Source organism: Vipera berus (genome assembly GCF_964194415.1).
Source record: "Vipera berus genome assembly, chromosome: 2".
Lineage (NCBI taxonomy): Eukaryota > Metazoa > Chordata > Lepidosauria > Squamata > Viperidae > Vipera > Vipera berus.
In genome coordinates this window covers 193,702,939-193,832,527 of record NC_138203.1, presented here as the reverse complement: position 1 = coordinate 193,832,527, position 129,589 = coordinate 193,702,939, and the positions used below count along the sequence as shown (strand labels likewise).

At 37.6% G+C, this 129,589-nt stretch overlaps 1 protein-coding gene across 1 annotated transcript; it reads right to left on the bottom strand.

The window, feature by feature from the left end:
• Positions 1 to 45,769: 45,769 nt before the first annotated feature.
• CPEB4 (cytoplasmic polyadenylation element binding protein 4) lies at positions 45,770 to 109,740 on the bottom strand. The gene is made up of 9 exons (XM_081319665.1): positions 109,258 to 109,740; positions 106,833 to 108,899; positions 92,743 to 92,824; positions 57,245 to 57,418; positions 55,509 to 55,598; positions 54,527 to 54,645; positions 53,235 to 53,349; positions 52,839 to 53,020; positions 45,770 to 50,315 (listed from the first exon to the last, which is right to left on the bottom strand). The coding sequence occupies exons 2-9, from the start codon at positions 107,952 to 107,954 to the stop codon at positions 50,088 to 50,090; spliced, it is 2,112 nt and encodes a 703-aa protein (XP_081175791.1). The 5' UTR covers positions 107,955 to 108,899; positions 109,258 to 109,740; the 3' UTR covers positions 45,770 to 50,087.
• Positions 109,741 to 129,589: the final 19,849 nt, after the last annotated feature.

Here is a 129,589-nt window from a genome sequence, read left to right as displayed (position 1 = left end):
TAATGTAATGCATATACTAATACCCTTCTAAATAGCCACCTATTGAATTCAAGTCAATCTCAAGCAATATACATGCTTAAGACCAGACCATAACACATTAAGATTAGCTTGTCTTTAAAACAAGAAAAAGCCTCCTGTAAAGCCTATGTGTAAAGTGGAATAGACACAAGAATGTCATGGATTATATTTCCTCTGGTGTAATATTCATTCTAGCTATCCACGTATCTTGCTGAGTTGCATTTCTCCTTAATTCCAGCTTAATCATTGATCGGTGGTCACTGTTAAATTGAGGGAAACATTTGGCAAAGGCAGCAAGTTTTATTTCCAACTTTTAGTGGGAAAGAGCCTCCTGCTCTTCCATTTAGCAGCACAGAATTCCAGAGAGCTGACACAATTATGCTCTTTATTTGTACGGTTGAGAATTCTCTCAAAGGAAGATAGAATATGGGAAATAGGTACTTTGCATATTGTTGCCAATATTTACAGTGATTTGGAATGCTCCCCCCTCCCAGATGTTATTGTACAGTATAGAAAACATAGCCTTTGTTGTCAGACTGAAGACTCACTGCCATGTGGGTTTAAATGATCCAAGTCCAGTTGAAATTTGACAGAGTCACATGGTGTACATTGTTATTATGCTAAACTAATGAACAGAATAAAAATATGGATGTGTGTAATTATATAAACTTGAAATTAATAGTAGTTGTTGCTCTGGAGTTGGGTGGCATCAAAATTTAATATTGATAATGATAATTATAGTTATAACGATAATGTTAATGATGATAATGATGGTAATAATATTAATAGGGGAGAGAGGGAGAATTAAGGTTATAAACAGTACCACACAGTCACAAATGATAATACTACATTGCTCAACTCTTAATTGGAAGACAGGAGAGGTGAGGTGAGGTGAGGTGAGAAGAGGAGAAGGAGTCAGTTAAGTGCAGATAGTGAATAATCCATGCACAGACACATAATAACTCTCAAATTGATCCCAAAGAAGAACTGACATTCTGAAGATCTTTATTCCAACCAATAGCCAAAGCTAGGATGAATAATCCATGTATAGAGAATGTACAATATGCACACCGTGTGCAGGAGCACAACTGAAAAAACAGTGATTTCCATTTTTCATGTCTCAAGTTACGGTCTTTTGTATACATTTGGTAATAAATTAGAAATATAGCAGGAAATAAAAGATTGAGTCAATGAGGAAGGAAAGAAGTGACAGATAAATACTGCTCTTTCACTATAATGTTATCTGAATATTAGTAATATGTAGTGATAAGAAGACTAAGTTGAATCTAATTACTTGTGACTAATTCTCATGAGGATAAATTGCCATTAAATCAAATATGATAGTTAAGTTCATCATAGCAATTGAAAAGAAACTATCTGAACTGTCTTTTTATTTTGTTGGTCAGAACCACATTTGGAGAATATATAAAGTTCTGTTTCTTTGTTATTTCTAGAAATAAAAAACTATGAGAAGAAAAACTTGTACTATCTCCTGAAAGCTGTGGAAGCCCTCGTGGCTGTTTTAGAAAGTTCAAAAGGCTGGTTTTAAGTTTGAAATGCCTTTGCATTACAACTTGCCAAATCAATTATTCATACATTTATATCAAGTAACAGTAATGAATTTATATAAACTTGGCATTTTATGTTTGAAGCTATCAGCTTTGCCTAGAGAAAGAACAAGTTAAATCTCAGTATGAACACCATTAAGAAAGCAAACAAATAATTAACCTGGAAGCAGTAAATCAAAGAGAAATTTAGATATTATATTGCATATTATATATGAACTAACAGCTATCCAAACAGAACCAATATACTATATGCAATAAAAGATAATGAAAGCACTAAATGCTGCATAGTATCTTGTATCCTTGTTTTATGTTGTGATTAAGAATCCCATAGAATGGGACAATATTTTTTTTCCTCCAAATGTCAGTCAAAGGTTGATAGAAATGGACCAACTAGCTTATCACTCAAGCCTGACATTGTGGGCTGAGAAAGAATGAATCACCCAGCAGCTTTCATGCCTAAGACAGGATTAGAACTCACAGTCTTCTGGTTTCTAGTCTGGTGCCTTGATCACTAGACCAAACTGGGTCTCAAGGATGGGGGAGATATATCTATTCTGATCTAAGCAAATCAAGTTGTTATTTTTTACAATTATCTTTGATGATCTGTTAAGTTTAAGAGTCCAAACTATCCGTTTCAAAGGCACTTTGGAAAACATGATTACAATGCCCATGAACAAAGTGCCAGAGTAGTCCAACATAAGCACTGTTCATCTTTATATTACTGAGTTATTAAAACTGGCTCTACAGTTTTACTAGCATGTCTGAAATATGAATAACCGATCACAAAGGTGTTGTTTTTTTTAAGGCAACTAGACTTTCTTATTCCTTGAACCTGTGCAACACAGTCTACAACACAGTCCTTTCAGCAGTTCCAAGAAGGCTCCACACCCATCTACACTGACCCTGAGGGCACAGATAAACCTCCAAGTGGCCTCAGTGACTTTCTAAAATAGTGCTAACAACCAGATGGCTGCAAGGAATATAAATCCTTCCATTCTCCACCATTTAGTTAAACTGAAGAAACTTCTTGGATGAGAAATGAAACATCTTCAAGGAAAAACAAAGTCCAGGTGCCTTTTGAAAAAAAGCACCTTTGGGACAACCATGACCTGGATGACTGAAAATCTCCATAGATAACCAATCATATTTTCTCTCTTCTTGTAAATGTATTTAAGACTTTAAATAAGGTTTTTTTCCTACTTATTCTGCATATTACTTAAAATAAAACTTTTATTAAATATAGCAAATATGCAGTTAAAAATTGAAATATCTATACAAGATCTATAGGTAATTTTTGACTTACAACAGTTCATTTAGTGACTGTTCAAAGTTACAATGGCACTGAAAAAAGTGAATTATGACCATTTTTCACATTTACGACTGTTCATTGTGAAGATTCTGGATTTCCCTCTTAGCCTTCCTATCCTAGGAAGATCCAGCAGAGATTGACCATGTGCAGAAACGTGGATAACTACAACCAGAAGTTGCAAGTCCTCTTCCTTTTCACTGCATAGGAATTCAGACCCGAGATGAACTTTTTGGTCAATCTCTGCTGGATCTTCCTAGGATAGGAAGGCTGAGAGGGAAATCCAGAATCTTCACAATGCCAGTATACAGGTAAGCACACTTTTTGCAATCTTTCCTCCTTTTGTGCCCCCAGGAAGCGATTTCACCAACTTTCTCTCAGTAAGTAGCAGAGTTGCAAACAGGGCACAGCGCAACCAAAGAGTATAAGCCAATTAAGAAATAAATAAATATATAAATAAAATTATATAAATAAAAGGTTAACAAGATGAGAGTTCTGGCACCTCTTTTTTAGAAAAAAAGCACTGGTTGTAGGAAATATAAAAATAAACCTGCTGACATTATGCAGCTCAACACAGCAAGTATTTCCAATAGCCTCCTTCCACATGGTTTCAATCAAGAATAGTGGCAGATTTTAGGTTTATAGGATCTTCTTTGTTGTTGGATTTTATTACTAGAACCCCAAGTTTTCCAATAAAAGCCAAGGGCAAACTAATCCAAGGGGCATACTCACCCAAAGATAAGTTTACCTGAAGAAGTGGAAGTCCTCAGGTCCTGTTGGAGAAAGACTGGCAGAGCCAGGGGGAAGAGTAAAGTGGGGGAAAAGTTTAGAGTCTCTAGGTAGTCATAAGACAGTGAAGTCCATCATACACACACACACAAATGCCATTGAATCTTATCTAGTTTTACTGATGTTATTATTATATTTTGGGATGGGGCTGTTCTGTTTGATTTGTGTTGCCTTTCAGATTGTTTTAGTCCAGGTTATCTGTTTGGTTTTATGTCTTATCTGTTTTTATGGATTTTTTGATTTTATATGCCACCCAGTATCCACTGGAGTTGAATCTATAATAAATGTAAAATAATACTAATAGCAATTAACACCTAGGCAAATCCAATCATTAGATACTCAGCCGGAACAGTGGACTGGACTCAAGCTGAACTAAAAGCGCTGGATAGGAGGATCAGAAAAATAATGACAACAAATCATGTCCTTTATCCATTCAGCAACACTGACTACTCACTAAGGAGCATAGATGGGTTCGGAATATTGCAAATAGAAAATGGAAGAAGAAAGAGGACACTGGAAGAATATCTAAAGGACAATGAAGAAGATGCACTGAAGTTAGTACACCATGGAGGCCTACTAAATACAAAAGAGACCAAACTGTTTTACAAGAAAAAACAAAGGAAAAATAGAAAAGAGACATGACAAGGAAGAGTATTAAATGGCCAGTGTGTGCACATGCACACACACACACAACTAGATAATAACAAGTTCTGGCAATGGCTAAGAGTGGGAAAATTGAAAAAAGAGACCAAGGGGCTAATTCTGGTTGCACAAGACCAAGCCTTAAGAACAAATGCATATAAAGTCTGAATTAAGAAGACAGCAGCAGACAACAAATTCCACCTGTACAAAGAAGGAGAAGAAATTGTGGACCCCTAGTTAGCTGCTGCAAGAAAATCATTCAGACTGAACATAAACAATGGCATGGCAAATTAGAAAATTTGGTTCATTGTAATATCTGCAACAAATACCATTTGCCTACAAACACTAATTGATGGGACCACAAAATAGACAAAATAATACAAATGAAGAAATTAAAGTGCTCAGAGACTGCAGAATTCAAGCAGACAAGCATTTGACTACCCCAGACTTAACAATTGTCTAGAAAAAAATATGAATAGTGGATATTGCAGTACCTGGAGACAGCAGAATACTATAGAAGAGAAATAAATGGAGAAAAATCACAAATTACAAAGACCTGCAAGTAGAAGAAGAATGGCTGTGGCAAAAGAAAGCAAAGACAGTACTTATAATGCCCTGGGTGCAATCCAAAACATCTATGACCTTGATGCTTCCTTTTGGAGGCTTCTCAAAACAAGGTATCAAAATCCATGTGCTTCCTTGAAGTGGGTAAATGTAAAGGTAAAGGTTCCCCCGCACATGTGTGCTAGTCATTTCTGACTCTAGGGGCCGGTGCTCATCTCCGTTTCAAAGCTGAAGAGCCAGTGCTTGTCTTTGGATGTCTCCATGGTCATGTGGCCGGCATGACTAGACGCCAGAGGTGCATAGAACGCTGTTACCTTCCCACGTAGTGGTCCCTATTTTTCTACTTGCATTTTACGTGCCTTCAAACTGCTAGGTTGTCAGAAGCTGGGACGAGTAACAGGCGCTCACTCTGTTACGCGGCACTCGGGATTCGATCCGCCAAACTGTCGACCTTCTGATCGACAAGCTCAGCATCTTAACCCACTGAGCCACTGCATCCCTCTGAAGTGGGTAGACGTATGGAAATTTCGTTCAGTGAATGACATTAGAGGAAGATAAAGTTGTTAACAATCAGAGTAGCAGTGGACTAGGCTCTATTTTATTTGCCTGTGTCTGCAACTCAAAGCCTCTACTCCATTGCAGCTCATTCTGGTAGAAAAAAATCTTCCCATAGCCATAGATACCACAGGAAGATATATTGCCTGAGGCTGTATGGATTGAATAAAATTAAGCACCTCAAGTGTTGATTGGGTGCAATTTTTACTTGGACCTATCATTTTAGATGAATGTTTTCTCATCTTGTTGTTCAAATACACCTTTGTAAAATAAAAACAATTAATTCTCTCCCAAATCACTCTTACCTTATTAATCAGATCTATTCATCATGAACTCAAAAAAACTTCAGTTCAGAAAATAAAAACGTTGGGGTTTTTTCCACATTCAGTTTTAAAATATAGAATCTAAGCACATACAACCTAATTTGCATACAATACAGTATATACTAGACATAATTAATACAAGGTTTAAATCCTGAGGGATGCTAATATCAAGGACAGATTAAAGCATCAACATCTTTTAAAAAGACTTTTATCTTGTAATAAATAATAATATCTTGTAGGGTTCCCTAATGAAAATTTAAGTCTATATACTGTCTGTTGCAGTGGTGGGATTCAAAAATGTGAACAACCTGTTCTTTGTGTGGATGCCTCTTCCAGACATCCATCCTGGGCCTGGGCAACAAAAAATTAGCTCCCGATTCTGCCGAAGTGGTGCGAACTGGCTGAATCCCACCACTGGTCTGTTGCTACATTCAATTCTCCTAACACCAAGCTGTACATGAGTTATAATTCAATCACAGAAGTCTTGCACAAATATATTTTCTTATGAGAAGGTCTTATTGAATGGTAGCTTCCAACATTTTTACCCTTGCAGAGTGCAGGAAACAGCAATTTAACAGCTATAGATTTTCCACTTTTAGGTTGGACCAAGGCCCAAGTTTTTAACAGTAACTAGGTGACTATAATGTAGATGTTTTCTTCAAATCCAAGTATAACATTTTAAAAATCTGCACTGAATGGGATAAGTTGTCTTTCAGGAAAGTTCAGTGACCTTATGGAAAATCCTGGATTTTGTGTCTCTATTTTGTTTATTTTTGGTTGATTATTTTGGAGTTCTCAGAGAAGGTGAAGTTTAATATCTGATAATCTGAAAGCAGGAATTAGAAATTAAGTACAGTACATCTTGCATTTAGTCAATTAACTATGGAGTCACCCGCTACTTTTAAATAATATTACAGTAAATTCCAAATGAAAAGGGCAAGAGTAAAGAAATCAAACTTGCTTTAAAAAAAGGGTTATTTTTGCTTTTCCTATTTGTTCAGTTTATATATTGCAGGCAGCTATTTTAGGCCTTATTGTGTGCTAAGCTTCTGCACTATAAACTACCAAACTACCACATCTCTATTTTAGAGAAATTTCATGCAGAAGAAGGTTTATATATTACTACTGGAGAACAGGGAATTCCATGGAAATGCATTACCTCTATCTAAACTGTATTTTTTTCATGGATGCTGAATATCAAGTCTTTGACAACATTCTCTACGTTCAAGGCATGAACTTGAAGATGAAGACATGAAGATATAGATGGGGATGGAAATGTGACAATGTTCTCTTGTTCAGGAAAGGATCATTTTTATTTGGTTTTTCAAGAAACATATTACTCTTAGGTAATATATTTTGCACTATGACTCATGAGGTTTCCAGGCAATAATCCATAGAAGCAAAGAAGCAATGAAAAGTTATATCATGACAGTGAATATTGGAAGGAGAATGACCCTTCCTTTTAACACTAAGTAGGTTACATGGTTGAATAACATTGGGATGCCTAACTGCAATAATAAAATACTGCCACTGCATCCCAACTTCATCACCTTTATGAATTCACACTTTGCTGCTTCACTTACCTTGAACTTTACTTATGGCAAGCTGAGGCTGATGACTGACTGCAACTTAAATTTTTCAACGTACAAAGATTCAAGTATGTAATCTTAATTGCATGGGAATAAAATTAATTCAAAACTTCAGATGTTTCAATTTATATATTTATTTCACACAGACTTATTTTTTCTGAAATTCTAAATGTTCTTTCAGTAGTGTTAGAACCATATTATATTGTATCCTTATATAAGAATTTATACAAAATACTAACAAAGAGAATTTAAACAAAAATTTATAACAGTCTAATGTAATCAAAAGTGCAATAATCACAAATGCATACTTTGTACTTTATATTGTACATGTTTTGTATAAACTATATGGCACTTATGTTCCAGTACTTTCTCTTGTTTTTCTCTTGAATGGTTAGATGCTAATTGTATATAACAATGAAAATAAGAACAATAAATAAATCTTCTTTTCCTTATTTCTTTTTTCTTCTACACCCATCCAAAAATTGCTTCGTCCTAAAAGAAAAAGGTTAAATATCTTGGTTAGGAACATCTTGTTACAACAAATAAATGCACCAAGTATTTTCTTTTCAACATATATCAAGTTGAAAGACTTTAACTTATCTGTCTGCAAATCTTAATTTATTAAAAGTCGTTGATGTGTGCAGATATATATGGCAGAACATATATCTGCAGAATATTCTGCACATATTGTAGAAAAGCTCATCCTACTTCTCATCCCAGAGTGGTGAGAGTGAAATGAAAAGGAGCTTTTTGAATGAAATGAAAAATAATAATGTTTTAAGCCTTAGAAATGAAGGACCATTAAAAAGAAACTCAAGCAGACTTCCCCTTAAATCCCTGGATTATAAAGAGAAGGAAAGGAAAACACACTCTGGCTTTCACGTTTCTGCTATATAGTCTACATATAAAGTAGATTTCTAACGTTTTTATGGAATCTGTTTCCTGACTTAATCTGCCTCAAAGGGCCAATAGGTGTGGAATAAAATTGATCTTGCCTATGTATCTTGGATTCCCTAAATGGTAATATTTGATACTAGCAGAGACTCCTCCCTTAAAGTATAGTAGGAAAAATTACCATAAGCTAACAAATTTATTCCTTGGGATTTGCACTCAGCAAATATTAATACTATATTCTACAAATTCAAATAATGAGAAACTATTTAACTAGATAGTCTCCTTCTGTTAGCCATTAAAAAATGAAATATGACAAACAATATTATTTCAAATTATACATGTTTGGAATCTATAGTTTCATAATAGACATATCCATGTCTTGGGTTGATTATAAAAGATAATAATGTCTTTCTAATTAATAAATAATATGTCTTGAGGAAACCATTATGAAAAATTGCATCAACCAAAGTCTCTTTAGTTTATTTGAAATAAAAGTGTATATATCACCTTGGATGAAAAGACAAACTCATAGCATTTTGTAACAGCTTAAAAAAAATCACCTAGCTGTTCAATAATGTAATCTTTTCTACCATAATATCAACTTTCCTACTGGCACAGCATCCCAATGTCATTATTGACTCTATTACAGACACTTATTTGTCTCTGAAATTAGCTCTGACCAATATAAATAAATGTGGTTGGCCAAAAAGAAGTGTTTCCCACCAAACCATTTTTTTTATTATTGTTATAAAATAAGGGGGTGGTACAGTTATTAAAAAGGAGCACAAAGGATCTAACATGATGTACCAAAAGTGGAGTGAAAATTACAGTGGAGAATAATAGAATGCTAGAAGATATAAAATATAAGTTAAAAATTAAAACTATATATAAAAAGCAATAATGTAACTGTATTTCTTCAAGTAAATGTAATGAATGGGCCAAAGTGTATAAATGCAACATTTGCATATATTTTAAACAAGGTAGAGAAAGCACAAAGAGCGTAAGTTCTGGAATCCCAACCTTTTAACAGCAATAAGCCCTGGAACACTTGATCTGAATGAAGGGGGAAAGTAGGCTTAAGAATGCCACAGTCAGCAACACTCAATGCCATTGTCCAATCTGCTCTCCTGTAGGGATGCCTAAGGGTGGCGTTTGTTTCCCCACCCCAACTCCAGGCCAATTTAAAGAGCTAGATTGGGACTAAAATGAGAAGACTAGCATCTCTCATGTACGTAAGTGATCTAGCAAAAGCAACTCTTTTCTATACTATTATATTACTATTGTGGGTTAGGACGCTGAGCTTATCAATCAGAAGGTCAGCAGTTTGGCGGGTCGAATCCCGAGTGCCGCATAACAGAGTGAGCGCCTATTACTCGTCCCAGCTTCTGCCAACCTAGCAGTTCAAAAGCATGTAAAAATGCAAGTAGAAAAATAGGGACCACTACAGTGGGAAGGTAACAGTGTTCTGTGCGCCTTTGGCGTCTAGTCATGCCGGCCACATGACCACGGAGACGTCCTCGGACAAGCGCTGGCTCTTCGGCTTTGAAACAGAGATGAGCACCGGCCCCTAGAGTCGGAAACGACTAGCACCCATGTGCGAGGGAACCTTTACCTTTTTAGTATCCCTAGATTCTAAGGCAGTCGTATGAGAAAAATTTTCAGACAGACCTTTTTTCTCCTTCTCCTCCTCCTCCTCCTCCTCTTTTGGTGTAGTGGTTCAACTGCTGGCATAGAAACTGGGGAACTGTGAATTCTAGTCCTGCCCTAGGCATGAAAGCCATCTGGGTGACTTTGGGCTACTCACTCACTCTCACCTCATCCCACCTCACAGATTTTTTGTTATAGGGAAAATAGTAGGAGGATGGAGTATTATATATTTTGCCATTTTGAGTTATTTTTTTAAAAAAAATAAAGGTGGGATAAAAATCTAATAAATAAATAGATGAGTTGTTCAAAGAGACCCTGTCCAGGATACTATGAATTCATTAGTCTACAACAAATGGAGTCCATATTGTCTAACAAAATTGGAAAAGATTTATTATGTGTCATTCCTTTTCTAATAATTTCTTAATCCTATTTTGTCATTGAAACAAAAAAAAATTTACTTACTGTCTCAGTAAAAGGAATTTCACTTTGCAAATTCTGATTTATATCCGTACCTATAGAAGAATTTCAGATGAGAAAATATAAAAGAATAGATTAGATTTCTTTTCCTGCCTTGCATTTTTGCTCAATTCAAGCCAGTGTACATACCTAATCCCTTGTGTCTATCAGGTGGATTGGGCTAAAAGAGAAAGACTGGCCCCCAAAGCCGCCCAAACTGCTTCCATGCCTGAGATTAGAACTCACATATTTCTGGTTTCTAGCCCAGCACTTTAGTCACTACAGTGAACAGTACTTTGTTTTATGTGGAAAATGACTCTCATAACCCCCATTAAACAATGTATGCTATTAAAATTATGTTAGATAAAAATAAGAAAACACTTTACACTTTGCACATAAAACTGCACAGATCTTCAGATTTGTTATTCTGTATCTTGCAGTCCTACTTGGACTACTCCATCTATTTTCACAATGTAGCTGATAAAAAATTCAGATCAATAGGAAACTTATCTCTTTGGTGCAATATTGTGCAAAATCTAGTAATTAGAAAAAGGCATTAGAATCAAGAGCTTTCAGTTAAATAGAGTTTAATAAATGAGCCACAATTAAAGCTCTGGGGGAAAAAGGAGCTACAATTAGCAATGAGAGTAACATAATAGTGCCTTTTTAAAAAAATGCAAATTATAGCCAAAGATAATTGCCAATATGTAATTTCTAAAGAATGATGAGAAATGAGGAGAGGAAGGGGGAATTACTCATATCTGTTCTTTCCTACAGAGGTATAAACAGATTTTTGACAAAACAGTTCTTATTACTTTCACGACCAATGTATGAAAACATGTTTTAAGTGGAAGTATTGTATGTCTATAAAATCAATTTTGAGTTTAAAAATATAGAAATGCATTCAAAGAGTATAATTCTTATTGTAAGAAAGCAATGCAGGAGAAACTACAAGGGACCCTATTTCATGAGCTTTGACTCTTGCACAGAATTCATATAGCACCTATATTGTAGGTAAACAGGATTACAATAAAGATCAAACACTAGTAAATATATTCATCATGCACAAATTGAATTAACATTAATTAGTTAAATGTTAGTTCACTGGATGACAATTTTTTTTCAAAAGGTTTTGCTTCCTGAAAATTTTTTGGTGATTATGATGAACCCCCTTAAATTGAACGCAGCTATAATTTATAATTTTACGCAGCACGTAAAAATGCAAGTAGAAAAATAGGGACCACTACGGTGGGAAGGTAACAGCGTTCCGTGCGCCTTTGGCGTCTAGTCATGCCGGCCACATGACCACGGAGATGTCCTTGGACAAGCGCTGGCTCTTCGGCTTTGAAACGGAGATGAGCACCGGCCCCTAGAGTCGGAAACGACTAGCACACATGTGCGGGGGAACCTTTACCTTTACCTTTACCTTTACCTATAATTTCAGAATGTCTGTATCATGTAGGAATCTTGAGAAATATGAAATTAACTTTTAATGACTGTAATGTATTTAATCACATAACATTTCTGACATGCTGCATGAGGCTAAAAGTATTTTGCTGCTAATTTTCATTTGTACTTAGTGTCTGATGCATGTTGCTGCAGTATCCAACAATAGTCAATCAGCATTGATGGATTCCAGTTGCCCTGATACTATTTTTTCATTGTGGCAATGTCCTGGTGAAATCTTTCACCATGTTTGTCACTGACTGCACCTAAATATTTGGGAAAGAAGTCCAAGTGTGAATGCAGAAAATGAATCTTCAGTGACATGTTGCACTTCATGGTTTTATATGCTGTACGAAGTTTGTCAACCAGCTGAATGTAGTTTGCTGCTCTATACAGTAGTTGACAAGAAAATTCTCAACAAGATCTTTGAATGTTTTCCAGGAGATTTTCTCTGCCCCCCCCCCAGCAGATTTTCAAATCACTTGACATTGATGATGATATCTAGACCAACAAAAATGTTTTCCTTAATCTTGGCATCAGTTATTCTTGGAAACATCTGCTCAAATAATGAAAACTTTCCTATCCATGTTCATTACTTTCACAAAAATTTTCATCAGTCTGAGTTTTATGTGAAGAAGAGGCAAAAATATCTTTGTTGGATCAAGAAGCATGTCACGTGCCACGTGTTTCTGCCTTGGAACCAAAGTGGCCATTTTTAAAAAAATGTAATGTGCCTCTCTTGCACGACTGTTCCATTCACGTATGTAACAACAGTACTTGGTATATCTGATATGTCTCCCAAGCAGCAAAGCCACTATTTTTTTTATTTCCACAGATATTCCAGTTGTACTTAGTGTACTGGATATGCTTCAACAGGTTCCATGTTCTCATATGCTTCTTTCATCTGTGCAGCATAGCCAATAGGTACTGAAATTTTGAAATTACGGAAACGGAAGATTTCTATAAAATGGAACATGATGGGTTAAATTACAGATCATGACTAGTAGCCAAAAATCTATGAGATATCAGAAAGCAAAATCTTTGTTCTGCAGTGAATGATGCACTGTCTTCATAAGATAAAATCAAATGAAACCAATTTTAAGTGTTATTCAGCAAAAAAGCTGCAATCCTACAAGGATTGTAGGTGGTAGAACTAAAATCAATAGAAAAGTAAGAGTCCTAATCATAATTAATCGTAAATAAATCTCACTGAAATCAACGACACACTTTCAAACATGCAAATAATTTGGTGGGTTACAAAATCCCATGAATTTTAGTAGAATTTATTTAAAATTAATTTTGATGCAGTTTAATCACTATTTGCTTACTTAATTGCGCATAGCTGAGGAATTTAGATATACATGGGTTAATCTAAAGTATATAGCTATATATAACACTGGTCTGTTTCACAGTATCTTTGGTGACCAGACTATTCACCAGTAAATAATAATAATTAAAACTATTAAAATTATTATTAATAATAATAGCCAACATCTCATGATATTTCTAAATGAGATAACAAAAACCTTCAAAACTGGGCATTTTTCTACAAAAACCACATAATGTAGGGTATCTAGAACAATTCCCTTGGAGAGATCTGGAGCCCAAAATGATCCTCACTCTTACCTTGACGTAAACCTGTTGAACAAACAGAAAACTACTTGTAACTCAAAATGAATAGGATATTCTGATAAATATTTGCATAATAATTGGCATAATGTAGTATTAATATATTTCTACAATGTATAATAAAAATTGTCAATTAATTTAAATTTATTTTTTTAAAAAACTGGGTACTAGTATGAGTAAAAGTCATTCTAAAGCACTTCATATACAATAAAGTAAATAAAGAATTGTAATGTGGCTAACTGGTATTGTTTAGCATGTTAATAATTCGAGGAAATATGAAGCATTCCAACCTATCAGCATTCATTTGCAATATTCTGATAAATATTCTGCTCTCACATAGCTTACAAACTTAAATGTTACTTTGAGCAAAGACAAATTGAGGGAGGGAATATGTTAGTATAAATTTAATCAGCTAACACTTAATGGATTGGTAAATCAGTTTCCTAAAACTAATTAAACTATGAAGCTAGAAATTCCAATTAAGTTGGTAAACTTAATATTGTGTTACTTTGAATTGTGCAGCAGCAACAAAGTTTTAATGGAAACTACATCAATAGAATGTCAGTTTTAATCTTTGCTTCGTTTTCATATAATGAAATTCTGCATCCAGGCCACTTTTAGATGAAACATTTTCTAAAATTACATTTTTCTAAGTCAGAATCAGCATACATAATCAAACAGCTTATCAATAAATCACACATATGTTATATGGAATCATCTTTGTTCTAATTTTACAGCTGGAGATACTTTATTATTATATTCTGTATCAAACACTCATTATGATGCAGATTTCCTGTGCATCTCTCATTTAATTTTAAAGAAATTACTTTTTATTTATTTAATGTATTTGTACATTATTTGCTATTTAAAAATCTGAGTAGTTTAAAATTCAGGTTAATAAAAGCTAACAAAACTGCAAAAATTTACAAATTAAATCATGCAGTAAAGTGTACAATAACAGAGAGTAAAAGCAGCAATTAAAAGTTAAAAATGTCACCATGATATAAACACATTAAGAAGCTTGGGATTTTTTTTAAAAAAAATCTGCCTTTGTCAAATAGGCAAGGCAATGGCGGTTGACAACAGAAATCTTTTCTGTCCGCTTTGTGATCTAGGCTTTTCTATTTTAAATCACAGGCTTTCTAGCTGGAAAAGAGCATTTGGAATGGCCAAATCCCTAGGCAGCTGATTTTGAATCTAACATCAAGGACCAGGCCAGAAGCTGCTCTGCAAGCCAACTGTTCCACACTGATTTTCTTTGTTCCTCTCTCTCTAAACCCTTGCCAGTTGAAAGCATGGAAGGTACAGCCAAAATATTGCCTTTCTGGCAATATTTTCCAGACTAGTTCCTGCTAGTTGCCTACTCCGCCCACATGACAGTGAGGGAGGGCTAAAGTAGGCCATTTGAAATGGCCTTAGTTAGGAATATCCAATGATATCTAATATAATGATATCCAATGATATTCAATAACCAATATAAATCCAATGAGGGAGCAAAGGATTTTAGAAACAAACCACTGGCTTAAAAACTGGTGTTATCAAGAGAACTTTGGTTTCCTACACCATGGAATTACCTGCATTACCTACATGAAGGGCTACTGGCAAGGGATGGAGTGAACCTCACAAGAACTGGAAATAATATATTTGGAAAATTACTGGCTCATCTTATCAGAAGGTTTTTAAATGAAAATTGAGGGGGGAGGGGGACAATCTTCAAGACCTTTACAACTTGATTCCAAGCAAAAGCCACTACATAACTAAGGAGGTAGGGAGTAAAGAGAAAGAAAAAGAACAAAAAGGAATGACACAGTGAAGAAGAGAGTGAAGGAAAGGATGGAAAACCCAGATACAAAGTAGGAGTTATAAGAAACATACCCAAGACCCATAAAGGACTCAAATGTCTATACACGCACGCTCAAAGTTTAGGGAACAAACAGGGTGAACTTGAAATACTAATACATGAAGGTAAATATGATCCAGTTGCCATTACTGAAACATGGTGGGATAAAACACATGACTGGAATGTCCTGATGGAAGGATACAAATTATTCAAAAGAAACAGACCTAACAAAAGAGGATGTGTAGTTGCATTATATATAAAAGGTCACTATGTCTCTATAGAAATCCACAAAACCAAGGTTGAAAACCTCCTAGAACCCATATGGGTCAATATAAAAGGGAAAAAGAGTGCCATTGCTATAGGCATATACTATAGGCCACCCAACCAAACTGAAGAAATAGATAACCTTTTTGCTAAACAACTAACAAATGTATGTAGGAAATATACCACAGTAGTAATGGGAGACTTTAACTACCTTGATATCACCTGGGAGAAAAACTCTGCAGCAAGTGGGAGATCAAGTAGATTCCCAATCAATCTAGCTGACAACTTTGTCATCCAAAAGATAGAGGAGGGAACTAGAGGAAAAACTATGCTAGACCTAATTCTTACTAATAGAGAACAAGTGATGGAGGGAGTTGAAATTGCTGGAACTTTGCCTGAGAGTGACCACATCATATTGGAATTCAATATAATGCAAACACAAGCAACTGAATATAATCCAGGACTTCCAGTTTTGTCCTCCGCTCCCCACGGCTAGGTTCTTCCTGCTTGGGGGACCCTAGATGGGTCCAAAGTTGCCCCGGAAAGGTGACCATGAAGGAGGGGCACCCTGTTGATCACGAAGTGATGGCAATCACTTCATTTGATCTGGGGAAAGTGCTCCAAACCCGACAGGAGAAAGGCTAGTGTGAGATCAGCATCTAGCCCAAGCTGCTTGCAGCCAATGTCACAGAGCACAAACCTAAACATCGGTGAACAGCGTGCTTGGAATTGGTGAGACTACTGATCTTCTTTCTCCTATCTACTATCTAAATCCTTGAAAAATTTCCAAAGCAAGAAAACCTCTGGAAGAGAAGGGACTGTATCCCATTCCCTTACAGACGGAAGCAGCAAATTAATATTAAAGGAGGGAAGGAATATATTAAAATTTGATTTAAAATACTTCAGTCTGGACAAATTTAGGAACTAAAAAACTGTCAAGATTATACCCTAAAATGTTTTAAATAGAATTATAAAAATATATAACAAAAATAACTTTTTGATTGAAAGAAAAACTGAAAAAAGAAATAACTGCTGACATCTAGTGGAGACTCAGAGAATAGGTCACTAACAATAAGGACTCAGAAATTGGGAGAGTGCCTAGAAACAAAGAAAAAGTTGTTCCTTTGAATTGCAAATAACCTTGAAGACAGCTGGGAACAAAGGAAGAGCCAGCTATAAGATTAAAAAGTGTTTGAAAGGAAAAAAAAACACCTGGACTGTAACTTAAATCTAACTGTTTATGGAAAAGAAAAACCTTGGCTTTTTGGCTAATCTTTTAGAGGAGAATCTGTAGGAAGGATTTAAAGTGGCTTAACATACTGAACTGTAATTTTGACTGACTGATAAATTGACTTTTGAATTAAAACATTGATGAAAGATTATTTGAAGTGGGGAGACAACATTGGTACCACATACTTATCAAAAAATGACAGGATGCTACATTCAATATTTTCTCCTGAAGGATGTAGCCTGGAAAATCAAGGGCCTCCAGAAGCAATACTTCAAGGCAAGATAAATACTTTCCAGGAGGAAATATATGTAATGTTAGGACAAATACAAATGACAATAGACTCAAACCACAAGGAAATCCGAAACAACTTTAATGATTTAAATAAGCATATTTCCAATCTAAATTTATAATTAAAAAATACCCAGGAAATAACAACAAAGGCATAAATAAATCAGATAGCAGACTACAAATTAGAAGAGTATGATCAAATTGATGAAACAACAAAGGAAAAGAATTACAATTTGACACAAACAGGAAAAAATCTTCAAGGTTCTGATACAAGAAAAATGGAATTATCAGGAGAACCATCAAAGTTTGGGAGACAGAAAGTATCTATCTTACTTACTTCATCTTTTGTATTCTCAACAACATTTGTAAAAAATACAGGAACTGCTGGGTAAGTGGATTACATCAACTTGGAAAATTACTCAGCAAAAGAAGAAGACCAGAGACAGATACAAGAGATTTGACTCGCCCTACCAGATGGACTATTACGTGAATAAACATTTGTTTGAATATGGCTGAAAGAACAGAGAATTTTGAACACAAAGGGGCCTTATAACAAGAAGGATAAGAAATTTAAGTAATATAGCATGTTTTATAATATATGAAATGTTAAAATAGTAGGTTGATGTAACTTTTATTAATATATAAGTAAAATATAAACTGATTAAAAGGGATGTTATATCTAGATATTATAAGATAGATTAAAAGTATAGTGTTTTTATAATTATGATAAAAAAATATTGGGAGCATGTACCCAAATGGGGAAATTTGGGCAGTTAGATGACTAATATGAAGAAATTATGACTGATAAGAATTGGATTGAATATAAGGGAATTTAAGCAAACAAAAATTATAAAAATAGGATGTATGCTGAACTAATGAGATGATGGTTATGAGAATAATATAAGCTGAAAAAAATGTTATATAGAGAGATTATTATTTGTATAAGTATAAAAAATGCCTATATCTAATCATTTATATATTGAAAATATTAAGAATTATATTTTGGCTAAGGTTGAAGAAGAAGAATACAAACAGGAGAAGGGAAGATCAAAGAAATGTATCATTAATTAATATATTAATTATGGAATTATCAAATTTTATTTTTATTGATTGTTAATTAATTATCATTGTCCTTTTTTTTCTTGTTAAAATATAAACCAAGACAACATGCGGTACACCAGGCACTGGAGATTGTTATAGTTAAAAACTAATAAAATATCTATATCTATATCTATATCTATATCTATATCTATCTATATCTATATCTATATCTATATCTATATCTATATCTATATCTATATCTATATCTATATCTATATATCTATATCTATCTATCTATCTATCTATCTATCTATCATCTATCTATCTATCTATCTATCTATCTATCTATCTATCTATCTATCTATCTATCTATATATATATATATATATATATATATATATATATATATATATATATATATATAAACCTACAGCAAAAACCCCACACCGCATCTTCAGACTTCAGAGAACACTTGGCATTCCATTTGCCTGTCATTTTCACAGTCTTGGCAGCTTCAAAGGTTTCTCTGCAAACCAGAAAATCTGTTGTTCCATCCATAAAGCTGAAGACCACGAAAGATTGGGCAAGAGCAAGGAGTAGAAATAACTCAAGAAACAGCTGTGAGGAGAAGAAACTACTTTGCTGGGTCAAATTTTCTGCTAATAAATTTCTGTGTTGCATTGCTTAAAAAAAAAAGAATATAATCCAGCCAGTGTCTTAAGCTTTAAAAGAGCTGATTTTAACAAACTGAGAGAAAGCTTAAAAAAATTCCATGGATGAAAATCCTAAAGGGGAAAATAACTCAAGAAGCATGGGAAACTCTAAAAAATATGATCACAAAAGCCTCATCCAGCACAATACCACTGAAAAAGAAAAACAAGAAATCCAAGAAGAAACCAGCCTGGTTGCACAACTATCTTTCTGATAAACTGAAAGACAAAAAGGACAAGTACAAAAAAATGGAAAGAGGAACACATAACTAAGGCAGAGTATCCGCAAATAGCCTGAATCTACAAAGATGAACTCAGGGAAGCAAAGGCTCAGAATGAACAAAGACTTGCAATAAAAGTTAAAGATAATAAAAAAAGTTTATTTAAACATATAAAGAAAAATAAGAACAACAAATTAAAGAAACAGTAGGATCATTTAAGAGAGAAGGTGGCAAGGAAGTAATAGACAGTAGAGAGAAAGCAGAGCTGCTTAACTAATTCTTTGCATCGGTCTTCATGCAAAAAGAAACTATAGCCCAACCTACCCAAAACCTAACTGTAAAAGACAGACTAGAAATAAAAATTAAAATAAGCAAGAAAATGGTTAGAGAACACCTATCTGATCTTGATAAATATAAATCACCGGGACCTGATGGATTATATCCCAGAGTTCTGAAGGAGCTGGCAGATATTGGATTGGACTCCGACTGGGCAGAGTCTGACGACGGGGAATCGAGCGGTCTTGGGAATATTATTCGGGAAGAATTCGATCCTGTGACTCCGGAAGAAGTGGACAGGATCATGGGGAGGCTGAGTTCCACCACTTGTTTACTGGACCCGTGCCCCTCCTGGCTGGTTTATGCAGTGCGGGAGAGGACACGAGGCTGGCTCCAGGCAGTAATAACTGCTTCTTTGATATAGGGCAGCTTCCCCGCCGCCTTGAAGGAGGCGGTGGTGAGGCCCCTCCTCAAGAAGCCTGCCCTGCACCCAGCTATTTTAAATAACTATCGTCCGGTCTCCAACCTTTGCTTTTTAGCGAAGGTTGTTGAGAGTGTGGTGGCTCATCAGCTTCCTCTGTTCCTGGAGGAAGCGGATTATCTGGACCCCTACCAATTGGGCTTTAGGCCCGGGTACAGCACGGAGACGGCATTGGTCGCACTGATGAATGATCTCTGGCGGGCTCGGGACAGGGGTTGCTCCTCTGTCCTAGTCCTATTAGACCTCTCAGTGGCTTTTGATACCATCGACCATGGTATCTTACTGCGGCGCCTCAGGGGGTTGGGAGTGGGTGGCACTTTTTTACAGTGGTTCTCCTCCTACCTTCTGGGTCGTTTGCAGTTGGTGTTGACAGGGGGACAGAGGTCGGCCTTGAGGCCTCTCATTTGTGGAGTCCCTCAGGGGTCGGTCCTCTCGCCTCTCCTGTTCAACGTCTATATGAAGCCGCTGGGCGAGATCATCCATGGTTTTGGGGTGGGGTATCATCAGTACGCTGATGATACCCAGCTTTTTATTTCCACCCCAGATCAACTCAGTGATGCCCTCTCTGTGATGTCCCATTGCCTGGAAGCGGTGAGGGTCTGGATGGGGAGGAACAGGCTTCGTCTAAATCCCGACAAGACCGAGTGGCTGTGCGTACCGGCGTCTCGGGTTGTCCATTCTATTCCATCTTTATCTACAGGGGGTGAGGTGTTACCCCCCGTAGATAGGGCTCGCAACTTGGGCATCCTCCTTGATTCACAGCTCAATTTTGAAGATCATATAGGAGCTGTGACCAGGGGGGCTTTTGCCCAGGTTCGCCTGGTGCGCCAGTTGCGGCCCCATTTGGACCGGGACGCCTTACGCACAGTCACTCATGCGCTCGTGACCTCTCGGATAGACTACTGCAATGCTCTCTACATGGGGCTGCCCTTGAATACCACTCGGAGGCTCCAGCTGGTGCAGAATGCAGCCGCGCGAGTTGTGATGGGGGTTTCCCGATACTCCCATGTAACACCTCTGCTCCGCGAGCTGCATTGGCTTCCAGTTGTCTTCCGAGTGAGATTCAAGGTGCTGGTGATGACCTATAAAGCCCTAAATGGCATGGGTCCGGGTTATTTACGGGAGCACCTTTTGCCGGTGTTAACCTCCCATCGTCCTGTGCGCTTCCACAGAGAGGGCCTCCTCAGGGTGCCATCGGTCAAGGAATGTCGACTGGCGGCCCCCAGGGGGAGAGCATTCTCTGTGGGCACGCCTGCCCTCTGGAATCAGCTTCCGGTTGAGCTCCGGATGGCTCCCAACCTTCGCTCGTTTCGCCGCGACCTGAAGACTTGGTTGTTTGAAGCAGCACTCTTTCAGATATTACAGTTCCAAGCTATGAAGGACTTTACTGCTCAAATATATTAAATTAGGACTGGAAATTAACAGCATATGAGGGAAGATTATTAAAATGTATTTATATCACTCACTTCTTGTCAGCACTCTTGCCCCCATACTTAGTACCAACAGGAATTCTAAACCATCATCAATCCATTACAGTATAGTAATCTAAATAAGAAGCTAGTTTAACATCCCTATCCTACCTTGTTTGGTCAAATGTTGCTGAACATTTTTTGCAGTATCTATTTAGATAAGAGATAATAAATGTTAATGCTATTAATGTGTGCATAATTCAAGATCTATCCATCTCACTGCAGTAAAATTATTAAAGTATTGGGCTTGAACCTGAGAAATCCAGATACATAACTATTCTTAGCAACTAAAGTTCCTAGTGAAGATTTGGGGCCAGTGATTATTTCTTATTCCCACTATTCCCCACAAGTTGGGGGAAGGAATGAAGGAGGGAGTTCTAAGTAGATCACTTTCAGATTCAGAGAAAAGGCAGACTTTCAGTTAAGCAAATAAAGCAGGCATTTATTCTTGCAGCTGTCCATTTTCTGGAGGGATAATTTCTAGTGAAAGATTGTTTTGATAATTCCCTGAGCAACTTAGAACCAGTGTTCTGGACGACATGGGAAACCTACTTTGAACAATAAATCCATAGGATTCTGTATCAAGTGCACTGTAGCCTTGTGATATTTTTATTGGGAAGCCATTATGGAATAATTCAGGTTAATACACAATCCATCTAAATTTCTCTATATGTTGGCTTCCACTCAGATCAATGAAAGTTAATTTGACCTGTTCACTTTTATGCACACTAAAAGGTTATCACATAGAAAACCAAGGTTGTTTCTACTGTTTCAGAGTACAGGATACAGAATTGTGTTAGATAATAAAGCTTAACTTTAGTTGAACTGGACCACAGCTTTTTGGTCTAAAGGAGGAAAAAGGGGGTGTTGTTTTCAGTTTGTAAGATAAAAATTAATTTGGAAAGTCCTTCTTAACAAATGTTTTTTGTAAAAATTATGCTCAATTATCCGGCAAGTTCTCCTTGTGAAGAGTTTACTTGCTACTTACCTTCACCTGAAAAATGAAAATTAGACACCAATCTGTTTCTAAAGTATCCATTTTCTTCTACCATTTTAGAAATTACTTCAAATACTTCAAGCCACACTGCAGACTAGGGGAAAAAAGATATGTGAAAAAACATGGACAGAACCATACTGCTTCATGTATCAAGAATTTTCCCCCTCTCATTTTCCAGTTCTACATCATTTCCTATGAACCATACCTGAATCCCTTTTAGCCATCTTTCGCCCATTTCAAAAAAATATGTATACTTGGCAAAGAAACCTAAGTATGTCTATGCTCATCTCAAAAAGTTTGTTTCCCTCATAAGCAAATTTTAAATATGCAGTTTGGGTCTGTGTTAACAATGTAACTCAAAAATTATCCCTCAGCATTTTAATAGTAATATACTAACTTTAATGTGTTAACTTGCAATGACATCAAATATTTAATTCACATGCATTTTAAGCGAGGATAAGGACATGTTCAAAGCCACCACTGTTTGTATGGGTTATCAATTACATCACCACCAAGGAAAATAAATGAACTCTTTGAGAATTGAGCTGTAGTTTTAATAGTGAAGGGACATGGTGGCTCAGTGGGTTAGGATGCTGAGCTTGTCGATCAGAAGGTCGGCAGTTTGGTGGGTCGAATCCCGAGTGCCGCATAACAGAGTGAGCGCCTGTTACTCGTCCCAGCTTCTGCCAACCTAGCAGTTCGAAAGCACGTAAAAATGCAAGTGGAAAAATAGGGACCACTACGGTGGGAAGGTAACAGCGTTCCGTGCGCCTTTGGCGTCTAGTCATGCCGGCCACATGACCACGGAGACGTCCTCGGACAAGCGCTGGCTCTTCGGCTTTGAAACGGAGATGAGCACCGGCCCCTAGAGTTGGAAACAACTAGCACGCATGTGAGGGGGGACCTTTACCTTTTACCTTTAATAGTGAAGTATGAGGCATTATCCTGCTTCTTTTTTTTATCCCACATAAGAAGCTTTTAAAACATTCTTCTAAGGCTAATTGTTCTTATTTCAAAATAAGTATTTCTAACATTTGACTATATGAAATTTGAGTTGATTTATTTGTAATAAAACAAATAAAAAGTTTTTGCACTTTTATTAAACTTTTCTAAGAACCTAGAAAAACAGTTATGATGAAAAATAAAATATGCCTTCCTATTATTAAAGTTTAGGTAGAGAAAAGTTATTGTTTAACTATGTTAAAATTAGTCAGGACTTACTCCACAATTTATGTGTATAACCTGCCTCCAAATATTTGGAAATTGTGCCTCAAATTATAAAAATGAGGCTGGAGAACACATATAGATCTGTAGCCTTATTGGAGGAAGGAACTTAACTTTGAAATCAGCATTTCCATCTTCAGTAGGCAGCATTTTAAATTTATCACAACTAAATTGTCACTATTCCTTTAACATGTTATTTACATACTGAAGCAGCATACAATGAACAAATTCAGTTCTGCACAGAAAACCATTTTCAGCCATTACTAAGACCCAGTGTACTAGTCAAAGCATTTTTCAACATATTACTATTGCTATTATTCTGATGTTCTACCTTTTTCTTTTGTTCCCTGATCATTTCATTAGTGTTTTCGTTGGATGTAGGGAATTCATACACATCTGCTCCATTCTCTTCACCTATTAAAATAATTTAATGGTATTTATTTTGTCATTCAATTTAAGCTACTGTGATTGTGTGGGTATAAAATATATATTTTCTTCTTTCATTATGATTGAGGTGCATGTTTAGGTGTTGATCTTAAAAAATTATTTTGAAAAATCAATACTTCATATCATTTGAAAACACAACTATATGCCTTCCAGAGGAGACAGTATAGTTTCCTTATATTGCTCATCTTTTTGTTCCTATAGCAGCTGAAACTAAAAGGAAGATGAAAATCAAAATGAGGTAAAATGGAGGGAGGGATTCACTATGTTGCCTAAGGCAATAACCTTTTGACTTTCTAGAGCAAATTAGTTTTTAACAGCTCATTTCTATTTTTAGATATGCTAAAAATTAAGGGGGAGGGTTGTTGTTTATGCCTGCATCCTAGATTATAACTAGTGATTGATATGACAGCTTATATAATGTTAGGTTGTATGTCTCTGTTATTTAGTATATTAGAAGTTAATTTGGAAAAGAAGAAACTTATTCAGCTTTTAAATTATGAATATTTTCTACTTTCATGAAGCATCTGACCATTGTATTATATTCTGAATAAGTAATTTGTGTATTGTTTCCTCCTTCAATTGTCCCAAACTCATCAATAACAGTAACTGACATCATTTTTAAAATAAATTTTAAATTTTCAAGGTTTGGTGTGTGTTTGGCTGGATTTCAGAACTTCTAAGGTATTAATAATATCAATAAATATTGTTTCTGTTGCTAGCTATACTATTATCCATCATCTATACCTTGATCCTACTAGATGTTTAAGCTTTACCTAACAACATTGAAGTTCAACAGATCTGGAAAGTGTCAGCTGAGAATTTCTTTATTATACATAAAACAGAATAAAAATAGAATAAAATAGAATAGAATAAGTTCAGCTAGTATCATCCAACTTCATAGTTTGTCTTTTTTTAAGCTGACACATAGCCTTACAAATCTTCCTAGAAAAAGAATATTTGAAAAAATGAGATAATTTCATGAATAATGTGGTTTAAATTATTATTTTTCTTTTCCAAAGTAGCTACTTTTCTGTAGGCTTAAAAAATCAAAATTTCATAATTTTTTCCAATGCTCTATAGTTAATTTTTTTTTTAAAAAGTGAGGGGAAAATAGCTATTGCATGCAGAACGACAGAAATCATACTTGTTAAAAGAAAAAAAAATCTGCTGGGTATTAGCAACTAGCAACTTTCTATTTAAAATGTGTTTTAACCATAATGTTACAATGGCATTCCTAATAAAGGTATTTTAGAAAACATTAGAGATAACCAGGGCTATAAAAAAGAATTTTCATTTTAGAGCTGGTTGTTGTGCCACATGGGAGTGCATTTTGTTGTTTTATATTTATATATATAAATTCAATTTAACCTCGTGGCTATATAGAAATAAAATACAGATGAGATATACTGTATATCTATAAAATATATATTTTTCCTAAAACTCACTCACAGGAAGGAAAGCTACTGGCAACTGCTTTATTGGAACATCAAACTGTGAGGGAAAAGCAAGAAGGGAATTGTGCAGTGTCGGATACAGTAACCTGCAGTCTGGACTGAATTACTATGCAAGCTGTTGCCAAAGTATCTCAATCTGGACAGGATTTTCTTAAACCAGTTCAGAGTCAAGTTAGCATGAGCACAGGACAGATGTTTGAGAATGTAAAGAGGATATGCTCTTTGTAACAAAGTAGGCAATATTTTCTGTGTCAGAGTTTCTCAGCCTTAACTACTTTAAGATGTGTGGACCTCAACTCCCACAATTCCCCAATCAGCACACTGACTGGGGAATTCTGGGAGTTGAAGTATAGACATCTTAAAGTGGCCAAGGTTGAGAAACACTTATTGAGGCTTCAGTAGTAACCAAGAAGGAAAAGGAAAATTCACTTGCTAATGCAAAATTTCTTTGCAAACCCATCCTTGCTCACCATATATGTAAAATCACCAGATTGAACACCCAGACATACTGTAGGTATGCGAACAAAGTTATCACTAAAAGCCAACATGGGTTTGTCAAAAACAAATCGTGCCAGACAAACCTTATTGCATTCTTTGACCAAGTGACAAAACTAGTGGACCAGAGGAATGCTGTAGATATAATTTACTTGGACTTCAGTAAGGCATTTGATAAAGTAGATCACAACCTACTACTTGATAAGATAGAAAAATGTGGGTTAGATAGCATCACCACCAGATGGATTCATAGCTGGCTGACAGGCCGTACTCAGCCTGTGGTCCTCAATGGAACTGCATCTACATGGAAGGAAGTGTGTAGTGGGGTGCCCCAGGGCTCTGTTCTGGGCCCAGTGCTCTTCAACATCTTTATCAATGATTTGGATGAGGGGATAGATGGGGAACTCATCAAATTTGCAGATGACACCAAGCTGGCAGGAATAGCCAATACTCCAGAAGATAGGCTTAAGATACAGGAGGATCTGGACAGACTTGAACACTGGGCACTATCTAACAAAATGAAATTCAATTGTGAAAAAAGTAAGGTTCTACATTTAGGCAGGAAAAATCAAATGCACAGGTATAGTATAGGTGGTACCTTGCTCGATAGTAGTAACTGTGAGAGAGACCTTGGAGTCCTAGTGGACAATCACTTAAATATGAGCCAGCAGTGTGCTGCAGCTGCCAAAAAAAACAACACATTGCTAGGCTGCATTAACAGAGGGATAGAATCAAGATCAAGTGAAGTACTAATACCACTTTACAATGCCTTGGTAGGGCCACACTTGGAATACTGCATCCAGTTTTGGTCACCACGATGTAAAAAAGATGTTGACACTCTAGAAAGAGTACAGAGAAGAGCAACAAAGATGATTGGGGGACTGGAAGCTAAAACATATAGGGAACGGTTGCTGGAATTGGGCATGTCTAGTTTAATGAAGAGAAGAATGAGTGGGGACATGATAGCAGTGTTCCAATATCTCAGGGGCTGCCACAAAGAAGAGGGAGTCAAGCTATTCTCCAAAGCACCTGAAAGCAGGACAAGAAACAATGGATGGAAACTAGTCAAGGAGAGAAGCAACCTAGAACTAAGGAGAAACTTCCTGACAGTTAGAACAACTAACCAGTGGAACAACCTGCCTCCAGAAGTGGTGAATGCTCCAACACTGGAAGTTTTTAAGAAGAGACTGGACAGCCATTTGTCTGAAATGGTATAGGGTTTTCTGCCTGAGCAGGGGGTTGGACTAGATGACCTCCAAGGTCCCTTCCAACTTATTATTATTATTATTATTATTATTATTATTATTATTATTATTATTATTATTATTATTATTATTATTATTATTATTACCCCACAAAAAAAGATGCCAGGCTTTGAACTACCACATCAGCAATGGACAATCCTGAATAGGATTTACACCTCACACGGTGTCTGCTGGGACTCTTTGTATAAATGGGGCATACTACCCTCCCTTCAGTGTGACTGTAGATCACATCATGACTGACTGCAAGCAGAGGGCATAAACCAGTCTAGTGTCTGATTTTTTTTTAATATAAACAATGCTGTGCTTCAATGATTAGATGGCGTCGACTTTGGTATTTGAATATAGATCTTTTTAACACTTATATTTTATTGTGTTTTACTAATCTAGGTGAAATGTTAATATATTCTGCTGGTCCATGTATGACATGCCATACACTAAGTAAATAAATAACTGGACTGACTGGCCACTACAAGGGTGAACCATTTGGAGTGGAGAATATGTGTATTTTAAAATAATGGTTCTTATTCACAGAAAGAACAGAGTATATAAGCTTAATCTGTCAGTCCCCCACTGTACTGGCTTCTGCTGCCTAAGAACTATTTACATCTGGAAAGCAGCAATTTGGGAAAGGGTGTTATATCAGATAAATGTTAGGTTGTACTAATACCCATGCATTTCTGAGTACCAGAGATTGTAGAATTTGCTGTCCTCCTTTTGCTTCCCAGGCCTTTTTTCCTTGAGTGGGGTAGCTTAGAAGCTTCTTGGCCTGGGAGCTCGGCCATACTGATGTTCTGGCCTTCACTCTGTGGTTGCTGACATCTGGTTTGGTTTCCTTGGACTTGTATTGTTCCAGCTCTCAAGCTTGGGTGCCTCCTTTGTCTCTGAGGGGTGGCATCCACTGGACCTATTTTGTCCAAAGTGGCAGAAGAAGCTTTGTCAGAAAGGCAGGAATGGAAATCCTCCTGGGCCACTTTTTGAGGGCTTTTGCCACCAGAACGAATCTTTGTGCCACAGTGGTGTTTACCAAAATGGGTGACATAAACTACTGGAAAATGCTGCCGGCCAAAGCGAGGCCTAGAACTGGGCTTCATACTGATACGAGACTAGCAAGTTCTGAGGCACATTCTCCCGCCTGCTCACTCACAAGGTCAACCAGGAGAGTCTGGTCTGAACCAATAAACCAGGAATGGGGGAGTCTCAGGGTGAGGCCATGAAGGGAGCAGGGGGAGCAAAAGTTGCAAAGCCTGCAGCATGAGAGAGAGGAGAAATAATACACTCCTTCAATAACAGGAAGCCTGAATGACTCATACTGCAGTAGCAATGAGTAAGCAACTTACAGTATCTGAAAAAATGAGAGGGAGAGCATTTAACATCCACATTTTTTTTTAGCTGACATTTAGAATATCCTCCAGGAGTCAGAGTTTCAAACAGAAGATATGTGAATAAGATAAAAAGACTGTATGCTAATCCATAATAGAACAAGATAGGTTTTTTCTGATCCCCCATTCGCTCATCTAATAAATTATATTGGAAATTAAAACATTTAGGACTCAATAATAATAGCCTTAATAGCATGTCTAACTCAGGGAATAAAGCGCATTACAGGGACCAATAACTGATATGGAATGGGAAACACAGGAATATTAGGCTACTTATGATATTCATGGAGAACCTGGCTGCCAAAAACCAATCACAGAAAAACAGATGCTTTAACACTTTTATTCTGCTGCCAACATAGAAGGGACAATAAACTCTTAATTGTTTTAAATGTTTCTTAAAGCTTCACAATTTTGTACATACAATGTCCAGGTTTATAAAAGGATGTTAATGAAAGAGCAAAATAAAAGGGCTGAATATGATTACTCCCTATGCAAGTAGGGCTTAAGAGAAGCATAGTGAAACTGCCAGCTCCCATTTAGGTTAGTCTTTCTCAACCTTGGCAGCTTTTAAGGTGCATGGACTTCAATTCCCAAATTCCCTAGCCAGCATGGAGTTGAAGTCCACACAATTAAAGTTGTAAAATTGAGAAACACTGCTGAAGTACAAAGTCCACACACTTCACCAAATGTCTGATGCCATGCAGTGGTGGGATTCAAATAAGTAAACAACCGGTTCTCTGTGTGGGTGCCGCTTCCAGAAGTCCATTCTGGGCCTGAGCAACAAAAAATTAGCTACCTGTTCTGCCGAAGTGGTGCGAACCAGCTGAATCCCACCACTGATGCCATGTCTGATGCGATGTCAACTGTTGAGAGAGATGAGATCACAGTTGTCAATATTCCCAACCAAAAAGACTTTTAGGAGGAGACCGGTGAATAATCCAGTAGACAGCTTTTTCACTCAAATAGAGCTTTGCTAGCCTCACAAACTATGCCCTGTGAAAACTGAAGTGAATCAGATTTGGGCTAAAACCAAAGAGAAATTCCCTGATAATATCTGTCCATATTTGGAACTGTCTGCCTTTTGAGGTTTTTGGGTTCTTCTCTGCTGCACTGATTTAAGCAGAGGATAGATAGTTATCTGTCAAACACACAGAACAGCATAGTAGACGTAAGCAAATCTATTTTTTTTCTCAGCCATCTACCTATCACATGTTTGCTTTTTTTCACATGAATGTAAATTATTCAGCTGCAGAGCCATCATTTATTTTTGTAATAAAAGTCAAAAGTGGATATTTATTGCATATTTGATTGTGCATTCCATGTTAACCAATGCCTTGATTTGTCTACTGAGATATTTAAAACATAACAGTTACATGCACAAGTTTTGTTTTGTTTAAGTTCCCTAAAATAGAATGTACTCTTTTTTAAAAAAAATTACAAAAATAAATAAAAAGCATAACTAAAAGGATACAAACTGTTGTTTAAGAACAGACCATGAGATGGCACTCTTAACTGTGAAACCAGAGAGAATTGTAGCAAGAGATCTCACTGCAGTCTTGCAATTGAAGAGAGATCATTGTAACAAATCCATCCCAAAGGGATTCCTGGATGGCAAATGTATTGCAGGTAAAATGGTTTGCTGGCATGAACTCAGCTTGTTAAAAACATAGCAGGATGGTTCGCTATGAGTGATAGGGATTTGTTTTTCGCAGCACAGAAGAAATTCATTCCATTAAAATGAGATCATGTAGCACAGAAGTGTGCAACCTTTTTTAGACTGAAGACCATGCTTGGATTCTGAAGGGCATTCCAGAGGTCACATTCCAACAAGTGGGAGAGTCCATGAGAAATAAAAAACCCTAAATTTGGTTTAATTTATATTGTAAATGTCAATTAAGAAGATTAAATATAAAGTAATTACTGTATCCTTCATTATTTAATAATGTTGTCCTTCTGTCATACTAATGCTACCCAATGTCAGGAGACATTTGCAGCCAGAGATGCAGAGATGACCAAAAGAACAGAAAAAAAATATCATTTTAATAATGTGTAAACTAACAGAGGACAACCTTTTCCCTCCAGGAAAAGGGAGTGGGGCGAAACAAGTAGGTAGGGCTGGCTTGCTATCTGTCTTTTAGTATGTTGACAAACAGGTAATTCTGCCCAAGGAACCAGGTGTTCATATTTTTCCCTTATGAAATGCAAACTTGTCATCCTGGTAAGAAAACACCAGCAATTACATTCTTTAACTGATTGCTGTTTGGAAAAAAAGGAACAATGCATGAAAATCCAATCTGGGAATTTAAATATTTAAATATTTGAAATCGCTTTATATTTGTCACTGGAAATTCTGCATCTGTCTCTCTCCATAGCAACACACACACACACACAGAGAGAGAGAGAGAGAGAGAGAGAGAGAGAGAGAGAGAGAGAGAGAGAGAGAGAGAGAGAGAGAGAGAGAGAGAGAGAGAGAGAGAGAGAGAGAGAGAGAGAGAGAGACTCAAAGCCGGTCCAGGCCAAACTATATGTTTGAGTATATACAGTTTATCACATTTCTCCCTTTAAACCCTAAAATAGAATCAAGATGTTTGTATTAGCTCTGATTGACTTTTATATTCTAGATAGTCAGACAAAAAATATTTCATGCCTTCCCCTAGTGATCCTTCAATTTACTTTCATAAGTATCCCATGAAATATGTTATTCTCTTCAGAAAACAAATCTCTTTAATGCCTGTTTTTTACCTGACTGTTTCTCTCTGTCTCTTCCTCTTTCTTCTCTCCTCTCTCTCTTTCTCCATTTTCATTTTAACTAAAAAAAAGTCTAGTATGTTAGTTGTAGATTAACTGTCTCCAACATTATAAGGATGTGACCAATACAAGCATTGCTTAAAAAAATAAAATACGATATTCGATCTTTTGGAGTGAGATGTATAGAGTTCATCTGAGGGAACTGCAAAGGATGACAGTCAGATTTCTGATGAATTAGTGCCTGTGACTACCTTCTTCTAATCATAGTCATGTTGTGGATTTTGTTGTTGTTGTTGTTTCTTGAATGAACAAAGCACTTGGTGGAGCAGTGGGCTAATGCCTCCTTAAGTAACACCAGCTGCCTGCAATTAGTTGCAGGTTCGCATCCCACCAGGCTCAAGGTTGACTCAGCCTTCCATCCTTCCGAGGTAGGTAAAATGAGGACCCAGATTGTTGGGGGCAATAAGCTGACTTTGTAAAAATGCCGCTTGGGGGCCCCCTGAAAGCCCTAATAAGCAGGTATATACATTGAATGAAGGCTATTGCTAAGCACATTGTGCTTTAGATTGTAAGCCGTCCTGAGTCTTCGGCGAAGGGCGGGATATAAATGGAATTTTTTTAAAAAAATGCCATGGCTGCCACTTTTTGCCAATGCACACAACATTGTGCATTGTGTATGTTTAATATCATGGGCACAAAGCTGAAAGCAGCTTGTTTACTGGTTTCATATAAGTAAAATATCTGGGACAAGCAAATTAGCTACAAACAGTGAGTTGTGTAGGAGACAAAATTCATCTGCAGTAGACATATGAGAAAGAGGAGGCTTGAATAGCTCAGTGAAGACTTTGCTAGTATTGCAAAAATATAGCAGAAGGAAGACTGAAGTTAGTTTCTACAATTTTGTAACTGAAAAGGATACAGAAATGGAAATTATGAACAGGTGTGGTAGTATATGACTTGTGTAAAATGGATAGGATGAAATTGGAGGCAAAGGGATTGCTACAAATTTAGCATGAATAGAAAGGCTGAGCAAATGAATCTGAAGATGTTAGCCATTACAGATGTGGTCCGGTTTGCATAGTTTGTGATTAAATCACAGCCCCTTCCATGTTACAGGGAAATTAAGAATTATTTTAATTAATTGTAATTAATTAATGCAGCAGCCTTGGAATGAGCACACATGCTCATCTAGTTTACAGTAATAAAATGCTGGCAATATAGAGAATTTAAGGAGCCTATAGAAGCCAAACTGTGACTGCACCTATTAAATTTCCTTTATAGGGGATTTTAAAGCTTGGTGCTACTGGGGTAGAGTAATCATTGAACAACATAATCCCCTTTGTGGCTTTCTCTGCTTTAGTCACCTTTGCAAAAGGAAGTCTACACTGGGCTCTAATGTTCTCAGAAGTTAAATTCCACCAGGGTTTACCCACAGATTCTGATTTTGTGCAGATTTCTTTGCATTGAATTGGTTCATTGCAAAAAACAGCATCCACGAAGGAATAGGCTCAGCTGTGTGTCTCCCTTGCTTTGTAATGCTTAATAAGTATTTCATGTTGAAGAAGCTGCTTGTTCAGCGGGCGGATAAAATTCTACCAGGTGAGGACATCTTCATGGATCAGGAACAAGGGCAGGACAAGCTGAGCTTGATATTGATCAAATATTTCCACTCCATACGTCAGCAGAGATTGTTTTATGACATTTATCCACAAGAGGACAATGGTAAGCAGTGTTTGGTGGGAAGATCTTTGCCCTGATGCTATCCCACATAATGAGGTGCAATTGATAAATGATAAAGCTGATAGGCTGTCCTTTTCATGGTGGCCCCTTTGCTGCAATTTAAAGTCATAATTAACATATATAGCTCTTAGAGCCAGATCTCAACCATGTGCCTCAATATATTGACATCACCTAATGTGTAAATCACACCAACGCTCGTTAATAGTTGAAAGATTCCAGTCTAATTTTTCTTCCATTCTTTTGGATGGAATGTAGAGAATATAAACAAGCATCTCTTATCCAAAATAAGAATAAGTCCAGCTTTCCTTTTCTGAGAGGCAAGATTGCAAGGGAACATGAAGGGTTTGAAAGCTGGCCAGATATATAAACTCTGAATTATCTTTCTGGCTCACTTAGAAATGGACAACTGTCTTATATGGCTATCATTTCCCATAATATAATAAAGATATTCTAGCCACATTTATTCTTGTCTCAGTGGGAATCTGACAACTTGGCAATTTGTCCCTTATTTCCTTACCAGTGAGAATTATTCAATCACCCATGTAATGATTAGGAAAATCTGAATCCATGATTTAATATCCTAGATGCTACAACTGTCAACTCGAAGGTTGTTGAGAGCGTGGTGGCGCATCAACTTCCTCAGGTCCTGGATGAAGCGGTTTATCTAGACCCGTGCCAATCGGGCTTCAGGCCGGGCTACAGCACGGAGACGGCATTGGTCGCTCTGATGAATGATCTCTGGAGAGCCCGGGACAGGGGCCATTCCTCTGTCCTAGTCTTATTAGACCTTTCGGCGGCTTTCGATACCATCGACCATGGTATCTTGCTGCGGCGCCTCAGGGGACTGGGAGTGGGAGGCACGGTTCTGCGGTGGTTCTCCTCCTTTCTCCAGGGTCGCTCGCAGTCGGTGCTGGCAGGGGGACAGAGGTCGACCCCGAGGCCTCTCGTTTGCGGAGTCCCTCAGGGGACGGTCCTCTCGCCTCTCCTGTTCAACATCTACATGAAACCGCTGGGTGAGATCATTCGTGGTTTTGGAGTAGGGTACCATCAGTATGCTGATGACACCCAGCTTTTCATCTCAACTCCAAACAGTATCAGTGATGCCCTCGACGTGATGTCCCGCTGCCTGAAAGCGGTCCGGGAATGGATGGGGAGGAACAGGCTTCAACTCAACCCAGACAAGACTGAATGGCTGTACGTACCGGCAAGCCAGGATACTCAGATCATTCCATCCCTTAACATCGGGGATGAGTTATTACCCCCTGTTGATAGGGCCCGCAACCTGGGTGTCCTCCTAGACTCGCAGCTATCCCTGGAAGATCACATAGGAGCTGTGACCAAGGGGGCCTTCTCCCGGGTTCGACTAGTGCACCAACTACGACCTTATCTGGACCTGGATGCCTTACGTACAGTCACCCATGCACTTGTGACCTCTCGCCTAGACTACTGTAACGCTCTCTACATGGGGCTGCCCTTGAGAGCCACTCGGAAGCTTCAACTGGTGCAGAGTGCAGCTGCATGGACACTTTTGGGGGCCTCCCGATACTCCCATATCACACGTCTCCTCCATGAGCTGCACTGGCTTCCGGTTGCCTTCCGAGTGAAATTCAAGGTGCTAACAATGACATACAAAGCCCTACATGGCATGGGTCTGGACTACCTACGGGAGCACCTTCTGCCAACGTCAACACCCCTCCGTCCTGTGCGCTCCCATAGAGAGGGCCTCCTCAGGGTGCCACCGCTCAAGGAATGTCAGCTGGTGGCCCCCAGGGGGAGGGCATTCTCAGTGGGTGCGCCAGCCCTCTGGAACTGCTTGCCTACCGAAATCCGGATGGCCCCCGACCTCCGCACCTTCTGGCGCGATTTAAAAACTTACCTGTTCCAGCAGTCCGGCCTGGCCTGATAGCTCTTGGGGTCTCAGTTGTTTTTACTATTGTTTTTCACTATTGTTCAATCTGTATACCTACCTTACTCTGTACACCGCCCCGAGTCCCTCGGGAGAAGGGCGGTATATAAGAACAAATAAATAAATAAATAAATAAATAAATAAATAAATAAATAAATAAATAAATAAATAAATAAATAAATAAATAAATCAAGCATGCTACATCAATAAGAAATGATAACATAGATAGAACTCCTGACTGTGCATCTAATTTGGGACAAAGTCCTCCACCTATGCTGTTTGACCCCACATCACTGTGGAGGATCTCACCTGGTTTTCCACCAAGTTTCTTGCTTCAAGTAGTCACCTAAGAAGCCAGCTGCCATATTTATTGGTCCTTTTAACTACCATCAATCTGATACCTTCCACTTCAATTTCATACCACCTTAAATATCCATTCATTTTTTACCCAGCTTCTTGTACATCTCTGGTCTATCACCTACTTCCATCTCAGTAAATAGTGAGTAGGAATTTGAAGCAAAATACATTTTGGACTCTCAGCATAGGGTGGTTGGATTTAATTCACAGATGGGCAATTCAAAATGACTACCTCCTGAAAGTCTCAATGAATATGCCTGTCTTCACCCACATTGTAGTTTCCATTTTCAGAACGCTATAAGCCTAGGCTGCCATATATGTTAAGCACTTTCTCATCGTTAAAGAGAAGAGAAAGGTTTTCCTTCTACCTGTATTTCAATTCACTCCTCAATGAAGCCAAGCCCCTGCTGTCAAATTAAATAAAAACTAATGTGAAAGAACTGATATGAATAATTCTGCTTGGCCTATCTCAACTGTTCTGCTCCAGTTTTGGGCTTCAAAGAATTGGTAGTCTTGAAATATTTCCCTGGGGTTATTTATTTATTTACTTATTTTCATTCCACCTTTATTGGGTTTTTTTTGTAAATAAGCTTCTCCTAATTGTTTTCCCCACAACAGTAACCCTGTTTGGTGAATTGGGTTGAAAAAGAATGGCTGGCCCCAAATGACCCATCTGGCTTTCAAGCCTAAAGAGGCACTAGATCTCCCAGTCTTCCAGTTTCTAACCTGGGGCCTTGAGCACCGCAGTTCTCTCTGCTTTAGTCACCTAAAAATTAAACCTTAGTGAGTCCTTTGCGAAATCTTTACAAGAAAAAAACCAGGGAAATCAACAATACCCCATAAAGTAAAGCAAGAAACAAAAGTCTGCAACTGTCCTTCTCAACTTTGTACTTTTTTTGCATTATTTTACATTCCTTTAGAAATCAGTATTTAATCAATATTCACAGAGGAGAATATTTTCAGTTATAAAAAAATTAATCCTACCTTTAACATATGTCTGGAGAAAAAAATATATATAATAGTGGAATTGTATAGTAAGCCCAGCAGAGGGAGTATAATGCCATTAATTTCATATATTCAGATAGGTTGGCTCCTTTTGAATATAAAAAACCAATAGATTAAAAAAAATGACACACACACACACACACACTTAAAAGCAATAACACCTTTGATTATGCAGAGATCCATTATATCACATTGTGGAAATGCATGATGAATGGTATTTCCCTAATCCATTGATATGGTGGGATTACTTAATGTCATTTTATGTCTTTAAAGGCAGCTGAATACGTAGCCTCATTGCAGGCCCTCTTTTTCATAAAGACAAACTGAATTGGCTTATTTTACTCTGAAGAAAAGAAGGCAATGTTTTCTGGTTGGCTCTCTTTTTCTGCGGCCATTATTTGTCTCAGATTTCCTGTAGGCAGGCAATGGGCCTTTGGGACTGTTGTCAGAGTTAGCTTTCAGGATGCTGAATAAAGAGAAGTTAAGGCATAGCTTCATAAGCATTTATTGGCTAGCAATTCCTTCTGAGCAATCTGTTCTAAAGCAATGAGAAGAGATACTATTTTGTGGAGATCTACTCCCATTTCATTTCCAAAAGGAGATCTCTGTGTACATTTGTGTATGTGTGCATGTGTGTGTATGTACATGTGCATGTGTGTGTTTGTACTGACATGGATACCCTTAAAAAAATCAAAGAAAATGGATGGTTTTCATGCACCATAACCACTAGTACAAAATGGCATTTTAAAGGGGAAGGCTCCCTTTGTGGAAAAAAAATACAAATAGTCTAACCCAGGGGTAGGCAACCTCGGCTCTTTTATGACTCATGGACTTAAACTCATGGACTTCAACTAGCTGGCTCAGGAATTCTGGGAGTTGAAGTCCATGAGTCATAAAAGAGACGAGGTTGCCTACCCCTGGTCTAACCTAATAGAAAATGTTATAAAGATTATACACATAAATTTAAAATGTTTAAGTAGTGCAATATCCTTTGCAACTAATATTCATCGTATTTTCAGATAGTTCCTCATCAAAGCAGTAACTGAGGAATGTAGCTCAGGTAGCTCACTAGATATTTCTGAACTACACTTCCCAGCATTCCTTGCTAATGACCATGCTAATCTCTTATATCCTCACCAATCAGAACAGGCCTATTTCAATTCAATATAATGACTACATCAACTACCTTTGGTTTATACCACAAAAGTTGTACTCATGTTTTAGACAATTTCCAAATAACATATCTAATTCACATTTGCATTATTTGCATATTACAGCATTTGTATCATGCCTTATCCCTGATAATATACCGTAAGTTGAATTATAGTTATGGTGACCCTGTTTTTCTGGAAAAAATAAAGAACAAACCTAAAAAAGGGATAAATCTGAAAGAGGTCCATAAGGGTAAAATAAAACAGTTTATGTTTTAACTTTGTTTTACAAAGAAAAATCTAAGAGCAAAACCAAAATAAATTTCACAAAAATATTCTAATAATAATATTTAATTGATTTTAAATATTATTATTAGAATATTTTTGTGAAATTTATTTTGGTTTTGCTCTTAGATTTTTCTTAGATTGTGTAAATTTATTTTAAAAAGACTATTAAATTTCTATATATTTCTGCTGTGATTCAGCGTCAGCTTGTGGTTCCGGCAGCTGAGTCAGATAATTTTGAAGAGGAGGAGGAGGAGGGGTTTGGAGAGCCTTTGGTGTCAGAGGAAGGGTCTGATGCACTGCAGAACTTTCAGCCTGGCCCGTCTTGTTCCTCCTCAGACTCAGCTGTGTGAGCATGAGGGATTGGAAGAAGACGATCCACATCTGGCTCTGTTCAGGGACACTAGGAGCAGGAGGCAATCTAGCAGAACAGAACAGAGGAAAGCAATGAGGCAACTCGGGAGAAGGCAATGAGAAGCCATGCCTTGAGACTGCTGATAAAAGGGGAATGTGTGGGAGGTGCTGGTTGCTGAAGGCAACGGTTTGAAGATCTCTGCTAGAGTCCTGGTCTGTTATTCTTGTTTAACTCTTGTTTAACCTTTTTGGTTTAAGTCTTGTTTGAACTTTTCATTTAACTTTTGTTTGAACTATTTGTAAATAAATTTGGTTGGGTTTTTTCCAGCCTGTTGACTATAAAAAGGGGTTGTCCCTGACATTCAAACAGGGCCGGTCATAGGCTGGAACAGAACAATTTCACATGGATATGAATGGATGTGAATTAATGGTACAATCTGTACAATAAACGTTAAATGATCAAAATAAAGGACAAAGGTGAATTTTGAAAGATAAATCTAAAGGACAGCTTTCTGAAATCAAGGACAGTCCCTTATAATAAAGGATGTATGGTCACTGTAGTTACAAAGGGCTCAGTGGTGGGATTCAAATATGTGAACAACCAGTTCTCCATATGGATGCCGCTTCCGGAAGTCCATTCTGAGCCTGGGCAACAAAAAATTAGCTACCGGTTGTGCCAAACTGGTGCAAACTGGCTGAATCCCACCACTGACAGGGTCCTTTTCTACATTGAGACAGAGTTTAAGAGATGGATGAACCCAGAGGGATTTGTGGAATTCATGAGGAATGTAGTTCTAATAAAAAGGATGAAGCCCTAGCCAGAGAGACTTTATTCTTAAGATGGAAAGACAATTGAAACAGCACTGAATAGAGGGCTGTGCTTACATAGCTCAGGTGCGATGGAACTGCATACCAACTGCAGAACAGCTGCTATAGATAATGTGACTAACCTTATAAGAAAATAGTACTACAAAAATGGCAGTATTACGACATGCATGTGCAAAGGTAACCTTTGGAAGGATGTTCCACTTGCTCAGAAATATATAAATGATCAAAGATCTCACCATCTGAAATTCCTTCTGTGAAATTGACTGTATAAACTTGTCTGTAGTACATTCGGGAGGATCTTTTCGCCTGAGAACATTACTTAATGGGTCCTTGCGCATTTCACAAACTCTTAATAAATTTTGGAGAATTTTAAGTTTAAAATTAAATCTGGATCAGGACTGAGTAGAAGTACAGTTTTGAGCTTTCCCACCTTCCCAGAGGGGAGACAAGGGTACTGACTCCACCACCACCATCCCAGGTATGTTTGAACAAGAACAAATATTCCAAGTCTTAACGTGAGCTCCTGTTCTGCACTTGAACCACTGTGTCGCAGCTCTCTCACCAGAGAGCATCCACTCTCTAACTATATCATTAAGCGTAGATTAACCAGGTCTGTATTTTGGAATATAATTTTTAACTGTACTTCCTGTAAGCACCAAGGAGAGCTGATGTCTTGTTGGCTTTTGTTGACTAGCAAGATGGCTTTTGCAAGGGGAATTGCCAATGGATGCTGGATTTGAGCTGGAGTAACTCTTTGGCCTAAGGGAGAGGTCCTTGAGATAATCCATGTAGCTTCATACAGCTGCTCATCATGAGTAAACTGCAGAATGCTGTTTTAACATCATGTGGAGTGACAGAGTGAAATTATAGTTTTGAATTATTATTATTTTTCATGGAAAAATATTTTTCAGCAGAGACTTTGAAAATTCAATACTTGAACCAGAGGATGAGGACAATGGAGTAGAAAACCTTAGTGCAAATATTTGAATACCTCTCAGTCGTTTTTGGGGAGAGAATGGATTAAATGCTTGATCAAATTGACAGAATATGTTTTAATAAAGTTGTAAAACAAGAACGAGCTGCAATGGATGTCTATGAAGTTAATTTGAAGAAGGATTTAAATGTAATACAAATCGATTTGATGGATGACATTCCCTAAAGGAAATGAACAGATATTAAAACAGGAAACTGATGTGGTTATTTTTTTTTATTTCTTTTGGATATACAAAAGAGCTCTGCCCTTTTTGATTTGTATTTTTTGTAGTTTGTATTGACTTTTATTCTTTTCATTCATAATTACAATAAAAATTATGTGAAAAATGGTTATGTTTTAATTATTCTGAGCTGATTAATTTTTTTAAAAATAAATCCTATATGTAGATATACTTATTTGTGCATGTCAGTTCATAGTAACCAAAGAGGAGGGGGTTTGTTAAAGCAAACAACAGTATTTTGTTCAAACTTATTACAGGTAGTCCTTGACTTACAACCACAATTGAACCCCAAAATTATGTTAACTGAGCCAGTTGTTAAGTGAATGTGGCGTCCCCATTGACTTTCCTTGTCAGAAAGTCCCAAAAGGTGAACACATGACCTTGGGACACAGCAACGGTCATAAATATGAACCAGTTGACAAGCATCTGAGTTTTGATCACATGATCATGGGACTGTGAAACTGTGACACATGTAACTGCGAAAAACAGTCATAAGTCACATTTTTCAGTGCCATTGTAAATTTGAATGGTCACTAAATGGAATATTTTTAAGTCTGTATTCAGCTAGACTGGAGTATTTCTCACACAGAGCCAAGGACCAGTGAGATCAGATGAAAACACCTCTGTGTTGTCACATCAGCTTCCAGCCACCTTAAGCCCGATCTTCGCTCCTTTCGTCGCGTTCTGAAGACGTTTTTGTTTGTACAAGCCGGCCTAGCCTGATGGGGGATTGGTGGGGTTTTTTATTCTTGTATTCTTAATATTGTATCTTTGGGGTTTTATAATTGTAACATATCAATTGTTTTAAAATCGGGCAATTATTTAATTTCCTTTTAATATTTGTAACTTTGTATTTTATTCTTGCCCTGTGAACCGCCCTGAGTCCTCAGGGAGAAGGGCGGTATAGAAATATTATTATTAAATTATTATTAAATTAAATCTTTTAGAAAATTAAACAACAACTTTGAAATCCCTGTTTTAAGACTTAACAGGGATTTCAAAGTTGTTGTTTAATTTTCTAAAAGATGAATGCTAAAACCCAATGCAAACAGCCCCACAAATCAATGATACTTTTAAACTACTGGTATTTTCAAAATCAGAGTGAACTTTGGCCATGATAGTTTTTTCCCTTATATTTTATTATTGGAATACACCAATTGTGCTTTCAAAACTAGCCAAGCTTGTTTTATAAAGACATTTAACAGGAAAAATATCAAGGCTTTCATATCAAATAAATGGTGCATACAAATTATGTGTTGCATACTTTAGATAGCATCTCTAGATCGGCTTTCTAAAAATCACTCTTGTTATAAATTTGTCAAGAAATTTAAAGGGTTACCAGGACACCTGTAATCTTTCTACCTTGTGCTTTCATGCTTTATTTAAAATCACCTTAGAAAAGAAATGCAGGGGTGTACAGAAAAAGCTGCAGCTACCTTCAGTTCAGGCCTGTTATTGTTCAATTGCATAATAATAAGTTGTAATATTTATATTTTATTAAGAAAATTCATACAACTGCTCAACTAACTCACATTGACTCTGGGCGGCTTACAGAGGATATTATTTGAAAATACCTGTGTGCTTCATCAAAATATACCTAAAATACAATGTGATAACGAATAAAATATCAGCTAAAAACCCAAGAATGATTAAAGTAACAAAAAAAAAAAACTAAAGGCCTCATGGAAAAGGTAAACATTAGAATATAACCTGACTTCCTACACAGAAATTTTTCGGTCTTTTTGTTCCCCAAAGATTTCCTGTTATATATCACCAGTTGTATCTTTAAAGGCCTTAGGATGTACAGAAAGATCTCATCTGATACTTTAAGCCAGGGGTCTCCAACTCCTGGGCCGTGGAATGATAACGGTCCACAGCGCACCAGAAACTCGGCCATGCAAATGAGAGAAGCCCCATCCACGCATGTGGGGGAGGCAGGTAGCATGTGAAACCACACTGGTCCATGGAAAAACCTTTCTCCACAGAACCAGTCCCAGGCACTCAAGAGGTTGGGGCCCACTGCTTTAAGCCCATAGTTTTATATTTCCCAGCTCAAACTGGAAAAGCAGCTCTTGCCGAAGAGTCTCTTTCCTTATGCTATATACTGTTTAGTGTAGCAAGAATTACAAGACTGAGAAGAAAACAGGGAGAAATGTCAGTGTCTCATTCTTTTTCCTCACATTAAACAGGTCTGGTATCCAGGTGTGAAGAATTACTTTCTGACTAAAATGTGAGATCTGGATAATTGACTAGACTGAATACCATCAGATGGCAATCCACCTGAAAAAAAAACCTGTCAGTAAGTTTCTGTGAGTTTTTCTGCAGGATGCTGAAAATGGTTGGTATTACAAGTTTTTGAGAGGTAAGCAAAATGTCAAGTGTGTCCCAGGACCACCCTTCATCTTAATTATATTTGCAGACTGGAAAGAATGGGATATATCTTAAAGAATTAATAGACTGATATAATATTAAAAAATTACCCCTTCATTTATAGAATAAAGGACATGTTACTTTTATAGTTTTATTCAGAACTCATAGAAATGTGAAGTGCATATGTGAAGCAAATGTTTTTGTCATACTTACAAGTAATTTGGGAAAAGAGAGACATGAAAAAAACAAAGAGAGGAAATTTCTGTGCCAATCTGTTTGTATTATTTCCACTGTGTTATCTGCAGGTAAAATCCAAAACATTCTTTCGGTGTAATATCCTAAATACTGACAGAACAGTGCTGAAATATATACCACTGAGTAGCTAAAGGCCCCAGCTGTGAGCATTCCATGAAGGCTTTTCACTCCCCCCCCACCCCGAGTAGTTTCCCAGAGTGCGACAGAGATGGAGATATCTGTAAGAATCCTGGTGTGGGCCTGGCAGGCCTGGCACAGCCTTTACTCCACTCTGCCAAACAGCTCAGTTTCCCAATGCTTTGCATTCTTCTCCCAGATGCTCTTGCCACCTCAATAGTCTTATTCTTTCCCCAACATACCATCATTTGAGCATCTCATACTGGGCTTCTTTTGACCCCCAACAATTAAGCAGCAGCAGAACATTAAGTGGAAGCAGGTGACTGAACACTTGGCTCCTTGTTGTTGACCTAGTTGACATACTTGGGGCTGTAGGTTTAAAAATAAATACTAGGATGCTGCGCTTGCTGAATATTCATGCCAAAGTCACGAGATTCCAGCCAGAGACATCAATGTATATCTGAGTAGCACATTTACAAAATATAAATAGCATTTGGCTCTCCCTCGTCAGTTGACATGTGAACAGACAGCTGAAGGCTTATCCTCAGTGCACACTGATGTCTACTTTAGGAGTTTCTCCTATTGTTGGGCCTCCCGAAGGTAATTTTTCACTAGGCAACTGGGCTTTCTTGTTTTTCTTTGAAGAACTTTTACTTCTTGTTCAAGAAGCTTCTTCAAAGAAAAACAAGAACATCCAGTTGCCTCGGGAAAAAGCATCTTTGGGATAACTATGACCTGGATGATTGAGAATCTCCATAGACACATTGCTGGGCCTGTGATATCAACTTTTGACTGATGTTATAAACGTTCCAACATGACTGAAGTTGCTATGATTCAGTGTAAATTGATGTCTATTCCATGCAGGTTATAAGCCAAAGAGCCAGAGACAAAATGGCTAAATATTACAGAATTCAACGATGAAATGAACACGACACTGAAAAACCGGTGTTTTTGTCTTTAACTGGAACTCCTAAAAAAGTCATGACCTTTAAACTCATTGACCAAACCAAACAACTTTCAGGTTTGGTTTCATTATTCATTCTTCCCATTCTATTTTTTCATAACTAAAACTCTGATCTTTTGTATGTCAGTATTCCAGTTTAAATACATTCATATACACAGATCAGTTTACATCCACCCCAAAAGTCCATAAAACTCCTTCCCTCGTGATTTTTACAGGATCTTTAAAGATAGCTGAAATACACTGATCCTTCAATCCTAGCTAAATTTTATTGGCATCCATCTTAGGAGTGTATTGATTTATCATTAGTGGCATTTTTAATAATGTTGATTTCTATTGTTATTTTATAATCAGGCAACCTGTGAATTGTTGGATCACCCTTTCAGATATTTGCAAGCGCAGAGGGACTGGGGGTGATGGTGTAGGGACTGGAGACTTAACCAAGGAACTGTCAATCTTCTCTGCAAACTTCCCAGGAAGTTGCAAGTCCAAATCTGCTACTGTGATCCCACCATCACCCAATGAACTGCATCAAACTGCTGCTGGGTGGAGGATCTTGTGGGTGATTCTAGGACTGTCCCTAACCCAGGAGAATCATCTAAACTAATGGAACACAGCTCCCTTGCTAATAAACTGGAAAAAACTTCTTCCTTGGAAACCCTTTCACTGGAAGCCCTCTCTTGTAATCCAGCCAGAGTTTTGGAATTGGGCAAGCTATAAAAACTCTTATAAAAAATAGTTGTTATTTAGTGCTAATCAGAAGCTTGGGTGACATAAATAGCATTCCATCCTCCTATTTTTCCCTATGTTAACAATCCTGTGTGGTAGGTGAAACTGTTCAGCCCAAAGTTGCCCATGCATCTTCTGTAGCTGAGGTCAACTAGAATGTATTTCCACCTGCCCCACTCCACCAGCTTAACTACCACCTCACAGATATTAAGTTATTTCCATAACATGTTGTACATACTGTTGTACAGGTTTTATCAGTAACAGCAGTATTAAACATGTGAATCATGCTGAGCTATGATTATAACCAAGTGTTGCACTTAAGGGATGAACAGGGATTAAAATCTGAGACTGCAATGCTTACACTTTTATTTCTACTCCAACCTACAATCATTCATAAATAATCAACCTGGGATCATGGACAGTGATGTAATATCACCAGAGCTGTGTGGTAGCAGGGAGAGGTAAAAGAGATGCTTTTTTGTCTTCAGATGGAGGAGATATCTTCCTCCAAGGTATTTTCACTTTTTAATGGCCTCTTTAAGCTTTGCAAGATTTTAGCACCCGTTTTATCCCTTAATCTAATGAGCCTTAAAAACATGCCTCTGCTCCCCAGTAACTTTCAGTTTGTACAATCTAGAAGCTGGGGGGGGCATAAAAGAGGAACCTAAAGAGGGCAGATTATTCCTGTTGTGATTCAAGGTCAGCCTGTGGGTTCGACAGTTGGGTTGGACGACTCAGAGGAGGAGGGGGGTGTTGAAGACCTTGCTGAGGGGGTTGAAGATCTTGCTGATGAGAGCCCTCAGCCAGGCCCCTCCCACTTGGTCACCATGGAGACCCAGCTGTGTGAGCCTGACAGTGTGGATGAAGATGACCCACAGCTGGCCCTGTTCAAGGATGCCCAACGCAGCAGGCAGTCAATTAGGAGTAAACAGGAAGGCAATGGGGCTTGAGAGGCAGAGAGAAGCCACACCCTGAACTCTATATAAGGGGAATGTGTGGGGAGGGCTGGTTTGCTGAAGGCAACTGCTCGGATAGTGTTTCAAAGCTCCTGTTTCTTGGTTCGTGTCTTGTTTGTTTTTGTAGTAATAAATTTGGCAGGCGTAATTCCAGCCTCTTGCCGTTTGTAAAGGGGTTGCCTTTTCTGCAGGGCCGGTAGCAGGCTGGTACAGAACAATTCCATCCAGAGAGGCACCAGTTATATCTTGGCTCTGAAGAGTTCAAAGTAACAGACCAGACAGACATTGAGTTAAAAGTTTTATTCATTCAACATCTCACATTACAAATATTTAAAAATTATATGCATACTGCTATAAATAGTCATTTGCAAACTATTTAATAACATTAATTTTCCACTAGCACTTCAACAAATGAACTCTCTTAAAAAAAGAAACTTGTGTTATAACTTAGAGTAGAACATACAAAAATATGAACTTAAATTGTGAAAATGACTTTAATAAAAAATGAATTACCCTTATTTAAAATGCTATAATAAATACTACAACCTCCCCATACACAGTAAAAACTATATGGAAATTCAGCCAAGTAGTACAAGTAACTGACATACTTAAATAACTTTTCCTTCTGATAATATGAGCATTACATTGGGGAAAAACATATTAGGGATTAGTAAAAACTAGACACCCACTTGCTAAAAGTTTCACTTCCAAAAAATATAACAAAAGAATCTGATGAAAATTATAAAAACTAATTATACTTTAAATTTTAAAAATATAAAAAATAAAACAGTTGAATACAATATTGTCCCAATTCTTACAATGCTATCAATCACAGTAGCTTTAAAATAAGATAATAAAATAAAGCAAATGACCAAAACCTCTTTTATTCCTTTTTTTAAAAAATAATCTCAAATTTACATTAGTAGAAAGATTGATTTCTGATTCTTTTCTTTAGAAACACCAGCAAGAAAGAGGATTTACTAGAACAGTAGAAAATGACATTTTTAAATGTCTGCAATTAAAAACAAAGAATTACACTGCAAAGATCTTCCAGAAGTCTGAAATAAGTATTGCACATAACTTGAAGTTAACTTGCCACAATTCATCACATTCAAGTTTTAAATCACCTTTTAAAACAGAAGGCTTTAACTCTTCAAGAAACAAAAAGGGGTGAATTATCAAGTCTTTCCAACAGCATCCTTATAAAACACTAAAGTCATTCACTGCAAGTTTTAGATTTGCGTTCTGCAGAGGTCTGTGTATGGAGAAGTAGATACTATATACCAAAAAAGCACGGGGCAGTGGGGTTCTTTTACATATAAAATAAATCAGAAACACTTTATTTTACATTGCAAAAATAACCATGTAATTACTCTGTAACTACATTGTAAATACATGGCCAGTGCCATGCTTCTGAAAGAAAATGACATGCTTGTTTACACCCCTTTAAAATAAAGTGATACCCTAGGATTTTTAAACTAATTACACGTTAGTTATGCTTGGAGTGACATGGCAGCTCCACCTTCCATGTAATCTGAAGGACATATTATATTAGCACTATTTTGAGTACAGAGTAATAGAGATAATCATTTATGCCCTGTAAATTGAAGTGTAACCAAATAATCTGTAAACACGCTTTTCACACAATCACCACAAGTGAATATTAGTAGAATAACATTTTTTTTAATATTAGTCATGCATACTAACATTACATGCCCACCTTTGGGCAGGCTTGAGTTTATTTCCTTAAATATGATTTAAAAGCGCAGACACATCTCTGCAAACACCTAACATCAATTTGTTAAGATTAAAAATGGCTAAACATTCACCAAAAAACATCTGCATTTGTGTATTATTTTTAAAAATCTATTAAGAAGCAGTAGACAATTTGGGATGTTACTGTTAAACTTCTACTCTATGTTTATGCATTAAATTTCAAGAGTCTAAAGACAAACTCTCTCATTTGTCACTTTCATGCTTTTTAAAAATTTCTTTTTTTTAAGTCTCAACTTTACATATAAGTATTTCTTAAATTATATGTACACCAAATACCTGGTGCTGGGCTAAAGATGTTTAAGCAACATGCTTTCTTTTTCTCTGCAAATTCTAAAATAGCATTGCCAGTGCACAACATCCATAATTCAAAATGTATGCAGAGCACTGAAATGTATAAAAAGCAGAATATAAGAAAATAAAATTTATTAAAATTATTTATATTAAAAAATGAAGTATATGAAGATCTCTCAGTAATAAAAGTACAAAAAGCTACTCTTTGCAATATGAAAAATTGAGGTATTGCATAAAGAGATATCCCGTCAGTGAAAAGTGTGCCTAAAAATGCTCACTGTTGGAAAAACAAGATATACAAAAGTAGTGCATAACAAATATACATTATGTGCATGACAAAATAAGTTAGCTACAAAAACACTGTACCGAAATTCAGCAGGTCATGTACAAAGGGAAAAAATTATTATTCAAAGCTACTTCTCAAACAGTGTTATTTCTTGTAATGGTAACCCATCTCACCTGTTCACTGGATAGGATCGGCACAATAAGACACCCCAAGCCACCTACAAGCATTTTTTTAAAAAAATTAAAAGGAATATTCCAACTATCATTATGTACTTCAGAGAAAAAGGTCCCTGACAGTCTACAAAAGAGCACTCTCCATTTGCATTTCCTGTTGTCAATATTTGCAGGGATTCATTAAAAGGAGCTCCCTTTCTCTACTTGACAAGTAGACAGCAAATGTCTCCATTTTGACCTTTGGAAAATAACATGGTATGTATCATGTACTGAAAACCAAACTGCCTCTGATAGGTAACCGGCAATGGAGGGAAGGGATGGGGAGGAAGAGAGCTTACAAAAGGGATGCTTTTTCTCTGTAGCTATGTTTAAGCAAGTCTTTGGTTTAAGAGTCTATGGTGGTATCGTGCCAGTTCAGAGTCCGACTGGCTTTTTCTACACACTGCTACAACCCCTTTACTGTAGTTAAGAGATGAATACATTCCCTCCTCTCGATTTTCTCAAGATTTACAGAGCAGCAAGTGTATTTCAGTCTAATCACCACAACCCTGTGCCTTAGCTTTAACATATGCTGTGTTCCCCACCTACATGTTTATAACACTTCATGCATTACTCAGCAAGTTGGAGTCCTGCAATGGTTCATGTTCTGTGCTAAGTTCCAAACAATTTTTTTTTTAAAATCAGGATTCCTTTTACTCACTTGCTCTCTGTTGAAAGGCAAACATATCCTTTGCAGACATGCATGCCTATTCATTCAGCCAACAGTACAAAACATCCCTGGAAACAAACTTTACTTTGCCCTCTAATAAATTGCTAGGTTACAGCTTTGTTAGGAGGTTAGAACTGGTTTCACATCCCAGAGTAAGCCCAAGAAGCAGACAGAATGTGTTATGTATTGGAACAGAGGATTAATAGTATGGTGGTGGGGGTGGGGGGGGGTGGGAATAGGGAGGGAATTAAAATGTACTCTTGAGGTATATCTTTAGGTTCTTGTATTTCATGTCAAAATGGAGAGCAAAGGCTGGCCTCTGATTTACATTAGTAAATTAGGATATAGAGTTCTATATAGCCATCAAAAATAAAATCTATACATTTGTTCTTCAGGAGAGGACATGCCAGTTCACTAGTTGTCATTACTTTAGCTTTGGTAGGATTTGTAGGGCTGTATTCTGATAATGAAATTTCTTTCAAAACAACAACAACAATCACAATAATAAAGAATAAGTGCACTCCCCACCCACCCCCCAGTTATAAACTGACCCAGGATTTACATTCGGGAACTTTAAAAATGTGATTGCTTGGATGAAGAACACAGATCTAAGCTCTGCCTACTCAATTAGTACAAATTTGAATGTGGTGGGAAGTTGGAGGCACGGTGAGACACAATACTGTGCTAAAGATTTAGCTTCAGAACCCTTACATCAAACAAAAAAAGAAACTTAATGCTGCTTTAAACCTTGCTCATGCATTTTTGTTGCTTTAAACATGCTCTTTTCTGTTACTAAGTTAACAGCTAACTGTTTCCATTGCTATAAAATCATCGGTGGCAAGAAAAGAGGCTTCCCAGAGGCTTGGCTAGGGAAGGGGGCAAGGAGAAGGAAAGGGCGGGGGTTGGTTGGACAAAGTGTCAGATAAGATTCATAGTGTTCCTATCTCATGGTTACTTAATAAAAGTAGTCTATTGATTTTGTTATTAGCAATAATTTAATTTAAAAACAAAACAAAACAAAATACTCTATTGTTTCATTTCTCTTAATGTTGTTCTTCCTTCCTTCAAGAAAAGATAGCAGGAAAGCAGTGTCCTCTGGGGAACCAGGCAGGTAAGAGAACCTGGCTTCCATGCACTGTGTTATCCATAGGAAAAGGAGTTCCCAATAAAGTTTAATGACAAGATTCTACAAAATACCTATGTGGTTATAGGCCATTCTTTTGTTACACTATCTTAAGTTACAGACTACAACAGCAGGACATGCTATCTTGAGTAAGAGGGAATAAGGGAGGGAGGGCAAAAGGAATCGGGAGAACAGAAGAGTGCACTTATTTTGAGGCCTGCATACGAACACGCTGCAGTAATCACTTAGTTCCAGCGGAATGAAATATGTCTTGGGCGATCTCCTCCCTCTTTCACCAGGGGCTTGTGGAATTCCCTGCCAGCGCGTGAATGGATAGCAGCCCAGCAATATTCACAGTAATACTGCAGACAGGTAACATTAGCACAGAAGAATGGAGCAAACTTTCCACCACAGCGGGCCCCCTGACATTCATCACATAGCTGATCATCCAAGACATATGGCTTAACTTCCACCTGTGATGAAAGAAGGAGAGAAAATGTACACATCTCTTTAAGTTTGGCCTCGTTAAGACATAACCGTAGTCCAGGTGTTTTATTCTCATCATATATTTGTGCAATCCAACTGAGATATCATTTTTCCTAGGACTGGCTGAAGAAGCAAAAACAGAAAAGCAATAGCTTTCCCCGGTTGTATGGTCTCTGTCAAAAGATGTACCGTAGTAAGTACTGGACTAAGATCCTGACAGGCTGGCTTCAACTCATTGGGCAATCGTATACCAGTCATTATCACTCAAATGTGAAAAGAGTAAAATTGGAATCTGGACTATGCCTCATGTTCTGAGTTCATATGGAGAACACAAGGGGGGGAAAAAACACCAGGTAGTTACATTTCTTTTGCTGAGTTATATTTCACAGAGCTACCCTCTCTATGAATTTACCTAACGCTCTTTTAAAACCATACCACCTTGTGGCCATTACCACATCCTGTACAAGATGGCATCATATCTATCTACAGAAGACACTTCCCTGTTATTTAAGATGTCTATCAAATTAGCTTTCGGTTTCACAATACTGAGGCAGGGGTTTGTCCCATAAAACAGTTAAAGACCTTTCTCAAATTAGATGAGTTTTGTTCTGCTCATGCCCAGTATTCAAACTCTGCACTAGGTGAATCTGATTAAACTAGTAATTGTCTTAAATTGACATTATCTCAACCCAATTTTGATTGTGCTGAATCATTCTAAGTACAATGAGACTTTTCCTGAGAATTAGAGATTTAGAATGTTTTGTGAAATTAAATCTTTACCCCTTTCCTTGACTTAAAATTCATTAGTAGGAATTTTCTATATAAACAACTTCATAATCTGGAGGTTCTACAAATAGATCCCCTTGAATTAAAAAGAAGAAGAAGATAAAAGCCGAATAGTTAGATAAGGACCTTAGCATTGTTTTGTAACTTTGGGAATGACCAGATGTGGAGATTTAATTCCCAGAATTCTCCAACCATCATAGCTATTGCTGAGAATTCCAGGTATAGAAGTCCAAACACCTCAACATTATACAAAATGTACATTTATCATATGTGAAGATATCAGAGTTCCAGAGGGACATGTGGATCACAGAATCACAAAAATAGGAAAGTGCAACTTACTCCTACCATTTCCACCATTAGAAGGTAGGAGAATTGAATCAAATGCATTTGCTATTTAAAATAAGTTTCAAAAAATATTCTGTATAAAATAGTTAAAATTTAACTGCAAAAATAAACCAGTTAATTAACTCCTGATTCCATTTATACACACTGTGAATAAATGTATTCCACCAGCTGAAATGCTTTGGCTATAAATGTAATTTAACAAGTGTGTGTATGCATGTCTATATATGAAAAATATCTGTAACTGTTAAAGTATGGATGTCCACAGATAAATTCTGAACTTCAAGAAGATACATTTGAATCTAAATCTAAAACACAAGAACAGGAGAACTGCTATTTATAAAATTCTCTACATGTATATGTACCAAACAAAACTGCCACAATAAAGATTTACCTGTGAATCAATTCACCTTTCTAAAAGCTATGGCAGAAATGTTTGCTTAGTTTTTTAGATTCTGTTAGCATCAGTAATATATTACTATCCAGAAGTAGAACATTACGTTCCTTCCAGAACTGGAGGGCAAGCCACACAAATCAATATTCGTTTTACTTTTTCTATCTAAGGAATGGCATCATTCTAAATTGCTGAGTCAAAACGATTTACTGTAGCTGCCAAGTTGCCAGAAAAGAGAAAAACAGTGCAGCAAAAATTGAAATGGTTCATAATTTCTTACACCAGCTTTCCCTAACCTGACTGCAACTCCCAGACAGCTTTTAGCTTGAAATTCTGGAAGTTAAAATTTTCAGCACATCTGAAGGGCACAAGTTGGGGAATGCTGTCTTACAGTGTCAAAACAACACATGTTTCTTTCCAATCTTCTTTCCAGCGAATATGTCAATGTGATAAAAGGAGAAGTGAACTTCTGTTGCAAAGATATTCTTAGTGCTGCTGACTTGGGCTGTGAAAATATGCTGAACGTTAACAGAGATGGATGTTTAAGTAATCGAGTATTGTTGCTCTACAGATTATACTGAATTAAAACAGAATGTGTGCAGGAAAATTAGAAATCCAGCAGAAACAGACTGGAGCTGCATGCCTTTAGCTTTGATAAGGCAGCTGCCCGTTCTACTACAAAGCATTCAGGCAGGGTGAAAGAAAGGCTAATAAGTAGGCAAGTCATGCAGATGTAAAAGGATAACACTAAAAGCACAGGCTTATTTTCTGTGCCGCTGGAAATGGCTCTAAAGGGGACAACAGGTTTAGGAGTCAAAAGGCAGTAAAAAAAATCAATTCTTTGATATTTGGAAAGACTGGGAGGGGAGCAGTATTGCATTTAAACAGGTTTTTGTTGTTGTTGTTCCTGTCATGAAATGGCACTTATATGGACGTAAGACAACAAAAGAATGCTGTGTAATAAATAGAATATGCTTGTAGTACTTACCCGTTTATCTATCTCTCCATGTTGCAGCTGAACAAAGCGGGCACTGATAGCAGCTATATAACTCTGTTGATTGGAAAATGCAACACGCCCAGCTCCTTTTGGGTACTTCAGTTCAGGGTCAGTATCAATTCCAGCATAGCAAACTCCTCCATACAGTCGATCCATTATCATTGCAAGCTCCACTAAAATACAGTAACAACAAATATGCATATAAATCCCTGCTTTTTCCCCCCTAGGCTCTGGGCAGTGACATTTCTACTCTTCAATCTAAAATTTCTGCTTTTCTGTCTGAAAAGAATGTAAACCAATGTTAACAAGCCCTGGATGTTTCCATATCAGAAATTCTCAACAGCAAGGTAGCTTGGACAAAGACAACAAGCCACTTATCCACCATACCTGCTCGTAAGGGTCGTGGAACTCCGCCTACAAAAATGGTTTTCCGTGGATCCAGAGGTTGTGAGCCATCCATCACAAAATCACTATCACTAAGATTCCAAGGTCGGATCTGAACCTGCAAGTAGAAAGCAAGACTTTATATAAAGTTCTAAAAGTCAGAATGGGGTTTTTTTCATCGTACTAACTCGTTATTATTTTGTGTCTGAGCATGTAAATCAATTCAAGGCAATGAACATACCTAATACTTCACCTATTTTCCCTGCAAAATCAACCCTGTGATGTGGGTTGTGTGAGAGTGATTGGCCTAAAGTCACCCAGCTGGTTTTCGTGCCTAAGCGAGGCAGTGATAGCAATACAGCCATACAGTCACACCCCGGTAATATAGAGAACAGAGTGATTCCACATTCCTCTGCCATTGTTTATCCTTCAGCTTCAGCTAACCCATTAATGGAAGTGTCATCTGTACATGCACATGCTTGGTCAAATGATAGGAAATCCTCAAAGAGGCTTTGTCAGCTTCCAAGAAGAGAAAACACCTCAACATTAGAATCAACACATTCAGAGGGGACTTCAGTTGCTTCACAAAGCTTCCCTCTGAAGGAATCCCAGAGCCTTGTTAAATATCCATGAAGGTACTGAAAGGAATTGCTGATCATGTTTCTATTGCATCATTTTTCCTTCAGATTCAAAGAGCTGCAGAGCCCTAGTATTTAGTCTGCAGGCTGGAGACTTCCTACACCTGTTTGACCATCAAAATAAGCATGTAAGTGTTCTACAAAGCCTCAAAAGCAACTAAAATAGAAGCTATATCTTTAGTTTATCATGACCCCACTAGAGACAAAATCAACTCTCCCTCCCAACTAATTAACTTCTATAAATAGAATTCCCACTCCCTCCCAAAAAGAATTCTCCCAAACTTCTTCCCTTTATGCTTCTCCCTTTCATTTGTCCAGATTTTGGCTTGTACACAGAAGTGAGGACCAAATGTACATGGAAGAGCTTCAAAAATAATCCACATTGAGAGATAGGGCAGGCCCTTATCTTGATACCCAATAGTAAATTATAGTGCAGGGAGGAATTAGGACCCTGAACTTGTAGTTTGATAAGTAACAATTAGCCATTAGTTGTGTAGTGCCTCAAACTCAATAGTTCGAGGGATAAAGGAAAAACAAATCCTGTGCCTCCTGAATGAAAAAACTATGGACATACATACTTCTCTAGTATATGAACAATACTTAAACACATAATTCTTAGCTCATTTTGTAAACTTCATATATATCAAAGTCACATACTGGTTTATCTTTAATCGTGGGGCTGGAAACACACAGGTAGAGTTTTCCATCCTCTTCAATACATGCATCAATCAAGGCCTGTACAGAGCTTTCATCTTGGAACAACAAAAAGGCATATCCTAGATAGAGAAGAAACAAACATGATTTGTTCGCTATGTACTATATATGATGTATTGAAATTGTCTATTTTGTATGTACTTAGATATGATAACCATGGGGGGAAAAAGGAAAATCATGGGGGGAGGGGGGTATTTTTCCAAAACAGCAAGAGTAGCTATAGTCTAACCAAAATGCTATTATTAAAGAGATAAAAAATAAATTACAAAACTTCATCTTCCTTATATTGAAATTTAATCTGAATGTCACCGCTTTACTCTATAGAGAAGAAATAGAAGGGGGAATTAAAGAAACTAAAGAAATTACTGAAAGAAAGAAAAAAACAGGAAGGGAAGCATGTTGAATAGTAGATAAAAAAGTTTGAACTAAAAAAAAGTAAAAAGTGGATAAAAAGTGCCAACTGGAAGATCGGAAGTAAAATGGAATCAAAACAGTAATGACAAAACATTTCAAATAAGAAGAAGGTGGACTAATGAACACTTCATATTACTTTATGATTAGCAGTAATATTGAAATATGCTTTTGTGGTAGTGAAAGCTCAGGTATGTAATAGCAAACGTGTTAAAGAGACATCCATGTTAAAATCTCAAATGATAAAATTCACTCCATGAATCATAAAATTGCAAGGTTCATACTATCACATTCAATTCTATGTTCCATGCAGGAATCCAGAATTAAAGCATTTAGTGGCAGGTCCAATAAAGAGCACACTGCTTTTACTATTAAGAAAATTTCCTAGCACTAAAAAAATCTTTTCACGAGGAGGGATAATACCATCTTTCAACTAACATAGCTTTTATAGAAACTGTTACTTGTTTGGAATAATTTTAGGGAAGGACAGGATACATGAAGTAACAAAAGTTACCTTTAGGAGGAAAATATGATTTGCTTTCAGCTTTATGAGGCCAATCTACAATCAATGGGCCAAAACGACGAAAGCTGGCTGTGATCTCATCTGCAAGTTAGTGGACCAAACAAAGAGAAAACAAATCTTCACTTTTTTTTTCAAGGGGATGGGTCCCAAATAAAGCAATTTAAGCAATTTGATAGTAATACTCGGGTAATACTAAGCAACCCAAATATGCAGAGAAAGCAGATATTTTCAAAAGGAAAACATTTGTGAGTCCAAGTATATATTTAATAAAAAAGCGAACAGTTTAAATATCAAAGCTTTGGCTTTAAGGTTACGGATAAAGATTTGCAGCAGCCCAAGTACTGTAATTAAATGACTGGATTTGAGCAGTTTTTACTGCCTAGCTCCAGGCATTCTCCCACAGCTAGCATGCAGAGCTTGCATCAAGAGCAAGTTGCTCAGCACGGACTTGCGAAAGGTGGGGAGAAAGGGGAAAGAATGCAGCACAGCCTAGTCACGCCTACTGCTTACGTCATAGGCTTAAGCAGTATCTGTGCACATCATCTGAGCTTGACCTCAGACTATCTTCAGCAGCACTTGCAGAAAGTGGTTATGTAACTGCTGCAGAGACGAGAATGCAGATCTCATAAGCAGAAAGCAAATGCTCCAAAGCCTTTCTTCAATTTCTAAATTCAGCTCAGGTGATCTGCACAGTGGTTAATATTGCCCACACGCACAATTCTTTTTAAAGTGCACCGTGGAATTGTTTCACTCAGTTTAATTTTAAAAGAAGCTGGGGAATCTAAAGCTATTTCGGGAACAGACTGAAGTGTTGTTTACACACAACACAGAACCTGAACAATTATTTGATCTGCCCCTCCCCGTATGCATTTTCTATTTTATTTAAATTCTTCCCAATATATTTTTGTGGGGTTTTCATCATAGGCTTGTGTCAGAGTTTATTTCTTCATAATCTGATGTTTTTATCATCATTAAAGTAACAGAAATATTTATCTTGGGGAAAAGGAAATGTCACATATATTTTTATGCACACAGCTTAAATTTATACAGTTATTGCCCAGAATTACAGAATTTAAAAAAATAGAGCTAGACATCCCTAAAGAATTTCTTTACATTTCTTTTTTCTTTCGAAAAAAGCAACAGTCTGTTATTCTAATTAGCCTAAAAATTAAAATAAGGAGATTCCCTTTGTTTAGTAGACTTTTAAATCAAGGCAAATATTGCCATCAGTTGCAGTTAATGTTCATATGCCCAGCATGTTCCTTATGCTTAAATGGAATTTTTTTCAGCAGTAATTCATCCCTCTGGTGAAATATATGAGGATAGCAAAGAAATAATGCATTATATATTGTTTCCTTAAATAGATGAAGCACTAAACTGTATTTTAAATCAGATACCAACTAAAATGTGTGCCTATTACAATCATCTTCAAAATAAAATACCTTCATAAAGAGTTTTATGATGTCATAATATCTAACTAAATGAAGCAAATGTATAAAACATACCTCATAAACTGTGCAACCCACATCGCCTTATCATTGCGATTCATAACCTAAAAGCTTGGATATTGGGCAGCTCATAGGTTTACACAATTTACACTGCTTGGAAAAAAACTGCTTGAAGTGAGGTCATGAGAATGCTACAATCTGGCATAATTATCCTCTTTTCTATAAGGCTGCACTTGGTCATGGTAATGTATTTTTGGCAATACTAATATCCAAATATACCTTCATCAATATCAGGTGGCAGACCACCCACAAACACCTTGCGAGAGTACCGTTCAACTCGCTCGCCATTCTGATGAGAGAAGCAGTGTGGTGATCCTAAGCCACTATGGAGAGTCTGATCCCCACGTCCATCATCCAGAAACCCATCTTCCATTGGGAACAGGGAGGACTGACCTATAGTTGAAAAAACAATATATATATATATATATATATAGGGGTGTGTGTGTGTGTGTGTGTGTGTATAATATACATAGATGTATGACTCAAAACATACCAGCAGAATAATAGCTGCCTATTTTATTATTCTTTCTCCTGTCACAAAGACTTGTTATTAATTAAACAAATGTGCAATATTATCTGAATGACTTTGTACAGAAAAGCTGAATCTTAGTATCATTGAATGATGCATGTCATAGACAAATGTCACTAGTTTTCTTCCATACACAGAGACTATTTTCCCCCCCAAGTATATGCTTCAGAAATATTCTACACCACGCTATTATTGATCACTCCCAGTGACAAATTACAGTGTTATAAAAATGATCTTGGGACATTGCAAGTACAAGATTTTAGTCACATCCATACGATCATACAGTTCAAGTAAAATATTCTACATCTATCTTACATTTAGATCTCACAGCTCTTTGTCTTTATTGACAAAAACAGTAATAAAAAGCCAGAGAAAAATGGAGGAGAAAGGCGGCATCCTCCAATCATTTTACCTACAGTCTCACTGAGGTGGCATACTAATAGTGTCACCATACTTATATTCTCAGGAAGAATAACTATGGTGTGTCTAATAAAACTGGGCAATCAGTCCAGTAGAGCAATTAAAAGATTATTAGTGCTGAGCAGAACCAAGTTCCATCCCTCTTGGCCATGAAACCTGGTCAATGTCCTCAGATTGGTCACTATTTATTTCTTTCATGTATACTCTAAATTCTGTAGAAAATAGCTAGGAAAGAAATGTAATATATGTTTCAATGGTAAAGAAAGCAGTATTGTAAGACAGTTAATAGCCCCTGGTCCACAAGTACATGCAGGTAAATTATTTACCCAAGTCTATTAAAATTGTCCTTTTTTAGGAGCTTATTAAATGTGATCAGAATACTGTGTGGGTTTTTAAAAAACAGAAGAACAGGAGGACTTTTTTCTTCTTGAAGCTTGTTTTTACAATTACCAGAGTACGCTCACCACTGCAACTCTGGTGGTTAAAAAAAAAGGTTGAAGGTTAAGAATTCACAGTGATTCAAAAGTGAGCCAGTAACTTCTCATTTTATAACATGCCAAAACTAAAAATAGGGCTTGAAGACTGAAGACGGTGTAGTTCTAGTTAGAATCACGTGAAACCACCACTCAAAAATCACCTCAGGAGAGCCGGACCTTAATGATTTTTTTTTCTTGACAGATTATACTAGACTAGTTAGTGCCTCATCTAGGAACATTACACTATTATTTTTGCTCTTCATTTTTGCTACTGTAGTTACTGCATTAGTGTTAAGTATTGTTCCCACAACATACCTTAGAATAAATGTGATCCCATTACAACTGGTCTTGTGTTTCTCGCTAGTTTTCTAGTTCATATAGGATTAACATTTATATGAAAAAGACACATATTAACACGCATCCCTTCATTTTATACCTCCCCAAAGAATGCCACGTTGTTTAGTATACAGCACGTTATGTCTGTTGAAATTATAGCAATATGAAAGCTATAGAAGTCATTCCTTTTATATGTATTATAAAATGCTAAACATACACCACCGGTCAATAGTGAAATCCAGATGCACCAAATGGAATTGTGACGTTTCCATCTTCCAAATGCCAGTGTGCATGCACACCAAGAGCATGGAACAAGTGCAGTACAGGGAAAGTGGCAGTTCCAGGGAACCAATCCTGGAGCCACTGTCCTTAGTTAAAGGGCAGAGAAGTAAAAGTCCCCATCTCTTAATGCCTTTGATAAAATAGCTCTGACACTGGCTTCAGGAAAGGGGTTGAGGCATAGAAACCATAGACATGCACACAGTGACGACATTTTGAGCACTAATGAAGTCATGACCGTTTACCAGTTTGCCATAACCTACCAAAACTGGGGAAAAAAAACACAAGCTCTATTTAGAAAAACAGCACTACGCCAATCAATTTTCATGACCTACATTCTTCTGAAAAACTGAATCCTCTCAAATAATTTGAATTCAAGAGTGCTGCAGTGCCTCTTTTTAGCATTAATTCTCCAACCGCTGACCCTTTTTTGGGGAGAGATTTCTTACAGTGATTTCCAGATCAACATCTCAGGCCAAGCAGCCCCGAAGAAAGCTAACAAAGTGGCCTCTGTCTACGATCGTTAAGCCAGCATGCAGGGTTCATAGATGCAGTTGTAGCACCATGGTTTCTCATCCCGCAGATTTTTTTTTTTTTACAAAGCACCTATGTGACTTAATTGCCAGGCTTCATTTTCACAAATGACATAAAATCTCCCCAAACTGTATATTGTGGTCCTGCTAGTGCCTGCAAGCCAGTTCCGTGCTGTTGAAGGACTCTCAGAAACTACCTATATCACGGTACTCGACATCTCGAGGGACATGCAAAACATTGCCTAAGTATAAAAATTATTGGAAGAATGCCAGTGCTAACAGCCACAATAAATTGTGATGACAATTATTATTGCCTGGGGGAGACACCTAGGAATTCAAGTCATTTAGGTGCTTCTCTAGGTAAGAAACCCTCTTCTCCCACCAGCACCCAGCTGAAGCTACTGTTTATGCATATTTCAATTTTGGAAGTTCTCGCTAAAAAAAAATACTGTTTGATACCCCACTCGCTCTGTATTTAATATATTGTGTTAATTCTGCCTTGACCATCTTGTTCTGGGATATGCTACTTTCAGTAAGCAAAGTTACCACAGCATGCACATTGAAGAAGCCTGCCCCTGCCCCATCCACCCGGCCCCTTTAAAAACTGATTTTTCTTTCAGAAACAACTGGTGCATTAGCGATGCCATAAGACATTTTAAACATCAGAAAATTAAAGAGGAATGTTGTTACCTCGCCTTCTCCCATATGTCCTTGCTGCATGTCAAATGAGAAGAAAAACAGCCTTTCAAACATTGTTAAATAAAAATTAAATATAGATAGAAAGATATGCTATTTCACCTCCATATAGCCTCAGTGGTTCTCAAGCATTAGTGCAGTGCAGACCACATTATATATATATATATATATATATATATATATATATATATATATATATATATATATATATATATATATATATATATATATATATATATATATATATATATATATATATATATATATATATATATATATATATATATATATATATATATATTAATCTCAAACACATCAGAACAGCTAACAAAGAGATCTAATTTTAAAAATGCTGCCTTTAGCTACTTTGTGCTTACTAGAGCATCCAGTGGATTGCCACTTTATTAGCATATCTCAAATTTCTGAGAGGCTGCAACCTTGGATTTTGATCAGTCTATCAGTTTCCTAACAATCATATTTTGTTTTCAGTGAGCCAATATCTTCAATTAAGATTTACCTGGGAAGCAATTGACCATGCGATTACCATGAATCCAGAGTTAGGAATGTTAATGTCTGTGAAACATTAACACATTTATCTCACCCTCTAGCAAGCTGGTTTTAAAGAATGTTAGCCACTGGGCTAAATAGCTAAAATGCTTTGCAGACTAGAAAAACAAACATTACAACGGGATTGCTTTCTATGGACAACACTGGGACTCCTTCTACAGTACCTGATTGTTCTTTAGCTTCTTTGCCTGTGTAAAAATAGTATCAATGCTTGAGATCAGAGGTGGAAAAGTTTTTTGTCTTTTGTTGTTTTTTAATTTAGCAATTGCTCTGAAGGTTTGGGAGAAAGTAACTGGGGCAATGATACAATGTAATCACAGAAATCTTACTTATGCATGTGACCAAAGCCAAATGGAGCTAAAATGGGGAATGGGGCTTGTGGAAAGTTGTTCAGGTTTTAACTGCTAACTATGTTAAGCTTACTTTAATGCTCCCACTGTTCTTGGGTTTCGCAGCATGGCAGGAAACAACACTGATGATTTTTGATAACTAAAGTCTGAAATGCCTGGGGAGGGTGAGGTCAAAAGAATTAAGGGCCATATACAGCCTTAAATCTTATGTTTCTCACCCCTATTCTAGCTTGCAATGCTTACTAACAGCCACATCCTAATGATATCAATCAGAAAAGAAAAGGAAAAAAAAACATCTTACAGTCTGGTTATATCCCTCCGAGCATCAATTCACATATCATGCTGAAAGCAACAATGAGTTCTCTTCAATTTATGAAATCCTCAAACAGGTTTTTTTAAGTAATTTCCAGAATTCTCAAGGGCCAAGATAGTCTCTTGCATCATAATATCCTTAATAAGAGTATCAAGCTATTTAAAAAAAAAATCCCAAACCACAATTTAAGAATCACTTGCATTAACTCTGAGGAGAAAGAGAGAGAAAAAAAATCTTCTCAAACATCTGCTGACTTTCTTTTTAACATTCCCAGCTCAAAGATATTTATTGTCCCTCACGTTATTAAATCTGGCATCAGTTCTCTCTTTCTTTCACCTCTTATAGTCTTTACACAAATTAGAATGCCCTTCAGAAAGAGTCAAAGCCCGATGAAAGAAAAGTAACAGCTTGTTTGGAGAAGTGGAAGTAGGGAGAACTGTCAACTGTTTAGCTGATAGAAGTTTAAATCTCAGCACAGACCTTTTGGAAAATGGGTCTTGACAATTATTTCTGCTTCACTTCAAGCGCTTCATTGTTTACAGATGCAGAAAGGCCTAGAATGGTTCTGTAACTCTTAAATAAAAACAGAGCTACAAAGGCCACTTTGTGTGTGCTTAGAGAAGCTCAAGTGTCTTCATAGCGTTCTCTACCTAAAAAGCCATGAAATCCTGTTTGTGGTCTCTAGCTGTGTAACAAAACTAAATATACAGTACAACTTTCCTCGCTCGGTGCACTAACAGGCTGGTCAACATAGCTGCAATTCCTACTGAGGCCCACAACAGTGTTGTTAAAATGCCACAGACTGTACTGTCATGTGTGTGCCATAAAAACATTGTGACAGTAACCACACCCAAAAATCTGAGAGAGTTGCAGGAAGTTTTGCTGCTAGAGATTCCTAAACTTCCTGAATCCAGGTTTGTCAAAGAAAGTACAACTTCAAAATATTAATTGTTCACATCCATATTTTTTTTTATTTACTGATACAGCAAATCTATACTGCCCGTATCTCTATCATCTATATGATGTTAGAAGCAATGTTTCAAAACATGTCTAGGATTAGGGTGAGCACGCTATTCCTATCAGAAATATTCCATAAATTTCAAGCTTCTCCAATTGAAGGATAGATTTAAGTTTCAGTTATTTGGTGGGTTCAAATATTCTGATGTACTAATCAGAGGAACTTCATGAAAGTTCACAAGATGTTTTTGATAAACTAGAACAGACATGTCAAACACAAGGCCCGGGGGCCGGATCCGGCCCGTGAAGTGGTTTCATGTAGCCCACAAAGCCATCCCGGAAACAGTGAGGGAACGACCCCCGTTGTCTTGGCCCCGGCCCAGGCTGGCCAGGAGCCAATGTACAATTTTGTGGTCATCTATGCTGAAATACATTCAGTCTTAGCTCCACAAGGCCATCTGAAAACAGCGAGGGACCAGCCCCTGACACGTTGGCCCCGCCCACTGGGCCCACGCTGGGGAGGTATCACCCTTTGTGAGGAATGAAGAAATGCACCATCACCTGGAAGTGGCCAGCACATGACCCTGCCTACTTCGGGCAGGCTAGGGGCTGGGCAGCATTGCGCTTCTCTTCAGATTCGTGCCACCCGGCTCAGCCTCTCGGCACTGGGAGGAGAGCTCCCCGCTGCCTGCCAAAACCGGGCAGGCTGGGGGCTGGGCAGCATTGCGCAGGTAACATTGACTCTCACGCTGCTTATGGCATCCCCTCCCCCAGAGCCCACCAAGCTGGATATGTGAAGTAGGCGAGGGCCATGTGCTGGCCACTTCGAGGAGATGGTGCATTTCTTCATTCCTCACAAAGGATGACACTTCCCCAGCTGCGTTTCTTTCCTGTTTTTCTCCCTCCCTCATCTTAAATATTTTCCCACCACTCTATAGGAAGGAAGGAAGGAAGGAAGGAAGGAAGGAAGGGAGGAAGGGAGGGAGGGAGGGAGGGAGGGAGGGAGGAAGTAAGGAAGGAAGGAAGGAAGGAAGGAAGGAAAGCGAGGGTCTGAGGGAAGTCCTGCCTTAGTCCTGCCCTGCTGCCCTTTCACCATCCCCTTACCCCCTCCTCCTGGCCTATCCTGGGGGGTCTCCCATCCTATTGCTAAGAAAGCTTTGGATACAAAGCCAGGTCTCCTCACATGGAGGGAATGGGCCTCCCTCTTGACTTTGCCCTAGTACCCATCATGAGCAACCTGGCTTAGGAGAGCAAGCACAGCAGCAGCAGCCTTGAAGAGGAGGTAAGTGCAGCTGGGCACCCCCTTGGGGAAGTGGGGCTGGGCTTAGTGCCACGGGTGCTTGAGGGCTGGGCATTTGACCTCTGTGCCACCGTCCAGCTCCCACCCCCACATGGCCTGAGAGGAACAGTGAGGCTCCTCCAGTGGACCATGCCTTGGCACTTGCCCTGGTCCCATCTCCTTCTGCCAGAGACCCTTAGATCTGTCCCACTCCTGCCCAGGCTCCCATAGGCACCCTTGACGTGAATGATGTAGAGCTGGCCATGCCCACCCAGTAGGCCATACGCACTCCAGCCACGCCCACTCAGTAGGCTGCGCCCACCCTGGCCACACCCACCCAGCCCCCGAGGGCAACTGCAATGCTGATGTGGCCTTCAATGAAATTGAGTTTGACACCCCTGAACTAGAATATCTGTCTTATTTACTGAAACATTTCCCTCTCTGAGTTTTTGGTTAATTACAAAAAGTGCCACTACACAGATACAGTAAAAATACTTTTCATCAAACCAAAAGTAGATATATCCAGACTCTAGAATCTTACAGGAAAAAAATATAATGCTGGGACAAAAATGATCCTAGCAATATACATTTTGGGGACTTCACTTTAAAATGTTCAGAGAAAAGCAACAAGCATAATAATCAGGACACTAGAAATGAAGTCCTATGTAGAGAAATTAAAGGAACTGGGAATGGTTAGCATTGAGGGGAAAAATATTGATGGAGGATATGACAGCACTCTTCAAATTTCTGTTCTCCATTAACTCCAGAATGCAGAACATAATCATGGATTCCAGCTGAATGTCAGGAGAAACCTTTTGACATAAAAGCATGCATATCTATTATATGTATGATGAGTGTATACATTCTGTTATGCCATCTTAACAGTGATTGTTCTCCTAGCAAAATACTACATAAGCACATCTACAAATGCAAGCCAAGGTAGTTATTACTCCCAAAGAAAAATGTCTTATGCACACACAAACACACACAAGAAACTAGAATGGTTGGATATAAATATGAAGTCTAATTTAGAATCAACACAGGAAGGCCATTCAAATGGCACTGAACTACCTATGACAGGTATGATAAGTTCAAGTATTGGCTGAAATAAAGTTTAAAGATTAATATAAATTGTACAGGGCATATTATAGTGATAATATCCCATTTATCTTCTAGTTTACCTCCCTATTTAGGACCAACAATTATATGTTGTAGAAGGAAAAATTAGCAGAACTTATAGTTTGAGTAGCAATTAAAATAGATACAGAAGAACTTAACTGATGAGAAAATACTGTGAGGCAGTCAATACAAGAGACATTATAATGGTTCAATACAGTTTTTTGCAACAGAAACCTATTTGGAGGAACAGAAGGCTACCAAGCAACTGAAACACTTTCCTGTCAATACCTTATGTAGTACTGCACTTAGTTAAACCTTTGGATAAATTGAAATATTTAAGACACCACCTTGTTTCCCAGGAATTCCCACTGTTATCTTTTTTTTTGCAGCAATTCACAAACTGTGAATGACAGAAATGGATCATGAAACATCTGCAAATTTCTGCCCAAAGGTTGAAATCAGATCACTATTCCCACAGCTGCATGTTTTGCATGCTGAAGTTTTCAAATTTAGACTCTCGCATGCTCAGTGAAAGAATCTCCGATAGCAGAGATGCATGATTTTTTTTTTCTGGCACTCAGGCAGTGCTGACATGGTAATATGTATCAAACCAGATTGATCAACAATCTGCATTAGTTTGTTAAGCGGGTTTATAAGTCATTTATAAGTCACCGCCCTGAGTTCTCCGGGAGAAGGGCGGTATACAAATAAAATAATAATAATAATAATAATAATAATAATAATAATAATAATAATAATAATAATAATAATAATAATTTGTAGCTTACATTTTTACTGTGGGAAACACTGCCAATTCCATTAGTAAACATGGCTGCCATGTAGTATGCAGCAATAGCTGTGAGAGGGATTTTGGAGTCTTAGTGAACAATCAACTAAATATGAGGCAACAGGGTGGAGCAGCACCTAAAAAAGCCAATGCAATCCTAAATTGCATTAACAGAGGGATCATGCAATCCTAAATTGCATTAACAGAGGGATCAAGATCATGTGAGGTACTAATACCACTCTATAAAGCCACACCTAGAATACTGCAACCAGTTTTGGTCTCCACACTAAAAAAAAAAGATGTTGAGACTCTAGAAAAAGTTCAGAGAAGAGCAACCAAGATGATTAGGGGGACTGAAGGCTAAAACATATGAAGAATGGTTACAGGAACTGGGCATGGCTAGTCTAGTGAAGAGAAAGACCAGGGGAGACATGATAGCAGTGTTCCAATATCTGAGGGGCTGTCACAGAGAAGAGGGGGTCAACCTATTTGCCAAAGCACCTGAAGACTAGACAAGGAATAACAGATGGAAACTGATCAAGGAGAGATTTAACCTGGAAATAAGGAGAAAATTTCTGACAGTGAGAATAATCAACCCGTGGAACAAACTGCCTTCAGATGTTGTGGGAGCTTCATCACTAGAAGCTTTCAAGAAGAGACTGGACTGCCATCTGTCAGAAATGGTGTAGGGTCTCCTGCTTGGGTGGGGGATTGGGCTCGATGACCTACAAGGTACCTTCCATTATTCTAATTCTAACTATATGCCTAAGAATTCAACCAACTGAACAGGCCACCAATTCTGTTTATTTAAAATGTGCAGGTTTCTCCCATTCTGCACACATATATAGGCATGTATATGTACATGTCTTCTACAGGTTTTTTGTATTAGTGACATCGTTAAGTTTTAGATTATCAAACTATTTGCAAACATGTTAGTTCTTAAAACAAAAATCCTTGAATACCCTAAAGTTGTAATTCCTTGCTTATGAAGCTTGTGGAAGCAAATCTGTCCCAACACATGTTAACTGGATAATTGTATTTAACCAGAAATCCATCAAAGCAAGATTAAGGAAAATTCACAAAAAGGAGATGATGAAGGCTACCAGCCCTTTAAGTAAGTGTGCACTCACCAAATGGCAATTAATCACATTGGATATAGGTATTCTAACACTGAAGCTTATAAAGTATGGAGTTTGAATTATGAATCAAAATGTCTCTAATTTTTATGTCAGTCTTACCAACATCCAATAGATAATCTAAATAATCCTGACTCTTAAAGCCAAATGAACAATGAACACATTTGGATATCATATTAATTTAAAATTTGATTTGGCTCCTACTGCTAGCAGGATTGCTAAACAAAATAAAATAGAAGTATGGGATCTGCAATGTATTTATGTGTAAACCAGGAATTCTGACTCCCTTCTCTTCTAACAAGTCACAATCAATTTCAAAACCCACTGCAAGAGGAGCCAGACAGATCAGTCAGCAAACAAGAGTACACTATTTGTTCACCCAAAAGTTATATTAAATGCACTAATATTACAAAATATAATGCGAACATAAATGTATTTGTGTGTTTTTTTTCACAGAAAGTCAAGAAACTATTCATTGCACAGAAAATCCTGAGGATCAGGAGGAGGAGGAGGAGTAAGTGCAGGCATTTATTGTCCAGTTTGGCTCTTGGATTTAGTCCAGGATTTATCTTCAGTCAGAGAATAATACTCATGTTCTACCAGATTATGCTTTTTACAAAAACATGTATATTCTGCCAGGTGATTCAAAAACACAGTAGGCAGTAGCGCACAATAACAGTTTAACTCTTTAAGGAGTAGTAAACAACAATACAACTTAAAAGGAAAATTTTAAAAAAATTTCCATCGAACACAGGGAACAAAAATAGCTAAAACAAAAAAGAAAAGTATTTCTCTCGCATGCACAATCTAGCAAACAGATGGAAGAGGTCTCAGCAGAGTATAATGCTGTTTTTAGCCTGCTTTTTCCAGATATAAGTCTCAACATTTCTGCGATCAGGAGCAGATCTTATGGAAAAGTCTTAAAATATAAGAGGCATCCTATAGTATTGAAGAAGGAAGCTGTAAAAATATCCCAGTTCCTGACAGTTTGGGTTTTTAATTATTAACGCCAGCACTTTGAATTAGTTCTCGAGTCTACTGAAAATCCCTGTATGTTTGAAAACTGGCATTCTCTACTCTCTCTTGCTGATTTTGTCTTTTTCTCACAGCATGTTATACTGAACTGACATTTTCAATAACCATCTACTGAAGAAAGCTCTAATTATCAGGGCATTCCACATCGTCATCTTATTATTAGAATCTGTTGCAACTACTGACAAAAAAACTGACTACTGTAAACTAGACCAATATCCGAATTATTTTTGTAGTCTATTTGCAAAATATCTGTTATTAAAGTTAATGAATATTAACTCCAGCAATGACTTACATGTTGTTAGCACCACTATTGTTTTCTCATCAGTCTGTTAATTGTAATAGAAATAAAGCACTGTCTTAAGAAATTGGAAGGATTCCAACCTTGTCCAGGCTAGAGCACAAATATGAAAATCTGAAAACATGTTGTGGATGCTCTTGCAGAATGACTGCTTTCGGTAGCTTTGCAAAATGGCTACCACAGAGAAGATTGGCAGTTTAACACCAGCACTGACCTGAATGTTCGGCCACGTTCACCTGCACCACTAATCATCTCTTCTTACGCTTTTCTTCTGTTTTTTAAACTGGCCCTAAGCTGCTGCCATCCATTATTTTTATTTTCCAATATAAGTAAATAGATGGAGCCTATCGGCAGCTCAAAAATATTATTGAAAACTAACTATGAGTCTGGAGGCTGATATTTTGCTTTGAAGCACGCCAGCTTTCTTTCGTTCTTTTTTTTTTTGAAAATCAAAGAATGTTTTTAAAAATGTAAAAATTTGGGTGGGATAGAAAACCTTGCAAGTACTTTGGCACCACACTGAGGACCTAAACAATAAAGTACTATTTGCTCCAACTTTAAATAACAGCTATAAAATTCATACCTTACACGCGCGCGGGTGTACACACACACACACACACGCTTGCCTGTTGCCCAATGGGAAATACTCTTTGGCAATCCAATTGTTTTTATTACCAGAAATAGAAGACAGAAAGAAAATTACATACATACAATAATTATAAACATGGATTCCTTTTTTCAGTGTAAAAAAGAACTCACCAAAAAGGACTTCTTTTAATCTAGTAGACATCATCTTTTCTACAGAAAACAGTTTCTCTTTTAAATCATGTTCTGTCTTTCTACACATGGGAATGTAACTTGTGAGTAGATATCGATAAGGCCCTCATAAAGCACACAGAGAAGCAATGAATACAAGCCAATAGGGAGGCTCCTATTTAAAATGGTTGACATGTTTTACTCAACACACCAATTCTTTAAAAGTGGCACACAAATGCAACCTCCCAATTAGTATCTGAGCACCATTTGGACAACTATTAGTAATATTTGGATTAATAAAGGTTTCTCAGATTTTATACATTTACTTGGAAGGTGCTCGGCCTGCAACAAAACCAGCTGCCAATTAGTAATATTTTGACTATGGCAAGCAAGCAAGTTTCTTTATCCGATAAAGCAGAAGAGAAAGGTTACAAATAAATGGTTAATTTAATTGGGCACCTTAGTGTTTTTATCATTTGACTCACACATTTGCCTCTTAATTAGCTGCCATATTACAGCAGGTGAATCTGAATCTTTAGGGAAGACTTGTGTGGTGCCGTCCACAGGATCACTTTGAAAACTTTTAACAGGACTGTCAGAGAGTTGTTTTCTTCCCCCTCCAGGGAATGTTTTAGCTCAGATGGGGAACAGGGTTTTTTTTCAAACCCCTCACCGGTGAAGCTTGTTATTATGATTCTTTGTCTCTCTCTCTCTCTCTCTCTCTCTCTCTCTCTCTCTCTCTCTCTCTCTCTCTCTCTTTCTTTAGTAAATCTGTTTCTCTCGTAAAGTTGGTTTGCTTCCCAGTATTCTGTCACTTTTGCAATCCAATCTTCAACCAAGCTCTGTCAACACAGGGAGGGGAGGATAGGCAGAGGAATCAAAGACCTGGTAACGCCCTATCAGTGCTGCAACGAAACCAAGAATGTGGTACTACAGCTGCCCCAATCCATGATCCTGAGAAGATCTATTCCTTCCTTTCCAGTACTTTCCAATAGCCAAACTTCTACCTCATGTCAACAGGCCGTGTGCTCTGCGAACCTATTTACTGACTATGGGATAGAAATCTCATACCCGCCCTTTATTTTTCCCATCGTCTCCATTTTGCAATCTTTTCCCATTCTCCATACCGATTGTTAACTGGCTTCTTTGTCACTTTGGCTTTATTGAGCCATGATGTGATCAGATAACCAATTTTCATATTTTTGGAAGAACAGTGTGAAAATGCTCCCTAAAAAAAATTGTGTCCTTTTCCATTGAATTTGCATTTAAGAGCTATGGTTTTTAAAAAAAGGCTATCCAGTTTATCACTAGCCTTTATATTATTTTTATTTCTTATCAAATCATTTGTTTCATTTTTTAGATCTCCATGAAACTTCCCAAATTAAAATCCCAATGTTGTAAACCAATTATGGAAATAGGCTTTAATTCCCACTCTATATTATATGCATTACTAACAAGCATATCCATTTGCTCCATTTGGGCAAAATTATCCTTTATACCAGTGCTGACATGTTTCAAGAGTGAAATAACTACATCTTCTCTAGCATGTGACTCATTTCATAAATAATATGCCTATTCATTTAATTAGAGGAACCAAGGGTTCTATGCTGATTTTGCAAATATTGCAGGATAATACAATTCTGTAATTTTTTGAAAAGAGTACTCTTAACATTTATTTTTGTTTTTCCTCAGTTCTCCAGAGATAGATCTAGGAAAGACCTTTGACCTTTTTTTTTAAGTTGTAACACTAGCAAATATTTTTTTAATTGCAAAATAGGTTGGATATTGTGTCCTATAACTATGGTAGTATTTTCATCCACTGCTCTTTGACAGTACAATAAGAGAAAATTCATATACATGTCCACTTAAAAAGAAGATTCATCATTCTCCTAGATAAGCATGCATATGATTATACTCTAAGAATGCAATGGCTTGGAACCAAAGCTAATATATGTAAATACAAACAGAATGCTTCCAAACTGTGCAGAATCCCTGTTCTTCTGCAGATACCCCTTACTCCATCCCAGTCTGGTTGAAGCAGATGTTGCAACATGAAGATATGCCAGTGTGTGGCAAAACCAAGCTGAATGAGCAGAGTAACATTTGCATTTTTCTGGATCAAATCATTATGACTTTTTCTGAACTTTGCATGCCAGGACACCAAAGGAATTGATGGATGGGATCTCAAAACCACTGAGTGTTATCTTTGAGGACTTCTACAATGGGGAGGGGGAAGTGCCAGAAGAGCTAACTTTAGTCCAATCTTTGTAAAGGGGGAAAAAAAGGTTCACACAGGAAACAATAAAAAAATCAGCTTAATGCGAATATTTGGGAAAATCCTAGAAAAGACCATCAAGTAGCAGTTTGCAACTCTTTAGAAACAAGTAGTATGATTACGAGAAGCCAGCATCAGTTTGTTAAAAATAGGTCATGCCAGAAATTATTATTATTTTTTTTTTTGAGAGAGAGAAGAGAGGGTCAAAATGATTAAACCAGTGGACCAAAAGAATGTTGCAGATGTAGCACCCTTAAGAGTTCAGTAAGGCCTTTGACACACATATATAAAACAGACAGCAACTGCAGTAATATTGTGCGAAGGGGGTTGGTACGCTTGGTAGACAAAAAAAACTAAGCAAGAACCGGTAGTATGTGCAGCTGCCAAAAGAGCCAAAGCAATCTTGGGCTGCATCAATAGATGAACAGTATGGAGACCACAAGAAACAACAGCACCACCCAATCCTGCCCTGGGCAGATCACACCTAGATTATTATTTCTGACTCTCAAACTCCAAACACAGTACAAAAAGGATGCAGATGAACCAGAGAAAAAGGACAGATAATGTAGCATTTACAACGATGAGGCCCTTCGAGACCAACTCCTATGCAGAAAGGTTAAAAGAACTGGGTATGCTTATCCTAAAGAAGAGAAGCCTAAGGAGAGACACACCGCAATAGCATCTTCCAACACGTGAAGAGCTGTCACAGGAAAAAGATGCTCTTTCAATCCTGACTCCCAGCGATTGCCTGGAGAGGTCCCTGCAGTTTACTTAGCAAGATTGCAGAAGTACTGTGTTGTTGCCTGCTTCATAGGGCTGAGAGAAAATGACTGGTCCAAGGTTATCCAGTTAGCTTCATGCATAAGGCAGGTCTAGAACTCACAGTCACCCGTTTTCTAGCCTGATGCCTTAACCGCCACACCAAACTGGTTACGCTTTTACAAAATCCCTCTTAAAAATGGCTAATATATTTTCTGTCTAATCTCTTCTGAGAGCATGATGATATTTAATATAATCATGAGAAATAAAGATTATGTTTTCAAAAAGGAAATATTTGCAAGGTTAATATCTAAACTTTGCGGCCATATTCAAAGTCAGTCTTCTTTTGGCGTGATCAAACTTATCATTTCTCTCGTTCTCTCTTTCTTTCTTGGGGTCTCATTATTGAACACATATTGGAGTCAAATTTACTGCTTATATTACATGTTGCTATAATTGTGTATTTTGATCAACATAATAAACAGATGCTCAGGCAATCAGATTCTGCAATTTAGTTTTCAAATATTCTTACTGAATATTTTGAATGGATTACTGAATTTAACTGAATACTACTTTTTCTTATTACTGTAACTTTCTTCCTATAAAATAACTTGGCCCTACATTTAGGTTGCTAAGGAAAATACATAGGTGAGGACAATTAGTAAATTTTAAAACTAACACTAGTTAAATATATGAGCAATTTTAATCATTTACATTTCTTCTCAGTATATTGGTATATGTGAAGCAAGCCCAGAAGTCATTCTGGCACAATAGAAACGGTCATTGGGCAATATCAGGAATATTTTTAAATTAAAGGTATTGCTACATTCATTTTTATTTCAAGTAGAACATTTCTTAAAACTTCTTTATTGATAAGACAATATTGACCCAAATTATCATCAATCATTGGTGCTTACATATGTATGTCAAAACAGGCAGGACGGTATACATAGTATCCCAGTACAAGTCTCGACACTTCTGTATGTGCACACATTATCACAAGCACAAAAAGAAAGCAGCTTGCAATGTAATACCATGTCTGCTGTCTGGCCCATTTTTACCTCCCCTACAGATGATTATGTCATTCTAATTATTAAAACATTACCCTGTTATTACTCTGAGAGAAATGAATAGTAATTAACTACTCCTGTTTCTACAGTATGAAATAAGGAATTAAGAAATAAGAGGAAAATATATCACAATTAGAGATGCAGAAAGATCAGCGTCAACACATTTGTTATGAACATTTGAATGTATCTAGGAAAGCTGTGGACTGCAGGCTAAGACTTCCATATTTGACTTAAGGAGGCCGAGGCAGAAGCCCCTCCTCAAAAGACTAATGATACCGACTTCCGGTGGCTCTGCGGCGCCGGAGACAGCCTTCCCGGGCTGCCCGCCGCTCAGCTGTGTGATTTTTCGCCCGAAACAGCGCCGATCAGCTGTTCGGGCGAATTTGAAGCCCCCTCCTCGGGAGAAGAGGAGGGGGTGAGCCCCCAGGTAGGGGTTGAGTTCTCCGGGGCCGCCTGAGCTTGGAGCTTGGGCGGCTGAAGGATCGAACTCCCCCATAGCCTGGGCTGCTCCCAGCTGGCTAGCGTCTCTGCTCCGGACTTCATGGAGCAGAGCCAGGCGTCTGCGACCATCCCTGCTTGAAGGAGAGACTATGAAAGGAAAAGAGCAGGCAGAGCAGTACAAGAGGGAAAGATGAAGAGATGAAGAGGATTATTTTATTTTACTCTCGAGCTTGATGGACTTTGCTTAAAACTTAAAGTGAAAGTGCGTCACAATTGTAAGTAAAAGATGGCGTCTAAACCTCCCCCTAGAACTTTTCGGAGTGCTGGAAATTCTCCGGTGCAACAACAATCATTACTGCAGGCGTTGCACTCTCCAGATGTATTGACATCGAAGGATCTTGAAAAACATACCCAGTTAATTTTGGAGTCAATGGGTGTTAAATTTGCACAGATGGAGGAGAAATTGGAGAAATTGGAGCAGAGAATGGAAGAAAGGATGGAACAGAAACTTAGAGAGATGAAGGTAGACATTTTGTCCTCAGTGCATAAAGTAGCTAAATGTGTGGAGGTGCTGGATGACAAAGTGGAAGAACTGACTCAAAAGAATGCTATATTAGAAGCAAAAGTATTGGAAATTGAAGATTTAAAAGACAAAATGGATAGCGAACTGAGTCTGGCTCAATTTTATCAGATGCAGTTTGCTGTTAGAATTAGAGGCCTAAAAGAGAATATTAAGGAAGATTTAAAGCAGCTGGTTTCTGAGGCTTTTGAGGTGGTATTGAACCATCCAGCATCTGAAATAAAACAAGGCATGGACAAAGTGTTTCGTGTGAACTCGTGGATTGCTAAACAGAGAAAGTTGCCTAGAGATGTGGTGGCTTATTTTGTAAAAAGGGAAATTAGAGATGAAGTTATACAAGCTGCCTATGATACTAAAGTTGTGATTGCTGGTCAAGAAGTTTTGGTTCTAAAAGAAATTCCTCCAAAGATTTTAAAGAGAAGGAAGGACTTTATATTTCTTGTGCAAGAGCTCAAGCAAAGAGATATAAGGTTCAGATGGGAGATCCCAGCTGGGTTGAGCTTCATGTATGAAGGCAAAAGGTACTGTTTGGGTACTGTGAAGCAAGCGCATGATTTTTACAACAATGTCTTAAAAGCAATCCCATCAACACTTTTGGAAGATGCAGAGGGATCTGGAGAAGGAGAACATCAAGAGGATGAAGATGGACAGATAGACGAGAATGGTACAGGAGGAGATCAAGCTGCAACTCTTTTGGATGATCCTAGAGAACAGAGGGTGACGCGTGCTGCCTTAAAACGCTCAAAAAAGAAAAGAAAATAGGACTAGTAGAAATCTATGGAACTTCCACAACATACTGATAGTCAAGTGGTAGTTGTGTTTTTAAGAGTTTTGGGATGATATGTATGGTAACAGAATCTTTAATTTGGAATTAATGGACAATTTACTACAGAGGAAGAGGAAAAAAGTTTTGTGGGTTAATGTGGGTTAATTTGTGTAAGAACTATCTATTATAGCCTATTTTGGCTAGAGAGGTTAATAGGGATAGGTGCTTGTGATGTGTAAATGAGAATATGTTTAGGAAATAGTGAATTGTGGAAGAACATAGATGGGAATGACGCTAGTTTTCTTTTATTTTAGTTCTTTATACATATTTAGTATTATTAAGGATTGGTTTACTCTATATAAGCTAGAGAGTGATGGATTTTAGAGTTTATAATTGTTAGTATATGATTGTTTATGATTGCTTTTTAGATATATACCTTGTATTTTGCTCTGGGAAGTCGGGGGGGGGAGGGGGGGGAGGAGGGGAAGTAGGGGGGGGAGGCAGGGGAGGGAGGAGGGAGAGGGGGAGGGGGGGATAGGGGGGAGGTAGGGAGGGGAGGAGGGAGGGGGAAGGGGGGGTTTTTTAAAGGAAAACTGTATTTTAAAACTTTTCAATAAAAAAAAAAAGACTAATGATACCCCTGTCCTTTTCTTTGTGCAGGAAGAAGGAAGAAATTGCTCTTCTTCTGTGCATGGAAAAAGATATTTCCTTTCTGTTTATACTGGATATGATATTCACTCCCACAGTGGCAATGCAAAGAACAGGGTGGAGCTCCACAGATAGGATTTTTAGAGGGGGCAATTGTACCCATTGATGTCAGCCAAGAGTTGGAGAGGGGGGACAGATTAACTTATCTACTGGTATACAGTAAGCTGTTATTTGGATGAAGAGTTTAGATAATAAATGATCCCAACAGCTAATACACTGCTTTAATGAGTTGGCTATGGATTGGAATTCTACATATAGCGGTGGCTCAGTGGGTTAGGATGCTGAGCTTGTCGATCACAAGGTTGGCAGTTTGGCGGGTTGAATCCTGAGTGCTGCGTAACAGAGTGAGCGCCTGTTACTCGTCCCAGCTTCTGCCAACCTAGCAGTTCGAAAGCACGTAAAAATGCAAGTAGAAAAATAGGGACCACTACGGTGGGAAGGTAACAGCGTTCCGTGCGCCTTTGGCATCTAGTCATGCTGGCGACATGACCATGGAGACATCCTCGGACAAGCGCTGGCTCTTCGGCTTTGAAACGGAGATGAGCACCGGCCCCTAGAGTTGGAAACGACTAGCACCCATGTGTGGGGGAACCTTTACCTTTACTTTTATAGAACTTGGGTGTGAAACAGATATTCAATCCTTGGTATTATAATGCCAAGATAATAACACTGAGTTTTTAGAGATCTGCTATAGTATTAGATCAGTCCTTGGACTTAACAATATCAAAATCTGATAATACACCAGTAAAAGTTTACCTTTTCCCCCCACATTCCGATGGAACTTTTGATCACTACTGTTCAATACTATTTTGATCAGATGTTAGAAAATGTTAAAGGTTTTTTTCCATGGTGAGAAAGTGATAATTCTAAATGACATTTAAAAATTAATGTTGACTTGTATTTGTGCCAGAATTTAGGGAATCTTATTTAATATTGCATCAGATCCTGTGTGGTAACTAATTTGTGGAATAATCGCCCCACTGAGCTCAAAAGCCTTCTAGTACAGACTGATTTCACAAAAAGTTTAGCATATAGCAAAATGCTGGACCAACCAAGCGCTCTCAATATCACTAGTTGCTGTAGTGAGTATGGAAATTATATTTGTTATTTTAACTTTTCAATAAATTATTATTTTTTTAAAAAAAATCTTTTTTATGAAACTGAAAACTTCATACATTCTTTTAGAAGATTTGATATTTTAGTCACCAAATCCAACTCCTTCTCTAATTGTTACGATTTCTTTTCTTCCTAGCACTTTCCTTGTTACTATTATTATTAATCAAGCGTTGATCCATTGATTTTAACTGAAATTGACTGATGAGCTTGTTGGCTGAGTCTGATATCATGGACTGAGAGAGAGTGATTGACCTAAAGTCACCCAGGCAGCTTTCATACCTAAAATGGTACTAATCTCACAGTCTCCTAGCTTCTAGCCTATGCCTTAACAATAGACCTCTCTTAGGCTCTCTTATGAATGCACTTACATATTTATACATAAATATCATAATCCATATAAATCACTTGGGAAATTGTGTGTGTACTAAAGATAGTAGATACAGATACTAAAGATTATATCATATACAATATGCATATAGATATACTGTGTACATGTATATAGATATACTGTATATGCATGCTTGAGTAACAGTCTGCAAATCCATATTTTAGATGGAATGTTCAATATACATTTTAACAATAATCAGCTTACACTATGATTTTATAAACAAATACCTTTTAAAAATGGTTTAGTTTACTTCATTCCGATTTCAAAACAAATTAAACATTTTTATATCAAGGCCTTAAGGGTATTTATAACTTTGGAATGCCAATAAATTCAGCATTTCTAAATCTGACATTTAGCTTTAGAAGGGATAGTTGAGTTTACATTAACATTCCAATATTTGGGTTTTCCAACTCTAAACTTTATTTACCATCCAAATAACAAAAATATTATTAAAAGAATATAGTACATTTGTCAACTGCTTATCAGTTTAATTAAAAAAGAATGAACTTTCTCCCAAAATGTCTTCCAATTCATACATTCATTTACAGAAAACTCAGATTACAGATTAGAAAACATAAACTTCCAAATTATAAAAAACAACTATTGAAAAACTTTTCATTTCTTATGAAAGAGTTCCTCAGCCCATCTAGACTATTGTCAAGCTAAAGACCTTTGTTTCTTTCCTAAATTGGTTCAGCTTCACTACAATACTTGAAGATAGAAATTCAGAGGATATAAACAGAAACAAGATAGACATATATTTCACAATGGCCAATTAGATTTGCTGTCATCATGGTAAGCACTAATAGAAATCAATTATCCAAATATACTATCTGATATGGAATGCCTAAATAGTTATAATTCAAACCTCCCAGACCAATACACAGTTTAGAACATAGATATTCAGATATCACAGTTTTTAGGAAGCATTTCCCTGCAAATTCACTAAGTACAATTTAAAAGCAAAATGTGAAATTATCATTTTTTTAAAAAAAAATGGAATGGAACAGATCTATGACTAAACACATCAACATTGATATTAACCAGAAAAACTGATCCATCCTAACAATGAATACTGGCATTTCCAAGAATATTTGACAAGTTAAAAGCTACCGCAGAAAAGAGTCACCTGTTCATTTTACATAACAAAAGTAAATATTTGTATTTTTATAATTAAGCCAAATTACATCCCACCGCACCTAAGGGGAAAAAAAACTCTGGTGGATGATTGAATGAATGATTACCTTTTCAACTGCTTAAGAGAAGTATAGTAAAACAATGGTCTTCAAATTTTATCGTAGACATTTCAGGAAAAAGTTGCTTGTCTTAGTAGCATACCTGCATCTTAGCATTTATTATGTCCAATATTTTCTAAACACTGTTTCCTGAAAACAGGTTTTAACAATTTTAGCAAAAAATTCTAATCTCATAAAATATATTCTCATAAAAAACCCCTCTCTTGCAGAACTTTGCTTTACTGTAATTCATCAGCAGCAGAGATATATTTAATAATGGACAAATTATATGGAAGATTTTACCGCATTCAAATAATCTACTTATCTGAACTCATTTAGCCGTACATTTTGGCTGGTTTGCCAGTAAAACCTGCTCTTCCAAACGCTGCACTAGAAATATCAGTACTGTGAGCATCAAGTTCCTTTCACATGAGCTAAACAAATTAGTGCACTTTGCTTCGCGTTTAATACTCTACTTCAGTATTAGTAAATTCAAGGTAAAGGTATTTAGTACAGGTATTTAAGATAATTTTTAATTTCAAACAATTGAATATCTTTAATCAATATTCTAATTACGGTAAGCAAACCATTTGACAACTTATACTGTCTCCAATAGTAGAAATCAGATAATACTATTGGGCTTCTGCTCAAAAGGTAATATATTTTATATTTGTAACTGTTGAAAGGAAGTCAAGCATTACTCTCTTTTTATTTTATTTTCCCCCATTTCCCCCTTTATCCCTTGCACTTTGCCCTTCAATATTTTTCTTTCATGTTTTTCTTTTTTTTTTTTTAATATTTTAAAATAAAAAAGAATGTATGGTGATAGGTAAGGGACGCGGTGGCTCAGTGGGTTAGGACGCTGAACTTGTCGATCGGAAGGTCGGCAGTTCGGCGGGTCGAATCCCGAGTGCCGCGTAGCAGAGTGAGCGCCTGTTACTCGTCCCAGCTTCTGCCCACCTAGCAGTTCGAAAGCACGTAAAAATGCAAGTAGACAAATAGGGACCACTACGGTGGGAAGGTAACAGCGTTCCATGCTAGTCATGCCGGCCACATGACCACGGAGATGTCCTTGGACAAGCGCTGGCTCTTCGGCTATGAAACGGAGATGAGCACCGGCCCCTAGAGTCGGAAACGACTAGCACGCATGTGCGGGGGAACCTTTACCTTTACCTTATGGTGATAGGTAGGCATACAGGAAGTGGCATAAGGCAGGGCTTTTCAACCAGTGGTACGGGTACCACCTGTGGTACATTGGCACCTGGCAGGTGGTACGCAACCATCCTAGAAAAGTGGTAGCGGGGGGAGGGAATGGGCTGAACCGGTGGCAGCACCGCACAAGCCTGAGCGAGAGATGGCTGGAGCTGCAGGGCTGTCAGGGCTCAGCAGAAGCGCCAGGATCAGTGCTTCTTCAGGGCTCTCAGGGCTCAGTGGAAGCACCAGGATCAGCTGGAGCTCAGCGCTGATCCTGATGCTTCTGCTGAGCCCTGAAGATGCGCCGATCAGCTGGAATGTTGCAGCATCTCCAGAGTCTTGTGATTTACATTCAGATGCTTGGCAACTGATTCATATTTACGATGGTCACAGTGTCCCAGCGTCATGTGAAGTGACCAAAACCTCCTTCAACCACCCAGCAGATGGGGGGAATAAAAACTGAACACCCCCACCCCACCCCCGCTGCCAATCCTCAACAGAAATGCTCACAACAGTGAAAAGGAGGAAGAGCGCCACCGGGCAGGCAGGTAGGTGTCTTGCTCGACTGTGGCTTGGGGGGCACTTTTTTCAGTGCCATTGTAAATTCAAACAGTCACTAAGCAAACTGTTGTAAGTCGAGGACTACCTGTACTTCGTCACTTTTTTCCTTTTTTTGGTCAAGTTTTTGACACCTTGCTAGGCGACTGGTGGTACTCGGATGTTTCCATATCCTAAAAGTGGTACAATGGGTGAAAAGGTTGAAAAGCTCTAGCATAAGGGGCTATAGCTTGCTATACATAGCACTTGATATCATCAAAGCTGGCCTTCTAGTCAGCATTTTACAGTTTCAAACTCAAAAGTTGGTAAGCCCAAGATACCCTGGAATTCTCACAAACTTCATTATTGTGCCATCATCAAAGCAGATCTTCTCTGCAGCAGAGAGAGATTCTGAGAAAACCAAGCACTGGCATCTCAATATGTTGCCGGATGCTTCAAGGGAGATACCATGTCAGTTAATGTATCATCAAAAGGCAGCAAATATACCTAGCGCTCCTTTTTCCTACTATAATATTTTCTTCACAACAACCTGTAAGGTAAGATAAGCTGAGAGAGTGAGTGGCCCAAAATCACCAAGCTGGCTTTCATGCCTAAGGCAGGCCTAGAACTCATAATCTTCTGATTTTCTAACTGCTATACCAAACTGTCTCTTCATATATACATTACTCACCTTAATAGTTAAATATGAGGTAGGTGATATAGCATGGATGATATTTTTACCAAGTCTACCCCAATTGCCTAATCATCCCCCTTTAAAATGATTACTAACTTTGCTACCCTACAAATGTTCTATCCCACAAAAAAAGACAAAGCAACCACATTTAATTTAATTTAAAAGGAAATGTTGATATTCTGTTATCCGGCAGCTTCAATCTGGATATCTTGTCATTTTAGAGGCAATTTACATTATAACTTTAGTTTTGGTTGTGTTAGCCCTTCAAGGTAGTCCAGACAAGAAGCCCAACCACCAGCATCAGCACTATCTTTTCTGTAAGGTCACATTAACAGTATCTTGCAAGACTGTAAGCATTTCTCCCCTGACCTCTTTTTGAGTTTCCCAAAAAACCAGGGTAGGTCCCTTATGAAATGTTTCCCATGCTTTCCCCACAACTGAGGACTGAACTGCCTCTTATCCGACTGATGTCAAGGCACTGATGCCTTGGCTGTGGTCTTTCTCCTGTCTCCCAAGGTCATTCCCATATACCATTACCTCCTGCCTGTCAATATCAGAGATTTCAAAAGCTGAAAGCTTAATCCCAAATGCATACCTACAGTAATGGATACTTGGGTAGGCTTAGGCAAAGCAATGAAAATATCAACTCACTACCACATGATAAGGGTCCGGCTATTAGTTTAGGCAACTTTAAAAGAACATGACGTATAATCTTATTGTATTTGTCTATCAGCAATTGTTAGCAAGAATAATTATGGGGTAAAAAGTTATGTTCCAAGGCACTATAGCACCTAATATCAGTTGCAAGGGGAAAACGTGACATGAATATTGTCTTGTCTGAAGGTTTTTGGGACGAATATAAGTGGCCATCAAGGGAAACCTAGGATGCTGTAGGCAAGATAACTTATTGGTAGAAACTAATGACCCATCTTTTCTATTATCTCATGTTTCCCTTGATATAAATTCTTAAATGTTTACTCTATCAATTCTTCCTCAAATTAATTCATTTTTTCCTTACATTCCATTCATGCAGCTGATTTCAAAGCCATTATACAAAGAACTTTGCTCCACAGAAAAAAGAAAGCCAGGGTTGGTTTATCAAGATAATAATGCTGAAATTGCCACGTCACATGAGCTAAATTTGGAGGAGGTAAAGCAGATCTCTCCCTGTCAAGCTCAATCTTTGAAAGTCAAATATCTCATAAAGGAAATGCAATCAAGTTTCTAGAGGATGATTCTGCACTCTTGTCGATATAAATACCGGTACTGAAAATGACAGCTGCTCAAGACAAACATGAAACTGTATTCAGAAAGATGATAAACAAAAATAAAATTATGACAATTGGCCAGGGTTTGTGGACATCTATTTAAAAACAGCAGTATTTAACAAAGGAGACCACATAGTATAAAAGAAAAAGAGAGAGAGAGAGAAACTGGCTCGTTTATAGTACTCAGAATATTTGAAATTGTTCGTACAATGTATACAGATTATCCTGAACTGAAATTTGTCTATTCAAGATCAACAGGTTTCTGGCATTCTGACTTTACGATACTAAAAATACTAGCTCATCTGTCACGAGTATTAAACTGAAGACCCTACTGCTTTTTAAAAGCTACCATAAAATACAACCTAGGTATGCACCTTCTTCTGCATGCTTCACTAATGAGTTTTTTTTAAATAAATTTTATTGATTTTTAACATACACCTTAATATTTGGTAAACATTGTGTTGTCTGGGTTAGGGTTTAAAAAAGAATAACAATTAATTTCTATAATTCTATAGTCCATATAATAGTTCTACTTGATTTCCTCTTCTTCCACTAATATTCTCTTTAGCCAACCTTAAATTATTCAGAACAGGATCCTATGTTTCCTGCCGAACCCTCAGTTTAATTTTTCCATCCTTCAAATCTGGGCTATTACCATTCTATTACTACGATTACAAACAAGAAAGGTTTGAAACAATTCACAAAATTTACTATCTTTAAAGCCAGGGCAAGAACAATATGCAAAAATTCAACTCTATTCCATAATTCATTTGTCCTTAGGGTAAGAATTAGAATATGCTCAATTCTTCATATACAGCTGACAGGTAGCAACTGTGCTAATCAAAAAATTCATCAATAAAGTAAACAGAAAGTAGGGATATTTTAGAGGCATTGTCAATGGCATTATTATACCACTACCATCATTCACTCCCAATCAAAAGGAATCTAATAAACCCTGAAACAGTAAAGATTATAACTATCTGCCATTGAAAATTATTCCCCTTGAGGATTTCTTCTACCTTTCATCTAAAAGAGAGGGGGGGAAATGTGGTCTCCTTAATTTTGGAACCAAATATGGCCACAGGACAAAACTGGTAGTAATAACATCAATGTTTCTTTCAAATAAGTGGGACTGTATGCAATAATAATCCTATCAGAACAAGCCACGTGTTGATTTTATTTCTTTTTTCCCCTTTTATTGTAATGGTATAAATCTTGTTACATTGTATTACAGATTAGTCCTTGACTTACAACCAGTGGTGGGATTCAAATATGTGAACAACTGGCTCTCTGTGTGGATGCTTCCGGAGGTCCATTCTGGGCCTGGGCAACAAAAAATTAGCTACCGGTTCTGCCGAAGTGGTGCGAACCGGCTGAATCCCACCACTGCTTACAACCATTAGTTTAGTGATCATTCGAAGTTACAACGGCACTGAAAAAAGTGACCTGTTACCATTTTTCACACTTACAACCGTTGCAGCATCCACACGGTCACATAATCAAAATTCGGTTGCTTGGCAACCAGCTCATATTTATGACAGCTGTAGTGTCCCAGGGAGACAGCACACTAAAAAGCAGAGACATTACCCTGTCAACAAAAGTGCGTATCGTCAAGGCTATGGTCTTCCCAGTTGCAATGTATGGCAGTGAAAGTTGGACCATAAAAAAGGCTGAGTGCCAAAGAATTGAGGCCTTTGAACTGTGGTGCTGGAGAAGACTCCTGCGAGTCCCTTGGACTGCAAGGCGATCAAACCGGTCAGTCCTAGAGGAGATCAACCCTGACTGCTCTTTAGAAGGCCAGATCCTGAAGCTAAAACTAAAAATACTTTGGCCACCTAATGAGAAGGAAGGACTCACTGGAGAAGAGACTAATGCTGGGAAAGGTTGAGGGCAAGAGAAGAAGGGGACGACAGAGAATGAGGTGGCTGGATGGAGTCACTGAAGCAGTAGGCTTGAGCTTAAATGGACTCCAGAAGATGGTAGAGGACAGGAAGGCCTGGAGGAACCTTGTCCATAGGGTCGCGATGGGTCGGACACGACTTACGCAGCTAACAACAACAGTGTCCCAGGGTCATGTGATCCCCTTTTACAAACTTCTAACAAGCAAAGTCAATGGGGAAGCCAGATTCACTTAACAACCAGGTTACTAACTTAACAATTGCAGTGTTTCGCTTAACAGCCGTGGCAAAAAGGTCGTAAAATGGGGCAAACTCACTTAACTAATGTCTTGTTTCGCAACATAAATTTTGGGTTCCGATGTGGGCGTAAGTTGAGGACTACCTGTATTTTAATGCAGATTTCAATGCAGCAACGTTTATACAGTATGATTGAAATGACTAACATGCTATTATTTAGAAAGCTTAGAGCATGAAAAATGAAAAGAAAAAAATTCTAGCAGCATGAGCTGCCATTTAAGATGTCAAGTGTTCCATGCACAATATTATTTTCATCCAGACTGCAGCGTAAGATTAAAGGAAAACACTGCAGTTCACCTAAAACTATTAGTTACAGGATAACAGGGGATGCGGTGGCTCAGTGGGTTAGCTTGTCGATCAGAAGGTCGGCAGTTTGGCAGGTCGAATCCCGAGTGCCGCATAACAGAGTGAGCATCTGTTACTCGTCCCAGCTTCTGCCAACCTAGCAGTTCGAAAGCACGTAAAAATGCAAGTAGAAAAATAGGGACCACTACGGTGGTCCGTGCGCCTTTGAAGTCTAGTCATGCCGGCCACATGACCACGGAGACGTCCTCGGGCAAGCGCTGGCTCTTCGGCTTTGAAATGGAGATGAGCACCGGCCCCTAGAGTCGGAAACGACTAGCACGCATGTGCGGGGGAACCTTTACCTTTAATACTTTTAGTCTAAAACTAGTTGTTTAACATCAGTATCTTCACTGTACTCTAACTTGAGTGTTGAATTTATTTCTGAAATTCCTCTAGAGGCCAGATTGCCAGATTGCATCCTGGGACAACTTTTCTGTGAATAAAATGTCACCAGACCAGGTTCCCTCCTCACGGTCTTCATCATGTTCCAAAGACCCAACGGCTGGCATCAATCAATCCAAGCTTCGCTGAATACATAAAGATAGGCTCTATTTCTTCAGCTGCAGACAAGCACATATCAATCTGCCTGGATAGTTTTATGAGCTTAGAAGGACTAGAAAAGCTCAGAAGGAAGGCTGTCAGGGAGTGTCTGCCCTAAAGATATTTCAAAAGGGGGGGGGGGAAAGGATGTACTGTTGCCAAGGAAGCTGCATGGCTGTAATCGTGAAGTCATCAGGAGCCAACATTGATTTAAGCAGGCTTTTAACTTTTTTTTTAACCTTTATCTGTCTTTGTGCAAGAAAAAGGACATCACAATCCATTTCTCTGTACATGGTCTCTGCCTCTCTGAAATGAGGCGGAATAAACGGATAAGGTAAGAGGCAGGAGCGCTCTGGACATCTAATTCCCTTCATCCATTGTTTATGTCTATTTATTTAGCTGTTGTTTAGCTCTCAGTGCTGTTCCATCCTCTTTCAATCCTTAAAGACAACAGCTAACTAAAATAAACCGAGAAAGATGGTCATGCTTCTTCTCTGTTCTCACCACAGTCCATCAATTGGTAGGCATTTGTAGGGAAGCTTCAGAATTTTTGATGGCTGACATAGGTCAGCCATGAAGAATACTGTGAATATAATACGTAACAAGGCGCTCGCAGATGCTAACTCTGGTATCTTTATTTGCCATGCCAATTTTGTCTTATCAGATTTAGAATGTTTTTGAAGTTATGATCTTTTTTAAAATTCACGAACAATAAAGCTCTTACTTAATTCACTGGTATTACAGTACTTTAAGAAAGGCATAACCATAAATACATTACAATGTGGGGGAAATAGTATTTATATTTGCTTGCCCAAATCAGATTAATTAATAAATACTGGGCTACTTCCCTATATTTATTTGGGATACTTTTTTCCAAAACCATGTATCTTTAAATTGTAAGAACTTCTCAAAGTTTGCAATGGCCAAATAGCAAAAAAACAAATAACTATAATGAACATTTCAAACTAAATACCTAACATACCTATATGGTTAAGATCCTTTACAGCAATTACCTCTACAGTATTTGAGCTATTAATTGAGACACCTTGTTTATGGGAAGAGAAATGCAGGTTTTCTCCAGCTCTTACTTAAAACTCCTAACAGAAAAAGCATAGCCAAATAGATCTACAAGCTAGATCCCTTCTGACTAGTGGAAACAACTTTGTTATTTACCTTCCCCATCCCATATAAGACTTAGAGAAGTCACTGTGGTTTCCCCTTTTCTCAGTAGGGAGTAAACCACCTCCAAACCTTGTTTGCTTCTTTTCATCCACAGTAAAAACAGCTTGGCTTGCCTTCATTGTCATTCATCATTTCAATTTCATCTGCACTCTATTCCTTGATCTCAGAATCTTTTCTTTTCCAGAATTTCTGCCCATTCAGGAATGCATGAGCATATTACCTGAATGAGGCTAATATTCAAATATAATTGCTTTATTATTACTGTGGATTTTTTTTTTACTTTGCCTACCACGAGTTAGTATAGCCAGTGTGTGAAAAAAATAATACAGTATTTTATATTTACTTCTCTTCCCACCGATACCTTCCTAAAATTCCAGCCTCAACTTGCTATGGTCCCCACCCACCCCATCTTCCTTTTTCTTGATCCTCTGCTATCCCTAGATATAATCTCTACCTCAGTTTTATATCAGTGTAAATATATGGATTAACTCTGGTTTTGTTGTAATTAAAACCTGTTTGCCAAATTAACTGCATATGTCAACAATTCTTTTTTGCAAATTAAGAATGACGAGAGCAATACCTGCAGTAAGTAGGAAAAACAAAAAAATCTACATTCAGTACAAATAAGTTTAGACTCCTCCATATTCTGTGTCCTAACAGAATCAAAGTTCACCAACTAATCAGTCAGATTAATGTAAATGAAAGATCTTTCTCCCAGAAATCAACAGAATACAGACCATGAAAGGCAAAGGCACCACATCTTGGATGTTTTATGCTCAATGTTATTCTAGTTGCCTTTAATATTTATTTCTATGTATGTGTGTATGTCAATTCCTAGAAGAAGAGATGGCTTAACAGCTATGACTGCATGTCCTAAGATTCTATCTACCAAAGAAAAACCAAAAAAAAACCACTTATTGACCTGGAATTCATTCCCTTTTATCCCAGATGCAAGCTGCAGATCCTCAATAAATCTGTATACTTTCAGAAATACCGTTCTCTAGAAATACAGTGCAGGAAAAAAACAGCTTTCAATTAAATATTACAAGGGAAAATAAAATCATTTTCCTAAAGATGTTGGATTCTGCATCAGATAATGCCCAGCTTAAATTAAACCACAGCGTGCCCAGTATTCAAGCAACAGAAGTTGCCTAGTTACAAGACACTACTTAGTAACTTACATGTATGCTGAACTGAACTAGTTTTTAGGCAAGACAAAGGGATTTCAATACATTCTAGAAACAGTAATATAGGAAGGAGTATCAAAGGTCATGGAAGAGAATGCCAACCAATCCCGGGACTGTTTTTTCTTTCCTTGTGGAAAGAAAAGGTCAGCTAATCAGGTCTTGCCAGATTCTCTTACTACCTGTTTTACTTGAGTAATTGATTTCATATCTTAAAACATTATATGGGCTTGGTGATAATACTTTTCACATTACTTTTCACCTCCAGAAGTGGATAATACCAACTTTAGCTTGTTAATCTGTGAAGCATTTAGTAGGACTCTTTGAGTCAAGAATAACTATTAAAAAGTTAATTCCATTAACCAACAACAGCCTTGAAAACAGAAAACATATACTTTCAAGGAAGATCATAAATCTGCCCTAGCATTCCTCAGAAATAAACTACTAACTAGAGCAAAAGCCCTGATAAACTAAGCAAATGCAGCATCGGACACATAAAACCCAGGAACATGTAAGTTAAGATTACTGTTAAGCATTTACTCCATACTAAGCAAGTGACTTTCATACCATTTTGTTCTGAATGGTATGTTGTTTACATTAACACCTCAAAGTTCTGTATTTATTACAAGCCATTGTCAGAACAGAAATATGAGTTATTTAAGTGGCCTCTTTTTTTCCTGATGCTGTAAATTTTTAGGCATAATTCTTCACTCAGATACACCTCAGTGGGAGGAGAGGGATGGGATGGGATGGGTTGGGATGGGATGGGATAGAGTAGAGTAGAGTAGAGTAGAGTAGAGTAGAGTAGAGTAGAGTAGAGTAGAGTAGAGTAGAGTAGAATAGAATAGAATAGAATAGAATAGAATAGAATAGAATAGAATAGAATAGAATAGAATAGAATAGAATAGAATAGAATAGAATAGAATAGAATAGAATAGAATAGAATAGAATAGAATTTTATTGGCCAAATGTGATTGGACACACAAGGAATTTTCTCCAGTGCAGAAGCTCTCAGTGTACTTGCAAAGCAACAGAGTAATAAAAATAATAATGATACCAAGAGGGAATAGTAGAGATGAGAAGGATAATAATAAAGCTAGAGCCACACAACACGGGTGAATATACTTAAGATATAAGATAGTATTGTGAGGATTAGGTGTTCAACAGAGTGATGGCATGAGGGGAAAAAATGTCCCTGTATCTAGTTGTTTTGGCATATAATGCCCTACAGCAGCATCCCAAGGGGAAGAGAAGAGTTGAAACAGTTTGCATCCAGGATGTGAGGTGTTTGTAGTTATTTTCTCAGACATCCTTCTAACATCATTGTATTAGTATCAAGTCTCAGGCCACTCGGAGATTTGGGTGCTGCCTGGAAGGGCTGGAGCACTTAACATGACCAGAGATATAAATTCTTATAGGGGGATGTCAGTACAGTCATATGTTATTGAACATGGGAACTACACTACTCAAAATGCCACCAGGCATGGAAAACAAGTTATTTAAAGAAAGGATCATGTGAGTTTCATGTATTCCTAGTTCTATTTGGTGATAGATTCTGCTTCATGTTGTACTTCAGATGACTCCCAAAATAGAGAGGAGTCACAGTGTACAGTAATCTTACATCAACCAAAACATTCATCCAAGCCTTGACTGCTTAATTTTAGACTGTGACTAACCCTCTTTTTTCATAGTTCACCTGCCAATTCTTAATTACTCCCATATAATCAAACAAATTTTCTTGCTTTCTCATAATTCTGTACCAGCTGAGAGCGATTGTCCAGTACTGTGTAATTATTATTTGAGAAAAATATGCCAACTGATCGAATTTTCCACATCAAGTTCAGTTTTAAATCTCTTGTCTTCACTGGAAAACCCAAACTTTTTAATTACATTTATTTCAAGGGAGGCATTAGGGATAAACAAATGCTTAGCTTCCTCTTGAGATAAATGGTGGAACAAAAAAACAAAAACCTGCAATAAGGACAAACTATCAAATAAAAGGAAGGAGCAGTTGCTTTAAGTTACATACCCTTATCCCCTTAGTCCCTTTGAGATTATCAATATTATACAAAGGGCAGAAAAGAACTTAAAATATATGAGATAAGAAAGACAAAACATAGCTGAATATGATTAACAAAAACATCTTTCACTATATATAATAGTGACTCCATATCTTTCTGTCCTTGCAAAGGATCCTTGCTTCCAGACATCCATACACCTCTTAAAACATTGCTTTCTGCTCTTCAACGTTCCTGCCTCTCGGATCATATCAACTCCCACATATCATATAATGTAAGATCACATATCATGTAACTTGGGATGATTTAACTCCCATCTATCAACTGTGTGTAATTCCCCCTTCTTTTACACAATTTCTTCTTTGTCTTTTTTCACATGGACTCCCACATACCAAAGGCCATGTGAATCTTTGTCCACCACCCAAGCTGACACAAACATAAACTGGCATCATGTGGTACTGACTGGTGTCCTGATATGCTTAAGAAAGCTGAGCATTTCATAATGCACTTTCCCCATAATTTCAAGGGAGCCTTGTTTTCTTTTCTGAAAACTCTGTTCCTCCGACCCCATTAAGTTCACAATCCACAATACTCAATGGCAAGGATGTCCAAACGTGGCAACTTTAAGACCGGAGAACTTCAACTCCCAGAATTTTGCCGGTTTGGAAACCACTGCTCAAAGTCCCTTCCTGTGAGATGGCGGCTACATAAATTTGACAAATATATAAAATAAAGATACCCTATAAATGCAAATTTGGAAAGTACAGTGGGGCTTTTTAAATTGCTCTACAATGAAAAGTGTGTCTCTGTGTTTCAGTTGTTTCAGTTAAGAAAGAACAGCACACTGTATCCTTCTTAATTAATTAATTAATCAATGGAACAGCTTGCCTCCCGGAGTTGTAGGTGCTGCATCGCTGGAGGCTTTCAAGAAAAATTGGACACGATCACATCTCTGTGATCATATAAGGACTCCAGCCTTGAGCAAAGGGTTGGACTAGAAGACCTTCCAGGTCCCTTCCAGTTTTATTCTGATTGATTACATGTTCTGCACATAATAATGCACTATGTTCTGTCTTCTAATTGCATCAAAGCATGACTTTCTCAGCCTTCTTCTCTCTCTCAACCTATTCAGCCATTCTTTAGGTACGTATCTCTTTTGCAACTTGATCCTCAATCATTTTAATCAAACCACCTCAACAGACTACTTTTGTACTGGCAATTTCCTTTTGAATTTAATCCACAGTCATTCATCATAAATTCATCCCTGGCCATGTCACTTTGGGTTTTACCACATATACTGCTAAAGTATTGCATTTCCACTGCATTCAACCTACTTTTACATTCCTTTTGCAGTTCCCTCTGCACTCAACTTTCTTTTGTATTTCTCCTGAAATACCCAATGCTTTTTTTTTACTTCTTTTGAAAAATGTTTATCCCTCGCCACAAACCACATATTATTTACCATCTTTCTACTAGCCTCTTAATGTCTTAACATTTCTCCAATCATTTTCCCATCTTTGGCAAACTATTCTACCAAGTTATATAAATTCATCTACTTGCTCTAAACTTTAACCACTTAGATATAATTTGGTATAATTCTCTCTATTTTCCCTGTCAAATACAACTACTTTTGTCTTTGATAACTAAATTTCCAGATGCATACTCCTTTTCAGCCTCATTTCTATTATTTGTTGCAATTTATTTGATTTCTTAGCCAGCATAACAACATAAGACTATCCACAAAGTTAGGTTCCCAACCAACATACCTTTAACACTGTCAGTATCTTTACACATTTATTCATAAATAAATTAAACAATCAAGGGGATACACATCCTTATCTGACATCGTGCTTAATATTGTATCATTTATTAAGTATCCAATTTATTCATATTCATTTTCCTTCCACTATATACCATTTTTTATCAGTGATCAACCTTCAACCCTATTATTCCACTATCCCATTATTCAAATCTATTCACCATCCTTGATTTTTCTATACAAAAATGTATAATAAGCTTCCCTTCTCACAATCAAGCCTTTCTCAATAACTGTTGAAAAGCAAATATCTGATTTGTATGGCTCCAACCAGCATAAGATGTAACACCTCTCAAATTGTTGTTGGTTACCTCTTGTATCCTTCCAATCAAAGATCTACTAAGCAACTTATTAGGCACTCTTAACAAAGTAATCCCCTATCAGGTTTTTTTTAAATTCTCTTTTGTTACCTATCCTTTTGTAGATGGGAACAATAGCTACACTCTCTTAAACATTTCATACAGATGTAACTTTTGAGCTATTCAGTAAGTAAACTATATTCACATTTGAATATTACCTGCAGCCTTAATAATTTCCCAACGTTTTCCTAATATTTATATTAGGAAATACATTTTCATACTTTTTGGGCACTAATGTTTAAAGTATTAAATTCAGTTCTACTCTTTGAGATAGCCCTGTAATTTCTATACAATACTATATCTCCTATAGTTCCTCCATTTAGCTTCATCTCAAATCGCTCTTATTTTAAGCACATTCATGGCTGTTTTATTACTAATTATTATTATTATTAATTCAGTTTATATACCGCCCTACTCCCAAAGGACTCAGGGTGGTTTACAAGGCAAAATTTAAAAACAATACAATATAAAATTAAAATAAGCCTTTTTAAAATTAGCCTTTTTCACTTCATCGTTTCAGCAAGCATGCTTTTTTCTTACTTTTCCTTACCATAGTTCCACACACTTTTATCACACTGAAATTTAATTCTTTTTTATTTATTTCAAGTAGCTTCCATGTTGTCTTTCCTTATGTCCACTTCCTGTTTATTCCATCTGAGAGATTAATCTGTCTTCTAAACCTTTTGCATACAGGACGCATGCTTTCTCACCTTGCAGTCGTGCCACTGTTAGTCTTATTTCTTTCGCTTCTTTCATTTTTTTCCCCAATATTAATACCAATTAATGACCTGACCAATATTCAGAACCTCTCATAATCCTTTGGGGATTATGAGATGAGTGAGAATGAGATGAGTGAGAATGAGATGAGAGAATACAAGAAAAATGACTGGGCTATTTGGGCACCCAACAGAGAATAAGCATAGTGACTATATAGTGCGTATATGGTTAGAAAAAGGTCTGTTTGAAACAAATAGTTTAAGCATAAGTCTATTCATGCACATACATGAAAAAGGAATTATTTCAAAGGTAGCTTTGATTTAATTGCTTATGATGAAAGAGAATTGGTGAAGGACACATGGGTGGTAAATGCTTTAACTGTACTATAAATTGAAGAGCTTTCTACCATGCACAACTATATTACTCTAATTATTTAATCCCAAAAATTGGTAATCCAAGTTTACCTTTCAGTGAATCACTTTCAGCTCTCATTATGTCGATTAATGAATTCTCCAGTGAATGCATGTCAAAAGTTCTTGTACGATCCTGCAAATAAACACAAGGAACAGTTTAGAGTGGGAGCTAAGCTAAGCAAAAGAGCATTTTCAATTATTATTTTTCAATGTACTAATCACTTCTAAATATAAGAACTTGAAGCAGAAGTTAACTGGAAAGTTGTTAATGGCTTAGTAAATATCTAAAAATGCCACATATTTTGCTAAAACTGTATATACACCTGAACAATCCTTTAGAACTCTGGCCGATCTCCCATGTTATTAAAAGTATCATACATAATTTCAGCAAAGTAAAACATAATTTCAAAACATAATAGCTTGCATGTTTCAAGGAATTATTATTCATATATTACAAGAAACTCATCAGCCTACAATTTAGTCTGCCAGCAATAAGGCCAAATCAAGTGAAATAAAAAGTGGCTCTATATTGGAATATTAAACATTGCTTTTGTTGACATAAACCTCACTTATCTATTCAAAAGGATACCATTCCATTGAGAATTAAATACAAAAGCACATTACAATTCTTTTCTATGGTTCCTTCTAGAAACAGTTCCTTGGCTAAATCATACAGTTTTAGAACCAAGTGACAACTTATACTAGAAGACATAATTCTTATGTTTCAATAAGGATGTTTCTGTTGTCAAAATATACAATTCACAAATAGCTATACTAAGGGTTTTCTGCTCTATATTTCATTATACTGTTCTAATGCAAATGCAACTGAAAATGCAGATTGAAAGTGCTGTATACTGTGTAATCAGTTTGATTCTCCACAATTTAATTAAAAGCTATGGACTTCAAACTTAAGTGAAAATAGTTTTATAAGGAATTATAGTTAACACAATTATTAATATAGGAATATGTAATTAAAATTCATTCCCCAGTTCTAATAGACACCAATAGAATACTAAAATATATCAAGATAAAAATGATTAAAAGATCAGAAATATTTTTAAATATTACAATAAATAAATAAATTACTATCTGTGGATAGTAAGTGAAAAACTGTCCTATAATATCCAAAGTTCCAAAAATTTATTATTTCTAAAATAAATACTAATCCTGTAAGATAGCACTACACGGCATTTACTATGTACACTATTCATTGTCCTGTATACTACAACTAGAAATAATTTCAGGATACTGCAACAAAAAAGTATAAGAATGCTATTTCTTAGAAATATTAGTATTCCAAATTGGCTGGTATTTCAGCTAACAAGATTACTCTGCATTTAAGTTAGAATTATATTATAATTTACATAAACATTTCACTGAAAAGACTGACTAACATATTATCATCATATACTCTCTGTAGATCTGGAACATCTATATCAGTGGGGGCGAACCTATGGCACAGGTGCCAGAGGCGGCACTCAGAGCTCTCTCTGTGGGCACCCGCGCCATGCCCTGGAGGTGGCAACTGTCCCTCTTCAACCAGCCGCCTAATTTGCCGAGGTCCCACGTGGCTGAATGCATCCTGGCACAGCTGATTTTCCTCCCCCCCATCCCGTCCCTCCTGGCCTCGCATGCGCTCCTTTTCCCAGGCACGACCCACTCCATCATCTCCTCAGCTGTTGGCCGACCATCCATCTCAGAGGCGGCTTCTTTGAACTGCTGGCGATGGGCTGCGGAGCCCCAGAGTGCGCCTGTCGAGGGGCAGGCAGGCTGTGGCTACTGATGGACACCGTTGGCCACCATGCAATCGCTGGCCTCTGTGTGCAGGGGCCGATGGTGTCAGCTAGCAGCTTCCCCAGCCCTTGCCTTGCCCCATGGCAATGGCACCCACACCCTGCCTTGACTCACCCCACAGGATGAGTCTCCTGCCTACCATCCCACCTGCCAGAGACCTCCTGGAGCTCCCCCAACCCTGCCCACCCCACACAGGGGTCCCTCCCCATGAGCAACATTGAGCTGACCACATCCACCTTGGCCACACCCACCCAATCTTCCATGACCACCACAGCCACACCCACCCAGTGGGCCATGCCCACCTGGCACCCAGCGATAAATAAGTGGGTTTTGGGTTGCAGTTTGGGCACTCGGTCTCTAAAAGCTTCGCCACCACTGATCTATATCGAACAATTCTCTTAAAATATCCAAAGTCCTATTTTAACATAGGCTTACACAGTTCCGTCTAGTCTACGACTGTGTAAAGCTCAAATTAATAAAGAACCATAAAGTTCAATGAATGGCTTTGATCCAGTCAAATATCTAATTATAATTTATTTCTCACTTGAGAGTAGGAAGGAAACTTCGGAAGGAAAAATGGAACATGAATGGATTAATTAATTAATATTATGTTCTTAATTAATATTTAAGCTCTTGCACTGACCCACTTTTTGATTTTTAACTTTAACTTGTTTCACTATATTTATTAATGCATAGCACTGTTAATAAAAACTAGCTTGATGTAGCGGTTAGGGCATCAGGCAAGAAGCTAGGAAGCTGTTATGACCCAGGTGGTTAAGGCAAGGCAGATCTCTAGAGAGTTCCAGCCAATGGCCCTCCAACAACCAGTAAGGCTCCACCCCCATGCTACCTTGAAGGCAGCCACCCTCAGTCCCCCAAACAACAGCCCCTATAGTACAAAGAAAGGCCACAGAGTAGGAGCAGGCTCACAGGGCAAGGCCCAGGTTTCCAAGTCCAATCCACCAGGCAGGGTCCAGGCACAATACAAGGGCAGTCCTCAGGACAAGAAGCAGGTCCCAGAAAAGAAGCTGTTCCAAAGCTCCAGTGAAGCAAAGGCCAAACGCAGGCCACAAGAGAAGGGCGAGGTCCAAAACAAAATGAGAAGAGCAATCTTCCAAGCGAGGGCAGGCAAACAGCAACAGGCAGGAATAAAAGCCAGGCGAGTGTAAGCCAAAGCAAACAATTGTTCCTGGCAAAGACTAACTCCCCACGGCTTCTCCTTACATTAGTCCCCTCCATGTTTTCCTTGTGAGGTGGGGTGGGGCGACCTCCTCCCGAGCAGCCTTGCAGCCCTTCTCTGGGCTTGCCTACACTCCCTTCTCCTTGCCCTTGGATCAAGTGGAGTAGGCAGCTGTTCCTCATCAGAGATCGGTTGCCTATGAGCACCACTGCCAGTCAGCAGCCGATCCTCCCGTGTTTGTGCAGGCAAGCAGTTCTCAGTCTGGTCAACCATCTGCCTCAATGCCTGAGGGGCCCAGGACAGCATTGTCCTCAGCCCCTGGCGTGCCTTCCCTGTCAGATGGTCCCAGCTCCATCTCTTCCTCCTTCTCCTCTGAACTGGCCTCTGAGGGGGCCATGACAGAAACCACGAGTTCTAACCCTGCCTTAGGCCCAAGGCCAGCTGGGTGACCTTACTCCAGTCACTTTCTCTCAGCCTTAGAAAGGAGGTAACAGCAAACCATTTCTGAAAAACTTTGCCAAGTAAAGAGCAAGGACTTCTCCAAGCAGTATCCAAGAATTGGACATGATTAAATAGGAGTAAAAAGTCCCTTGAAAAGAATCAATTGATTAATGCATCTCTGAAACAAAAAAAAATTATAGACTTTCAAAAATCAAAATAAACTTTGCTGTGCCACATTTGAATACAATTATAGAACTTCTTTTGAAGAGTTCAAATCGTGTAACATCTATGCATATTACAGTTCTGTGAAATGGTATCAACATGGACATGAACAAAATGTGATTTTTGATTTAATCATCTAGTTCAGTTTAGTAACTTTTCTATATCTAAAACATCAAAATGAATTAGCAGACATGTTCCAGATACCACTTTGAATTTCGAGTTCAAAGCCAGCTCATCTTACATACTCATTTCCAAAAGCAATAGCAATAGCACTTAAGACTTCTATACCACTTCACAGTGCTTTACAGCCTTCTCTAAGCAGTTCACAGTCAGCCTATTGCCCCGAACAATCTGGGTCCTCGTTTATCAACCTCGGAAGGATGGAAGGCTGAGTCAACCTTGAGCCGGTGAGAATTGAACTGCCGAACTGCTGACAGCTGGCAGTCAGCAGAAGTAGCCTGCAGGACTGCTTTCTAACCACTGCACCAGCACGGCTCTTAGAATGAATGAAGAAGAATGAAGAGTGGCAGGTAGAATTTAAGAATACAACAATTCTGTATGTTCTTTGAAAACTGAAATGTTGAAATGAAATTTGACACAGTATGTATATTTACTAAATAATTATCCTCATTTCAGTATCACAGTTATTTGAAAAACTATATATACTTAACATCTACCATGCGAGAGAAAACAAAAAGTAAAAACTAAAACAAAATTTGAAGCAAAGCTTTTCTATCACTGAACTTTATCAGTACATTTAAAGTTGAAGTATCAATTTTTAATACTCTCAATGAGTATATTAACAAGTTAATTTCTTATAGGGATGAACTCCATAACTGAAAAAAAGTCAGTTAACAGTTCACATATTTTCTCTTAGCAAAACTGATAGGACTGAATTATGATGAGTATGCTCCAGTTTAAAAAGTGTTATTTCAAGATTGAATCCCTCCCCTAAAACTTATAAAATAGTTGTGTTAGAAATACAATGTGGTAACCTAATGTAACATGTTTTTTTTAATGTGTACTTATTTTTATTAAGAATTCAACTTATTCTTGCTAAGATATCATGCACTGGTGAAGAACTCATATTATTCTAATATGGCATCAGAACTCATTTTGTCTATTACCAACAAACAGTACCATGCTACAGCAGTGGACGGATGCCAATTCTCTTCAGTCTTATAGCACTTTCTAGTCACTGTTTTGTCCTTTTGTAGAAAAACATAATAAAAATCCCACATATAAGTTTTTTAAAAAAACCGTTTAATTTTGGATTTATCAAAACATTTAAGGAAAAGCTTGAAACTTTCTGAGTTAGTCATTCAGTCAGCATAATTACTGGGACGCTGGCATGAAGTCAGTGCAGTATCAGATTTTTCACCTTGATATATTTTGTAACAATGTCTGTGAAAAGCATTAATAAATGTACCAAGAATGACTCCACAGTAATTCAATACATCTAAAGACATAAGAAAAGCAGGTACCACACAGACCATTTTTTTTAAATATTCTTATAATATACATTTTCTTGGGCATCAAGAGACTTGCTAACAACTGATAATTATGGAAAAAATATAGGTAATTTCGAACAGACTCCCTTAACTGGCATTCTTACAAGCTGAGAAGGTAGAGTTGTATTAGTTCACACTATCAGATTGACAAGTAGTCAAGCCCACAAATAACTTTTACTAACTTTCACCCTACTCCATTTTTTATTTTAAAAAAGTACAGATTGATGAATATATTCCTTATTCTTTATCTTTTGATCTCTGAATATCAAAAGCTTTTATTCTACTATCTCCACTGAAGGAAACATGGAGTGTTTTCTGTTCTTAATATAGGAAGGCTGAAATAGCCCCCCCCCCCAAGTGACACTATTCTGAAACAATTTCTATACCTTTTCCATAAAATGAATATTTTGGGCAGATTTTTCACCTTTACCCAATATCCTGAAATTAAAACTTGGAAAATTTTATTATACTAAACGGCCATAAAATAATTGTGGAATAAAATATCTTGCTTTGAAGAAAAAATATAATAAGGTATAAATAAGGGATCCACCACCCCTTATTTTCTAAAAGCTTACAAGCAAAGGATTAGTCCATGTATTTCTGTAGCAGTTCATCACGCTGTAAATTTAGAGGTTCATGTAAATAAAGATGTACCAAAGATCCTAACCCAACTGCTGTTCAGGAGTTCTATATACAGTATCATGCATCAAGTACTGTATCACAGAAAAGACACAGTGATAGAAACAAATGAACAAATAAGAAACTGCTCCTGAAATATAAGAATCAAACTTAGGAAGTCAGCCCTTCTAATTTTATTCTAAGTAAAATACATTTAGCTATAAAAATGACCAACTAAATACTAGGTACACACTGGAAATGCAGATAAAGGAATTAGATCAACATCTAAATAAAAGTAGGCTTACTTTTTAGATAATGTGGTCTTGTGCTTATATCATTTTCATAAAACCGAGTATCCTCGAATAGCATTTTGTTAGCTTAGTACATTACTGAATGCAGTAAAAACAGTATCGTACTTTTTTACTTTCATTCCCTGCCTTAACATTTAAAAAGGGAACTTGTTAGTTTCAATGAGAGAAGCGCAAAACCACTATTTCACTCAAGAGGACTCCTATTTCTATTCATTTTCGTTCATGTCTAAATTTCGAAAAATGTATCTCTGGATGAGACCTCAGAAGAGACACAAAACCGTCTTGATGGCTCAACCTGAGATAGCTGGCAAACGTTAAGTTCATTCTGAGGTGATATAGTACAAAAGGGCTATCATACTCTATTTCAGAATGTGTGGTTTGGCTCTCACATCTTTTTATAGGAAAGCATGGGATGGTCTCTCAAAGAAAGTTTTAACTTCTCCAAAAGCTGAAAGAAGCTGTTTTAATCTGCTACGTTGTGAGATGCTAGTTGTCTGATATGGATGTACCAAAAAGAGGAAAACAATTCCGCCGCCTGTCAGGTATGAAGAACGGTTGCATATTTGTTCATGAGCTTCTCCATAAAATTTGTAGCAGTGGGCTTTCTCTAAAAATACGTATGTACAAATCCCTTTTGACATGCAGTAAATTATATCTTCTGCCAACTAACTCCCTCCCCCCCACCCTGAACTCCCATGAGGCACAACAAGCTGAACAGTCACTTCCATGGCCACACATTACTTACATGAGTAAATCAATCCAGTCTGATGACTACGCTTATATAATAACTGTGACCAGCTCCCACAACAAAGTCTTTCAGATTTACTACAGCATGGTATAACATAGTTTTAAGTTAAAGGTTTTTTTTTAAAGAACTTGTTCACAAGATCCTGAATTGTGAACTCTACAAAGAACACACGAATAATTGTGCTAATAACAGCCTGACTAATCAAGGTTACAGTACTAATTTAGTATTTTATTCCCTTGAAGATAGAAGAGTGTCAGCAAATAAGGAAATACGGTAACAGCTGTTTCTTAAAGCAACATCAGGATCTTATGCTATTTTCTTCATTTAATCAGGGCACAAAAAACATATAAGACTTTAATTAAACCTTACAATTTTGTGGGGAGGCTTGGTGAAAAGGGAGCCAAATGGTACTAATAAACATTTGTTTTATATAAAGCAAAAAACTTCAGTGAATATTTTTTATTACCATAATTTACTCTATTAAAAGAAAAAGAAAATTATTGGCTTTTTTGCTTAAAGTTATTTTAAAATAATTCAGACATACGGAGGGGAAATAAAACATAACCTACTTACAATTTGTTTTACATTCTTGCTTTAACCATAATGTACCAATTTAAGTAAAGATTTTACATTCATTGTGACATTCAAAATGAGAAACCACCAGTTTGAAATCATAGTTCCAATTATGTCTGCTATCCCTCCAAGCAAAATGAAAACAATATCTGCATACACAGTATTTACTACAATCCTTTTGAAGTTAGTACAAATGAACACATAAATATGTGTTTTTGAAAGCCAATGTAAATGCAGACTGAAACACCAAGTTCTTTTTTTCAAAAGTAGCCAAATCTCTTTATTTAATAATATCCTACTCTCAAGTTCAAGATATGGAGGAGAAAAATGGGAGGCAGGACTGGAACTCTTTGATTACCTCCCAATCATGTCCTGTCAGCTTTGAAAAGAATAGCAAAGACATTGGTACATATAAGGCAGACAGTATGGACTCCTGCAATTCATGTACAGGTCCCATCTTCTGCTGTAGTATATAATGAAGTTAATCAAGAATATTAGTACCGGATTTTGCAGTTAGACACAACTTTACTATGATGCAAGAGGAACAAGAATCCAAAATTAGGACATCAACCATTAATGTAACCTCTTGCACCACAATACCACAATGAGTTCCCATCTTTGTGGTTTTGTACCTAGTTCCTACCTAAGTAAAGCATGCATACAGTTTAAAGCATCAAGATATGAGTCAATTTGTGTTCCTATCATCTGAACAGTAACTGATGAACGTTCGTTCCAATGTTTCCCAAGGTGAGGCAATCTCATCTGGAACACACCAACAAACATTATAAAAAAAAACATGCTCGGGTGTGTCAAATTTGTTTGTAACAAAGGCCTGGGCTTTTAAATAGGTGCTTTTAAAATGAGAAATCTTTAATCATCTTCATCTTTGAAGATGAAGGACTCAGTGATGATGTGATGTATCACTTTATTGAGCAGGCATATATCCACCCACCATATATTATTCGCACTATCACATGATATTTGAGTCAAGCTCAACTGCTGATGAATTCATGGGCAGATGCCTGTAGTTTTCATGGTTGATCAACACCTTCTTCTAGGATTTCTTTTTTAATTTCCCAATCCAGCCTGTAGCCCTAGGAGTTTTTAGTGATCACCCATTCAAGTACTAACCAGATCCAGACCTTCATTTGATTAGTAGAACATAGATAGATCCATACACGCCTCCCCCTCCTCTACTCCACATTCCCAGTCCTTCTAGATTTCAATTTTCATAATTCCTAATCAGCCAACATTCCTGAAGGGCGACAAACTGGGGGAAATTGCTAATATCTCCAAATTAATACAGGTAGAAAAATATGCATTATGTATATATTCTTGGAAACATAAGACATTAATCAGAATAATCCATTCCCTTTTTCAACTATTGCACTAAATTAGAAGATAACATAATCAGTAGGCTAAACATGCTTCAGATTGAAAGGGAATAATGTACCTAGGAGGGTAGTCACATAATCCTGGGGAAAAATGCAGCTGTTTTAAGAAGCTGTAGACAGATACAAAATGATTGCCTCCACATGCCCCCCCAAACACCTTTTTTGCCTTCAATGCTGTACTTTAAGCACGAGGTTTCTATCAAAATGTCTTGGTCTTCAGCAATATCAGTAGTGACAGCACTTGGCCAACCTAGGCTAGGCTTAAAACTAAACAGGGTTTGGCCTGGTTAGTACTTGAAGGAATACCAGGGGTGAAAACTAGACAAAAAAAAATCCAGATGAAATATTTAGCCAATTTCTTTTCATTTACTGCAAAGAAAACTAACGGAGATGTCCATAAAATCACCTGGGCTTGGTTGATTTGAACAAAACTTCAATTACAATCAAGCGGCTACCAGCCTTTTATCATTTTGAGGGTTAACCATTTGCTTTTGTCCTACCTCAACTGGTCAACAGAGAAGACTGATACACAACTACAGTGTTTCTTTTTTTAGCAGGGCAACCCTAGCATTAGAACTTGCACACGCATATGTAATTGGAGATCAAACAGTAAACTGAACTCCATGTTTAAAAGAAGTGGGGTATCTTTATATGCATTTTCATTTTTTTACATTTACAAGAGGGAAAATGAAAACATATTGAAAGAGGTTCTAAATCTACAGATTGCCAACTTCACGTTTCCCCATGGAAAATGCTATAGTGGGAAAAATGCTTGTTTGGAGTGCATCAAAATTGCCTCAGATGCTTTCTCAGTCATACACTTAGGATCACCCCAGTCCATATGTCTTTCTTAAGCAATTCCCAGAACAACATGACTATAAATAAAAGGTTCTGATGTACATTCCAGATTGTGGTTATGTAAAACAAAAAAAAAGGTGGAGAAAAATGGGACAAGCATGTATTGCCTTATATGAAGAACAGCCGCTGTGAATGTAACAATACCAAATGCTGGACTGGAGCTACAGGTTCATACAATCATGATTCAACTTTAGCAACATCTGTCAGATGTACAGGCACGCTTTCTTTAAAACCCTGAATCCAATTTCAACCTTCTTGAGCAATAAGTAAAACAAATACCCTCAAAGGCAGGCTGAGGATCAGATAAACATTGAAAGAGACTCTCGCTATTTTTAATCCAGAACATTGCATTATTATTATTATCGTATAGCTAGTGTTGAGGAAAATTTAAAGAAAATAGAAAAAGTCTGCTGTATTCAGATGCTTGCCTTCCTAGCAATCAACCATTCCTTATAAATTACCGTACTCTATTTTCTTTACCACTCTCATAATTTTGCATATGAAACAATTAAGTCCATTTTGCCTTTCTTTCAATTCATACTTAGGACAAATAAAAAACAGATTTAGCAAAATATAAATGTAGCATATCAAATTAGAATATAATTACTTGGTATATCAGAATTATTACAAATTTTTCAAGCAATTTATTGGAGCCAAGAATATACACTAACTTATGCACACAAAACCTTGTTTATTTCAATGAAGCTATAGATGAAAAAAAAATCTTTTTTTTTTGCTGGAAACATTTCTTTAACAGCTAAATGTGGGAGAATACTCAGTATGCAGCAGTTGCATGTTTCAACTTAATAAATTCCTTCAGGGCAAGTGAAATAAGCATACAGCTATTCATTTTAGAAACTGGACTTCTGCCTAGCAGCAAGGATAGGCTTTCCTATTTCAACCTTAACTGTCTACAGTGCAGAACAGTGTCCCTGTTCTACAAGGAAGTACACTAGCAGGAAAGACATGTTTGCATACGCGAAAGCATATTTGAAATCTGTTACCGATAGGCCTCTGCATTCTGTTATGAGTGCAGTGAAAAATAAAGGTATGAATGTTCCTTTTAAAACAAGACCAGTATAAGTTTTATAGTAATTCTGATATATTTTCTTCCAAATTGCACTATCATGATGAAGTATACGTTTTCATTGTGAAAAATATGTGGGTTTCTTCTTCACTGAATTCTTAGCAGAAGTTTGTGTCCCTGTTTAAAAGGAAAGGTAAAGAGAGCAAAGATTTTTTTTCCCCTACAAAGAAAACGTTTTAAGTAAATTGTATTTTTATTTATATCTCTTTCTCCCTCCGCCCCGATTTAATCGGTAATTTCAAATGTTCAGAGCACGTTGCAAAAAAAACCCATAATGCATCGATACATGTACTGTGTTATACTTTGAGAATTTTAAGCAGGTTGTATTCTAAAATAGAAAAAGAACAGAAACGAAACAGAAATGTTTCAACCATAAGCAACCTTTCCTGTCACTCCCAGGTCAAAATGTTTGAACCTGTCACATTAGATGTAGCACATGCTCATGCTTGCATCTTAAACGAGGACTGGCTCTTTAAATCTAAGAGAATATGAATCACGTGCACAATTCCATACTTCTGTGGTTGTGTTCCTGGCTGGGAGCTGCACTGCAGTTTTTACTAGCTCTGCATGCAGTTCTCTCATGCTAAAGTATTAAAGGGGAAAGGTAACATAGGGACACAAACAAAGCTCACATTATCCTGCATCCTTTTTTTCCGTCAGAGAACTCAAACTGGACAGTTCAATTTGCCATACCTATCTTTAAAAAGCTGCCACTTTGGCAAACAAGCAAGAAAAATCAACAAGCATTGTATAATTGCTGTTTACCCTTTATCTGTGCACTAGGGGGCAACTGCTACTGACTACTGAATTGCGCTGCTGCGGCTACCATCACTTCCCTCAGTATTAATGTAGCATTAAATCTATGGATATCATCGAACATCTTCGTTAGCGGCAAATACTTTGTTGATTTTAAAACTCCAAGGAGCCTAGAGCACCAATAAATACATTCTCAGCCCATTCTCTATTTTCTTCCTAACAACCCAGTAAAAGATCCCTCATGCAGCACTGCAACATCCCAACTGGGGAAAAAACAAGGGCAACAACCACTATTAAAGGCAAAACTGGGTTCTAGTCTCACACCAATACCCATTTTCAACTGTCTGATCTTCTATAATGTCATAACAAAACTAAGGTGCCGGATGAATAGAATTTGATTTCGTCTTCAATTAAATCAGGCCTAGACACTTACAAGCTATTGGTCTGAATTTTAATAAAGATGCATCTTAGCGTCAAATGACAAAGCTTTTTTAAAACAATCGTCTCAGTTGTACATTGTACAACATACTAAGCATCTGCATGAAAACCAGGCAATGTTCTTTGAAAAGAAAGCCAGGTCAGCAAAGGCCTTTTTGCATCAGAGTTAATCTCTGAAGGATATTCATGTCTGTATTTCCCGTGGCACCAAGATAAGGCCAGCTCCTCTATTAGGGGAGTCTGTGATTATTACATTTGCATAAACATTGCAGAATTTTCATTTACTGAAGAAAAGGCAACTTCTCTACATATGGAAGCTATTTGTGTGTCTGTGTGTCTGTGTGTCTGTGTGTGTAACAAATAATATTGGTCCAAATTAATGGTATTCTATTTGTTATTTCTGCCAAGATACCACAGCAGTAATATTAAACATAGCTGAAAAGAGGTCTTGTAATTAAATGTATCAGAGGAAGAATTGAATTGTACGTGTTCCAAGATCTTAATCCATATAAAGCTTTGTAAATATATTTTTTGCACCCACTTTCATTCAAAATAAATACTTATCTTGCACAATCATATTTTAAAAAAGAGAACCGTTGCATGTGAAAAAGGAGGAAGGGGGGGGGGGAAGCACTATCTGCTTCATGCTGCAAAAAATAAATGCCAAAAGATTACTGGAGAATTTTCTAGATCTGCAATACTCAGCTGTTCTTTGAAGTCTTGCACTTGCCTTCTCAGCACTGAGCACAGGCATTTCAAATTAAAACGTACTTCATTAAAATATGTTCCTTTTGCTAGGATTTGGTCCTGATATGGCCAATTTGCTCTTCAGAAAAAAAAACACGATCACAGCATATTGCCACAAATGTATACAAGATTGGAATAATAATCCAAAGGATAAAAACCACATAATATTCCAGTATTCCAGGACAAAATATTCCACTAGCATCATGCCTAGGTCTGAGGCCTTAATTTATGAAGAGAAGGACAATGCTTTATCCTACCACAGTGCAGTTTCTTTATATAATCACAATTTGCAAAATGAAGTATTAAAACAATGAACCGAATCTTGCTGCAGTAAGGCTCAACCATTACCCCTGTACTCCAGCTGATTCATTGTATTAATGGATTTATGAATCCTCATCTTGCTTCCTGATTTATTATTTCATGATTTCTATTTCAGGTGCATGAACTAAAAAGAAAATACAAGACATGTCCTCTGGGTAGTCTAACCCCATTATAAAATAGTTTTCCATATTTAACAAAAGTCTGGGTTTTGCCTATCTACCAGTTTTCCATTTACAACAAAATTAGGTCACAGCACATATCTGATTATATACCACGTTGAGAAATACCAAATATTTTACAATTTTATTTTTTCATCACTATTTTAAGGGTTTGCTATCTCAGTAAAAAAATACTGAATATTCATACCTAACCACAGCTAATAATCAAATGCAATATATTGTCAATATTTTCACCGCATTGTTTAAATGGCAATTTCTAGTGGTAATTAATGTTTATAAGTGGAAAAATCGGTACTGCTCAGCCTATTTCCTTATAGCAAATGGCTTCCCTCCAATAGAAAAAGCTCTCTGAAATAGTCCATATCTATTTTTAGTAATGACTTATCATCTACTACAAAAATATATTGCCCTTCCTAACAGAGACCAACTCAACATTTTAAGATTATTTGAGCTACATTTAAAAATGCATATATTCCAAACTGAATCAAAATGAAAATTATGCTTGCTGTACAAAGCTGTAGATGTATTTTCTATAGTTTTAGGAACCTCTAATTATTAATTGCACATAATTCTATTATATTTTAAAAGCAGCACTGCTTCAACAGTTTTTGTGCTTTAGGATTTTATTCAGTTATAAGGATGGCTCCAATTATTGCTCTTGTAGTTGTTTTATTGATCAGATAATACTGATTTGACAGCAAGCTAACTAGATAATAGATTTTATATTTAGTTTTAGGTATTTCTCTGACAAACACGATAGAGCATCCATGATTCAGATATGAGCAACCATGGCACGAAATGTCAAAGGATGAACTACACATTTAGGTGCATTTTTAAAATTAAGTTTATACTTGTGCATTTTCAATATCTGAAGCAATGCAAAGATAAAACCTTGCAATTTATGCAGTCTTTCCTAGATATCTTTATACAGCACTCTATCTAATATTAATAAAATGACCTCACCTGAAAGGGAAAGATATTGTCAGCTCTGTTCAAACTGTCTTCCATCCAAGATTTTGGAGCAAAAACGGAACTGGGTCGTGCATACTTCTGCAACTGGATATGATTATTTGGAAAATTCTTCTTCAGGGGTGAGATGGAATTCAGGGGTGTTATTCCTCCATTCAGTCCCCTGCGGTGATCTCGCCCTTGGGACCCACCCCACCCACCACATCCACCACCAGGACTCCATGAGGAAGATGGTGTAGGTGATGGGCTTTGGTAGCTGCTCCATGGAGAGGGTGGTTTGTTAAGATTATTAGCAAGATGAGGCAGTTGATTAAAAGCAGCATTTCTATGTGTAAATGGAGGTGGATGAGGGCTTGCAGGAGACCTCCTCTGTTGTTGATGCTGATTGTGATGATGTTGAAAATGGGGGTGATGAGGGTGGTGCTGAGAGAGGGGTCCAATCTGAGGGGAAAAACTACCCCCAAAACCAGGACTGACATGATGTGGAAAATTCTGAAACAGCAGAGCACCATTATTTGCTGAAGCAGGAGGTACCCCTCCCTGGTGGAAGAAACTGGCATCTTCATTTATTATTGTTGAAGACGAAGGAGCTATAGCTGCTGCTGACCAGTTACTGAAACCAGTCAGAGAAGATGCAGTAGATGTCAGGGGCTGGCTTGAAGTACCTAGCCCTGTAGCCTCTTGGTAATCAAATCCTGTTAACACTGGCGATTCTATTCTTATTTTTTCCTTCCCATTGCCATTTTCAGAAGAATTATCCCCCTGGCTTTCTTCAGATTTAGCTTTCTCAGAATCAGGCAGCATGCCTGCTTCCTGACTTTGACTAGGGGAAAGCTGCTGTTTTTCTAGGGAGTCTTGTTTTTCCTGTTGTTGACTTTTAGATTTTTCTGACCCCAGAATCTCATCCTGAATATTATGGGCAGCTGGAGCAGGAAAAAGCCAAGCTGACCCAGCACTACTGCCATTGGCAGCTGTGTTATTTATAAAAGCAGCAGGATTGGGGGCTGCATTTTGATGGTGATGTGGAGGCTGCAGATGTGGATGAAATCTGACTGGAAAAGCTGACTTATTCCCGGTGTTGTTCTGCACTAACACGCCAAACCCGTAATCCCCCATTTATTTTATTTAGAATCTGAATTCCTCCTGGAAAGAGAAAAAAAAATCTTTAAATGGTTTTCTTCTACTAAAGCAACAGAATAGAAAATATCTTTTTATGACAACTTTCTTCCTACCCACTTGAGATATCTGATTTGGATATTTTTCCTGGATTCTGGTAAGTGTGATCACTTAAAATATTGACATGGGTCAATTTGTGTTCACTTCCTTCCAATAGCCAGAAGGAATGGAAAGTAAATCTTTGGTTAACAAAATAAGAGCTTTCCTTTTTTAAAAAGGAAATACACAAGAATGACGTGGGGATGAAAGAAAGTTCCAGGGAATTTTTTTTAAAAAAAGATATATATAGATATATATAGATATAATATATATTAACTTTCTTGTCTTACCAACTGCCTCAACCTGCTCATGTACACATTAATGAAAAAAAGATACCATGACATCTGGTACTCCTCACTCCTTCACAGCTCCAAAAATATATTTAAATCTGGAATCATTTAATAAATTCTATATAATCTAATATATATCTGTGTTCTACTCTAACAGTCTTTGCTGTGGAAAATGTAAAGATTTTAGCTCAGGATTTCTTTAGGGAAGCAATTTCTAGAAGAGAAACCTCCCTCCCCCACAACCTGTGCTGCTACTGCCTTTGCCTGTAGGACTATGAATAATATGACTTATGCGGATGCCCTTCTGACAAGGCCTTTCTATCTCGAGAGGGAGGGTGTGAGGATTCGTTCCTTTTCCCGATCTCTAAATATTGGCATTCAGTGAGTGCTGGGTGTATGTGTACAGACTGAGTTGAGCAGGCGAAGGGTGGATTCTTGCTGCTGCTGCTGCTGCTGCTGCTGCTGGCTGGCTGGGTGGGTGGGTTCCTGCTTTTTGAAGCTCGCCTTCTATTATGATCCGATATATTTACGTGTCCTTCAGATGAATCCTGGCTGCCTGCAGAGGAAAATTTTCACCTCAGAAAATCAGCAGTCAAGTGTCTGGAGGGGGGATGGAGGAAAAATACCCGGACAGCATTAAGTTAAAGACATCATTATTATTATTTTTTTATAAAGCCATCAGCAGAATAATTGATTGGGCAAAAGAAAAAAAAACACGAGAGAAGGGGCTTGGGCTCAAATCCATATACTGATAATATCTAGGAAAGGGAGGCGAAGCTTCCTTTGGATGAGATTTCTTCGCGGGGGAGGGAAGGAAATACAGGTCTGATGCCGCCCTTGCTCTCTCAGAGGTAAGAGCTGGCAGCAAAATGGGGATTTCACCACCACTACCCGCGCAGAGGGGAGGACTTTACCTCTGGAGGGGAGCAGTCTCCGCCGGGGAGGGGACGACGCTGGCGGGGAGCCGGACTCCTCTCTCCCCCATGGGAGCCGGTTTCTCAAGGGAGGAGGGTCACGAGGATCACTTAGTGGCGAAAGCGCAGGGAAGGGCCGAATCAAGGCTGGCTCTTATGGAGGTGGCGGTGGCGGTGGTGGAGGAGGAGGAGGAGGAGGAGGGTGGTGAGGAAAAGAGGGAAGCGGTGGTGGCGGCGATAGCGGTTCCCAGGGGTCCTGCCTTTCCTCCCACTGCCGATCCTCGGGGGCTGCGACTGCTTCTCCTCCGCCTCGGCTCCTCCCGGCGTCGTTCTTTGCCCCTCATGTAAAACAATCGTCGATCGGGAGGGTGGAGGGAGGCTCCTATTAAAATCGCGAGACGCTGGGCTATTCTGTCAATACGCCGGTGCGTCAGCCCGGCCCGGCCGCCTCAGCCACCGCCGCCGTCTCCACAGGACCGAGCCTCCGATCGAAATGACAACCAGCTGGAGAGAGGCAGCGCGACACTTCCGGTTCCGAGAAGCTCCTCCCCCCCCTCTCTCCCCCTCCCTTCTCTGCGTGGGCCACGCCCCTTCTCCCTCGGTCTCTCTAGGCCGCCCTTTTCTAGCCAGAAGAGGGACTGCGAGAGTCGGCCTCCCTTTTACATAAGGGCAAATGGGGCGGCGCTGCCTCCGCCATTCTTGCTTCGGGCAGTTTTCTTTCCCTCAGAGAAGCTGGAGCGGCCATGTTGGGTTACGTAATGAAGCCGCAGAGTCTGTTAAATTTATAGTTTGGTCTAAGCAACCATTTTTGAGTATGGCAGGCCTGAGTTTTTCATTGGCTAATTGTTTCTAAAAGCCAGTTTATTTGGTGGAGGGGTTATTTTAAGCATCCTAAGAAGTTTCTGGGTATATAAAATGTTGTGATCTGTCTTAAAATTGTTCTTGATAAAACAGGCGTACGTTTTAAATCCCAGTCATAGATCTTAGGCAACAACTTAGATGAATCGTTGATAAAAAAATATTTAACTGGAATATGACATTTTCCTTTGTGATTTTGGAGACCCTGTAAAGAGAGCCACAGCTCTCCTTATGAATGTAATATTCACAGTTTGTTGTTGTTTTAACCATTCAGTCTTGTTCTACTCCTGGCGACTTTATAGGCATAGCAGTGGCTAATTTCCTTAAAGTCTGTCTGAAAAGTCATACATCCATTATTTCTAGTTGGTTCTCTTTCATCAAACTTCCCCAATCTGATGTTTTCCAGAAAAGGTATACCTTGATACCCATCGCTTCTCAGTGATGGGAACTGCTTCCCAGTAGGGAAGACAATCTTTCAATTATTGAATCAACCTTAAACAAAAAGGATATTGCTTTGTCTACTTTTGAAGGCCTTGCGTTTGTCACACCAGGATAAGGCTGCCAACCATGGCATTTCCATACTATGAACCAGCCTGTTTGAGTGACACCACATATATTTATTTCCTCACCAAAACACGTGTCTGTTAAGATGCCAAAATGAAGAATCACCACTGCTAATTTAACCATTCTATAAGTATTACTCTCCGCTTTTCAAACCATCCTCTCTTATTATTAATACCCAGTCATCATGCATTCAGAGTTAACAACTACATCTGTGAAGAAGTCATTAACTTGGCATTTGTATGTAGTGTTGCTGAATAAATGGCTTGGATGTTACATCTGCCAATGTTCATCACTTACATTTCAGCACACCTTTTGCAGTCTGTTTAGTTATCCAGTTACAGAAGTTCTAGACTTTATTATCATTACATATAATTGAGGTCTGGCACCTCTTGTTTGCTCCAGTTTGTACAGGATGCATTAGGCCTTTTTTAGGACAAACTGTGTATAAATATCCAAGATATGCTGGTGAATTTAGTTGCACAGATGACTACCCTAAGACAGAAATTAAAGTTTCTTTGTTTATAAGAATTTAACTATCAACAAGCAAAGTGAAATACTTGGTAATATGAACAAAAATAAGAAAGCTTTTGGGAACAGAAGAGCTTTCAGATAAATAACCTAGTGCTTCGAATCAAGAGACACTATACAGTTTTTTTCACCTTTTTCTTATCACCTTTTTGTGGTAATAAAATGGATTTAATTGTTTTTTGTGGGAAAATATAGGAAGATTACAATAGAAGATGACTATGACAGGATCACCCACACAATTTTATATTGTGATTATACAAAAACATTTTCACTGAGAAAAATACCTGGTATATTATTTTCTTCTAGGTCAGGGGTAGGCAACCTTGGCTCTTTTATGACTCGTGGACTTCAACTCCCAGAATTCCTGAGCCAGCATGGCTGGTTCAGGAATTCTGGGAGTTGAAGTCCACGAGTCATAAAAGACCCAAGGTGCCTACCCCTGCTCTAGGTATATGTGTATACACACATATACATGTTGCACATATGATAAAGTACACTCTGTATGGAGAAGATCTTAAGTGTAATCCCTATTATATCAATGAATAAGAAATAGTGGGAAAGAGTTTCTGTACACTCTTTTTCTCAAATAGTCTTTGAGGCAGCACGAGCAAGTATTGTATGAGGCAGCTTCCTACACAGTTATTTAGGATTTAGTATCAAAGGACACATTTCTTACCCTTTCCACACAGTTCAGTTGAAGTGCCATTTTCCCAGTGTTGACCAGTAGAAAAAAACCTACTGGAATGAAATCTGCTGCCCAATTGCTGATCCCTATCCAGCCTCAATTACTTCTGTTCACTTAATGTCATTCAGCTAAATTAACAGATTCACAAACCATGAAGGTTCCCTTGAATGGTATTGGAAGAAAATTCTACATTAACTTCAGTATAGCCAAGAGTAAATGGCTTAACCCTATCTCACTTGTGGTCTGGGGATGAGAAAAAGGGCATCTTATGCTGAAGGGGAGGGGAAAAAGGTTGCCAGGGCATCTTTGTGCTATGGTTCAGTGAAAAGAGAAAAGTCCTTACATAGGAACGAATGAAAAAAAAGTTACATACTTTTATTAGAACTACTGGATTACCCCAGACTTGATGTTATTGACTTAGACTCCACCCAAAAGTCCTTTTCCAAATGCTGCTCCTCAGAATCAAATCACTGTGAACTTTCCTATGCATGAAAATCTCAGAATTCTCTACTTCTTTTGCAGATCAGTCTGACTTTGAGGGACTGGAGTTTGCAGAGGATCCTTTTAGCTAGGCCACAAGAAGCTAAATCAAGAGCCATATATACTACATCAAGCCTATACAGGAAGGAGGCTCCTTCAATTCTGCCATATGTTTTCAGGGAATTGTGAAGATTTAAATACCACATGAGTATAAAAGATCATACTGAATATTTGGTTTAAAGACAGTTCTGAAAAAGTCCTCCTTTCTTGAAAATTAAAATACAGCATTGTCCTGACACCAAATGTCCAGGCTGTACTGGAAAACAAAGCTGTACTGATAAACAAAATGAACATTTGCTCAGCCTCAGCAGTTTATAGCATTGGTACTTTTTAAAAAACCAATAATGAGATATTAAAAAATGGTAATATATTCAGATGCATTAAAATAGTAGTTTTGTACATAAAGTAGTCATACTAATGGAACAAAAATTGGCCAGAAACAAGCTTTTATCCTGTTGTAGTAGATAACTAGGTTTCAAACAATATATTATGTAGATTTTTTTTAAAGATATAATAAAAAATTTGAACACTCCCCTAATCCAATAAGTTTGGGGCAACAAACTTACTTTCTTCCCAAGGAACAGTTTTGCCTTACAAATCTGTGCATGCTTACTTGAGGGTTACTATTATTTACTTCCAAGAAAACATATAATTATGTGGGCTGCACATAATTGCCATCAATTATAGTTATCTGTAGTTGTTGTCTTGCCTAAGTAACCCCCTGTACTTCACATAATAGTACATGAAAGATATTATATGAAAAATTCACAGTGACCACTTCTTTTACAGTATATATTTGAAATTCACCTTCCACTAAGCAATCTTACCCTAATGATCCTAAAAAAAGTCACCACTTTTTCTTCCTGTTATCATTTATGTATAACTTACTACTCTTTCATTTTCTTGGATGTCTTAACTTGCTCACTCCAAAAGACCTCAAAGCAAATAATACTTAGGGCTGTTTTTTAAGTATTTTCCTAGATAACAGCTGGAAAATGAGATTATGGTTAGAATTTCCAGTCTTCACGTACAGTATGTTGGCCTCTTTAAGGCCATCTATTTTCAAAATCACTGTCATTAGTCTTTCACAGTGAAATCAAAACAAGTGTTTTGTGGCATGAGATATCAGTATATCTGATGAGAGGACTGGGTTGTAGGAAAGCAAAGCAATAATAAATTTGTTAGTCTTTAAGGTAACCCAAACCCAAGCCTTACTATTACAATTTTATTCATAACATTTTTCAAGTTTCTTTCTCTGCCAAACATATCAGAATATTCTATATCCACTTATTGGATTCAGGTGGTGAATTCCCCATTAAAGATCTGAATTAAAGCTTTCTGTATTAAAGAAAAAAATAAACAGTAATTATTTTGATTTCTATCACTATTGGATGATTGTTTCATTGATTATGTGCCATCATGACAATGCTGACTCTTAACCATACAGATAGATTTTATCAAGGATGAACTGTCCCCAACCTGATCCTTCAATTTTTCCAACACTCTGATAATTTGACTCTATCCAACTTGCTGCTGGTTATTATCTTCTTCTCTTTCCTTCCACCTTTCCCAGCATTAGACACCATTCCAGAGAGCTAAATCTTCATATAAGGTGTCCAAAATATGAAAATTTGAGTTGCAGCATTTGTGCCTCAAGTGACAACTCTGAATTGATGTGCGTGATGGTCAGTTAGTTTTCATGGTTATCTGTGGTATTCGCAGGAACCAGCACTCAAGTTTAAAAGTGTCAATATTCTTTCTAACCTGCTTCAAGTCCAACTTTTGCTTCAAAGGGAAAAACACTGCCTATTCAGTTCTGATCTTTGTAGATGTGTGCACATCCCAGAATTTAAATGTTTTCCAAGGCCTTCATTGCTTCCCTAGCAAGTGCTAGTCTGAGGCATATTTCTTAACTGCTGGTTCCTTTGCTGTTCATTGTTGAGTCTAAAAGGCAAACACTAGCCACTATTTCAGTATCTTCACTGTCAGTCCTGAGGCTGGTTGTCCAAAGTGGTCTTTATATTTAATCTTAATCCCATTTTTTAACTTTGCTCCTTGACTTTTCTTAACAGATCTTGCAAATTATTTGCATTTTCAGCTATCGAAATAGTTTCATCACTATGACAGAGGTATTGGTCCTTCCTCCAGTCTTAAAGTCATCTTCTTCTAGCTTCTCTTAGTATACAGTATACTTGGCAAATAGGTTGAATAAATAAGGAAAGAGTGCACAATCTTGTTTCATTCCTATACCAATCTTGAGCCACTCTTGTTTCACCATGGTCTCTCTGGATTATGGCTTCCTGACCTGTATATAGGTTTTGCCAGTAAGATATTATGGGATTGCTATTTTTCTGGACACATTCTGTCACTATGGTGTTACCTAAAATATCTAAATTAATTGGAGAAGTAGATGTTTTGGGCAGAATTAGCTAAACTACCAGGCTTGGGAACTGGTACTACAGCTTTTCTCTGGAAACCTGATGTAAAGACTACAATATGTGCCTTGTGTTGGAGGAATAGACTTTTATTTACATTTATGTTTGTACATATATAAAGTAAATAGTATTACTGTGCCATTTTATCATCCAAACTGTATTTTGTAGTATTGCTTTTAGAACTGCTCACAGTTAGAATATATGGGCATGCACAACAACATTATGCATACATTTAAACTGGAATATATTAGGAACATTAGGTACATCTATATAAAAGTGGGTGTGCTTATTGCAGAGTTGGATTTTTTTGCCAAAGTCCACAGTGATAAAAGCAAATACAAGTTTATAATATGGCAAATTTTAAAGCAACCATTTAAAATAAATGCACAATTGATGAGAGTTTCATCATATTTCCCAAAAAACTAATAAGGAGGTATGGTCTCTATTCCTGGAGATAAATACCCATAATGACTAATAGCTACTGTTCCTGTAGTCATTCCATGGTAACCAGCTTTGCTAGTACATCATCATGAGAGGTATCTCCCTTGTGTCCTGAACACACATTTCTCCACTCTGGGAGATTAATGGCATTCCATTATTTCAACACCTTTGCATTCCTGCCTGATTTTATTTTCCATCTGAACAACATTCTCAGTGATATAAATAGGAAGACAACGTGTGAAACCAGGGTGAATGTTCAGTTCCTGTATGCAAAGCAAATTTTTGGATTCATAAATCTTTTGACGCTATTGGGAACCTGGTGTTGTCATTTACGCATAGTGATTTGGTTCAGGAATCTTTGCTTTCAAGAGTTTTAGTTCTTTGTGATACATAGTTGTCTCTACCTCCCCCTATTCTTCTGCACCAAAAGTTTGTCTGTCTCTGAGCTATGGGTTCACATTACAACTACTGAAGAGCTAACAGAAGGTCTCAAAGAATGAGAAAATTGTTTGGTTGCTCCATTATACATATGTTTCATTCATGCTCTATCTTCCTCCCAGAAACCTAGTGCAGTGTTTTATTAAAAGACACATAGAGATGCATATGCATATACCACTTCATGAGACAGGATGTGTCACAAAAGTATAAACTGCCCAGAGCTATTCAACAAGGTTAGCTGCATTTGAACAATTTCATGAAATTCCATCAGCATCACACATCAGCTAACATTCCCTCTCAGGTTAAATAATTTGTTTGACAACTTGACTATCCTGACCAGTTTTACATGAGATGATATTCTCAAATACATCTTTCTTTATAAGCTGGTGCTATAGAGAAATGACTGCTTGATTATTTAACTAAAAAGAACCAACAAGATGTAATAAACCTTAAGTCTACCCATAGCTTTATGAGTTTATCTCGGTGTGTTCCTGTGTAGTTCTTCCTCTGTTTTGAAGGGCTCTTCGTGCACTTTCTTTTTTTCTTAGCATTAGAATTTTTTATTGTATAATACTATTAGGCAAGTTTTTTTAAATTATACCCCACAGAAGTTTAATATAGGAATTATTGAAAATTAATGGGTATCACTGCAAGGCACATATCAACCTATCAAGAAGTTACTGTGAGTAAACTTCTATGCAAAGAGATTGTAAAGACAACTCAGTGAATTCTAGCAGGTTATTGTGCAAAGTTTCCATCAAAATTGAATAATGGGCAGAATTACTGAAATTCATCTGGGATATATGTTGGCTTCCTAATCTTTTCCAACAGCTCCACTTGAATGAACTTATTTATTAGCACAGATGGCGGCGCCTGGAATGGCTGCAGCTGCATTGGCTCTTGAAGGCGAATAGTTTTGGGAGGGATAGTAAGGGCTATAGGCCACATGATCAGGAAGATTTTAATGTGTTTGAGCAACATGGTGGAACTAAGGTAACATACAGTACGACATACGACCAACAATCTTTGCTGGCCTGGCGAGTTTCTAGTTGTTTTGGAACTGTTGGTGAGACTGTTAAAAGTCGTTGGCGCTGTTTGAATTTGTTCTACCAGCAGCAAAATCTGACTGCTGGCCCAGTGATGGATTCTATTGCAAATCAGGGCTGTTTCCAGAGGAGGCAGAGGAGGAGAGGACCTGGAGCTTATGGAGCGAAGGAACTGGATGAGGCTGCCGGCAGGCCCAGAGGAAGAGAGAGAGGCTTTTGGAGGAGTTGGTGGCGGCGGCAGCATGCTCCAGGGGTGAAAAGAAGCAAGGCCTCTTTAAGGAAAAGGTGGAAGAGTCAGGATCAGAAAAAGGAAAGAAGGCGAGGTTGTCAGAATACAAGCAAATTTGAGGGCTAATCCACATGGAGCCCCATTTCCATCTGTCCTGATTGCCATAGTTCACTCCCTAGAGACTAAAATGAATAATGTGAAATTTGAGCGGGCCACGAACAAGGAGTATACTGTATATTGGAGGTGGTGACCCTTTGAGAGCTGTATGCAACGAAATTTCATTTTGATGTATGCCGATTGGTGTACATTCAAAGTGACAATAAAGTTATCATCATTTATCATCCTGTAGTCACTGATCATTTTCCAAAGTGAATGAAGAAAGTTTCCTAGAAGGTGACTTTCCTTGTGTCTGTCACAATTAGTGGCATATAATGTGTTCACAGCATCCTCCAGCCTGGATTGAAGTGTTGTAAAACCTCAGAACTATTATTTTGGCACCAGTGGTGGGATGACTCTAGAACACAGGGTTAAATTATAGTGGGAAAATGATTTACAACAGTCAGATTATTATTTGGCCCCAGGAAACCATGAAGCCTCAGCTTTGTCAGTCAGTACACAGCATTTTTTTTAAAAAACCCACTGTTGCTGATAATGGTGTGGGAGGAAAGAGAAATACATACCATGTGTGAGATACCTAATTTGAGAGAGCAATAAATGATAGTGAAATAAAAAAAAAAGATACTGTCTTGTTAACATTGTTTGTTTGTTTTTGGTCTGATTTACCCTAGCTTTTTTTTAAAAAAGTGGTTTTGCCTAGTTATATTTTGCTTTATGGTTTGATGTACTTGAATACTATTTGGGAGGCAGCTGCTTTTTGAATGCCGTTTATTTCAATCGGCCAGGCTGGCCAGGAATGCTGGGAGTTAAAATCTTAACACTTCTATTGTTAGTATTAGGTTGCAGAAAGCTGATGTGAAAAAATTTAAAGGTTACAATTTAACAAATAAATACCTAAAACTGAGATATCACTGCATCACATGCTTTCTTTTGCAATCTTTTTGCTCTGTAGCACATGCTTAAGAGTCTAAAAATTAATGACATGGGCAAAAATAGCGAAGAGACAGCATTGGGACCCAAGTCAGGCAATACAGTGTTAACTAGGGTCATAGGGCCGGCCATGCTCATTCCTGATATCTCCAACATAGGGCAAGGATTTCCATATGGAGAACGGAGAAAACAAAACTGACAGGAAGAAATGTTCAATATATACTATATGTTCAATATATACTTCTCAGCAGATTCTGTGCCAGAGTTATATCCAGGCAACCAAGAAGAAGCCGATACAGAACAGACCAAATTTAGAGAATGACTTTGCTTCAAATACTGCACAAGAGGTATTTTACAGAGCAATCCTATGCATATTTATTCATGAATAAATCCCACTGCTTAATGGGGTGTACTCCCAGGCAAGTATATAAAAGGTTGTAGCAGATTAGATCCTAGGGAACAGGATGTCAGCTCTTTTACACATAGACACCTTGTCTGAATCAAGATGCAATCGCAATTTGTTTTCTTGAATTTTCTTCCTCTGTTCAGTTATTGCAGTACCAATTACTTGTTTTATAAACTCAATAAACCATTTACACTGTTCACAGGCACATTAATTTGTGTTAAGGTCATTTAATAAAAATGCCTTTACTATTTTTCTGAAATTGCATTAAGATATTATATAGTTACATACTCCCGTGTTAAATAAGCTTTTAATAAAATTCATTGCCTTGGAGCATGCACTTCCTCTTCTTCTTTTTCTCTGTTTTTTAAAGCTGCCAATACCTAAAGAAATATTTCAGATGTAGTATTGTAATTATGTAATATTAATGAATGGTATCACATGTAGCTCTGTTTGCAAGTCCTTTAATGGATGGAAGAAATTCATTGTACACAACGTGCTTCTTGAGAATGACCTGACTTTGCAAAACTGCCCCAGCTTTAACAGCTCATGTAATATAAAAACAGATGCATAAATAATTGAGAATCAGAAATATGCAACGTTTTAAGGATGATAGTATTCATGCAGATACTTACAAAAAAAATCTGCTAGTTAATACTATGGAAGCTTCTATTTTGCCTGTAAGTATGATGCACCATCCATATAGTCTTCACTGTACATATTAGTTCTGGGTACAGCACAATCTTGTATGTTTCCTCAGAAATAAGACTCAGTATCTGAATTAAAACTTAATGTATAAATGTTAGTCTTCTTAATCCCATGTCCTGCCAAATGGCATTAAAATATTTCAGGTATGCCTCGGAAAAAGACATACAACTGTATTGTTGCCTATGTTATGCGTATAATATGTGAACAGTCATTCTTCAATGCACCTTGCAAGAATAAATTTTAAATTTTGTTATTCACAACATTATAGGGCTTAGTCCAGGCAATAAAGCCTAGACTGAAAATAGTTGTTGCATATTTAATACTCCATTTTTCCCCTCTTTCATTACAATGGGGGGGGGGTGTTGTAGTGTTTAGGAATCTGCTAGGATCATAGAAAGAGCACATGGCTCGTAGTTTTCCTCCATGTTAAGAAACCAGGTTTATCTCATTACTGATAACAGCACATATTGGTAGGTCATAGAGTAAAGGGACAGCCCTGCATGGAGCAGCTGGGGCCCAGAGCCAGCAATCTCATTAAAGTAAGCCACTGTTGCTGCTGCCATTTTCAGCCAATAATAGATCTTTGCAGCTTGGTTATATTCATTGAAAGCAGGTCATTACAAATAGCGCTTTTTTGCATATTTTCTAAATTGAAAAGGTATAATTTCTCCTTTCATGTGCTATATTGATGACTTCCAGTTCAGGAATGAAACATGTTGATTAGTTAGTTAAAAGGGGTTAGTTCAGCTTTATGCTTCCAACATTAAATTAGTGCAAACAAATATTGTTTTGATAATAGGTTATTTTCACATTATTTTTTCCAATGGAATGCACAACCATCAAAATGATCCTGAGGAACAAGGTGAAATGCCACAGGATTCTCCCTTACCCGGCATTTCTTACTGTTTAAGCTTAACTTTTTTTGTGATTTTTTAGAACTTAAAAAGCAAATTTACACTGTATTTAAGTTCTCTATCCTTCAACAGAATAATATGCAAAGGAAAATTATTGCAGTGTGCAAAGGTTCAAAATATGGTAGAGGGCAAACAGAATCTCATGAAACAGTCTTTATACTAAACTGAAGGGAATGTATCCATGGAATTCTTTAGGTGGCAGACAGTATGCTTTTCTATATAGCAATTGCATCTTCCTTAATGAGCAGATAAACAGCCAGATTTACAGCCTTATCCAGACTTGCTATGCTAGTTTAAACTAAGGCGTTCCTACTTCTGTATTAACTATTGCAAAATTTGTTGTACATGCCATTTTTTTCAGATTGCCAGCCCCAGCACTGGGAAAATTCAGAATCCTAGGGTCTTTCCTAGTAAGATTAATTCTTAAATAGTGCTTTCTAACCTATAAAACCTCAGATTGTATAGCTACAACATAACCTGCTCTTGGTGGTGGTTGCTTGTCACTGTGAGGCATTCTGAGATGCTAGATGCTCTGAGAATTAACCAGAATAGAACCTCATAATAAAAAATATCTTAATTACCTTGAATATTAATAGTTATATATGAAATAAAGTCAATATAGTTATCCAGTGCATAAGGAAATAGGAACTTTTTTTTAAATGTTACATTTACATTCATTCATTTTCCAAGGTGAAAGAATACACAGTATGTCTACTCGTATGGCTATATTTATTGTATTTGATTGTCTTCTGATTCTAATTAGTGGCTGAAAATCTGATGGTTTGTCTGTATCTAATAGAAGAAGTCATTCCTTCATTCGTCACTCTGAAATATTTTCAAAGCCTTCACTGAGAAAGAACCAGGTTTAAAACATTTAATTCTCAGTAGTCATTAAGACTTAAATATATGTTTAAAGTCCGGTTTGTGTTTGCAATGTGCCATTAAAATTATGCTTTCCTAAAGCCTCACCCTGTGCATGTTTACTCTAACCTAATTCTCACTAAGTGTAGTAGAACTGACAATTATTTTCATCTCTAAGTAACTGCAATCTTAAACACACAATAAGTCCCATTGCACATAATGGTTTTTATTTCCAAGGAAAAATGCTTAGCAATGTGCCATTAATTAGTTATATGGCAGTCTTCATTGCCAGTCTGTCCCCAGAGTAAAGCTGTGCCCTGCTGCCATAAAACATGGCTTTATGTAATGATTATTGGCAGTGCTTTTTTTGTAAAAGAAAAAGGTGCCGGAACTCACACATGTCATACAACCCGCCTTGCCTACCCTACAAGGTTCCATCCAAAAAAGGTGCCGGAACTCCGTTCTGAGCATGCTATGAGAAAAAAAGCCCTGATTATTGGTAATTTCAGTTCTTTTATATATTGCTAGGTGTGAGTACATGGGATAAATAAAACTGGAGGACCACAGAACTTTTTGTGATAAGGGAAGAAAAATCATAAAAGGCAAGTATAATTTAATTTTAATTTTATTTTATTTTATTAGATTTATATACCGCCCTTTCCCGAAGGACTCAGGGCGGTTTACAGGGAATTTAAAATCAGCAATACAAAATACAAAAGTTAAAAAACAATTTAAAAAGATTAAATTAGCGTCTTTTATTTTTTGGAGTTCAAAATGTTTTTGTTGCATGCAGAAATAAAAAATTGTTTTCTTTGTAGCAGTTCATTGATTTCATAAATGCAGCACACTATAGTTTTTTTATACATAGCATAAAGGTAAAAAACAATATTTATTTATTTATTATTTATTAATTTTATTTATATACCGCCCTTCTCCCGAAGGACTCAGGGCGGTGAACAGGGCAGATGTATAAAATACAAAAAATACAAAAGTTAAAAAGAATTAAACATAATGCCTGAGGTAAAAAACAATAAATACAAATATTAAGAACAATAAAAAACCCAACCCACCCCCCATCAGGCCAAGCCGGCTTGTTCAAACAAATGCGTTTTCAGATCGCGTCGGAAGGAGCGAAGGTCGGGCGCCATCCAGAGCTCGACCGGCAACCAATTCCATAACTCCGGGGCACCCACAGAGAAGGACCTCCCCCTGGGGGCCACCAAACGACATTCTCTGATCGGTGGCACCCTGAGGAGGCCCTCTCTGTGGGAACACACAGGGCGGAGGGAAGTTGATGCCAGCAGCAGGTGCTCCCTAAGGTACTCCGGACCCATGCCATGTAGGGCCTTGAACACCATTACCAGTACCTTGAATCTCACCCGGAAGACAACTGGGAGCCAATGCAGCTCACGGAGCAGAGGTGTAACATGGGAGTATCGGGAGACTTTAAAGCCACGGGACATGAAATTGATTTTAAAAAAACCAAAACTATTGCCAAAATTGAACATTTTAACAACAGAATAATCAGAGAAGCCATTGAGATAGAAAAACACCCTCACAGCATGAACAAACGAGATGATACCTCTCGCCTACCAGCCATTTGGAAACCCGCCTTGATTGACAGATGAGTCCCAACCACCAAGAATGATACCAGACCCAAACTCATGATAACATCACATGACATCACCACCACACAACCATTCAAAAAGCAAATCCGAACCCACAACGATAACGACACACAACCACAAAACAGAAACCTAACTACAGCTGCAACATCAGCCACTTTAAACCCCTCCAAACCACACAATAAGCAAACTGACACCCACTATAAAAACATGGCACCACCACAAACACGGAGCCAAACAAAAGCAGCACAACTCACCAGTTCAGGTCTAAGGCTGGCAGCTGAGACCAGCCCACCCACTCAAAACACATCCCCACCCAATCAGAACACAGCCCCCATTCAAAACACACTCCCACCCAATCAGAACACAGCTAACCCCCCACCCAATCAGAGCACACCTCCACCCACAGAACACACCCCCTCTGGCAGTTTAAAAAAGAGGAACAAACAGCCACTACCACACACTTCTCCCAGAAGAACGAAGCTGAAGCCACCAGCCTGAGGATGACGGATGAGATTTCATCGAAACGTTGCTCTTATACCTTCAATTCTACGTGGGGAAAAACCCGAATGACCAAAGAGATATATATATATATATATATATATATATATATATATATATATATATATATATATATACACACATACATATACATACATACACAAATATATATATGTGTGTGTGTGTGTGTGTGTGTGTGTGTCTTTAAATACCAAGAAATCAAATAGAAATTATGTTAGAATAAAATTCTGCTTCCAGATCCTGATTATCCTGTCCATATTCTGTAATTGAGATATCAAAGGCAAGCAAATTTAAAAGTATTAAGTTTGAATGACTCTATACTGTGTTGAGAAATCAGTATGTTATTGTCAAACATTCAATAAGCACACGAAATCACTTTGTTTAAAGTGTACATAGTACACAGGTCAAATGTGGGAAGAAATCACCAGACCAGATGTACTTGAAAAGCAACATTATTTGTTACAACAGCTTTGTTGCCAGAAGCTAGAAACTAGTTTAGATCCTGTTTTTTTACTGAAGTCAAGTGTAGTTGTTTTATAATTCCCATTATGCTCCTCCTACATCTCTTATTCCAACTTTCCAATCAACCATGCACAATATTATAATGCACTTCTTACCTTTTATGGAATAAAATATGTGTGGCATTTATAGAACTTGCTCTGATGTTCATTTGCTGCATTTCATTTATCAGAAAGCCATATAAACACTGTGTCATATCCATCCATCCAGCTCACAAAAGAACACACAGATATTTTCCTCCTCATCTTTATATAATGCAGCACACATAAATAGACACATTTTGAGCATTTGACTCAATAAGGTTTGCCTATTTGCTATATCACAATTAAGTTTTACATGGCTGTGCAATTATTAAGAAAACATGTGCATGTCCATGGGTGTGAACAGTCCATCTACAATGTAAAAATAAAACAACTAGGTGTTAACTTCTCCTTTGAACATATTGTCTAGCTCTTCCACTTGCCATAATTTTCTGACTCTGCCTATGTTTTGCAAACTGCATGTCTTCAAAATCTCTGATGGAGTAGATTTCATTAGTTGGGTTATAATTGCCCATTTGTCAGGTTGCCAGGCCCAACAAGGCTCTGCATTTGCTCAAATGACTATGAAGATATTATTTACTCTCCATTTGTTATGAAGCACAATAAAGAAAAAAATGCCAGGAACATTGCTGGCAAATATCTTGATGTCAACAGAGAAGGTTATAAAATCTAATATAAAAACTTTCTTCCACTGTTTCCCCTCTAGATGACTTAGAGGTCAGGGTTTAGGTTGCTCTATTATAGACTGGGTTATTTGTCAGGTTCCTGTACATTTAGTTCAGGGGAGGAGGGGTGAGAAGAATAGCAAATAGCAATTCTCAAACTGTGTACCTTTTAGTGTGTGAATGTGTATGTATGCAAGCACATGCATACACACACACTTATCTTTTGACATTGTAATCCTTCCCAAGCTTCATACTTTTCAAATATTTTGACACTAAACTGTCTGTAATTCCCATTCCATGTTTATGGCCAAAGAATTTGGAAATTCTGGTGTCAACTCATTCAGAGGTAGCAGATTGAGGATAGATTCTGTGCATGCTTTCCACTATATGGATTGTGATCTTATTCCTGTTTTCCATATACCACTTTAGCTCAACATTGTTGCCCAAGAAGTCAAAATAGGGAGGTAGAAGAAAGGAGAAGAATGAAATAGAAGTTAGCATTGTATCAAAAATATACTTTTTATGGGTTTTTTCCTCATTTTTTAATATAAATAAATACGGCTGCTGTTGCCTTCAAAATCATAGGTAATATATGGTTCTGGAAGGACAGTCCAGGTTTTGGCCAGCAAAGCTTCCAAAATGGAGCATTAGTTGCTAAGTTAAATTTATAGCATCTTCATGTATCCCGAACATATGAGTCCGTATGTCCATCCAATGAACTGTAATATTTTTGCGAAAGGCACAAATAATTTTAAAATGCAATCAGAGAGGGTAACTTATGGGAACTGTCTCTGCCTTGACAACATCAGCAACATACAGAGTCTTGTAATAAACAGGTAAGTTTTGGTTGTACAGTACTGTTTCTGCTCATTCTGCCCCATTGCCACCATCTATTTGTACTGGTTTCATGTGTTGATCTACTATATTAAATAAAACATGTAGATTAACAGTCACTCAAATAAAGTGTCATCATGTATAGTATACTGACACAGTAGCACCTAATCTGTGCCATGTTACCAGGATACCTTTGATCAGTGATGGGATTCAAATATGTGAACAATTGGTTCTCTGTGTGGATGCTGCTTCTGGAAGTCCATTCTGGGCCTGGGCAACAAAAAATTAGTTACCGCTTCTGCTGAACTGGTGTGAACCGGCTGAATCCCACCACTGCCTTTGATGTGCATTCACTGAAATTATAAATTAGGTATAGGTAGTTTTCATTTAGCGACCATTGAAAAAGTAACTTTGCAACCATTGACTGCACCATAAAACAAAAGAAAGCTGAGGTAAATCCATAAGCACAGAGATGGTATTAGTATCTCATATGATACACTTCAGCTAAAATGCTACCCATGGATGATTTTTTTTGTTTCATTATGAAAACACTAGCACACCAAGCACTCACTTGTTTAAGAAAGTCCAGCACATCTAAGCAACACCAGATTGAGGATTAGAAATTTGTCCTAATTTATTTCTTAACTGGGGAAGGAGCTTAACATTAGATGTTCAGATGAAACTTCTCTATAGTAAACAATTTCATGCATTGCCACATTTCAGTTGAATGCACATTAAATGAATCCTGATAATATGGCATATATTAGGTGCTATTGCATCAGTATTTTCACATATCATGGTGACTCTTTTTTTATTGGTTCTTACTATATGTTTAACATTATTTTTATTTTTTAATTTGTTTTGCCTTTGTTGTTTTGGTAAAACAAAGATAAAATCAAGCATGTTAGGGTTTTAAAGAAGAACTTTTTATTTTATTTTATTTTTAAAAAAACATTATTCAAAAGCTTGCATTTACAGTACACACACAACCCAACCTTCTCCCCAACCCTGCAAAAAAAAATAAAAACCTATCAAATTTGCCTTTCTCCCAGTTTTATATTCTACCGGTTACCAGCATATGCAAACAGTAATGCACATCTGTAATGAATACCATATGCAATTATCTGCAACACCACCTCCCTAAATGCCAGAAGTGGCTCTTTTAACCGTCCTCTAAATTTGTCATTTTCTATTGCATTCATTAAGCTGTCCTTTTGTGCACATCAAATAAGGTTTTCAGTGCAAACTGATATTTTACGTGCTTTGTTGGCCTATAGATAATTATCACTGGGATTATTTTAATCCATTTTCTGCATGTGCTGCAGGATTATTTATTGTCCCAAACAAACTAATAAATAAATCTGCCACACTGAGATTTCTGTTAAGTAATACATCTATAGTGTTCAGAGCTAAAGGGAAAAGGTCTGCCAGTAAGTTCTTGGTTCAGGACTGTGATTTAATTCAAGAATACTTTTAGACATAAACTTAAAACTGTGTCTACTAAGAAGACAATTTCAATGAGACTGACTACAAAATAAGCAGGTGGGTTGCAAACATTTGGGCGTTCAGTTTTTGCAGAATTACCGACTTGTGCTAATCCCATCCAGTGTAGACACTGACACAGAATTATTATTATTATTATTATTATTATTATTATTATTAAACATCAAAAACATCTGCCAGACTATCCCACCTCCTTTACATGGATGATCTGAAGCTGTATGGCAAAACATCATCTGAAATAGAATCGCTGCTGAACACTGTCTGTATGTATAGCCAAGATATTACAATGGAGTTTGGCTTGGACAAATGTGCCATACTTACTCTCAAACAAGGAAAAATAGTGAAAACTGAAGGATGCCCCATGAAAATAACATTAAAAGACTGGATGAGGAAGATTACTGCAAATACTTGGGTATCCTTCAAGCTGACAACATCAAGCACACTGAAGTCAAGAAAAAGATTAGAGATGAATACATCAAAAGAGTGAAAAAGATCTTAAAGTCCAAACTCAATGGAGGAAATACCGTGAAGACAATCAACACCTGGGCAATTACAGTCATTAGATACACAGCTGGAATAGTGGACTGGACTCAAGCAGAACTAAAAGCAATGGATAGGAAGACTAGAAAAATAATGACAATGAATCATGCCCTTCATCCACGCAGTGACATTGACAGACTCTATCTATCAAGGCAAATAGGTGGACATGGAATGTTGCAAGTACATCAGATGGTTGAAGAAGAAAAAATGGCTTTGGAAGAATATCTGAAGGACAATGATGAAGATGCACTGAAATTAGTATATCAGGAAGGCTTACTGACTACTGGAGAGACCAAACTGGCTTACAAGAAAGACCAAATGAAGAACATAATAGAGGCATGGGAAGACAAAGCACTACATGGCCAGTACATTAAAAAATAGCTTGGAAAGCAGATAATAACAAGACCTGGCAATGGCTAAGAGCAAGAAAGTTGAAGAAAGAAACCGAAAGACTAATTCTGGCTACACAAGACCAAGCCTTAAGGACAAATGCATACAAAGTCAAAATTGAGAAGAGAGCAACAGACAGTAACTGCCACCTATGCAAAAAAGCTGAAGAAACAGTGGACCACCTGGTAAGCTGCTGCAAGAAGATCGCACAGACTGACTACAAACAGCGGCATGACAAAGTAGCAACAATGGTGCATTGGAAGATCTGCAAGAAATATCATTTGCCTGTAAGCAAGAACTGGTGGGATCATAAAATAGAGAAAGTCATAGAAAATGATAAAGTTAAACTGCTCTGGGACTTCAGAATTCAAACAGACAAGCACCTGCAACATAACACCCTGGACTTAACAATTGTTGACAAGAAAAACAAAAAATGTCTGGATAGTGGATGTGGCAGTGCCTGGAGACAGCAGAATAGACGAGAAAGAACTGGAGAAGATAACAAAATACAAAGACCTACAAACAGAAATAGAAAGACTGTGGCGAAGCCAAGCAAGGGTAGTACCAATAGTAATAGGCGCCTTGGGTGCAATCCCAAAACAACTGGAGCACCACTTGAACACCATTGGCATTGACAAATTTGCCATTTGTTGTTGTTAGTTGTGAACTCATGTCCGACCCATCATGACCCCATGGACAACGTTCCTCCAGGCCTTCCTGTCCTCTACCATCTTCTGGAGTCCATTTAAGCTCATGTCTACTGTTTCAGTGATTCCATCTAGCCACCTCATTCTCTGTCGTCCCTTTCTTCTCTTGCCCTCAATCTTTCCCAGCATTAGGCTCTTTTCCAGTGAGTCTTTCCTTCTCATTAGGTGGCCAAAGTATTTGAGTTTCAACTTCAGGATCTGGCCTTCTAAAGAGCAGTCAGAGTTGATCTCATCTAGGACTGATCAGTTTGATCGCCTTGCAGTCGAAGGGACTCGCAGGAGTCTTCTCCAGCACCATAGTTCAAAGGCCTCAATTCTTTGGCGCTCAGCCTTTCTTATGGTCCAACTTTCACAGCCATACATTGCAACTGGGAAGACCATAGTCTTGACTATACACACTTTTGTTGGCAGAGTGATGTCTCTGCTTTTTAGTGTGCTGTCTAGATTTGCCATGTCTTTCCTCCCCAGGAGAAAGCATCTTTTAATTTCTTGGCTGCAGTCCCCATCTGCGGTGATCTTGGAGCCAAGGGGGAAAAAATTGTCACTATCTCCATTTCTTCCCCATATATTTGCCAGGAATTGAGTGGGCTGGATGCCATGATCTTGGTTTTCTTAATGTTAAGTTTCAAGCCAATTTTTGCACTCTCCTTCTTCACCCGCAGCAAGAGGTTCTTTAGATCCTCTTCACTTTCTGCCATTAGAGTGGTATCATCTGCATATCTTAGGTTGTTGATATTTCTCCCAGCAAGCTTAATTCCAACTTTTGATTCATCTAGCCCTGCCTTTCTCATGATGTGCTCTGCATATACGTTAAATAGACAGTATACAGCCTTGCCGGACTCCTTTCCAAATTTTGCACCAATCAGTGGTTCCATGTCCAGTTCTTACTGTTGTTTCTTGACCTGCATATAGGTTTCTCAAGAGACAAATAAGATGGTCTGGTACTCCCATCTCTTTAAGAACTTGCCACAGTTTGTTGTGATCCACACAATCAAAGGCTTTAGCATAGTCAATAAAGCAGAAGTAGATGTTTTTCTGGAACTCCCTTGCTTTCTCCATGATCCAGCGTATGTTGGCAATTTGGTCTCTAGTTCCTCTGCCTCTTCAAAATCCTCCCTGTACTTCTGGTAGTTCTCAATCCACATACTGCTGGAGTCTAGCTTGTAGGATTTTAAGCGTAACTTTACTAGCATGTGAAATGAGTGCAATGGTGCGATAGTTTGAACATTCTTTAGCACTGCCTTTCTTTGGAATTGGAATGTAAACTGATCTTTTCCAATCCTGTGGCC

Excerpts from the sequence above, each read along its gene's own strand:
- CPEB4 (XM_081319665.1), bottom strand. The coding sequence starts at position 107,954 with ATGGGGGATTACGGGTTTGGCGTGTTAGTGCAGAACAACACCGGGAAT. Across the intron at positions 92,825-106,832 it reads ACAATATCTTTCCCTTTCAG|GATCGTACAAGAACTTTTGA; the intron begins GTGAGGTCATTT and ends GTTTATTTGCAG. Across the intron at positions 54,646-55,508 it reads ATCATATTTTCCTCCTAAAG|GATATGCCTTTTTGTTGTTC; the intron begins GTAACTTTTGTT and ends TTCTCTATCTAG.